The sequence below is a fragment of the Odocoileus virginianus genome, chromosome 24 (genome assembly GCF_023699985.2).
Source record: "Odocoileus virginianus isolate 20LAN1187 ecotype Illinois chromosome 24, Ovbor_1.2, whole genome shotgun sequence".
NCBI classification, from domain to species: domain Eukaryota; kingdom Metazoa; phylum Chordata; class Mammalia; order Artiodactyla; family Cervidae; genus Odocoileus; species Odocoileus virginianus.
Genome location: NC_069697.1, coordinates 40,222,364 through 40,346,628, shown reverse-complemented (window position 1 = coordinate 40,346,628; position 124,265 = coordinate 40,222,364). Strand labels below are relative to the sequence as shown.

At 42.2% G+C, this 124,265-nt stretch overlaps 3 protein-coding genes and 1 pseudogene across 3 annotated transcripts; 1 reads left to right on the top strand and 3 right to left on the bottom strand.

Annotated features, from left to right (window-relative positions):
- Positions 1-5,328: 5,328 nt before the first annotated feature.
- On the top strand, positions 5,329-22,214 carry CCT2 (chaperonin containing TCP1 subunit 2). Its single transcript, XM_020902576.2, has 16 exons — positions 5,329-5,634; positions 6,412-6,486; positions 6,591-6,656; positions 7,374-7,485; positions 8,305-8,381; positions 8,517-8,629; positions 9,470-9,672; positions 12,210-12,310; positions 12,533-12,660; positions 12,969-13,072; positions 15,590-15,709; positions 16,076-16,204; positions 16,392-16,495; positions 16,796-16,895; positions 17,751-17,892; positions 21,922-22,214. Exons 1-16 carry the CDS (start codon positions 5,632-5,634, stop codon positions 21,950-21,952), a joined length of 1,608 nt encoding a protein of 535 aa, XP_020758235.1. The 5' UTR covers positions 5,329-5,631; the 3' UTR covers positions 21,953-22,214.
- Positions 10,780-11,414, bottom strand: LOC110143055 (anaphase-promoting complex subunit 13 pseudogene; annotated as a pseudogene).
- A 4,847-nt stretch (positions 22,215-27,061) lies between the features above and the next one.
- On the bottom strand, positions 27,062-27,901 carry LRRC10 (leucine rich repeat containing 10). The gene has a single exon (XM_070454873.1). It carries the CDS (start codon positions 27,899-27,901, stop codon positions 27,062-27,064), a length of 840 nt encoding a protein of 279 aa, XP_070310974.1.
- A 39,232-nt stretch (positions 27,902-67,133) lies between these two features.
- On the bottom strand, positions 67,134-117,891 carry BEST3 (bestrophin 3). The gene is made up of 9 exons (XM_070454613.1): positions 117,726-117,891; positions 114,424-114,518; positions 113,720-113,953; positions 101,198-101,352; positions 99,100-99,177; positions 98,837-98,989; positions 95,125-95,205; positions 93,307-93,458; positions 67,134-69,565 (listed from the first exon to the last, which is right to left on the bottom strand). Exons 1-9 carry the CDS (start codon positions 117,875-117,877, stop codon positions 68,644-68,646), a joined length of 2,022 nt encoding a protein of 673 aa, XP_070310714.1. The 5' UTR covers positions 117,878-117,891; the 3' UTR covers positions 67,134-68,643.
- Positions 117,892-124,265: the final 6,374 nt, after the last annotated feature.

Genomic DNA, 124,265 nt, shown 5'->3' with positions numbered 1-124,265 from the left:
TCCTTTTTAATGTATAATTCATTTTCTTGGTTTTTCCTTTAAATTGTGGTCTCAAGGGTGAATGTAGCTTCTAGTTAATTTGCAGTTCTCTAGACATCTATTTCTGCTTTATTAACTATGCCAAAGCATTTGTGTGGACCACAATAAATTGTGGAAAATTCTGAAAGAGATGGGAATACCAGACCACTTGACCTGCCTCTTGAGAAGCCTGTATGCAGGTCAGGAAGCAACAGTTAGAACTGGACATGGAACAACAGACTGGTTCCAAATTGGGAAAGGAGTCTGTCAAGGCTGTATATTGCCACCCTGCTTATTTAACTTATATGCAGAGTACATCATGAGAAATGCTGGGCTGGAGGAAGTACAAGCTGGAATCAAGATTGCTGGGAGAAATCAATAACCTCAAATATGCAGATGACACCACCCTTACGGCAGAAAGTGAAGAGGAACTAAAGATCCTCTTGATTAAAGTGAGAGTGGAAAAGTTGGCTTAAGGCTCAACATTGGGAAAACTAAGATCATGGCATCCGGTCCCATCACTTCATGGCAAATAGATGGGGAAACAGTGGCTGACTTTATTTTTCTGAGATCCCAAATCACTGCAGATGGTGATTGCAGCCATGAAATTAAAAGACACTCCTTGGAAGGAAAGTTATGACCAACCTAGACAACATACTAAAAAGCAGAGACGTTACTTTGTCAACAAAGGTACGTCTAGTCAAGGCTATGGTTTTTCCAGTGGTCATGTATGGATGTAAGAGTTGGCCTATAAAGAAAGCTGAGCACCAAAGAATTGATGCTTTTGAACTGTGGTGTTGGAGAAGACTCCAGTCCCTTGGATTGCAAGGAGATCCAACCAGTCCATCCTAAAGGAGATCAGTCCTGGGTGTTCATTGGAAGGACTGATGTTGAAGCTGAAACTCCAATACTTTGGCCATCTGATGCGAAGAGCTGACTCATCTGAAAAGACCCTGATGCTGGGAAAGATTGAGGGCAGGGGGAGAAGGGGACGACAGAGGATGAGATGGTTGGATGGCATCACCGATTTGATGGAAATAAGTTTGGGTGGACTTTGGGCATTGGTGATGGACAGGGAGGCCTGGTGTGCTGGGTTCATGGGGTTGCAGAGTCGGACACGACTGAGTAACTGAAGACACTGGTTGGCTTATGCTCGAGACAAAAGCAGGCCCGTCATCACACTGAAGGGAGTTAGGCAGTCCAGGTCGGGGGGGTAATTTCCATCAGAGGGCCTTTACCACTTCGGAAGCTTTTTCTGTCCCTCTACCTGTCCTCAAAAAGGGTCCACAGATACTAGCAGGTATCTAAAATTTCCTACAGTTTGAGGCATTTGAGTCAAGTTTGCCAGATCTCAGTGGGGCAGGTTCCTCTGTGTTGGGTTCCTGTCTGAGGAGGTCTGACAGCAGTCTTTGGGTTATTTTTAGCACAAATTATGCAATTTTGAGTGATTGCTGGATGGTCCTTTGTAGGTTACACCTCTATGTATTTTTGATTTTTGAATCCACTGTAAGGAGGCATCTCTCCCATAATGCTTACTATTACACATGCGCTGCAGCATAGTATCCAAGAGGGCCTCAGGAGTCAAAATAATTCCTTGTGCATGACACTTCCAGCCAGATGGGGTATGGTCAAGAGTGAACCCCTGCTCTTTGGCCCTCTCCTTGTCCTTTTCTGAATACATTGGTTGGTATTTTGACAAATCAATCTGTGGGAGAAGTGATGCTATCATGGCAATGGATGGAGGGATATTCCCCAGAGTTTGAATGAACACCCTGAGACTTGTGCCTTGTCTCTCATGGACATACAATTTGAAAGGTCTCTTTAAGTCCGGTAGTCCCAAACCCAGGGCTGAGACAAGCTTTGTTTTCATTGTTTCAAAGGCTTTTTGGCACCGTGTAATCCAAGTAGGGGCTCAAAATCCTGTCCCTTTAAAGCCTCAGAGAAAGGTTTTACTAGGAGTCCATAGATCGGTATCCAAATCTGACAGACTCCTGTCATTCCCAGAAACCTTCTCAGCTGTCTGTGAGTCTTGCCCTGCAATTGCCTGTTTTCTATCAGGCAAAAGACTTCACTGTCCTTGGGAAAGGACAAAACCTAGGTATGTGAATTGTTGCTTACACACTTGGGCCTTTTTCTGGAAAAACTTATATCCACAATTCCAGATAATCCAGGGTTCTTATGGTGTTTTGTAGACAACTTATATGCAGGGCGTGCAATGAGCAAATCGCCCACATATTGGAGTAAGAGTCCTTCATCCAACATGAAGTTTCTAAGGCCCCTAGCTAGCATTTCCGCAAACAAGGTGAGAAATCGTAAATCCTTAAGGCAGGACTGTCCAACAATACTGTTGGACTACCTGTGTTTCTGGGTCCCGCCCTGAGTCCTGGGTGAAAAGCAAACAGCTGCTGTGATTTTCCTGTAATAGGATTGCAAAATCAAAAAGCATCTTTCAAGCCCCAAACTGAGAAGCAGCCGTATTCTCCTGGAATTGTTGTAAGCAGGGTGTATAGGTTAGGTACTACAAGGTGCAAATCTTGGACTATTTCATTAACATCCCTCAAGTCCTGGACAAAGCAATACTCTACTCAATTTGGCTTTTTGACCAGGAGGATAGGTATGTTATCCAGGAACCTGGAAGGTTTAATCAGTCCTGTTTTCAAAAACTTTTTGAGAACTGGCTTAATTCCCTTTGGGGCCACTTGTCTCAGAGGGTATAGTTTTAGGTTTGGTATCCCAGAGTCCTTTATACCAGGACTTGTACTGGCCATGGACTTGCATTGGCCCTGTGTGTTTTGGTTTTCCGTGCGGTGCCATCAGCCCACAATTTCTTTTATTGTTTTCTTGTTTATTCTTTAGCCTGGTGCAATCTTTTTCCCAATGTTCTTCCTCCTTACAGTAAGTGCACTGTTTCTTCCCTGATGGTGGCTCACCTCTCTTTGGGTTACTGGCCTTCCAGGAATCCAATGTGGCTGCCAAAAAAGTAGCATTCCATCCTGCATTCTCTTGCTTCTGCTGTTGTGCCCTGTTGTTGAACACTTTAAAAGCAACACCTACCAATTAAGAAGGGTTCATTCCAAATGTACCATCTAACTTCTGTAGTTTTCTTCTTATATCTGGGGCGCTTTGCCCAACAAATGTCATATTTACCATTCTCTTATTTCTGGGGCCCTCAGGTTCTGCCTCAATGAGTGTCTATAAGCTTGATAAATTCTTTCTAAAAAGCATGGGTAGATCCTCACTGGATTTTTGGTGTATCTCCTGAATTTTGTTTAAGCTCCTTTGCCTAGGTACCCCCTTTCAAAGACCCGCTAAGGTATACTTCCTACAATGCTCCAGGTGTATCTCCATTATTAGGATCCTAGTCAGGCTCAGCAGTGGGAGCTGCCAGACTTGCTTCTGCGGTTACATCTGGATCTGCTAGATGAGGCTGGCGGGTTTCCTCTCATCCCCAGAAAGCATCATATTCAGGGATGTAAATGTCTGCCCAAGAGGGATGGGGTGGCAAAGACAGAAGGGAAAAGTTCAGTCACATGGCGGGGGCGGGGGGGCAGTCTCTTGGTAAGTAGGGTTATGGTTTTTCCAATTAAACAAATCTGAAGTTGAGTCTGGATTGTGCATCCATAGAAACCCAATTGGTTGGTCATTTGCATTAAGGCCTCGTACAGGATGTCAGCACAAGGGAAACGGCCCTGCTCCAGAAGTGACTCCCTGTAAGGTTTTAGACCAAACCACGGTTGGTCCTGTATCCCAGGGCTTAAGGTAGAAAGATCCCCATAAGCAGGGGGAACAGGAGGAGGTGAATATGCTGGTGACATGGGCTGTGCTGGTATAGCCTGCTTGGCCAGTAGGAGAGATGGGTTGGCTGGAGGGGGTTTTAAGTTTTGAAATAACATGTTCTCACTCTCATTTTCTCTGTCTTATAGAATAGGTTTTCACTTGGTTTTCCTTTTAGACTGCTGTACAATAAGGCAGCCGCTATCTGATGCCTTGTCCTCCTGATTCAAAAGCATAAATGCTTCTATATATGGAATCTTGTCATTTTTACCTGCTGTTTCACAAAATAACTCTAATTGCAAGATCTTATAATAATTAAGTGAGCCATTCAAGGGCCATCACTCACCTGATCATAACATAAAATGGGACCACACACTACTACAATAGAGTATCATCTCTTTCTTAGTTACAGGCCCACAGCTATATTTCGTACATTTAAGATATGCCCTAAATGAATTTCCTGAGGGACAGAGTATTTCCCATGTTTATAAGTTCAAGAACAATAAAGCAAAAAAGCACAAGCAAATATCAATACCAAAAGTACAAACGGATTCCATCATGAATGAATGCAAACAAACTAGTTCACAAATCTATGAGTCCAACAACAATTCCCCTCTGCAACAGGGTATCCCAATCACATGCAAAACAAAATGGCTTTTCCCTTAAGGGAAAAACCCAAATTGAGAGTAGGGAATGTTCCCAGTTTTATATAGCAGAGCAACTTACAACTTACTCTATGGAGCTTGTGTCTGCTCAGTTGCTCAGTCATATCCGACTCTCTGCAGCCCTGTGGACTGTAGCCTGCCAGGCTCTTCTGTCCATGGGATTTTCCAGGCAAGAATACTGCAGTGGGATGCCATTTCCTTTTCCAGGATAGCTTCTCGACCCAGGGATTGAACCCGCGACTCTTAGGTCTAACGGTCATTAGCAGGTGGGTTCTTTACCTCGAGTGCTACCTGAGAAACCCTTTCCCAAATGTGGATTCTTTCCTCTAACTGCCAAGCGCAGGGGCAGCTGGTAATACTTCAGGGAATTTTGAAGGCAAGATCCTCAGGAAGAGTGGTTCAGGAAGCGGCTACCGCCTTACCTAAAAATTCCCAACCTGGAGCCAGCTGCCCACAACGAACAAGGTTCCTGGCTGGCACTGCCAAAATTTACCAAGCCCAGGTTTACGCTGTTTGCTGCACAACAGGCCAATAAATCGGGAGATGAGTTGTTCAGGCAAAGAATAATGACTTTAATTGGGAAGCTACCAGACCAAGAAGATGACAGACTAGTGTCTCAAAAGACTGTCTTCGTCAGTCCTAATTCAGGCTCCATTTATACAGTGGATGGGGGAGAGAGGGAGACCTATGGTAACAGCCACATGCCTGTCCTGCCCCTATTACATTAGTATATATCGCTTTAAATTCTGTATATGCAGTACTTTAAGGCAGCATTTTTTTAAAGGTTAAATTTAGGAGAAAACCTGCGGGAAAGAACTCCGTTGCTATGGCAACCCCCACAGCGTAACTTCTTTTCCGTCTTGGCGGGTTCTACTCTCAAACCTCTGGGCCGCAGGCAAGACGTCCAGCCCTCCCCTTCCTGTTTGTCGTAGGTGCTAACGCAGAAAGCAGGGCCCCAGTCAAGGCCCCGCCTCGCCAGTGTGACGGGCAGTCTTTCCGACCCTCAAAATGCTGCCCCCTCCCATCCCCCGTGAGGGCGGTGCCGGGACGTGAAGCGCGCCTGTCGAGGCTCCGCCCCTTGCGGCAGAGCGTGTGGCGTCACTTCCGGCCTCTCTTCCCTCCGGTCGCGGGCACGAGCTGTGAGGGGTTAGCGTGTGCCGACCTCCTCGGAACCATGGTGAGTCTCGCCCTATAGCCCCTGCCCGAGAACCCCTGGTCCCCCCCCGCCCTCTGCTGTCCCCTGCCGTCCGCTGCCCCATCTGTATCCCAGCGCCCGGGATATCACAGCGTCACTGTGCCTGTACCCCTGGGCCGCCGCACATGGCGCAGGCCGCGGCGTGTGCTCTGCGCCTGGCCTGCGGGTGAGGCCCTCCCTGTGAGCCAGGAGGAAGGGTGGGCCTGAAGGCAGGCATTTGTTGTGACTCGGTCCCTGGATAGGCCCAGAACCTCGAATCCTAGGACTCACCCTAAGCTAAGAAATTTCTAGTGCACCGGGCGGGTCGGCGAGCCGGGCCCCGCCCTCCCTGTCAGGGCGGAGCCTGGAGCGGCCCGAGGGCGGTGATGGAAGCGAGGCTGCCGCGTTCCCTTCCCCTCCTGGCGGTCCTCGCGCGACTGGCCTGCCCACCCCTGCCAGCTTTATTTTTAGTTTAAAATCATTTTTGCGGTCTTAGGTCCTGCCACACTTAGAGTCAATATCTTCGGTGTAGAATTTTTTTCGCGGAGCGCTTAAGATATCCAAAAAAGGAATGTCACCTAAGTCCCTCCTTTCACTTTAAATAAATGACTGCCTAATCATGGAGTTCTTCATTTGCTTAAAAAGAAACATTCTTCTTTAAATTCGTGTTCTCCTGGGTATCTACTTCTAAGTCTAGTAAGTCGTAAGTCTCCTAAGTCTAGTAAGTATGTATGGTAAAGAATACTGGTATTCAAGCTGATTCTTGGTTTTCAATTTTAGGCGTCCCTTTCCCTTGCACCTGTTAATATCTTCAAGGCTGGAGCTGATGAAGAGAGAGCAGAGACAGCTCGCCTGGTAAGCCTTTTCCTCCTCCTTACAGAGATAGAAGAGTGGTTTTTTGTTTGTTTTACGATTCTAAGACTGAAGTTTATTTTGGTCATCTCTGATTTTTATTCCAGTCGTCTTTTATTGGTGCCATTGCTATTGGAGACTTGGTAAAGAGCACGTTGGGACCCAAGGGCATGGTAAGAAAAGCAGGGAATTTTAGTATTTTAATGTCGTTTTAGAGCCCTTGGGAATACAAAAACTTGTGGGTGCTTTTTCACATTTAGAACTTAACTGTTAATTATAAAAATTAATACATGGGTACATTCTCCTTACTGAAAATCAAGACCGTACCCCTAGGACTAAAGTCTCCTTCTGATCACTATCCCCAATGTCACTCCCTTCCCCAGTGATAACCTCTGGTATCCTTTGGATATAAATCTAACGGCTGTCTTTATTTTTATGTGGATGTACAAGTATCTTATGAATTACAAGATAACTAGTTTATATATTCTCCTCATGATGTTATTTTGTCTCATCAAAGATAACGATTGGTGTGTACTTTTTCTGTAGCTTTGGTTTTTTTCATTCTAACTAGATATACTCCCTCTGCTCTGTCAAATACTCTTCTGCATCTTTCTTATTTTATTGTTTGTATTTATTATTGTATTGAGAGGTACACTTAGTTTTTCTCTTACAGTATTCAAACAGCCTTGTTCATGTCTCTCTCCTAGTGTCTCTAGGAATAAGGGTAGGACATCAAGGTTTACTTTGGGAGGGGGTATGTACAGTGAAAAAATTTGGAGTTATATAACCCTTCAGAGTATTTACACATTAGCAATCTGAGAGTGCTGATTATCCAAGCATCATTCCAGATCTACTTCTGTCTTAACCTGAAGCAAATATGTTCCTTTTAGGACAAAATTCTGTTAAGCAGTGGACGAGATGCATCTCTTATGGTAACCAATGATGGTGCAACTATTTTAAAAAACATTGGTGTGGATAACCCAGCTGCTAAAGTTTTAGTTGGTGAGTCTTAGGATGACATTTGTTAACATTTGGAAACAGTTTTTAAATAGACTGTGTTGACTGACTGTCCTTTTGATTAATTGATGTCTACCTTTTAATTGATAATTATCATTATTAAAATACAAACTCCTACATGTGGTACATAAACATGATGGAATATTACTCAGCCATAAAAAAGAATGAAATAATGCCATTTGTAGCAACATGGATGAACCTAGAGCTTATCAAACTAAGTGAAGTAGGTTAGAGAAGGAAAATACCATATGATATCCCTTATTTGTGGAATATGACAGAAATGAACATAACCTATGAAATAAGAACAGACTCAGATACACAGACAGACTTGTGGTTGCCAGGAGGGAAGGGAGAGGTGAAAGAAGGAAGTATTGGGAGTTTGGGATTAGCAGATGCAAACTATAATTGTGTATAGAATGGATAAACAACAAGGCCCTAACACATAGTCCAGGGAACTGTATTCAGCATCCTGTGATAAGCTGTAACTGAAAATAATATGAAAAAGAATATATGTACAACTGAATCACTTTGTTGTATAATAAAAATTAACAGTTTAAGTCAACTATACTTGAGTAAAATTTTTTAAACAGAGTCTTTTGAGTGTGATGTACTTACTGATGGTGAAACTACTGTGTTTCAGACTAAAAATTTCCAAAGATTTTGTTAGGTGAGGACACCTAGATAAGTAAGATTTAGACTGGTAGTGAGTATGTTTGGAAAATTAGATAAGGTACCAAGGAGTATTAATAATTTAAAAAGCAGAATCACATATAGGTGAGTTATTAACTAGCTTTTTCCCCCTAGATATGTCAAGAGTTCAAGACGATGAAGTTGGTGATGGCACTACCTCTGTTACTGTTCTCGCAGCAGAATTGCTGAGGGTAAGAATATTTGAGTGACTTCAACCTCACCTCACTGGATATTTTTTCCTACTCTGGTATTGAGTGTCATCAGTAATCAGAATCTTTCTTACTACAAATTGGCTATTGATGTGTGTTTCCACTGTTTATTAATAGGAAGCAGAATCCTTAATTGCAAAAAAGATTCATCCGCAGACCATTATTGCGGGTTGGAGAGAGGCCACAAAGGCAGCAAGACAGGCTCTGTTGAATTCTGCAGTCGACCACGGGTTGGTATACCACAGTACTACTGCTTTAAACACTGAACATTCTTCCCAAAATACACTCAGCTCAGGAGTTCTAGAGAGCAGTGGAAAGCACACATGATGGACATGATTCTGTTACCTCATTCTGCCTCAACAGCAACCAGAAAAGCCCACATTACCCACCAGAGGTAGTCACTAAAGTTAAATTTTGGGGTTCTGGCTTTTTGCATATATCATCACAATAAAGTAGTATCATTATATACAGGATTTTTTAGTCTCTTTAACCTAGTTGAATAGCAAGCACGAATTTTAGGTGTCTGTACTTTATTAGCGGTACATGCATTTGATTATGTGACTGCTGTAATTTACCTATCTATAATTGGAGATTTTGAGTTTTGACAATTTTTTATTTTACAATGTTGTGACAAAGTTGTCACTTTAAAAAGTAGTATAATTTCTGGGTCCAGAGATACCTGTGTTTGTTTACCTTACAAGTAGTTCTCTAGAAAAAAATCATTAATTTACAGATCCACTGGCTGTATAAGTGTTTCTTTCCCCATGTTCTTGAAATTTTTGTTTGCTTGTGTTTTTGTTTTGGTAGTTTGCCAGCTTGGTGGGGAAAATAGTATCCATTTATTTGTATTTCTTGATTACTTATGATAAGGTTTAATTTTTTTCATGTGACTTAAGAATCCTGACTGGAAAAAAAAAAAGAACCCTGACTGGTTTAGGTAACAGTATCTATTGACAAACACTGTTTGGATAAATTTTGGAAAAGTAAAACAAGGTTGATAACTTTGGAGAAGCATTTTAAGAACTGGCATGAGTTTTTTTGCTTGGTGTTTTTTTTTGTTTGTTTTTTAGTTCTGATGAAGTTAAGTTCCGTCAAGACTTAATGAACATTGCAGGAACAACACTTTCCTCAAAACTTCTTACTCATCATAAAGACCACTTTACTAAGTTAGCTGTGGAAGCTGTTCTCAGACTAAAAGGCTCTGGTAACCTGGAGGCAATTCATGTCATCAAAAAGCTAGGAGGAAGTCTGGCAGATTCCTATTTAGATGAAGGTAGGTATATATTGTATATGGGAAAAAAAATGTGTTGACCAGATGTTGAAACCTTAATAACTGAGTGAATTCTAATTTATTTAGTCAGGACTAGTGGCACTTTACAAAGCGAGAAGACTTGACATTAAGGGAACAAATCATACTGCAATGATTTTTGCCATCTTAATCCACTTGTTATATTGACAGTGTACTTGACCTACTCATACTATCCCAGCATTTCTTTGATAACCTCTAGGTTTTAGTTTATACCATAAAGTAAGTTACAGTTTAATAAAGAGACTTAGTTTTCTTCTACTTAAAGTCAGCTATTGTCAACTGGTATTTTTTCTAGGATTGCAAGTGTTCTCCAGGAAGGGTCTGGGTAGGTCATGTTAATTGGTTGACAGATGTTGAAGAAACAGTTTCTGGCGTTCTTGAGGAGTGATAAATGTCTTGGTATTTTTAGGCTCTGTCCTTAGTAATAGTGTGTGTTTTTCTTAAGGTATGTTCACAGTACATTGACTTCACAGAGGGACCTGTAGAAAGTGTAGGCATTCTATAGAGAAGGGGAAAAAAAGGAATAGATTACACTTCATAGTTTCTGCTTTACTAGTCAGTAATTTGGAGTCTGGGTTTTGTTGCAAAAATTCTTGTCTCTCTTTCAGAGGTGTAACAATTTTGAAAATACTCTTGGTTGAATTTATAGGCAAGGGATGTATAGCATTTCTAATTGGATTTGGTGGTAGAGAAAGATAATTAAGGCAAGGATAGTGACCACTGAATGTCTGCCCTGTGCCAGGCATTCTAATAGGAATTGCACTCAAGTCTCACTTCTTTTTTTTTTTTTTTTTAATTGTCAAGATGGCTTTTAATTTGTAAATTTATCCGAAGTTTTGAAAATATCATGGGGAATTTTAGGAATCCCAGTAGTCAGTGACCAGGCTATGTATCCACATCTACAGACTCCACACATACCCACTCAGATGATTCTTAGAATGGGGAGATATGAGTTCATTCTCATGTCTGACTTCATCTTTCTTCACCTTTCCCTCTCAAATCCTCAATCACTTGTGTCACAGGACACATATAAGTAGTTGAGAAGTGATGAACTCTGACAGTAAAGCAAAATCAGAATTAAAGGCAAATGTTTAATGAATCATGTTCAAACACAAGCTAGTCAATGAAGAACTTTAGCTGCAAAGGGCCAGATGTTCTACATCCCTAAGAAACTGCAAACAACTTCTCAACCTGATTTGAGTATTTTCACATTACATGTTGTTGCCACAAAATTAGTTGTATATTTTTGAGCATTGACCTATCACTAAAAGATTTAAGTTAGACGGAAAGAAAATGTTTTGTATCTGTATTAAAAAAAAAAAAATCTGTCGATGAACAAGGAGCCAGGTGTCAGTTTCCTACGGGTGGAACATTCTCATGGAGGTATGGTGAGGCCAAGTCCGTCCACTTCATCTCTTGTTCATTAACAGACTCTGTGGTGCCTCCGTTGTCCTGTTCAGGTTCAGGAAGCTCATTCAGTGGTATTGCAACATCCTCATAAGGCAACTTGTCTTCTTGCCAAGCATCATCAATCAAATCCAAGATCCTTCCATCTCTCTGTACCTCACTGTGCATTCTCTTGCAGCTTTGATCTTGTCGGATGGGACCTCTGTTTTAGAGCTCCGTAAACTTGTAGTTAAAAGAGCAAACCTGGAATGCCTTTCCCCCCGTTAAATATGACCCTCTCGGGCCACCACCATCCGTACAGGCATCAAGTCTCACTTCTTTATCATGATGCTGATCCTTTGAGTGAGAATTAAGTTCAGCTGAATAGAGCAGAAAACCCAAGGTGTGATAAATGAGTTAAAAGATAAAAGATGTATCTAAAGGAAGCCTGGAAAGATATACGGTACTCAGTTTGTATGATTGTTTCAGAGCCCTTGGCTAGTAATGGCATCTTTGCCACTGTTGGTACTCCTGTTTATAAATGAGTAGTTAGGGTTGGAAATTTGGTCCAAGTTTGTATACGTAGCCCATAAGCAGCATGAGCACGAGGGGGACAGGTTTGTCTGACCGCTGTCCATGGTGTTTCATGTTATCACAGCCTCAGTTTTTTAAGAAGTACAGTAGCCTCTAGCAATACCCTGTGTGTCTGAATCTTAAAAGCTTGTTTTGTTTTGGTTTTAAGCTAATGAAAGTGGATTAATAACTTTGCATTGCAACTCACACACCTGCAAATGTAGTATGTATCTGAGATAGATTCAAAAATAACTTTTTTTTATTAGCTCATTTTTATTGAAGTATATGAGTTGTACAAAAAAATGATCTGTTTACTTTTCATATTTCTACTGTGCCTCATATTTTCTTTTTTTACATGTTATTTTTTAAATCCGCTAAATTAAATTTTTATGGTCACTGGTGTGGAATGCAATTTAGGTTCTAGGAGCTTGATGAATTGGACTAGAAATGCATTCTTTGAAAGAGTAATTTGATAAAGCATATCACTTTAAAAGATTCATTAATACAGCTTTGAAGTATTTAATAAAATTCTGTTTTAACAGGCTTTCTGTTGGATAAAAAAATTGGTGTAAATCAACCAAAACGAATTGAAAATGCTAAAATTCTTATTGCAAATACTGGTATGGATACAGACAAAATTAAGGTACATTAACTACATTTCCTGGATTTCTGGTTGTTAGCAGCTATAAACTTCGGTTGGGAATCAGTTACACTTGATATATATATATATATGTGAATATATATGAATATTGTACGCATGCATTCACAATGCACACAGTTTTGTTGTATTTACATTTAAAAGTTTTAAGTATGCTGTGAAACTTAAGGAAAGTGATGCTATTTTTTATGCTTACCTTTGTTTTAGATATTTGGCTCCAGGGTGAGAGTTGATTCTACAGCAAAGGTTGCTGAAATAGAACACGCAGAAAAGGAAAAAATGAAGGAGAAAGTTGAACGTATTCTTAAACATGGGATAAATTGCTTTATTAACAGGTCTGTGTGTATTTGTGCTAAAAATACAATGATCCAAGAAAGGGCCCTGTTTTTCTGGAACGATTTAGGAAAATTCTTATAGAATTTAGTTGTTTGTTATTTAGGAAGTGGTTTTTTTCCCCCAGATATAAATAAGATTTTATAGCAAGGCATTTGCCTTACTAAATCATTTAATATACTTGTATGAAACCTTTTCTTTCTTTGATTGCTGGTGAGGTAAAAATGTTTTCATGTTTTTCTTAGTCTGATGTATTTTATCCTGTGAAGTAACAATTTTTAACAGTGTTTTTTCATATTCTGATTTATAGGCAACTAATTTATAATTATCCTGAACAACTGTTCGGTGCTGCTGGTGTTATGGCTATTGAGCATGCAGATTTTGCAGGCGTGGAACGCCTCGCTCTTGTCACAGGTATGAAAAAAAGACATTAACTTGTAACATAATCACTCTTGAATGTATTGAGAATTAGTGTATGTAACTCATTTCTGAAAGTATGAAGAAAGTACTTTGTACCTGAAAAGGGTACCTTAAGGTGCCTAGAATCTAAACAGCTATTCTGAATCTTTGATATCTTTTAGTTACATTAATTTTTAACATATCAAATGCCAGCTTCACTGTAGGTTTAGATTTATTTTTGCTGTGTTGTTTTAAAGGTACTATATATTTTTCTCACAAACCCGCAGAACCACTGCTCTAAACATAGTCTAAATAAACTGAAGCTTACAGAAAGGAGGCTTAAGTTTTACTTAGTCTATTCATTGAATTCTAGCACTGAGTGAGCAGCGTCCACTCTGTGCCTGGCGTGGCACCCTCTGTTCACTCTGTCTGCCCGGCAGATAGTGCTCTATTGAACGCTTAACTGTGTGCCAGGCAGTGGGTCGGATTCTTAAACATTGTTTTTGTTCATTTTTTAAAATTTATGAAAGTAATGTTGAATAAGTGTGAAACCGTCCAGGAGTGTATTATGAAAAGTTAGTTTACTCCAGTATCGTTCAGTACAGGTATGGGTTTTATAGTCTCAGTGTAGGCTAAAAAGCACATTTACAGATATGTCTACATCAAAATGACTTACAGTGCAGTTATTCACTTTTTTAATAGTGGTAACTGCTAAGTAGCCTTTGAAAACTTAAGTATAACAGCATTTATCCTGTTTCAAGAGCTTGACAATGAATAGGTTGGAAAGTTGGTTTGTGATCTGGCAATGAGAGTTCCAAGGATGGGGTTTAGATGTAAAGCCACTAGGAACACCACATTCAGTTTGGAACTGCTGTTTGTATTAGACGAAATTATACTAAGTAGATGGTAGGATTGGATTTATTCCAAAATAACTTCTTAATCTATTTTCAGTAATTTGAGAATAGTCTCTAAAAAGCGACGTTTTACTTGGAGGTGGGTCTACCTGCCTAGAAGTTACTGCATATTTGATACTTAAGTGATAAATCTTATGATGCTCATATTTATTTACTTTCTTAATGCAACAAAATTAAAGATACAAGAAATGTGACTGATAGCACATTCATGGTATAAGTTGTTATCACAAGGACTTGATAATGTGAAATTGCCACATACATTCAGAAGATTTACCTTCAAACACACCAGCTGTATGGCTGTGAAGTAGACTCTATGGTGGCTCTCATCCTTAGTAAACTCATCTGTTGTCAAGATGTGTGAAATTGGGTCTTGAAAATGATCTTTAAATGTTTTGTAAGCAGGTGTACATGAGTGAGTGAGTGTAGGGTCAGTGAAAATTCTCATATGCCAAATTGGTCTCACTTGGGGCATATGATGTCCCAAACCTCTCTTGTGTCTCACGTCTAGAACCCAGAACTGTCTCTGGAATTTGCCAACCAAAAATAAGAGCTTCAGCTGTACAAATGAGTATAAGTTAGTAGAGTTGGGAAGACCAGAGTCCTTTTTATAATTATACAATAGAAATAAAGCGTGAATTATTTAGCAGATTTATCATTAAGGTATAGGAAAAGGGGTTGGGTTGATGATTGAGGGTATCTATTAAGAGAGAGAGTGAAGAGAGAAAAGGGTTTTATTTTATTTATTTTATTGGCTGCCTCATGCAGCAAGTGGAATCTTAGTTCCCAGACCATGAATCGAACCCGTGCACCCTTAAGTGGAAGCACAGAGTCTTCATCAGTGGATCACCAGGAAAGTCTGAGAAAAGGATTTTAAAATGGAAACCTAACTTTTGCTTAATTAAGAACCAGGAAAGGAAATGTTCATAGCATGGAAGATGGAGGGAAGATAGGAATAAAAGGAAGACCTCAGGAAGAAAATGAATTTGCTTTTTTGCCTTCTCGTTAAGTTTGTTCTGGGAAATCCTCAGTATACATTTCCCCCCTCTCTAGGCCTTATATTATAGGAGCTTTCTGACACTTCAGCTATTGTAATAATTCACAGATACCAAGTGCTCACTATTTGAAACAGTTCCTAATGTCAGTGTACCTGTTGATACAATAAGATTAGCCAGATATTTTCATGTTTGATGATACTGGATCATAGAGTACCTGTCTTTTATACTGAATTTAGAAGAAAGTCTGAATTTGTTGATAAATTTAGGCTTAAAGTAAATATCAAAGTCTCAGTTAAGGTGGAATTATATAGCGTGCATAGAGGTCTGAAGCCAAACTGCTTGTATTTGAATTTCAGTTTTGTATTTGTTTGAAATAGGTAACCTTAGATGAAAACGAAACATTTCCTTGCCTCAGTTTTACCATTTCTAAATGGAGTGATAAATAAAGCCTGTCATCTTAAGGTTGTTGTGAAGATTAAATAATTAGTTTGTATAAAGTGCTTCAGAATGCTTGGCATACAGTAAACAGTCAACTTAATATGTTTTCTGTTCTTTTCTGCTTGTGAGAAAGCAGAAATTTCAAACCTATTGTGCATTTAATTAATGAATATTTTTGTTCGTAGGTGGTGAAATTGCCTCTACCTTTGACCATCCAGAGCTAGTGAAGCTTGGAAGTTGCAAACTTATTGAGGAAGTCATGATTGGAGAAGACAAACTCATTCACTTTTCTGGGGTAGCCCTTGGTGAGTTGTTATTTATAGATTCTGGTTTAGGTTCCTAAACCTTTTGTAGGCTCTGTTGAAGTGAAAGAAACAGTTACTATAGTTACTAGAATATATGTCTTAATTCTTGAAAAACGTGTATGCTAATTTCAGTCTCTTGAGGGTAGCCTGTTAACCTTGCCTTTGTGAGCAATGTATATTCAATATAATTGTTTTAGATAATTTACAACTTCTAGGAATATGGATTGTTAGCAAAGAGAATGTGCAGCAATAAAATGACATATCCGCTTTCAAAACCAGATAATATAACCTAAATAATAGAAGGCAAATTTTTATGTTGTACAACTTGAGTTCATTGTGACTTGAAAACATTATTTTTAATTTTAGGTGAGGCTTGCACCATTGTTCTGCGTGGTGCCACTCAACAAATTTTAGATGAAGCAGAAAGATCTTTGCATGATGCTCTTTGTGTTCTTGCGCAAACTGTGAAAGATTCTAGAACAGTTTATGGAGGAGGTAAGCATTTGAAAAATATTGAACATGTTCTATTTATTGAAGTGTAGTAGTGGCTTTTGACTTTTAATGCTTCTTACTTTGTATTGCCTTTGCACTTAATTTTTTATAGATCTTAAAGGAAGTCTTATTTAGTGTCTTGGAGGCAACTGAGCATAACAATTTATGTTTTTGGAATTTTAATCTGTAGGCTGTTCTGAGATGCTGATGGCTCATGCCGTGACACAGCTTGCCAGTAGAACACCAGGCAAAGAAGCTGTTGCAATGGAGTCTTATGCTAAAGCCCTGAGAATGGTAAGTTAATGAAAAAAGGGAGCCCTGAATTTAAATTTTATAGGTATTGATGGTTTTTAAATGAATACATTCTTTTATCTTGGACAGAAAATGTTTCCTTTCTTGGCTTTAAGAAAAGAATTGGTTCACACTGCTTAAGTTTGATTTTGGAGTTTATAAATCTCTTTATGAGCAGAAATTAAGAGGAAACAGATTTTACATTATTTCTGAATGTACAGTTTTAGAAAGCTTCTCTTCTCGTTGGTAAGTGAACTTCCTGTAGGTAGAGTAGATAGTTACCATGTCCCCTTCACTTTGTAGTTGCCAACTATCATAGCTGACAACGCAGGCTACGACAGCGCGGACCTGGTGGCTCAGCTCCGAGCTGCCCACAGCGAGGGCAAGACAACTGCTGGACTGGGTGAGAAGTTAATTGGAATCTTGTGGGAGTTCTTAAGAGTAGCTCTTTACCGAGTTCTTTTTGTAATGTGAATTTTCATAACAACCATGTAAAAGATCCCTGGGACCCTTGCCTTCATAACCATTATGTGGTTGTTTAGTTGCTGTGCTGTGTCTGACTCTTTGTGACCCCGTGGACTGTAGCTCATCAGGTTCCTCTGTGCATGGGATTGCCTAGGCAAGACGAGTGGGTTGCCATTCTCTTCTCCAGGGGATCTTCCAACCCAGGGATCAAACCCATATCTCCTGCATTGGCAGGCGAATTCTTTACTACCGAGCCACCAGGGGGAAAAGTGGCCTAAAAAAGACTTGATTCACATTGAAAATTTTCCCAATAAAATGGTCTGGGACATAAAAGGAATATTTTTAGGGGTAGATAATCCTGTCCCTGGACGAAAGAGAGTTAGTGAATAATGATCTTATAGAAGATGAAGGGGGGTCTAATAAAAGTAGATGACTTAAATTCTCCTTCAGTTCTTTAGAATCCATGGTATATTCAGTGATGAACAAATTTTCTTCAGTTTCATAGGTAAAGATAGGTGATGTTGTGTTGCATTATAAATTTTCTTATTATTTGACATAGTTACCCTTCATTAATACAGATGATCAGTAGTTGATCTTTTAATTTTCTAAAAGGTTTTCCTTGAGTGATAGTCTTGATGAGAATTCTCTAATTGAATAATTGGCTTTGTAATTTTCTTTCTTTTTTTTTTTTTTTTTTTACAAGTCAGGTTTAATTTTATTAATGTGTTCTGTTCTTAGACATGTTTTGATACTTTAGTTAAGACTAGTTGTTTATCTAGTGAATATTTCTCAGATATGAAGGAAGGTACCATTGGAGATATGTCGATACTGGGTATAACAGAAAGTTTCCAAGTGAAGCGGCAAGTTCTTTTAAGTGCAGCTGAAGCAGCAGAGGTGATTCTACGTGTGGACAACATCATCAAGGCAGCACCAAGGTACTGTAACACTTTAAAAAACATCTCTTAGGAAAAATTAACATGGAAACAACAGCTATATTTTTGTTAATTGTAGTTGATGGGAAGTGGAGCCATTTTGTCTAGATAGCAGTGTTTTGCAAGTTACTTAAAATACATGATCACAACTCTTACATTTAAGCCAGAAAAGTTTAGTGGGGAGAAGGGTATGGGTAATACTGGGTAGCCCTCAAGATTAAAAGGGCACAAAAGAGCAGGCTTGGGAAAGTCTGCAACCAGAGAGTTTATGGGTAGGGAGGTAGTAGTAAGAAATGATGTCTTTTTACAAGGATGAGTTGGCTCCAGTCATTTTCTGTCTGGGTACACTTTTCTATATATATATATATATTCTTCAGCACATAATGTGCAGAGTTCCTTACATGTTCCTATTCCAGTTCAGTCGCTCAGTTGTGTCTGACTCTTTGTGACCCCATGGACTGCAGCATGCCAGGCTTCCCTGTCCATCACCAACTCCTGAAGCTTGCTCACACTCATGTCCATCGAGTTGGTGATGCCGTCCAACCATCTTTTCTTCTGTCGTGCCCTGCTCCTGGCTTCAGTCTTCGCCAGCATCTTTTTCGATAAGTCAGTTCTTCACGTCAGGTGGCCAAAGTATTAGAGTTTTCAGCTTTGGCATCAGTCCTTCCAATTAATATTCAGGACTGATTTCCTTTAGGATTGACCGGTTTGATCTCCTTGCAGTCCAAGGAACTCTCAAGAGTCTCCTCCAATACCACAGTTCAGAAGCATCAATTCTTCCGCACCCAGATTTCTTTGAAGACCAGCTCTCTCATCCATACATGACTACTGGAAAGCTTTGACTCGATGAACCTTTGTCGGCAAAGTAATGTCTCTGTTTTTTAAGATGCTGTCTAGGTTGGTCATAGCTTTTCTTTCAAGGAGCAAGCGTCTTTTAATTTCATGGCTTCAGTCACCACCTGCAGTGATTTTGGAGCCCAAGAAAATAAAAGTCCATCACTGTTTCCATTGTTTCCCCATCCTATTCCAGTACTTTTTTTTTGGTCGTTACTTGCGAGATTGTAGTTCTCCAGTCGGGATTGAACCCAAGCCACCTGCAGTGGAAATGCAGAGTTAACCACTGGACTGCCAGGAAAGTCCCTCCAGCACCTTTTCTCAGATGAAACTCATTCACACAAAAATGATTAGGTGGCCAGAAAAATCTTAGCATTTGAAGATTCAGTTAATAATTTTAATTAATTAATTGCTAGTAGCTAATTAGTTACCAAAACCACTAATTTTTCTTATTAGTGGGTAGTTCAGGGAGATGGGAGGGAATGGTGGCTTGAGATAGAGGTAGATAGAGGTGAAGGTGGTAAGGAGGGATTGATAATAAATCTATTTTAGATGGTAGAGTCAGCAGGATTTGATGATGGGTTGGATATAAGGTCTGTGAGAAAAGGGAATTGATAATTCAAGGGTGAGCTTTTGAGAGGGCAGTCTTAAAGATTTTTATTCAAAACTCCCTAATAATTGCCACATTTCTCCAATACATTAAGCATATTCCCACTTCATGGGTAGATTCTAAATTTTGTCAGAAATACTCAGTTATGTTTTAACCTGACAATATTCAACAATTTTAGTTAAGAAATAAAACATGGAAATTCCCAGCAACTAAAATAATAGTAACAAAACAATACTGGGCCACGTCATTCGAGGTTTTTGTTGTGGAAAATAGAAGTTTCTCTTAACTGAGGTGGAGAAAGACTTTGGGAGGAAAGATGGGGCTTGTCAGCTTCGGACATTTGAGATAACCTTTGAGAAAGCAATTAGTTGGATCATTGAGCCTGTAGTTGAGGGAAGAAATTCAACTGTAGTTAAAGTTTCAGGAGTTGTCAGCCTGTACGTGGTGGTATAGAAGGTCACACTACTAATTGAGTTCCCAAGAGAGTGAATGTAGCTAGAGAGGGAAAGAGTTGGTTTTTATTTTAAAGGACTTGAGTGCTTGAGAATTCCAGTAATAGGTTTGAAAAGATTTAGAACAGCCGTCAGGGGTCAGTCAGTAACAAGGATTTTATTAAACTGGATAATGGATACATGAGGATTCATTGTACAGTCTCTAATTTTATATACTTTTGAAGTTTCCTATAATTCAAAAGTCTAAGGTTGAGTTGGGGGAGTGCCCCTGAGGTAGGAGGAATGTGTGTAGCAGCCAAGTAATGTATTTGGGGGGGAGGAGCAGTCTGCTCCCAGGATGATGCAAGTCAGTCAAGTAAGGACTGAAAATTGATCTTAAAGATTGGATTTAGCAAGAGAGCTTGTTGGTATTCTTAATGGTCCGTTTCAGTGGAATGGGGAGGGCAAAAGCTTGAAGTAAATTCGATAAGAGTATGGGGAAAGAGGAATTGGAGGAATTGTATGTAGGCTGCTTTTTCAAGGAGTGTTACTGTGAATGAGACCCGAGAAGTGAGATAGTAGCTAGAAGAGATGTGGTCATTTCTGTGAAAATGGAGTGTGTTCATTTGGGAGCAGTTTCATGGAGGGAAGTGATGGGTGAGCAGAAGGGCGCAGTCCGCCAGCGGCTGCTATTGGACCTAGGGAGCAAGAGGAGGACAGGAAGGAAGGAGTGTTACTAGGAAATTAATGTCCCAAGTGGACGAAGTTCTTCATGCAGAACCCTGCAGCACTCCTTTCGTTGGTTTTCTCCTATGAACAGCAGCTGTACTCTTACTGTTAGAGGAAGGAAAGAGTGTAAAATAGTGATTTGAATGTGGACAGAAAAGCTAAAATGATACTCAGATCTCCCACTGTGGGGAGTGGAAAGGTCTGTGCTACAAAATCTATATTCTCTCTACTTCTAGTATTGGAATAAGGTAATGAGGAGCACTCATATTTTGAAATGGAAAGTTAATGAGGGAAGGAAAAGTTAAAATTTTCTTGGAAGCAGTGCCAACAAAGATGGCTAAATACAGCTCCATTTTCTGTTGTCTTCAGGTAGAATGATAGCAAAGGGAAACAGTTCTATAGGTAAAATTTTCTGACTTGGGGGCATGGTCACATTGCTGCCTCAGAAGTTTTTGTAATAACTTGGCTCCCTCAACCACATTTGAAATACAAACTGTAGTACCTTGTTTGAGCTGGTATCACTGTTTTTGAAGTTTTAAGTGTCTTAAAAGTATTAGTCTGAGTAATTTGCAGTAAAGAAATATGAATTTTTTTAAACTCGGTTGTGCTTCACAAACATACTGGACTGTGGACTTGTGGACTTAATACTCATTATTAATCTCCAGGGGATTAATTTTTCTAGTCAGTGTTGTGTGACAGCTACTTGACAACTTTTTCTTTATTGACATCCTTTGGTCATACTCCCATAAGCTACTGAAGTTGGAAGGTTTATCTCTATATGATCCTAGTATGGTTTAGTCTGGATCTGTTCTTATGCTTTTTCTGCTTCTCTTAATTGTGCTTGCCTCATGAAGCAGTGTTTCCACAGTAATGAAGTAAAAAAATTTCACTAGTACCCGTACCACGCCCCCTTCCTGATTCACTGTATTACCAGAGAATAAAAATTTCACATTAAAGATGTGGGAGGTACTGTTGACATACTTGAGTGAATTACCCAACTCCATCACCAACTTTTTGTTTTCATTCATTTAGAATAGTGACCCAGAAGTTTTAATTTAGAAGCCCCAAAGACTTGTCATTTTACAACTTCTGACTGAGAGAACCATCTTTGACTCATTTTGTAAAATTAACTAGCATAGGGTAAAAACATGAACTAGCCATTTTCTAGAGAGTATATATTTGGTAAGTAGGTTGTTTGGATGAGAAGCTGAGAACTGCTGAGTACCTACCTGCACACTGCAGATTTTTCCTGTTTTCTTAACAATACAATAATTAAGGGATGTTAATTGTGAGGTAGAAACATCCTTTTTACACATTTAAAATTGGTTTTAATAAAAGTAGTATTCTAGCTGTGTTTGTATTTAATATAGACCTTCAGTTACAGTCATGCTTTTCATTTTCACTGTTGCCCTATTTTAATTCTTACAGGAAGCGTGTCCCTGATCACCATCCCTGTTGAGCATTCCCGTATGCTGTTGAGCTCTGGACCAGTTCATAGTAAAGTTGTGTTTGAAAGACTTTGACTTCCTGAAAGAAGAATATAGAATTGAAGTTTATCTGTGGCTGTTATGTCCTTAAATTTGGACATTTAACTGACCTTCTATTTTAACATGGGTCTAATTTATTTGCTGTTTCATTTTCTATAAAATTCAGTTGATTTAAGAGTTCATTCCTCATACTGTGCATCAAAATAAAAGTTTGAACAATTACTTAGTTCTTAACTGACTTAGTGATTTGTACCTGGTTTACTCTAAATGGGAGTGAATGATTATCCTTGGAGTGTAGAGTTGTTCCAGCTTAACTAATGGTTGATATTACACATTTATGAAAAAATTATCTTGATTGATGTAAGGCCAAGTGAGACGTTACAAACTTTGTATCATTTGATTCTTAATCATACGTGACATTTGTTAACCATTTTGTTTTGCGAAAGATCCATATAGTACTCTCAATTTTGTGTAGTCTACATATTCTCTCAAACACAGGAAAAAATATACGGTGGTTTCTGTTACTTCAAGTGTGAAAGAGTTACATTTTAAATGTTGGCTGCTGCAAGCTTCTTCATATTACATCTGGTAATTTTATAGGGCGTGGATATGGTTAGGTGTCAGTGTTGATGGTTTTGCTAGGGTTTCTTGTGTGTGTTTTTGGTTAATGCATTCTAGATAGACTGTATGTGCTGAATTTGATGGTTTAAAGGTGAATTTAGATTTGGAGGTTAATTCAGCAAAGTGTGCAAGAAATGAAACGAGCCCAGTAGTAGTCTTACATTGAGTACCTTTTCTAGAATCCTGGAGAGAGGTTTTACTCACATAGAGGATCAAAAGGGTTTTCAGAGGAATACGATAAACCAACCTGTTTTGTTCTTGTCCAAAAATTTGTCTCAGGATTTTAACACTACTTTGTAGAAGCTATTAAAACTGGAAAATTTTGGTTTTTATTGTGATACTAGCATATATCCTCCAAAATTCACATAAAGGAGACACTTCTGAGATCATCAAAGAGATTTATACAGGTTTTTACTTTTTTCACTTTTAGAAACATTAATAGTACATTTGCTGTGTCATTTTTAAAATACTTTGTCACACATCACGACATCATTTTTCATCCCACAACTCAGATAGGTGGAGCAGTTGAGCATATCATGGCCTGGAAAACATGCAGAGGTTTCCATGGGAGAGGTAGGTGGATAAACATTTATCTTGAGGGACCAGGTAGCCTGGAGTAGGATTTTAATCTACGCTGTATTTGGGCTCATTTTTTCCAAAGGTCCTAAAACAACAGTGAGTGTTAAGAGGTAGAAATCTAGGAGCTTAATTGTATATTCAAGAATATACCCATGTTTCTTTCCCTCTTTGAATTCATATCCTTTGAAGGCCTTAAAGATTTTTTCATCATTGGCCTAGAATATCCCAAGTTCACGAATTACAAAGTTTTTAAGTTTCAGAGATAAAGTACCAACGTAGGCCCCTCTGATTCCTGTAACAGTTTTAGGATGGAGTTTCTTTTAACTCAGAAGCAGTTATGGAAACAGTGAATTTTTCAGTTTTCACAAGACTTTTGTGACATGGAGATTTTTGGAATGTATGTTAATACTTAACTGCATAGAAATTAAGTGCTTAGGATTTTAAAGTCCATTTTAATAGCCTTGTGTTTTTCTTTGAAGAAGAATAATACATGTGCTGGGTATTTTACTCGTAAGTCAGAATCGATTCTTTGCCTGCTTGAAGGCCACAGGGCTTACCCTTGCTGACTGCCTAACAACTCCCTGTAGTCTGGTTTTATATGGCTTAATTCAGGAGGCTCTGGTGGGAAAGGGGAATCGGTATTTTCTTCCTGTTTTTGCTCTTTTTCCCTGGAATTGGTTGCAGCCCTGGAGACCTGCCACTATAGCTTAGTGGGCAGCCCCTCTTTTCCTGGCTCTCAGCTCTTTCTGCATTTTGGTAACATTTCTGTTCCGTGTTCATTGGGCCACATGGGTGGGGACAGCTGCTGCTGTTAATGCTAAATACAATTACTCGTGTTAACCCTAACATGCATTTTCTTGTCAGGACTCTGAGGCATAAAAGTCAATAGAATACTTTGTATAAAATCTTTTACTGAAGTCTGCTTTGTTTTGTGCCAACTCTTGTGTTTTAGAACATCATTAAAACAGAAATGTAAAGAGCACTTTAGCTTTTAATCATAGTATTATTAGAGAACATTTTTTGATTCTCAATATGAATAAAGATGTCACATTTTAAAATTGTGAGTAGTACATAACACCTTTCAAAGAGGCATTGACAAAACTATATGAATTAGCTTACATAAGACCCTGAGGATAGTGCTTGACCTACAGTCGTGCTTTGTAAGTGTCAGTGTGTTTCCCTTGGCCTAGGTGCATGATAAAATCTCCAAAATTCAGTGATAGAACTACCAAGAACTGGGGGTTCAAAGATTATCACCTGCTTCGTGTTCTCAGAAGTGGGCAGACCAGAAGGGAGGGGAAAGCATATGAACGTTAAAATAATATTCTTTCTAAGGTAGTGAGATTACAAGGGGTGTGTGTGTATGTGTGTATCTTTTTACAGTGACAAAAGACAGTAAATTGTCTAGCAGACACACACCCATGTCCTCCGTCTCATGTCTTTTGCTCTCACAATAGGAATGGCATTAGTGCCAAGGGAAAGTCTCACATTTTCATGTATATTAATGATTTTGCAAATTCTAGAATAACAGGGCAGGGATATTCATTTAGAATCTTAAAAAATGAATCCTTGGTAACTATACCTGTGTTTTCCTATGTAGGTAAAGCAGAAGTGTTTGACCACATTGCAGTAGTATTTCTTATATTCAAGGCCAGAGATACTATTCGTTGAAATTTTACTGACGTTTTTTTGGTTGTTCTTTGGCTATTTATGGTTTATTCCTTTAAACAAGGAGTTCCACTGGTTGTAGAGTAAAAGTGTCATGCTGCCATGATATGACACTAAAACAGCATATTAAGTAAACATCAGCCATAACCTACCACAACTGTTCAGTGTACTTCGTACACAGTAATTTGTTTGAACTTGACAGTGCCCCGAGAGCCAGAAACTTACCATTTTACTGACTAGAAAACAGGCCCATGGAGAAGTAAGTGACCAGTAAATGACCAAAGTGGGGTTTGATCTCAGGCAGTTTGAAGGGACATGCTCTTAACTGTATTACAGCCTGTGGCTTCCTTGGAAAAAGTGGGCCCCTTACTCCTTGGAGGGGGAGCGAGTGAGTGAAAGTCGCTCAGTCGTGTCCAACTCTGACCCTATGGGCTATACAGTCCATGGACTTCTCCAGGTCAGAATACTGGAGTGGGTAGCCTTTCCCTTCTCCATGGAGTCTTCCAACCCAGGGACTGAACCCAGGTCTCGCATTGCAGGCAGATTCTTGATGTCTGAGCCTCCAGGGAAGCCGCTAGGAGGGGGAGGAGAAGGTCAAAAGAAAGTCATGGCCATCATTAAGGATGAACTGTGATGCAGCTCAGAAGGCAGTCTTCCTGGCAGAACGTCTCTATCATCAGCTGAGTATAGTTTAATTGCAGTCGTTAGGAATGAGTAAATAGACTAAATTCTAGCTTTCTAATAGAAATCTGGACTCATTGCTAAAGGGGTTAAGTATTTGACAATTTAGTGATTAAAAGGATGCCTTGGCCATCTAATCAATGGGTTGCAGATACTCTGCAGACTGGAAGGTGGTGATAGGAAGAGATTATGTGAAACCATGAAACTTACTTCCTCAAGTTTAGCAAGAAATATTTGTGGGAGGAAAATAGTCGTCTGTCTAATGTCATTTTAGAGCCGAACTTTCCTGGGTTGAGATGCTTTTAGGGAGAACGTACTTTAAAAGCTAACGTTTTTAATGTTTTAGTTAAGATAACACTTTCCTGAAAGAGTTCAAGGACAAAAAGGATTGTGTTACTAAACTACCCATTGACAGCAGTTTCTGTAAAGACATATTCATGGGGAGAAGAAAAGGTCATAATTAACATATTAATACTTCAAAGAAATAGCAGCTTGAATACCCAGGTTTATATATGGACCACCAAAAGATTCCATACAAAAATAAATCAGGGAAGGCAGAGATGCTGAGGCTGAAGAGGCAGACATTTCCTATATGTACACTACAACCTGCAGTTCCAATATCCAAATGCTTTTTTCAAGCGAACAGATTTTGCACAACTTTTTTACCTAATATGATTGTGGAAATGTGGTCCCTGCATGCAAAGGGATTTAATTCAACCCTAGTACATTACTGTTGAGTTAACAATAGGATTCTGTTCTACTGAGGCAGCCAGTTTGGCTTGATACTAATGAGACCACCCTGCCAAAGAGGTTCTGTTTTCTAGATGACTTTCAGCATTGCCAGTGACAGTACACAGGTGGGAGTAGACCTTTGGTCAAATCTTTACAAGGAAAAGGAAATGGCATGAACCACAGTCAAGTTCAAAGTGGCAGCTGGACTCCACCAGGAAGCATTCTCCAGCAGGGTTGTCAGCAGCCACTGAATTTCAGGGGAGAAGCTTCATCTCCAGCCTTTGCAACAAACAAGAGTTTCTGTGAATCTGACTGACTAGGTAGACATGTCATTTTTAAGTAACCTGAATAGTAATATTTTCATGCCAATTATGGTCGTTCATAGTATGAAAATACACCCGGCAGAGGACTGGAGACAGGCCACCTGAACTGTTAGATGAGTTTTGTAACTTATACCTGATTTGGGAAGCGCATGAGCCTCCTGACCAGCCAGTTCTAGAGGCTGGGGGAGGCCAGACTATCCCAGCCTTTCTTTCGGGTGTTTCAAAATACCTGTTTGGAGAGGCTGATTTTCTTGCAAAGAAGTTGTCATGCTACCTATAGCACACAGTTCCCTTTGGGAGAGATGTTCTTGGCCATGAGTATTTTCTTCTCCCGGGTTAGGCATTCCATCTGATGCTGTTCCATTTGCCGCTGGCAGAGATGCCCCACGTGACCCAGAGCAATCCTCCGCACTCTAATGGAGCCATCTCCAGAAGATGCTGGAGTTGTCCTTGGCTTTGACCTGCCACTGAAGCTTCTCAGGAGCTGGTAGGAGGAAGTGGAGGAGGCAGGGCAGGTAGCTGCGCCTCCTGGCTTTCCTCCCTGGCCAACGCATAGCGTCTGGCTTTTCTAGGGTCAGGCTCTGGGGTCTCCTCTGCCCATCTTCCTACTCGACGCACCCCTTTGGCCACCTTGGGTGCGTTCCTGCAAGGATTGTGGTCATAGATTACCAGCTTCAGGCTGGAGAGGTGGGCCAGGCTGGGGAAGGAGCGGATGCTGTTCCGGTCCACGTCGATTACCTCCAGGAAAGGCATGTGAAGCAGCACAGAGGGGAAGTCTGTCAGCAGGTTACCCGAGAGCCAGATGGTCCTCAGCTCCCGGAGGCGCTGGAGCCGGCCTGGCAGCAGACGCAGGGCGTTGGAGCCAGCGTGCAGCGTCTTAAGGAGACTCAGCTCACAGACCACCTCCGGCAACTTGGTGAGATAATTGGCCTCGACCCACAGGGTCCGGAGATTCTGGAGCAGGCTCAGCTCCCTGGGGAGATCACAGAGTTTGTTGTTGCCCAGGTAGAGGATGCAGAGCTGTTTCAAGGTACACACCACCTGGGGCAGCGCCTTGAAGTTGTTGAAGTCCAGGGCCAGAATCTGCAGGTTCTGGAGCTGCCCCAGCTCTGGAGGCAGGCTATTGAGGCGGTTGTCGCTCAGGTAGAGCTTGACCAGCTCCTGGAAGGAGCACACGTGCGCAGGGAAGCGGCGTAGCTGGTTCCCACTCAGGTCCACCATCCTGTCCAGTGGCATCTCCCGGAGGTCTCTGGCCACGTAGTTCTGGCAGCGGTCAGCAGGGATGAAGGCCACGAAGGCCCTGATGGTGTTTCCCATGGCAAGCCGCAGCCCGCCAACCTTGGGGCTGGTGCATCTGCTCTGAGGCCTGTCTTCTCCTCTCATTATAACCTGGGGGTTGCGTGACAAAAGCCAGTCACTTCAACAGAGAAAAGTGCTCCTGATAGCCACTTGAGTGTCCGGTGACAGCCAGGGTCCTGGAGGCGGGGTCTCACACACTTGCTTTCCGTCGCCTAAACCCCAATCCTCTTTACATTTGTTGTTTGTTTCAAACTGAAAATAGCTTCACTTTTTTCTAGCGGTAAAACATTGGGACATTACATAAAGGTGTAAAAGAAGAAAGTAAAAAACAGCCAGTCACACCCACCAGAGATAAATACTGTAAACATTTTAGCAGATGTCCTCCAGCCTTCTTGCTATAAGTAATCAATTTGTTTTAAAAAATTTCACATACTATTTAGGAGTCATTTTTTATCATAAGATATGGACATATGTTTATAGGTATCCATGCAATTATTTTAACACCTATAAATCATTCCATTATATGGAGGCAGTGTTATTTAAACAGGTCTCTTGTTAGGCATCTTGGTTGCTTACAGTGTGTCACTATTATATATATATCCTTGTACATACAGTGTGAGCAGTTATTCACTAATTTCTTTAGGAAATGTCCTTAGAAGTATCACTGGGTCAAAGATATGCATCCTTTAAAGGCTCTTCATCGGTGTATCTGGACTAGTGTATACACCACAAGTGTCCATTTTCTTATTTCTTCTTTCTTTATTGTCCAGTTGCTATGTTGTGTCTGACTCTTTTGTGTTACTTTAGGGACTATAGCAGGTCAGGCTCCTCTGTCCATGGGATTTCCCAGGTAAGAATACTGGAGTGGGTTGCCATAGTTTTCCACACTTAAACAATGTATCTTTGACAAAAGACCAGTAGAAAAACAGCAGAAAGAGAAGAACCAGCCTTCTAAAGCTTAAATAAAGGAGGATGTATTCTTACAGTGCACTGGTATCGGATGTGGCTCATCAAAGGTTTGTGCTTCCTTCCACAGAATGAAGTTGTGGGAAATAGTTGTCCATCTGGGACATTTCCTAGCACTAGTCTAGGGCAGTTAGGCTAATTTTGGCCAATGGAATGAGCAGAAGTGATATAAAATATTTCTAGGCCTGGTTTATTTAAAACACACCTCAACTTTCTCTGTACTCTTTCTGCATCTAACACTCAGGGTGACCCTAGAAGCCACCAAGTATGTGGAATGCATACATTAAAGTTTTGGGTGTCCTGGATCTCTGCCTCCCCCACACACATCCATCAGTGGATTTAGGTAAATGAGAAACTTTCAATTATGTTAGGGCATCAAGAGCTAGGGGCTTGTCTCTTACATTATCCTAATGAATAGAGCAATCTATAAATCTATACTGATGTGCAAAGATATTTATGATAAATAAAGGCAAAAAAACCCTTCAACAGTTTGTTTTTTTACCATCCCATCTGTGAAAAAATATGCATATATTCTTGTTTATGCACAAAAGTATCTAAGACATAATAGTGATTACCTCTAGGGAATCTGAAGGTTTGGGGTGATAGGAATGCCGACTCTTCCATTTACACCCTCTTGTACTGTTTGATTTTTTAAAAATATCTACTGCTTCCAAAAACTGTATTCCAAAAGAAATGGATTGCTTCCATTTCCAAAAGAAATCAGTTGTTTCCATTTATAAGAGCCTGCCTGCTCTCTGTAGGATGTTAGGGTTTGCAGGAAGACCTGACACGCCCTTTAACTTCCTCCATGGGCTTCCCTGCTGGCTCAGTGGTAAAGAATCCACCTGCCAATGCAGGAGACGTGGGTCCAATTCCTGGGTTGGGAAGATCTGCTAGAGAAGGAAATAATTGCCCACTCCAATATACTTGCCTGGGAAATCCCGTGGACAGAGGAGCCTGATGGGCTACAGTCCATGGGGTTCCAAAAGAGTTGAACCTGACTTAGTGACTAAATAATAGCAAGAACAAATGCCTTTCCTGCTAAACTGCTTATAACAAACTAAACTGGGCAATAGAGGAACTTCCCATGAGAATGGCCATTCTACAGAGCTATTTGGGGGTGTAGCATCACCACTCACCTTTTTTCTTCCCAGTCGTGACTAAAGCCGGTGTCCTTGGACTCTCTACACATTGAATGTCAAGAGCTATTATCTTTAGCCCTCTTCTTTGATGATTTGTCCTGTAATAACTAGCCTCTCAACAGGTACTGTGCTTTGGCTCTATATTTAGCATGGTCAGTGGTGACCACAAATGGTCATAAAGCTGCTGCCCTTATATGATAGGGATAATTATGATTGCTACCCACTATTATTTATAACTAAATGCTAAGCACCATGTTGGTGCTTTACATATATTATCTCTTCTCACAACCACTGCCAGGTAAAGATTTTTTACCTCAGTTTTCAGATGAGAAAACTGAGTCTCAGAGAGGTTTAAGAATAACAGTAAATAGTTATTGAGCACCTATTGTGTTTAGATGCAGGGAATCTAGTAGCTAATAGATAAGACCCTGATCTCACAGAGTGTACAGTTCTATCAGAGAGGAGTTAAGTCACACCAGCTGACAAACTGCCCTTACACACACTTCCACTCAGCACTTCAGTGCCAGCCCCTAAATACGAGCAGGTAGCCAAGGATAACCGCACATGAGACAAGCCTTCTACGTGAAAGATGGAGGCTGGAATAAACAGAATAAAAGAAACCAAGAAACAATGGCGAGAGCAGAAGAAAATCTTAACTAATTTTCTGCAGTATTTTCAGAGAGTTAGCTGAAACACTTGACTGGTTGCAGTATTATTTGCTCATTTAATTCTTACGGCAACCCTAAAATGTAGGCAGTTGTAAGAGAACAGAAAATATATGTGTATATATATATATATATATATTGGTTTCTACCCCTGCTTCCTGGTACAGAGCTCCTAAAACCTTTATACATTCCTTCCCTGTGTGGTAAGACCACAGGGAGCATCTTTTATTTTTTTGTTTGTTTATTTTTGGCCGGGCTGGGTCTTCATTTCTGCTCAGGGTCTTCGTTTCTGCTCAGGCTTCCCTCCAGTTGTGGCAAGGGGGTGGTACTCTCTCGTTGCACATGGCAAGCTGCTCAGCGCGGTGGTTCCTCCTGTTGTGGACATGCGGGCTACAGTAGCAGCAGTCTTAGGGCTCCGTGGTTGCAGCTTACGGGCTCTAGAGCACGGACGCAATAGTTGCGGCACACAGGCTTAGCTGCTCTCAGGCACTTGGGATCTTCCCGGATCGAGGATTGATCCTGCGTTGGCAGGCAGATTCTTTATACTGAGCCGCCAGGGAAGCCCACACAGAGCACTTCTTGTTCTAATATTTGGTCTTTGAACCCATCCAGACACAGGGTTCCTAAAACCCTTGTGAATTCCTGAGTCATAAGAACACTGGGAACACAGTTGTTCTAATGAGGAACTCTGGGTGGGGTCCTGGGTGGCTGCTGGGTAGGGGCTGGTCACTGGAAAGACCCCATCATGACTGGAAGCTTGGAATGTCCATCCCCACTCCCTCATCCTCCAGAGAAGGCAGAGAAGCTGGAAGTGGAGTTAATGATGGATCATGCCCATGTGAGGAAATTCTCATAAAATCCCAGTATGAGGGGGCTCGGGGAGCTTCTGGGTGGGTGAACACGTCTAAACTGGGAGGGTGACAACCCCAACTCCATGGGGATGTTAGATCCTGTGCTCAGGACCCTTCCAAACCTTGCCCTGTGTGTCTCTTCATCTGATTAGGCATTCTTGGTCATGTTCTTTAACAAACTGGTAACCCTAAGTGTTTCCCAGAGTTCTCTGTGCTGCTGGCAGAAGGATGCATTGCTGGGCCAGGGGATTGCAGTGTGGAGCGTCCTCAAAGAACCTCTGGGAAACGGCCAGCATTGAATATCTGCCGTAACAGAAGGTAAGTTCCTGCCAAAGGAGAATTATTGGGTTGGCCAAAAAGTTCACTCGGGTCTTTCTGTACCATCTTCCAGAAAACCCCAATGAAATTTTTGGCCCAACCCAACAAAACTGTGTATCTGGAGTGAAGGAAATCACCTCTCCCTCCTGCTGGGCCCAACCCCTAGCAGGTCAAGGGGTAGGAGAGGGGCAGGAAAAGAAGTGGAGTCCAAAGAGAGAAAGAAAAGACATGTACCTTCTACCTCCAAAGCCAGCTCTTTTCTCTTTGTTGGTCCCCAAGCCACAGGCCAGGCCACAGATGGGCAGAAATAAGTGTTAAACTGGAAGAGATATTAAAGTGTTGATGTAGACTTGCCTAAACATTTCAATATCTCAAAGTGTCAAGAAAGCTGTAGAATCTGCCCAAGATGCCGTCTGGAGGTTGGGATAGGAATACGCACGGTGTGTGTGAAAGAAGAGGTAAGAAGAAGAATATGGCTAATCTTCACTACACTCTACTAGATTCCTTCACTACACTCTACTGGGTTCAGCCCCCATGATGAACCGGTATGAAATGATCAAAGTGGCCCCTAGGAAAACAGCCTGAATCAAAATGACAATACATTCTTGGACACAAATATACACATCTCGAAGAAAAGACAATCCATGTGGCCAAAGACCTGCAAATAACTCTTGAAAACAGAAAACATAAATTGCTTTGTGTTCCAGTAATTAGTTTTGAGGTGCAGCTGGTGTTTCCTTTGTTAGAACTCATGGGAACCATGGTGCTAGATGCTGAGAGGGGAGTCCACAGCCAGGGTCCTGGGCCTTCACAAAGAGTGGTCCAGAAGCAAGCTCATCCCTTTCAAGCCTGAAAGGCCAAGTGCAAACTCATGTCTGACCATGCATCTGTTGGCTTTCACTCCAGACTCTTCCACTGAGGTGTCTGCACAAAAATTTGGTCCAGAACTAACTGATGTTGGGTCTTCAGATACTTCCAAGTTTCAGTTCTAGTATGGCGGTTCTTAATTTCAATGTAGTAGAAACCGTCTTTGGATGATTCAGTGAACAGGAATTTACGACAAGATGTACTCACAGGCTCCCTGAATATCCTGAGGGGCCTGGCTTGGATGCTGCAGCCGGAATCATGTCCTAACTCAGTGCAGAACTGGCACTCCTGGGCTCAACCCCTCTGCTTCTCCCTTTGACTCCCTCGTGGTGAATGCGACCCCTAAACATGAATGTTGCCACCTCCCTCCCCCTCTGTACCCTGCCCTGGAAGGAATTTTTCATAGGCCCTGCTTCTTTGCATCACCAGCAGTTGAATCTGATGGAGAGATTTCACTGGCCACATGCCCACACTAACCTGAGGGAGGCTAGGTTTGAGGTTTTGGATTCTGTGATGGTGAGTGGCTTTTTTCCACCACCAAGATTCATAAGGTGGGAAATTCCCCAGACATAGAAAGGTGAGTTGTATGCTGTTTGTTGTTCAGTCGCCCAGTGGACGACTCTGTGACCCCATGGACTGCAGCACGCCAGGCCTCCCTGTCCCTCACCATTCCCTGGAATTTACCCAAGTTCATGTTCATTGCATCAGTGATGCTGTCCAGCCATCTCATCATCTGACGTCCTCTTCTCCTTCCTCCCTCGTCTTTCCTAGCAACAGAGACTTTTCCAATGAGTCGTCTGTTCCCATCAGATGACCAAAATACTGGAGCTTCAGCTTCAGCATCAGCCCTCCCAGTGAATATTCAGGGTTGATCTCTCTTAAGATTGACTGGTTTGATTTCCTTGCTTTCCAAGAGACTTTTGGGAGTCTTCTCCAGCACCACAGTTTGAAGTCATCAGTTCTTTGGCATTTGCCTTCTTTACTGTCCAGCTCTCACAACCGTACGTGACCACTGGGAAGAGCTGTATACTGACAGCTGAAAGAAATCACAAATACCCGTCATGACCAGCCTGCGGTCAGTTCAGTTCAGTTCAGTAGTAGCTCAGTCGTGTCTGACTCTTTGCGACCCCATGAATCGCAGCATGCCAGGCCTCCCTGTCCATCACCAACTCCCGGAGATTACTCAAACTCATGTCCATCGAGTTGGTGATGCCATCCAACCATCTCATCCTCTGTTGTCCCTTTCTCCTGCCCGCAATCCCTCCCAGCATCAGGGTCTTCTCCAATGAGTCAACTCTTCGCATGAGGTGGCAAAAGTATTGGAGTTTCAGCTTCAGCATCAGTCCTTCCAGTGAACACCCAGGACTGATCTCCTTTAGGATGGACTAGTTGGATCTCCTTGTAGTCCAAGGGACTAGTCTTTTCCAACACCACGGTTCAAAAGTATCAATTTTTCGGTGCTCAGCTTTCTTCACAGTCCAACTCTCACATCCATACATGACCTCTGGAAAAACCATAGCCTTGAGTAGACGGACGTTTGTTGGCAAAGTAATGTCTCTGCTTTTTAATATGCTATCTTGGTTGGCCATAACTTTCCTTCCAAGGATTAAGCGTCTTTTAATTTCATGGCTGCAGTCACCATCTGCAGTGATTTTGAATCCCCCCAAAATAAAGTCTGACACCCTCTAATGGCTGTTTGATCGTGTATAATCAATTTTTCTCCCTATATCTATATGACTATTTCTTCCTATATGATTAATTTTTCTTCCTGTATCTACACAAGCAGTTTCTTAAACCAGACAATTAACCTGGAATATATGTGGATTTCCCAGAGCTGGAACATGACTCATTTCCTAAACAACTGTGTAATGTTAGAAGAATTTGAATGGAAGGATTATAATCTTAAACCCTTCAAAAGAATCCAGAAACATTCAATGTGACAGCTGATCAGCAGATAACAATACTACTTACTCAGGAAAATGGTATGTCAGTTAAACAATGGATAAAAGCTATTTCCATCCATTACTAGTAAACATTTATTAAAATGAAATGAAAGCAATCTACCAAAACAGGACTCCTAGGTAGTATTTGGTTAGCGTGGTTCTGTTATGTAATTCAAAGTAAAAAAAGTTTTCATAGTACTATAACCTGTAATTTAGATTTATGATTCAGATTTCTATGATCTTATTTTAGTGTATGAAATGGCAGTAGAGAATGGAGTTTAGACTTAAAAGCAAATGTTTCATCATTAAAGAGACCTTGCACAGTTTGAAGCTGGATTCTGGGTTTTGTTTTTTTTCATATGTGTGTGTGTGTGTGTGTGTGTGTGTGTGTGCATGGGCTGTGTTCAGTCATGTCTGTCTCTGCAATCCTATGGACTGTAGCCCACCAGGCTCTTCTGTCCATGAAATTTTCTAGGCAAGAATACTGGAGTGGGTTGCCATTTCCTCCTCCAGGGGATCTTCTCGATCCAGGGATAGAACCTATGCTTCCTGCATTGGTAGGTGGATTCTTCTTCTTTTTTAAAAAAAAAATAATTTTATTTATTTTCTCTTTGGCTGGGCTGTCTTCCTTGCTGCACAGGCTTTTCTCTAGGTGCAGCACGTGGGTTCAACTCTCTAGTTGTGGTGTGCAGGCGTCTCACCTGTGTGGCTTCTCTTGTTGCAGAACACGGGCTCTCGGCGCCAGGGCAGCGTCAGTGGTTGTGTCACAGTCTGAGCAGCTGCAGCTCCCGGGCTCTGGAGCGCAGGCTCAGAAGCTGTGGCACATGGGCTTAGTTGCTCTGGGATCTTCCTGGATCAAGCACTGAACCCACATCTTCTGCAGTGGCAGGTAGATTCTTTACCACTGAGCCACCTGGGAAGCCCTCTGGCAATTGTTTATTTATTTCTAAAACCTTTTGTTTGCCCCGCAAGTCATGTGGGATCTTGGTTCCATCACCAGAAATTGAACTGGCACCCCTTGCATTGGAAGCTCAGAGTCTTAATCACTGGACTGCCAGAGAAGTCCTTGGATTCTGTTATGTATTAGTTTGGAAGCTTTGGACTAAGTTTTCTGTGCCTTGGGCTCCTCATCTGTAAAATTGGAATCATTTCAGTCTCCACCTCATTGAGTTACTGTGTAATGTACTTATTATCTATGTAAATGCATATAGGCATATGCTATTTGCTGTATGCAATCAAGTTCAAGGTAACCTGGGACCCCATTTTGACTTGGTGTTGCATCCAAAAAAAAGTCCTAGAACATCCCAAAATAATGAATGAAATCCAATTTAGATCTTTATCACAGGCACTCAGGAAGCTGACAGAGGAGAGATCCCTTTCATGATGTCCAACAAATTCTTCTTAAGACTCCCTCTGCCTGCCTTTTCCTCTTCCGTCTCCTACGCACAACGGAGCCCCAAAAACCCTCTCCCTGAGTACTGCCTCTGTTCCATCCCAGCGGACTCCTGGAGAATGGGGAGACGGTACAGCAGCCCTGCCCCAGCTTCCTGCCATTGTTTTCCTAGTCCTACCCCCTCGCCGGCTGTCTTGTCTCCCTTCCTCCTTGCTCTCTTTGTAGCCATTCTTTTTCTCCCTCCAGTAGCTAAGAGCAGCCCTTGGGGGCTCTCTCCAGATTGCATTTTCTCAACATGAGCAATTCAGATGTAAAGCAGATGGGAACCCTCATGTGGGCACTTCCTGGGGGGCAGCCCAGGTGGGGAAGGCCAGGCAGATCTGAACATCCCAGTGCTCATGTGGTTCTTGTTGCTCTACAGAAGCCCCCTCCACCCTCCCCTCCTCTTCCACTGGATTCCAGCACCAGGGGTCACCACTTGCCAGGGCAGAAAGGATGGCAGAGCGGACAGGCAGCCCTTCCTCTTCCCACTGTCCGCCTCTGGGAGTCGAAACCATTTAACCCGCTCTAGTGGATTTCATCTGTCTTCCAGGTTTGTCCTGCCCTGGTCACTGAACTGGACTCTGGTCAGCTCGCCGTCCATGCAGCAAGTATACCTACACTAGGTTGTGGCGAAGAAAAGTAAGTGCTGATTACAGGGCTGAGCAAGGGGGGTGGAGCCCATCCTCACAAGACCCCAACTTCCTGATGGCTCTCAGGGAAGGGTTTTTAAAGATAGTCTTTGTGTCGGGGGCTGCAGGGGTCGTGGCTTTCTTTGGTTGGTTGGTGGTGAGGCAATAGGGTGATGTTTTCAGAATCTTAGTCATCAGTCTTCTGGTTCCATGTTTGTGCTCACCATGTATTCACTATCCTCCACGTGAATGGGAGGTCTTAGTTCTTGCAGAACAAGTCAAAGTACTCGTCAAATTGTTATGTATGTCAGAGAGAAGCAACCAGGTCTTTGTTTCAGCACACTCCCTCACTTCCCTGACAAGTAACTGCTTGTGTCTGCTCTTTGGAAGTCAGGAAAAGCCTAGAAGACTAAAACCTTTTTCTATAAATAAGAAAGAGGATATGGAAGGTCTGGCTCAATTTCAATCACCCCCCCCCCCTTTTCTTTTTATGCCCCTCAATCCTCACAGAGACAGGTGTGAGACCAGAGAGGGGGTAAAAGTTTGAATAGAGAGGTTAGTCATAAACTCATCAGGGGAGCTCAGTTTTGGGGAGACTTTGTGTCACTCTCATTTTTCATGCATTTGTATCAGGTGTAAAGTGGGTAAAATGTCCCTCCGGAAGCAATGTGGATTATGGATTAATTATTATTAATTATGGATTAATTATTACCATGGTTGGGTTACTGACCCACCCTATGTTGTTGGTCTGTTGACAGGCAGAGGGACAGCCTGCCGATTCAGCGGCATTTCACAGATCCACAGGACACTCTTCCCAAAGTCACTGGGAGAACTGCAGCCTCTGGCCACAGATGTCTGTGAATATCTAGAACACATGTGACAATCACTGTTGGCCAATCACTCCAGAGGGCTTTGTGCAGGTTTATCTCCAAGAACTTGTGGATGTCCATGGCTCAGTTCAGCCAAGTTGATGATAAAAGTCAGAAAAAGAATGTCTGAAGGGTGGACTGTCAGAGGGCAAGTGAGAGATGGGGAAGAGACATCCACCCCCAGCTGTGCCCGTCTCCTGGGAGGTTCCCCAAGGCTCCGTGCTCACATCTCCTCCATAGCTTCTGGGATTGAGAACTTGAGGCTTCCAGAAAACGGCACAGATCAATTCATCTCTGTTCTTCATCTGCTCCCCTTGTCCACTGGGCCCTCCCTGGCCCCGCCCCACCAACTTCCCACTTGTCCGCTGCAGCGGGTCCTTGTGGGGTCATCCGAGTATCGCCACTCCCCACCGCCTCGCCTGGGCGCAGACTCCTCAGCCAGGACCTGGCCTCTGAGCATCTCCGTGGGGGCTATCCTCCTGTCCCTACTCGAATGTGCCAGCACTTCCCTTCCCCACCGGCTCCCGCATCCCTGGTGAGGGCCTTCCGATGCGCAGCCCGCTGGGTTAGGAACGCTCTCCCCCAGCCCACCCCTGCCCCTCTCTTCTCTTGGTCATTCATGCTGTTCCATCCCACACGACATTTCCTGACCTTTCAGACTGGATGGTGATTTTATAATGTGCTGCCAGTCCTTCGGTAGGTAAATGTTTGTTGACTGCCCATTTCCCTGCACGCACTGGACTTTTATCACCATGAGGGCAGAGATCTGCTGGGACTCGCTCCCTGCTGGATCCGGCTGTCTCTACCTCAGCGCCGGGCAACCGGAACATCCTCAGCCAGCAGAAATCAATGAGCTACTGGTAACTGCCTAGCGAAGGAGGCATTGACTTGCACACAGAAAAAAAATTTTTAATGCTAAAGTGAAAGTGAAAGTCACTCAGTAATGTCTGACTCTTTGCAACCCCATAGACTATGCAGCCCATGGAATTCTCCAGGCCAGAATACTAGAGTAGGTAGCTGTTTCCTTCTCCAGGAGATCTTCCCAACCCAGGGTCTCCTGCATTGTAGGTGGATTCCACTGGGGAAGCCCTTAATGATAAAGATGGCACCAAAGATAGGAAAAGAACACAGATTTAATTTATTCCCTGTTAGTACTGCAATAGACAGTACCTTCTGTAAAAACCTGGAGTTTTATATATATGATTGTACTTATAATGAATTCATAATGTGATATGTAGTGTGTAAACATATAATTTCACAGTATAAAAGTAATTGTTTTATTGAGAAAAGGAAAGTAGCCGTGAAGAGTTTCAGATATCGAATGATTAGCAATAATAAAATTACTTTTCTGGTTGGCATTTTAATCACAATTTTCCCTAAAAAATAATATAAATAATAAAAAAATATGAAATAAAAAATACTTCTAAGCCCATAGTTATAAAATCTATGTATCTGGGATTACATCCGGGGTTAAACCCAGGAATGAAGATCTTTCTTTTCCTATCTCATCCAGCACCATTACTAGTTCAATGTCTTCTTATGTATGTATCACCCTGTGTTATGGTCAACACCATTAGTATGAGTAATAGTATATCTTTACCTTCTTTTCAATGAGTAATTGACCAAGTCTCAGGGCATTTGTGCTAGTCTTTTCACTCAGTCCTGAAATATTCCCTTGAACGAAAGGGTGTATGTATGTGTATGTATACGTGCATATCTGCATGTGTGTGTATTTGTGTGGATACATGTGAGTGTATGACTGTATTGCATATGTATGTGTGCATGTTGCATCTCTGCATGTGTGCATGTATATTTATGTGTGTATGTGTGCCTGTGGTTTGCACGTGTGCCTGTGGTTTGCATGTGTGTTCGTGTGTCCCCTGAAAATCTTTTCAGGCCCCCTCCTCTTCTCTGGTTTCAGCTTAATGGGCATTTCCATAGAGAGGATCTCCCTGACCACCCTATTTGTGCTGGCTGCTTCTGCTCCCCAGTTTCTCTCCACTTAGCTCTCACCACAGTTTGTGATGGTTTTGTTTACTTCTTTGTTCTCTTGCTCTTCTTTGGCAGGAGAACTGCCTGAAGGCAGGGCTTGTACCAATCCTATTCATTGTTGAATTCTTAACCCTCACGACAGCACCCCAAAGTGGACATTAATTTCCTCAATAAATAACCAAAGAACCAACAACAGAATTCCTGGCCCTCCTGGAGCATTTGAATGAACAAATAATGTATTACTCTGTTTGATAACTCAAATTGCTGTTAGCCAGTGACTAAATATATATTTATATTTATTTTTTCTACCATCAATGATCATTGTGGTAAAAGAGAGAGACTCTGAGAAAGACTCAGAACTTATTGAGATAAGTTGACAAGATATACACAGGGTTGGAATAACCTGGAAAAGAGCTCATACATGCTTGGCAACCTTTTGGGTAAACTCCAATTTTGTGCTTTCCTAAAGCACAATGCCAGGGTGGAAGACGAGGGTTTCCCCTGAGATTTCAGCCTAGGACGACAAAACGTGCCCGCTTGGTGGACTTGTCCAAAGCTGGATTCCAGAGTCGTCTCCCAGAGAACTCTGTGAAGCTGATTAGATCCTCATTCAGTGCTGACCCTCTGGAATCTGTTCAGTAACACTGCCGAGCTCAGACAACTGTTCTGAGAGAGGAGGCTTCAGAAGTGAGCCGTGAAATGAAACGCGAGCCCTGAAGGGGCTCCATCTACGCCACTCACGACTCCGGGTGGAGAGCTGGGGTGGGGGGAAACGAACAGAAGTGGAAAGGCAACCTTTTTATAGCGCGAGTGTGAGTGAGAGGAACCAGGCCAGGAAGATGGGCCCTGAGGGGACCCTGTCTCACTCGCCATCCCTGGGACCCAGCACCGAGGGGATACGCTCTCTGAAGCTGCGTTTCTTGATGGCCTGGGTAATGGGCCTTCCTTGTAATTACAGCCAAGTGCTGTTTCAGTGACCCTCTGCTCCCTGCTTTATGGAGTAAGATTTGCTATCAGAACACTCTGTCTTCTAGAAGGTTCAGTCCTTCTTACTTCATGGGTATGTTTCCTGGCTCTATAAGGTTTAGCGCAGCCCCTTGAGTAAATAGAGGCTTCTAGTTTATTAGCCTTTGCCGGTGACTTTAAACTAGTGGTGGGCTTGTCCTCGGGTTGGCAATGTCTGAAGATAGTTCTGGTTTTCATAGCTGAGAGAGAAAGTGTTCCTGGCATCTGGAGGATAGAGGCCAGGGACCCTGCTAGACATTCTCCAGTGCACGGGACAGCCCTGCAACAAAGAATTATCTGGCCCCAAATGGCAACAGTGCCGAGGTTAACAAACCCTGGGCTGTCCTGATGGCGGAAGTCTTGCAGGAAATGAGGCACTGTAATTGGAAAATGCATACAGTAGTAGTATTTCATCTTCTTGACTAGAATAGATTTCTTTTTCAGTGGTAGGGAAGATTGTCTTTCAATTTAATCAAGTGAAGTAAGATTGGATAGAAATATACCATATTTAAGTATACTTTTAGGAATACCCTTTTGGTATTTTTGATATTCCTAGATCTTTCTATAAGTGAAGTATTAGTTGCTCAGTCATGTCCAACTCTTTGTAATTTTTTGGACTGTAGCCCACCAGGCTCCTCTGTCCATGGAATTCTCCCAGGCAAGAATGGGTTGCCATTCCCTTCTCTAAGGGACCCTCCTGACCCAGGGATCAAACCCAGGGTCTCCTGCATTGCAGGCAGATTCTTTACCATCTGAGGCACCAGGGAAGCCCAAGAAAGGGCTGGTTAATAAGAAAGCAGCTTTAGGTTTCAACCTGTAAACTCTGAATTAATTTGAACCTTAAAAAGGAATCACAAAGTCTCTTTTGTTTTTTGGGTGAATGGGGGGGGTACAAAATAACAGGTGTATAGATCTTTTAATGCATTTTTCCAGAAGTTATGCCATAAACAGTGGTATCCCAGGTTAATCAATACAAAACAGAAGTGTGCTGAAAATGCAGTGATCCCAGTCTTACTGACTCTTGTGTGTAAGATGGTTTCTGAGGAAGTGAGCTGTCCTTCAAGCATCAGTCCAGTTGCTGGAGGTGATTTCAGAGGGTGGTAGAAGCTACTAAACTCTGGGGCCACCTGCAGCTGGGCACATTGCTGCCTCAATGCAACCAGGAGCCTATCAACAAGGAAGAAAGGAGAGGTTAGGCAGGAAACCATCATTGCCTGTCATGGGAATGTCTGGTGTGTGTGGGCTGGCAGTTAGGGGTGGAAGTTTAGTTCTACCATTTCTTGCCTTTCTGGCCTTGGGTACCTTGCTGAACCTCTTTGGAAGTCTTTCTACATTTATCAATTGTAGATGATATTAATATCATGGTGGGGATTAAATGACAATAAAAACCTGGAAGACAGAAGATTAATTCTTGTCAAATTTTCCCTCTCCCACTGCAAACTTGCTTATCAATACTTGGCTGATACCACCTCACATCTTTAAGGAATGTCAATATTTGCCCAAGTTTGTGGTCAGCTCCAGCCACATTGTTAAAACTACTGGCAATATAGAACTTCTAGAACTGATGGAACAAACTCACAACTTTGGGAATCAATGTGCTATCAAAAAGTCTGGTGCATTGCAAGTGACCACTGAACAAGGACGGTAAAGCTAGTCCTGGTGACTCGGTGTCTTTTAGATTATCATGGCATGGAAAGCTAAGGGGAGCTTGGCACAGCCTCTGCTGTGACATCGTCTCCCCTTGACTGACACCGACCACCCTCTACACACTGTTGAGTTGAAGCTGGATTGAGATGCCTTGAAACAGGGTGGGGCTGACACTACGAGCTCACTCATCTGTCTCTATCTTTTCAGGATTTCTTTGACCCAGGTGAAGTCCAGCAGACATCATCTTGGAGAAGCAGGGACCCTGGGGCTGCTGGAAGACTACCAGCTGTAGTTTTTGCTTGTAGATATCTGTGATGATTCCTCAGGGAGTCTATTTATAGGAGAGAATGACAAAAGAGCAGTTATGTGGTTTCGAGACTAGATTATGTGAGTAGATTGGGAATCTGGAGATGTCTGGCTCTCTGAAAGACCACAAACCAACCTGGGTTCCCTAGAGGCTGTTTTTCTCTTGTTGGAGAGTTTCTTCTAATGAGTTAAACAAATAAATTTTTAATATTAAAAATATTTTTTTAACGTTTAAAAAATTAAAAAAAAATTTTTTTTGGCCTGACCAGGGGTCAAACCCAGGAAACCTAGGAAAAGCATGTAGTCTTAACCACTGGACACACAGCGATGTCCTGCTCCTATTTCCCTTTGGAAGGAGCAGTGGTATGGGTTCAGTATTACTCCATCTCAGGTGTCTGATTTCAGACAGGAGGACTCATTCTGGATCCTGGTCAGTTAGGGTCATGTTGATGGGGTGGGGCTCATTCTGTGGGAGGGACTCCAGACTGGGGTTCTGCAGATCTGTGTTTGCTTTTCTCTGATTGCCGTGCGAGCTTGGGCAAGTTGTTGAACTTTTCTCTCTCCTTTTCCTCATCTGGAGACAAGAGGGTTGGACCAGGTGGTCTCTAAGGTCCCCATCAAACTTGACAGCAGGGACTTCTCACTGCATCAGTTTGGGGTCATCAAACACCTATCACTCAGCTGCAAATGCAGAGTAGGGTGGGGTAAATGGGGTGCAGACTGTGCTTGAGAAAACCACTGTTGTTTTGCTTTAGTTTTAATTCTGGGAGAGTAAGTTAAAATGGCAAAGAGCTTGACCCAATCTCCTTCTGTGTAACTCATTTCAACACCCTTAGGGAGCCCAGTATGACAAATGGGAAGAGGAAGCATAGAGTTTGGACTCAGAAAAATTTGAGTTTGCATGTCAGCTCTGCCATTCACTAGGCAGAAGTTAAACAACTTCTCTGAGCCTTAGTTCCCTTACCTGCAGAACTGGAATGAAAACACCTCCTGCAGGGGATTGTTTCCCAGGTCATGCAGTGGTAAAGTATCTACCTGCCAATGCAGGAGACACAAGAGACGTGGGTTCAGTCCCTGGGTCGGGAAGATCCCCTGGAGAAGGAAATGGCAACCCACTCCAGTGTTCTTTCCTGGAAAATTCCATGGACAGAGGAGCCTGGCGGGCTACAGTCCATGGGGTGGCAAAGAGTCAGACACAACTGAATGATGGAGTACACACACAGGCACACACACCCACACCCACTTGGGATTGGCCCAAAGTCAGTATGATAAGGTGTTTAAAATATTTTGCTCACAGAAGGTGCTTGAGAAGGGTTGACATTGTTATCCTCTTGTTATTAGTGTTACTATTAGCTGTTGGGTTGCGATTATTCCAGGGAGTTCTAATGGATGCAGAAGTGAGCTGAACCCTGAGCCAGCTCAGGGACTGTTGTTCTCCATCCCTGCGCCCTACCTGGCTTTCTGGTTTGGTGTAGGGGAGACCTAAACTGACCAGGCCAGATCTACATCCTTTTGGTTCACTATCTACTCTCCCAACTCCTCCTCCCTCCCATGATGATTAAAACATAAATTAATCCTATGGTCTCCCAAGTAGGTATTTGCTTTTCTTACTAAAAAAAGGCTTTTTATTGACCTTAAATGGTATTCTTTGAAATATTGGAAAGATGCTATTGTTTGAATAGTCTCATGTTCTCCTCATGTACAATGTCTTATGTCTCCCTTCCCAGGGCAGAAAGCAGTATCATCCTGGGTTGTCCCAGCTGAGATATGAGCTGGCATTTTGTAAGTCCTCTAGTCAAATATTTTGGATGGTGGTTGAATGCTTTGGATGCAGAAAATGAGCCTTAAGACAAACCAGTGGAAGTGGCTTTCTGTTCCCCGGCTCTTCCTTGGGACAGAGCTGGCCTGCTCCTTTGTCAGAAGCACAGCCCTGGAAAGAATGCCTTTCTCTAAAAATAGGACAGTCGGAGGCATAGCTGCACCAGCAGATAGTCTTCTCAGAGGCTTTGGGACGGGCCAACTGATAAGGTTTTCCGCTCCGGGTGCCCCAGATTACTCACAGCTGTTTTCCAGACCAAAGGGCCCTGGGGAGGCTGGCCTCACGCCACACGTCAGGCGCTCCTCATCACACACTCCCCGAGAGGCAGCAGGCAGCTTCAGCAGCCTCGAAGCCTTGGCTGCCCTCTAGAAAGGGTGAGGGAGGGCTGGCAACCTGACCTGTAAGCACATTCCAAAACCCAGCCATCCCTTTGTTTTACTTTATATGTACATATTTCTTTTCCTTTTTTTTACTTCTATCAAAAGTTGATAGAAGCTGGGGAGGACTTCCCTGGCAGGTCAGTGGTTAGGACTCTGTGCTTCCACTACCGAGGGCCCAGGTTCAATCCCCGGTCAGAGAACTAAGATCCCATAAGCCTCTAGGAAAAAAAGTTGGATAGTATGGTGGTTAAAGAGGTGCATTCTGGAGCCAGACTTTCTGGATGTGAAGCCTGTGTTTTGTTTGGTTTTTTAATTAACAAGCTACTTTTTAAGAGGGCTTTAAGAGTAGTTTTACAGTAACAGGGAAGCTGAGCAATAAGTAGAGAATTCCTGTATAGCCCTGTACTCACCCCCTACTACCTTCCACACTATGGATGTCTCACACCACAGTGTACATCTGTTACAATCAATGAACCCACATTCACACATCATTCTCACCTAAAGCCCATTGTCTAACTGGGGTTCACTTTTGGTGCTGGGGTTCATTCTTCGGGTTTGGACACATGTATTCCCTGTGTATTCCCTGTTGTAGTATCATACAGAATATAGTTTCACTGCCCCCAAAACCCTGAGTTCTGCCTATTCATCTCTCCCTGTCTTGTAATAGGCGACCACTGATCCATTTACTGTCTCCATAGTTTTGCTGTTTATGTCATATAGTTGGAATCATGCAGTATATAGTCTTTTCAGATTGTTTTCTTTCACTTAGTAATATGCTTTTAAGTTTCCTCCATGCCTTTTCATGGCTTGATAACTCATTTCTCTTTAGCATCAACTAATAGTCTATTGTCTGGATATATCACAATTTACACATTCACCTACTGAGGGGTATCCCGGTTATTTCCAAGTTTGGCAATTATGTGTAAATATCTGTGTGCAGGTTTTTGTGTGGATATAGGTTTGAGTAAATGCCAAGGAACATGATTGCTGGACCATATGGGAAGAAAATGTTTAGTTTTGTCAAAAACTACCAAACTATCTTCTAAAGGGGCAATAACATTTTGCATTCCCACTAGCAATGAGTGATAGTTCCTGTTTCTCCACATCATTGCCAGCACTGCGTATTGTCAGTGTTCTGGATTTTTTAATCTTTCAGTGATTTGAGGCAAGTGACTAAGCTTCTCTGCTTTGGTTTCCCAGTTTGTGAAACCTGGAAAACAGTAACACCACCATTATTGGGTTTTCATGAGGATTAATTAAAGTAACCCATGTAAGGAATATAGGTCTGGCCAGGTCTATGTAAGTTCTCAATAACTATTAGCTATGATGTTTGGATTAGGTTGGACTTCTGTTCTAAAAAACACTTGGGATTCTTGGGCACAAAATAATGTTTAAGTTAGGAGTGGATTCCACAAAACTATTTTTAATAATGAGAATCAACCCCATACCGGATGCTGAGAACTTCATATACTATCTCATTTGAACACTACTACTGGGCTACAGAGTAGATACCAACATTGTTCTCCATTTTCAAATGAGAGAATTGCCTAGAGAGGGTGAGTTAACTCAGCCAAGGTCAGGAGTAGCATTAGGACTTGAAGCGGAGTTTATGTGATCCACGGTTCAGGACTTAGCCCCTTGCGACACTACACCTTAACTTGGCGTCCCTACCAATCTGCACCTTTGACTTGGAAATTTTGATTTACAGGGGTATAGTCTTTCCAAGGGCTTCCCTGGTAGCTCAGATGGTAAAAAAATCCACCTGCTTTGCAGGAAACCAGAGTTTGATTCCTGGGTCAGGAAGAAGAGCTATCCACTCCAGTATTCTTGCCTGGAGAATCCCATGGACAGAGAAACATGACAGGCTATGAAGTTGCAAAGAATCAGACACGACTTAGTGACTAAGCGGAAGTACACACACATAAGTCTGTCCAAGCCATTCTCTGGTTAAGCAAGAAGCTAGGACCATATGTTAGAATTAATTACACCTTAAACTTGACACAACAACATGATTATATTCAAGTCCAGTTCAATTGTTTTCTTCTACTGACGGTTCAGCCAATTTCTGGTCCTTGCACATGCTCTTCCTGCTTCCCCCACCTCTTCTTCTGGCTAACTCCCACTCCCCCCTCAGGTCTTGGCTTAGACATTACTTCCTGCAGCGAGACTTCTGGATTAGGTGCACTCCTTGGCTCTCTTAGCACCCTCTCTTTTCCCCATTGTATCACCCTGTGTTATAATTTTATGTCTGGCTCCATGAGGACGGATACTCTGTGGGTCTTGCTCACTGTTGTATTCCCAGCCCACAGCATAGCATCTGGCACTTAATGTAGACTTAATAAGTATTAGTGGAACAAAAGACTGAATGGGCCTAAGTGGTTGGTGTTGGGCTGCATTTTTAGGTTTGGTATATTCTTCCTACAGGCTCAGTCTCTGGGGTTGTCAGCACTGCAGAAATTCTCAATGGTGTTTGACTTAGGATCATCCAACTTCTGGGTCCCTTCTTCCTACTGCATCAGCAAAGAAGGCATGACATGGATAGGGGAGTTTTAGCACTTGAGTTGTCTCTTGGGCAATGAGGTTATTCTCCCCAACTTACTCTGCAACAGGGTGTGGGCCCCAGATGGGCTTAACACAGTCTGTGGTCTCTATGTTCTTCAGGGGTTTCACCTGGGGATAAATCTCATGATAGTCTGGTACGTGATAGTTTGGTCATATTGGTTGTTAAAATGTAAACTGATAATTTCCATATCAGTTGGTAAGGAACCCTTGCCCAGGGTCTGCAGAGTATTCTCTCCATTGCTCCAGCTTCCCAGGCTCCTCTCCTAGGACCCCTCCCTCACCTCCCCACAATCCAGGAAATAAGGTGGTAACACCTGGTGCAACAGGAAACTCCAAAAAGACTGTTTCAGATCCTTGTGCTCGGTCGTTCATTTGTGTCTGACTCTTTGCGACCCCATGGACTGTAGCCTGCCAGTCTCCTCTGTCCATGGGAGTCTCCAGGCAAGAATACTGCAGTGGGTTGCCATTTCCACCTTCAGTGATTTTCCTGACCCAGGGATCGAACCCGAGTCTCCTTTGTCTCCTGCATTGGCAAGTGAATTTTTTTTACCTCTGTGCCACCTGGGAAGCCCTTGGCTGGCACTATATTGCTTCAGTCTAGGTCTTGACATAATCTGAGTATCACTCCTGGTATGGTCCTTCTGTATTCTTGGGAAATGGCCCAGGAAAGAGGGGGGAGGAGAGAGGGATCCGGCGAGGACTCGGGCGGTGTCTCTGCTCCTCTAGCACTTGAAGAGCGTCAGGAATGTGGACATTCCAGATGAATGACACATCTTACATGTGGTCTCCAGCTGCCCACTGCACGGACAGCTGCTCTTTGCCCCCTTCACTGGCTGTCTGCAGAAGATTTCTACAACAACAGCCACCGTATACTGAGCTCTTTCTGTGTACTCGGTACTGAGCTAAATGTCTATTCTCTTCTCTTGGCAACTCTGTGAATATGAACAATTACCATCTTTATTTTCCACATGAGGAAACTGTTCTGAGAGGTTAAAATAGCACCTAGGTCACACAGCTAGTAAGTTACAGAGTTGGGAGTCTGACGCAAGGAGGCCCACAGGGACTGCATTTGTAGGGAGCATCTCTTTGTTCCCAGATAGAGGCACAAAGACTTCCGGTGAGAAGAAGGTGCTTTTCAAAAAACAGTGCAGAAAAGTGAAGCAAATTCATGGAGAGGGCTGCCACAGAGCCACGTCCCTAGATCTGGGACGTGGCGGCCCAGAGGAAAATTCCCAAGAATCCTAGGTCCTGTGGATGGCCAGAGGAAGACTTCCCAAGAATCCTAGGTCCTGTGGATGGCCGCCCTATTGCTCTCCATGCTCAGAGCCTCTGTGCTGACAGAAGTGAGCCAGCTACAGAAATGAGTCCCCGAAGTCCCCTTTGGGACACCTGCTCTGAGGGCAGTGCACTCAGGCGATTGACGTTATGACTTGTCCTGAGGTTTCATGCTACATTCAGTCTCCATGGCAACCTTGGCTCTCTGGGTTGCACCCCAGGGCAGGCTGGGATATTACAGAGCTCCCATCTGGGAGCTCTAGGTCAGACTCTTTGCTGGGTGTACAAGGAAATCCCTATTGCTTTGACTAAAAAAATGTGAAAATCACATCTAAGAACCAAAAATTCTTGGAGGAAAAAAAATCTTAAATAATATCCTTCAATGAAGAATTTATATTATACCTTGCTTATAATTAAGGAAAAAAAGATGGAAAGGAGAAAAAAGATGGCAAGGAAGCATTTTAAAATGCTGACATGGTTTTGATAATGGGCAACTTATTTTTCTATCTATTTTTTCCAAAATATGTAATGTGTTTACTTTTTAAATGAAAAACATATATATTTAAATTCCCCCTTTCTTTCTAGGATGGTTTATATCTTTCTTTAGGAGTTAGAAGGGGATAGATGACCAAGAGGAGAAAAGTCAATCTTCTCTGCCCTTTATGACTTTGAGTAAATCATCTGATTGCTTTGATCATTTTCTCATTTTTAAAAATGGGGAAAATAGTAAAACAGTAGGACTTTATAAAGTTAGGATGAGCAGTGAATGGGTTAATCTGGGTAAAATTTTTATTACAAGTCTAGCTCACAGTAAATGCTCCCGATAAGTGTTAGTTATTCTGTGTGTGTGCGAGCTAGGTCACTTTGGTAGTGTCTGACTCTTTTCGACCCATTGGCCGTAGCCTGCCAGGCTCCTCTGTCCGTGCACTTCACCAGGCAATGATTGACTAGCTCGTTGAGTTCTTCTCATAATCGTCAGCATCGTCATGACCACCAGAGGGCACTCCTGGCTCTGGAGTCCACCATGGGGAGCTGGTCTTTCATGGGACCCCAGGATTCCCATGTTGCGTGCCTGTTCTTGGTGGGTAGATGTGAGAAGGAAGCACACGGATGCCCCTTGCTTGCTTGCTGATCTCTGAGATACCAGCCATGTCCTCGGAGAGAAACTAGCTTTAGATTGGAAGTGTCTGACTCTCTCTAGCAGTAGTGGCAGCTGACCACGTCACTCTCAGGAATGCACTTGCGATTCAGATCTTTCCCCTGGAGTTCCCATGGACAAGCAGGGATGATGTTCCCCGTTCAGTACTGAATAGGGACCTCCCAGGGATGGTGAGGATGGAGGAGGGGCAGGTGAGCGGGCCTGAGGTTTCTACTGCTTGGGTTGGGTGTGGGGCACAGAGGACAGGCCTGTATTCTGTTTTACTGGTTGCTGGCTCTGGAAAGCCACATGGAAAGAGCATAGAACCCTGGATTAGTCGAATCCTGAGGCAACTTCATGCAGAGATGCAGCATCATTTTCTGTCCGATCTCTCTCCAGCCCTCACCTCTCCGCCAAGCTCCATGCTTGTCTGTCTATCCAGCTGTCTACTTGATATGTCTACTTGGATGGGGTTTAATAAACCCAAAATAAAACTGTTTCTTCTGGCTATTGACAGGAAGCAACAACTATTAATACTACTACAACAAAACCAAAACAGAGAATGAACCTGTATTCTCAAAGTGTCATTCATTTACTAAACACGCGCATCCTGAGTGCCCACCCAGTGCCAGAGAGTGGACTGATCTCTGGGGTGGGAAGCAGGTATCGCAGTGAACAGAAGGGGCACAATCCCCCCATCAGGGGTTTATGTGAGCAGAAACCGAGCAACTCTGACAAGGAGACTGGCTCTGCTGTGCGCTGGTGAAAAGCGAAGCCCACAGAAATGTGAGGAGTGCTGTGCTCGCTTCTGGGTACATGCTTGAGTAGAGCCATTGTGAAACCGACACGTCTTGAGTAGAGAGAGAGCAGGTTGTAACGGGGCTCAAGGCCAGGAGATGTAAACAGCAGTGTGGGTCTTGGTTTGGCAAGACTGGGCCTCCCTCATAGTTCAGTTGGTAAAGAATCTGCCTGCAATGCAGGAGACCTCAGTTCGATTCCTGGGTCAGGAGGATCTGCTGGAGAAGGGATAGGCTCCCCCGCTCCAGTATTCTTGGGTTTCCCTTGTGACTCAGCTGGTAAAGAATCTGCCTGCAATGCGGGAGACCTAGGTTTGATCCCTGGATTGGGAAGATCCCCTGGAGAAGGGAAAGGCTACCCACTCCAGTATTCTGGCCTAGAGAATTCCATGAACTGTATAGTTCATGGGGTCGCAAAGAGTCGGACACGACTGAACAGCTTTCACTTTGACTTGGCAAGATTTGGTCTCAAGAAAAGATGTGAGCAAGTGTGAGCTGGGACCTTATACTGTGCTGTGCTAGTCACTCAGTTGTGTCTGACTCTTTGCGACCCCGTGGACTGTAGCCCGCCAGGCTCCTCTGTCCATGAGGATTCTCCAGGCAAGAATACTGGAGTGGGTTGCCATGCCCTCCTCCAGGGGATCTTCCCGACCCTGGGATTGAATCCAGGTCTCCCACATTGCAGGCAGATTCTTTACTGACTGAACCATCAGGGAAGCCCAAGAATACTGGAGTGGGTAGCCTATCCCTTCTCCAGGGGATCTTCCCAACCCAGGAATTGAACCGGTGTCCCCTGCATGGCAGTTGGATTCTTTACCAGTTGAGCAACCAGGGAATCCCTGGGACCTTAAATAGATGCAGCAGAATGGCATTCTTCAAATGTTTGGCACTGGCCTGAGTGTGGAGAAAGAGGGACTCGTTAGCTGTGGATCCAGGGATTGAGAACCAGGGGATCTGGTTGCCAGGAGGCAGCTTTGCCCCCAGGGTAGAGAGGCATCTCCTGACTGTGATGTTTCAGCGTACAGCGGGTTGCCTAGTGGAGGTGAACTGTCTTTTACTCGAGGGATTCGGCCAGATGAATCTTGGCAGGGATGTTATAAGGAGGATTCTATCAAAGGTAAGGCACTGCTCTAGGTGACCCCAAAATTCCCTTTTCACCCTAAGGTTCTGGGAACAGGCAGATTGACAGCATAGAAATGCATCATGAATGCTTTACTGTCACCAACCTGGAGCTGGTGCGCTATCAGCAACCTCTCAGGACTCTTCCTTGATGTCCTGCAAATGAAAGGACTCTCCATCCCATAATGTCCCAGTAATTCCAAAAGATAGGAGCAGCTGGATCTTGGGGGCCCAGAGGCATGACGAGGCTGAAGCCTCAGCTCCTCTCCGACTGGGGCCCTAGGCTTCTAGTGCTATAGCCTTGCCTCTCTGTCCCATCCTGACCTGCCTCCTCCCCCTGACTAACATCCCCAGACACCAGCTTGCCTGGGAGGGGAAGGGGCTCGTTCACTACCTCCTTGATCTCAGATAACACAATCATCTTTCTTGCATTTTCCCTACTCACGACTCTTAGCTGCCAATTTCTTGGTTGTTCTCTTTGGTAGACAACCTATTTGGAAGAGATTTTAAATGTTAACAGAAGTTTAAGAAATGAGTAGGTATGAGTGGGCTTTCATTAACCCTTGGATTACCAAGGTTGTGATGCTGGGAAAGATATAAGGCAAAAGGGAAAGGGGCGTCAGAGGATGAGATGGTTAGATAGCATAGCCGACTCAATGGACACGAATTTGAGCAAACCCTGGGAGGTAGCGAAGGACAGAGGAGCCTGGCGTGCTGCAGTTCATGGGGTTCACAGTGTAGGATGACTTCAATGACTGGTCAACAACAAGCGGGGCTCTGCGCGGAATGGAAGGAGAGCCGGGCTGCCCAGGGCACTGGGGGTGCTGAGCGGGCCCTGGAGCCGTGTGGGACACCCCTTCGCCTTTCTGCCTTTCCCCCTTTCCTCTCATCCTACCCCGTGCTGGCTTCTTTTGTTTTCCTTCCTATCACATTAGACTCAGGGACCTTTGCCCCTAGCAAGCTTTGCTCCACTGGACTACTGCCTTTCAAAGTTTCTCGTGTTCAAATCCATCCCTGGGGCTGGGACTGGCAGGGCCAGCAATGCCCTCCAGGCAGGGCAACCTAAAGCTTATAGGGGTGTCCCCTGGTCTGTGGCCAGGCCCTGGTGCCAGGGGACCAGCCTAGTCAGGGGATTGTGCTTGGGATAGGTATTGTTGTTGTTGTTTTTTCCCTTATTTTTGCATGAATTGGGCCTTCAGAAAACACGCGCTGAGTTGAGGTGACTCAAATAGTTTAAAGGGCTTCCCAGGGGGCACTAGTGGTAAAGAATCCACCTGCCAACGCAGGGGATGCTAGAGACTCGGGTTCGATCCCTGGGTCAGGAGGATCCAGTGGAGAAGGAAAGGGCTATCTGCTCCAGGATTCTTGCCTGGAGAATTCCATAAACAGAGTAGCCCGTTGGGGGTGAGCTACAGGCCATGGGATCACAAAGAGCCGAAGGACGTGACTGAGTACACTCACACACACAAATAGTTTGAAGAGACTGGAGCCCTGAAACCACAGTCCTGATTATGTCCCAAACCTTCTCCCCTGGAGGCAATTTCAAGTGCATCTAAGATCCTCCAGCAGAATTCAACATCACTGTGACCCTTGGCTTTAGAGGGATGAACTGGAGATGTGATCAGGGGCTTTCCCAAGCTCAACGTGTCAAATGCTGCCACCTGGAGGCAGGCCGAGGCCTGTCTTTGGCCTTGGCCTTTCCAAGTGGAGTTTGCTATATGCTGTTTTATCAAATGGGCTTAAGGCAGGAAATTTAAGAAATCATGTACCTAGATCTTTGACCCTGTGAAAGAGTCATTTTTTTACTTCAGGGAAGAAACATTAAACATTCTCATATCTTTCATTTATTTAAAAAAAATTTTTAGCCTTGCTTCAAGGTATGTGGGACCTTAGTTCCCTGACCAGGGATTGAACCTGTGCCCCCTACGTTGGAAGAATGGAGTCTTAAACACTGAACCACTAAAGAAGTTGAAACACTCTCAAATCTTACTTTGGTTATGAAGTCAAGCCTATTTCATTAAATAATAATAAAAATAGTTCACAATTGCTGGGCCATAACCTTGTACAAACCTTGCATTAATTGTTTTAAATCCACTATTTCATTTAATTGTTAAAACGACCCAGTGAGGAAGGCACTGGCATTAATGTCATTTCACAGTTGATGAAATTGAGGCTAAGGCGTGTCAAGTAACTTGACCGGTTGTGCAACTACCAAGTGTCTGAGTCTGAATAGAATTGTGTGCCTTGGCTTTTAATCACAATACTATTTAATAACATGGTGATATAATAATGAGAGCAAACATTCATTAAGTGCTTACTCTGTGACAGGCAATGTACTATGACTTTTGTAGGTACTAACTCATTTAATACTCACAATAACAGTGTTGCTATTATCCCCATTCTATCTGTGAGAGAAGCATGTCACAAAATGGTTAAGCAACTTCACAAGCAGGGATGGATGTGGGACTTGAACCCATGTAAACTGAGTCCAAAAGCTGACCTTCATGTTCTCTTCTTAATGTGGGTTGATTAGACCACATTTGAAATTTGGTTTTATGGGTAGAACATAAAGTAAAAGCAAGTGCTTGCTCTGTTTTCTGTGTTCTTGGTATTGTGTGGACACAAAAGACTGTGGATTTGCCTTACATAACATTTTACCACTGACCAACAGAAGTGTACGCTGTCTGCTGAAAACTACACCAGAGAAGTGTGAGCCTGGTACCCAGCCAGCCCCAGGCTGTGGCTGCATGGTGGCCGTGATGCCCACATGATCCATGTCTGCTCTCTTTGATTCTAGAGGCCCCGCGGCATGAGATTGTGTATGTCAGCAGCTTTCAAGTTCTAGATGTCACCACCAACTCTGGACAGCTCTGGATCTCAGGAGCTGTGTTTGTGCCAGAACTGTCCTACACGTCTGATGGGGCAACAACGGGGTGGAGTTTGCGAAAGCTGCGCATGGGGGGTGGCCTTGGGGAATGGATGAGTTCTGGTGGCTGTGGGGAGAGAGACCTCATGGAAGTTGATGGGACAGTGGGAGAGTTCCTTTCTTTTTCTAAAATCTTATTTCTTTACTTGGGCTGGGCCTGGTCTCCGCCGCTGTCCGGGCTTTTCTCTAGCGGTGGGGAGTGAGTTGCTCTCTAGAAGCGGTGCGCGGGCTTCTCCCTCTGACGGCTCTCTTGGGGAACACGGGCTCCAGGGCATGTGGGCTCGCTAGTTGCTGCTCCTGGGCTCCAGAGCACAGGCCCAGCAGCCGTAGCGCGTGGGCTTAGCTGCTCCGTGGCACGGGGAATCGTCCCAGACCAGGGGTCGAATCCATGTCTCCTGCATGGGCAGGTGTGTTCTTTATCACTGAGCCACCAGGTAAGCCCCGAGAAGTCCCCTTCGAATCTGATGCTTCCTACTCTTTGTCCTCAAACTCCGTGGGGCCCTTCTCACGGGCTCTCTGGGTACCCGAGAGTATATTCTGAGGAGAGTCCTCTCCTGGGAAAGCACTACACACAGGAGTGTTCTGCTTTCTTGTGTTCTGTGCTTCTCCTGACTTCTGGTCTTTCCCCAGTTTCTTGTCCCTCCTGGCTTTTATGGACTTTCTTTCCTAGGTAACGAGTGGGTTTGATCTTCTTCCCGGCCATCACTTGCCCCCTCTCCAATAGGATTTACCAACCATGGATTAGCTGTTTCTTCCTCCCCCACTTACTGACCTGCCCTTTCCCTTAGGAGAGTGAAGTCAGCTTTTAAAATTTACACATCCTTTCATCTTCCCTCACTGCGGAACTGCCCCTGTTATACCGTGCTCCGTGTTACTTGCTCTGGAGCTGACCTCAGAGTGACCGATGGGTCTGGAGGCCGATGGCTGGAAATAGCAGGAGGGCTCTGGGCTGCCTCCCTCCACAGTCAGGCAGGCAGTCTGCCAGGGACTGTGACCCGTAGTGGTGGTGACGTGAACCCGAGTGGAGAGGCTCGGGTTTCTCCGGTGGGAATGACACAGAAATGACATGCTGTTCTTGGGTCATCTGAGATGTGACAGCCCCACACGGCCTGCTGCCTGCGGGACCTGTCAAGGTTAATGTCACGAGTCTTCGTGTCTTGGATGATCTGCGCTGTTGTTGAGCCCAGGAGAATACAGAGACTGTACAGGTCAACCAGAGATGCAGGTCAGAAAAGAAACGAATTGGCAACAGAGGGCTGCTGGAGCCTCCAGCAGTAAGTGGAAACATGTTCTGAGATCATTAGCTTTGCACCTTCTTATTCTTTTCCTCTTTGCACAGTTTGGGAACTCATAGTGGTTGAGGTCTCCATGGAGCTGGTGATGCTTAAGTAAAAGAATCTGAACTCCTGATACCCACCAGGGCCAAACAGGCAACACCTGATTGAAGCAGGTCTAGCACAGTAGGACTATTAAACTGGAGAATCCTGGCTAAGCAAGAGCTATGAGAAAATCAGATTCAGACCACCAACCGCCACTTTTCCACTGCAGACTAAAGTTGTGTGTCTAACTTTGTCTTAGACTGCTAAGTAAAGCAACTTATTAGTTAACATTTTCCACTTAAGGGGCTTCCCTGGGGGCTAGATGGTAAAGAATCTGCCTGTAACGCAGGAGACCAGGGTTCGATCCCTGGGGTGGGAAGAGCCTCTGGAGAAGGGAAAGGCTACGCACTCCGTTATTCCTGCCTGGTGAATCCTATGGACAGGGGAGCCTGTCAGGCCACAGTCCATGGGGTCACAAAGAGTGGACGTGACTGAGGGAGGAATGCACACACACACACACACACACACATTCCACTTAATGTAAAAAAAATGACAAAATCAGATTCAATAAAATTGTTTTTAAGTGCTTCTACTGTTGCACTTTCTCTTCATGGAAATGGTTCTGGGGTGCTCCAGTATAACCTCCCCGCTCTTGGGTGATGAACAGTCACGATGACTTTATACCGAGTTTAGGCTCTAAAGTCAGCACAGAGTAAGAACACTGGTGGAGTGGAAACTGCTACTGCAGATCTCTTAGGGAGGCTCCCTGTCAGGCATATTATTAATTACCTTTTTCAGGAAGCCCATATGGCCTGGATGTTAAAAATTGCTGGAAGTCTTTCATTTGAACAGCAGATGAAATGGTTGGCTTAAGTTTAGGAGCCAAGTTGTTTGGGAAATTCTAGTGCTGTGTCTTTAAGCACCAGAATCACTCTCGGCACTTTCGATTAAGTGAGTGGGCTTTGCATCTGGCATCTCCCAGTCACTCGGAGGTCTGTGTTCCCTGTAGGGAGGGTGGAAGTGAGGGGGAGGGGACCTTTCTTTTATGCACATCCGCAATGCTTCTCTTTTTTTAAAAAACTTTTTTTGTTTTGAATTGGAGTTTAGCTGATTAACAATGTGGTGATAGTTTCAGGGGAACAGCCAAGGGACTCATCCATACATGTACATGTATCCGTTCTCCCTCAAACTCCCCTCCCATCCAGGACATAATGTTGAGCAGAGTTCCCTGTGCTATACAGTAGGTCCTTGTTGATTATCCATTTTAAATATAGCAGTGTTCACATGTCTGTCCCCAAACCCCTAACCGAACCTTCCCCCAACCTGTCCCTCCCAGAAGACAGGAGATCGTTCTCTAAGTGCACAGTGCTTCTCTTTCCTTTGCTGAGCTCGCTTAGCTGAATACATTCCAGGTGATTCCAGCATTTGGAAGGATACACCTACACATCTCACATGTGTGCAGAGAAGGAATCAGTGGTCTTCTGCTGAATCCGTACACTTGTTTCAAGATTTGACTAGCGGTAAAGTACAATCCTAGGTTACAGCCAAGAGTTGAAGTTTGTTTCCGTGAAGGCAGGGATCATGAGGAGAACAGGTTTAACTGCAGGGAAGGTGTTTACAGAGACATACGCTCTGGAGTTGGGCTGTTCTTTAGGGAGACAATGCATTTCCTCATAGTTTATGTACAAAACCGATTTTGCGTCCCTCCTCTGCCCGTCATTAGCTCTGTGACATGAGTACACTGTTTCACTTCCCTCAGTTTCCTTATCTGTAAAATGAGTGTAGTGATACCTCACAGCTCATTAAAAGGACTACGTATGATAATGTGTGTCACAGCATTTCAACCATAGCATTTGATGCATAATAGGTGCTCCAAAAAGGTGGCTCCCAAGGTTCCCCACCAAATTCTGGAGCTATCGTGGAGCTGCTCCAGTGGTTATGGTAATTGATTGCTCATCTGCATACAGACATTTCTATCCTAACCTGTTTCATTGGGTTTTTTTTTTTTTTTGGATGCAGTATAGAGTGGTGGCACAGATGGTAAAGAATCTGCCTGCAAAGGGGGAGACCAGGGTTTGATTCCTGGGTTAGGAAGATTCCCTGCAGGAGGGCATGGCAACCCACTCCAGTATTTTTGCCTGGAGAGTCCCCATGGACAGAGGAGCCTGGCGGGATACAACCCGTGGGGTCGCAAAAGAGTGGGACACCACTGAGCGACTAAGCAGCACATATACATAAAGTAGTAGAATCAGCAATGAGCCTGAGAGACCTGGGATGAAACCCTAGATTGAAATTTTAACTGTTGTGAAACCCCTGGCAAGTTATTTAACTTTTCTACTTCTCCCTACATAACAGGTGATAGTACCTGGTGAAGGTTGATTTAAATGATGTACGTGAAACGCCAGGCACACCCCAAATACCCAATAGATGTTAATCCCTCCCACCCCCGCCACTGCCTCCCTTCTCTTTTTGTTTTCTTTCTGCCATTTGGGTCAGTTTTCTCAGTATTCATCATCACTGTCTCTTCCTTTGTCCCCGTGTATAAAATCTCCAGAACTGTTATTGAAACAAGCCTTTGAGAGAGACCTTAAATCATTTAGTCTAACCACTTATTTCAGAGCTGAGCAAGGTGAAGTCCTGAGGTTCCAGAAACTTGACCGAGTTCACACAGCTAAGGTTGTGGTTGACTTTGATTGAGATTTTCAAGTTTCCTAACTTTAGCTCTAGAACTAATTTGGTATATTCATTCATTCATTCATTTTTTTCTTTATTTCAATCGTTCATTCATCTAACTTTTTTTGGAGTTGTTTCAGACACTGTTCTAAGCCCGGGGATACACTGGTTGAATAAGACAGCGAACGGAGGTTACAGCCCAGGGAAAAAGGCATGGCTGCCTCCGAGGACCGGTCAGCATTCTCCCCATTTCCACGGTACCTGTGAGACTAACCTCTCACAGCTAAACCCGAACATTCTTCCTTGGCAGAGGAGCAAGGGGCACGTAGCCTCTGAATGGGGACCAGGAGGAGCAAACTTAGGTTGAAAAGAGGTGAATGTGTCATTCAGAAACTTGCCTGCATCCTCACCTTCTTTTGTGGTCAAAGTAATCAAGCTCCAGTTTTACTGGGAAGAATGTGACTAATCTTTTGCTTGAAGGTGTTTTCTAACCTTGAAAAGTGCTTTCCACTTTGGAGTTTGTAGGGTCCCCGACCATGTGTATGAATAGCAATCCTATCATTAGTATCACAGATGCTGGGTTTCTTGAGGAATAATGAGAAGGTGGGATTAGTTCTCTTCGGAAGTCTTCTGCAACTGTCTCAAGCCCGGCAGCTGATTCCTAAGGCCAGGGCCGGGTGGTAGTGAGCACGGCCCCCCGGGCCGTCTCTGAGCACAGCTTGTTACAGAGTCAAGACTCGTGGGAGACAGACTGTGGGGAAGCCTGAAGGCTCAGGGCAGGTCTCAGGCCGTGAGCAAGCGACACTGGCCTCCTGGCCTGGTGCCTCCTCCTCTGCTGATCCATAGCTTGATCGTGGACTTCATGCCTCTGGATTCAGTCCTGACTCCTTTTGAGTCATGAAGGACCCCAGGCTATCCCTGTGACACCATCACTGCTTCTTCTTTACCAAAGGCTCCTTATGTATCAAGCGATACCCGTGCAGCTTAGTCTCCGTCTGATCAAAGAGATGGACTATTTTAGTGAGTTTTTGTGCAGAGGTGGATATAATAGCAAGAGTTTAAACACTCCGCACACAAAATGGGGAAGACCACCAGTTGAAAGATAGCAGGAGGAGAATGCATTTTGAAGAAAACTTGTATTTAGTGGGGACGAGCATGAGTTCCATGAAGTTAAGGCTCAGCCTTCTTTTTTTCTATTCATAACACCTTATCCTTCAGTTCTCTCAGATGCTATTTTGTTTCATACTAGTGTATCTGATTTATAAGAAATATGTGGAGCTTGTAATATGTGGTTATTTAGTAGAGAGTGTTGGGGTGGAAATTGGCTCATTCTATGAAGAAAAATAAAACCAGATCACTACCTAACATTATAAAGATGACAGAAGAAAATGGTGGGAGAGTATTGTGACATAGATGTGGAAAGACTTTCAAAAACATAAAACAAACCCAAAAAATGAATGAACTTGATCATATCAAAGTTAAAGATATCTATTCAACAAGAAACACCATGGACACTTTTACTGGACACACAAGAAACTGGAAGAGATTATGGTAATGTCCCAAACTAACAAGGATCTGCTATTATTCTAGAATATAAAAGGGACTCTCCAGAGCCAACAAGAAAAATATAGAATCCACATTAGATGAAAGGGTAAAGCAGTTGAAAAGGTAATTTTTCAGAAGAGGAGTTCCCCAAAGATTTAACAAGTATATGAAGAGATACTTGATGTCATTTAAATCAGAAAAATGTCATGTAGTAACCAGTAATGTTTAATTGGCAGGTAAACCCTGGTTAAACATCAAGTAGGTGCCATGTTACACTTGTTAGACTGGAAAAATTAGAAATGTAGGTGATGCCAAGCGTGTGGCAGGGAGGGGGTAGTGGAGACACAATGTGCGGCTTGGGGGCGAGGGGAATGCCAACTGGTGTTGCTATTCTGGAGCACTATTTGGCAAGAGTCATCAGGTTAAATGTATCCCAGCCCTGTGATCCAGCGACTCTGCTCATGAGCCTACACCTCAAAGAAACTCTCCTGCGGGGCCATAAAGGAACACAACTGAGGTGCTTACTGTGGAGAGGGGTGGAGGCAACCTGGGGAGTAGAGAAGTAGGCTCCAAGACATCTTAGACCATATGGGAGTTAGAAACAATGGATTAGATGTTACAGGGAATGTGTGTGTGTGTGTGTGTGTGTGTGTGTATGTTTGTGGCGTCCAATTCTTTGCAACCCCATGCACTGTAGCCAGCCAGATTCCACTGTCCATGGACTATTCCAGACAAGAATACTGAGTGGGTTGCCACTTTCTGCTCCAGGGGATCTTCCCCATCTAGGGGTTGAAGCTGCATCTCTTGCATCTCCTGCCTGGGCAGGTGGAATCTTTACCCTTGCGCCACCTGGGAAGCCTGTACAGGGAACTTGGGAGGGTCTTAAAGCATTGTATGGAATAAATGTTTAGTAACTAAAGGGATAGTTGGGAAGTTTGAGATCAACATGTGCACACTGCTGTATTTAAAATGGATAACCAACAAGGACCTCCTGTATAGCACAGGGAACTCTGCTCAATGATCTTTTGTAGCCTGAGCGGAGGGGAGTTTGGGGAAGGATGGATACATGGGTATGGATGGCTGAGTCCCTTTGCCATTCACCTGAAACCATCACAGCTTTGTTAATTAGCTAAACTCCAATACAAAAGAGAAAGTTAAAAAACAAACAAAATCAACAGAGAGATGGATGAAGCCTATGGTATAAGTACTTACAGAAGTTAAGAAACCTGGCACATAAAACAGTAACACATCTTTTGTAAGAATGTGAAGGGTTTCCCAGATGGCTCAGTGATAACGAATCTGCCTGCAGTGTAGGAGATGCAGGTTCTATTCCTGGCTTTGGGAAGATCCCCTGGAGAAGGAAATGGCAATCCACTCCAGTATTCTGCCTGGGAAATCCCATGGACAGAGGAGCCTGGTGGGCTACAGTCCATGGGGTCGCAAAAGAGTCAGGCATGACTTAGTGACTAAACAACAACAAATGCAAACAAAGGGCTTTACATAAATAAGTTAAAGTGGTTGGGAAGGGGATCAAGATTGGGGATGAAAGGAAGCAAACAAAGAGACATACAAAGAAGCAAGTTGGCTGAACTTCAGAGACCATTTTGATTTTTACCTAGACGTGCAGAAGAGAGTGACAGATGGGTGGGAGAGGATGGAGGGGCCAGTCTCCCACCTCCCAGCTTTAGCTAAATGCCTGACAGTCTGCAGTCACTAATGCTTCATCAATGATTTGAATAAAAGTTCAGCTGGTGCCATTATTCAGAACTTCACTAATCCTCTGATGTTATTCTCCTGGAAGTGCTGGAGAACGTATAAGGTAGAGAGACCTGTGAGTTTGCTTGGCCCATGGACAGGAGGTAGAATGATCCTACCCATTGTGACTATTCTCTACTGAAAAATAAAATGCTAGATTATCTGTATAGTTTATTTGTTTGATCCTAAGTAAGACATATATAAAGATCAAAGCTGGATCAGGTGTCAATCCATGGTCTAGCAGTTTATTGGCACAAACTCCTGAATAATATTTGGCATAATATACTGTTGTTACCCTTTATATAATATACATTCTGAGAAAATTATAGTCATGCTAGCAATGATGTTAAATTCCTCTTACAGGTAAGAGCCATCCATGGAATCCTCCAAGGGTGAACCTCAGGGTTTCCATCCAGTTTTTCTGGATTTGACATATTGTTTAGCATCATGGGATAAATGTTGATTCATTCATAGTTTATACACAGAAAAAGAATTTAGCCAGTTGCTGGGCTCATCTGTTGTCTTGTGGTTCTACTTCTTCATTTAGCACATCTCTCTTCATGCATCTGCTTGGTGGCTGTCTCATTTTTACCTTTCTGTTGTTATTTAGTCACTAAGTCGTGTCAGACTCTTTTGCGACCCCATGGACTGTGGTCCACCAGACTCCTCTGTCTATGGGATTCTCCAGGCAAGAATACTGGAGTGGGTTGCCATTTCCTTCTCCAGAGGATCTTCCCAATCCCTAGATCAAACCTCTGTCTCCTATTGGTAGGTGGGTTTTTTATCACTGAGCCACCAGGGAAGCCCATCTTTCTATTGGCCTAAATTAAATTTCCTAACCTGAGTATTTGGGGCTACATGGTTGTTGTGACCATCTGTCTTGTACATTGCAGGATGTTTAGCAATATCCCTGGCCTCTACCCGCTAGATGCCAGTAACACTCCCCAGTGTGACAACATGTCTCTAAACATTGCCAAATATTTCCTGGGCACAAAATCACCTCAGGTCAATAACCACTAGCTAGACAAAGAACTTGGGACACATCAGTGTTTCTGCTCAAAAGCTATTTTAGAAATGCTCTTATCCATCTTCAGGAAACAAGATACAACATGCCTTTTGCTGCTTCTGTTAGGTAAATATCTTACATGTGTGTGTCAGTCACTAAGTCGTGTCTGACTCTTCTGCAACCCTGTGACCTATAACCCAGCAGGCTCCTCTGTCCATAGGATTTCCCAGGCAAAAATACTGGAGTGTGTTGCCATTTTCTTCTTCAGGGGATATTCCCCACCCAGGGATCGAACCAGTGTCTGCTGTCTTGCAGGCAGATTCTTTACCACTGAGCCACCAGGGACCGCTAGCTGGTCAGAAAAATGGTTGCAGGGACTTTCCTAGTGGTCCAGTGGCTAAGACTCCATGGTTCCAGTGCTGGGGCACAGGTTCGATCCCTAGTTGGGGAACTAAGATCCTGCATGCCACACAGCCAAAAACAAAGTGAAACAAACAGAAAAGATGGTTCTAGGTAATCATCTGGCCAAATCTACTTGTGGTGAAAGGAGAACTGGGGCCCATTTTCTGAGCTAATTCAGAAACAAAACACAAAAACGAAATCTCCACACAGAATTAATAGAGTAATTAAGATCAATGTGTTTTTTGTGCCCCTGTTTTTCAGGGTAATTGCTTCAGTTTTCTTTTTGCCACAGCTGGGGTTGTCTAAGATTCACAATACAAGAACAATCTTGGTATTCTTGAATGGCTTCTTTTGACTCAATAATCATGGCCATGAAAATACTGCCCTAAAAATTAGGGTTCATAGAACCAAGAAAAATGGAAAGCATGTGAAAGGATTGACGATCTACCTGAGATTGTTTGAAAGACAAAATGAGGAAAATCTGTCATTATTCCTATTGATACCACAGCACAGGCACATCAGAAAATGACTGAGGATGATTGTGAAGAGGGAAGGGAATTAGATTTTAATGTGCTCTTGTTTAGAAATTTCTTTTACAGTGGTAGTTATTATTCACTCTTCACTGATACAGGGCCAGGTTTAGGAAGATTGAGGCCCTAAGAGGGTCCTCTCATTGCAAACCAGAGATGTTAAATCCTCGGGCCTCTTTGGTGGTCCAGAGGTTAAGAATCTGTCTGCCAATGCAGGAGACATGGGTCTGATCTGGGTTCAGGAAGATTCCATACGCAAAGGGGCACCTAAGCTTGTGTGCCGCAACTACTGAGCTGTGCGCTCTAGAGCCGGTTCTTGGCAACAGAAGCCACTGCAATGAGAAGCAAGTAGTGAGAAACTGCCACTCCCCAAAACTAGAGAATAAAAAAACCAAAGAAAGCAAAACAAAAAAGAATGTTAAATCCTCTAGAATTATAGTGAAAAGGACAAAGGCAATTGATCATTCTCTAGTTCCACTTTTTTTTATTAGATTAGAACATCTCCATGTTCTAATTCTTTTTTTTTTTTTTTTTTCCTGGCTGCACTATACGTCTTATGGGAGCTTAGTTCCCTAACTAAGAGATCAAACCCACAGCACCTGCAGTGGACACTCAGAGTCTTAACCACTGGACAGCCAGGAAATTTTCTAGTTCCACATTTTGATTGAGAGAATTGATATGTAAAATGGGTTAGGGGCAGAGTTTGTCACCATGGTGATGAGGCTGGTCTGTTGTGGGGACTGAAGGAATGAGAAAAACTGGAGAAAAGGAGGATGTATGACACATCAAGAAGCATTTCGTGGGGGGGAAATGAAGCCAAAAGAGAAGCTGGAAGCTCTCTGGATGAAGGAGATTAGAATCCTGGAGAACAGGGGATCCTGATAAGCAAATGACTGATGTCTTTTTTTCTGCAGTTGGTGCCAGATCTATGGAGACATCAATTCCCAGTCAGACCCATCACCCACACGGTGCTGCCTGGGGCTCCCTGCCTTTCACATAAACTCCCTCAATTCCTCACGATGGCCAATGAGGTGGGGCAGAGAAGAACCCATTTCACAGATGGGAATATGAGAGACAGACGGAGGGGGCTCACTGAATCACTGAAGTTCACAAAGCCCCTGGGAGACGAGTCACACACTGGGCGTCTCTCTCATACCACATGGCCGCCTGGCCTCAGCAGATTCTCAGAGAGCAGAGTTTATGATAGGAAGGTCTCAGAATGATGACTGAGGATTGAATCAGTTTCTCTGGAGAAGGAGGAAGCTAGAGGGGGAATCACTTAAAAAGAGAGGTGTACAAAGGTTAAGTGAGTTTTTTCTTTAGACTAATGGTAAATTATATATTTCTCCATTCTATTTAAAATATATTTTCCAGAGTTTACCTGAGCTGGGCTGCAGTGGATGCCTGGAGTAGTGGAGGCAGTGACCCAAGAAATAGACAGGACCATTACAGAGAGGAGAGAACAGCCTTCTTTGTTTTGGAGTGGGCAGTTATCCCTACATTCTTAGATGACAGAGAAAAAGCTCCTGGGTCTTTTTACTGACCTGTGGACCCAAGCATCAGGGCAGAGTTGTCATTTCTGGAGAACAGAAGGAGAATGCAATAAGTAGGGCTTGGCCTCATCGCACCTCTGGCTTGTGGATTACATTTAATGCAGAGCAGAGCTGAGCCTGTTCTTGGAAAGGATAAGCCCAAACGACTAAGCTGCTGGTTGTTATGAACATTCATCCAGCAGGTGGAAGTTTCCAGAATTTAGGTGAAAATGGGCTCGGCGGACAATAAAATCAGGCACAGGAGAAGAAATTATTTTGTTTTTGCCACTTCCGTCTGTCTCCATAAACTCACTTTATAGGGAATTTCTTCATCTGATCTAGGCAACTGTTGGCTGGAATTTATAGCTGAATTCAACCACATGGACTCATTGAGTGAGCCATTATTCAGTTTTCAGTGCAAGGAGGAAATAGAGGCCACCTCAAATTTTGATGAAATACTGAGGAAGTTAAATAATTCTTTGGACAAAGGTGGAGGGAGGCAGAGATAAATGAACCCTCCTAGTCCTGCACAAAATGTATGATTCTAGTTGTGTATAATTTATCACCTTGGATTTAGGGACAGAAATTGATTATATTTCAAAAGCAGCTAAGTAGAAGCTTATTTGAATTTGAGCAATAGATAAAGCCAAAGAGAAGAGATTAGAAGATTTAAGTTGAAACATCCAAGAAAACAGCATTTAGAGATCGGAAGAGGGACACCCCTTGTGGTCCAGTGGCAAGAACCCACCTTCCAAATCAGGGTACTTGGGTTCCATCTGTGGTCAGAGAACTAAAATCGCACATACCATGGGGCATCTAAGCCCACGTGCTACAACTAGAGAGAAGCCTATGCTCTGCAACTAGAGAAGCCCATGTGCTGCATCTAAGACCTGATACAGCCAAATAAACAAGTAAGTATTTTAAAGAAAAGAGTGTGGGAAAGGTTAGGGATCCTGTGTTATAGCTGTGTTGCATTGGGGCCTGACTTCATAGTCTGTAGATAATGCTTCAGGAATGCAGGTACCTTTCCCAGGTGTAACACTGTTAACCAATATAGAGAACCATCTGGATACCATTTCTTCCAATGTTATGACCTTTTAGCTCTTCGCAAAATGTTAGTTCAAGTAAATGTCATTGCTGTCATGCCACTGGGGTGGCCCGTTGGGTGCCATGTCTTGTAAAAACGTGCTATGTGTAACACTGCTTGTTGGGAGAAGTTGGGGAAGGGAGGTGAGGGTTCTGCTAATTTTCTTCTGTCACAGAAATGAAGAGGACCATGGCTAGGCTGCATGCTGGAACACTGCCCTCCTGTGTGCATGCATAAAATGTCAAGGTGGACATCAACGGGGAGGACTGGGACAGGCCTCCAAGGCTGGAGAGTCATGTCCGGCTCCCGTGGGGCCTCCTCCAGAATTCTGGGCAAAATGCTGGCAGATCCAGGGCCCTACAGACAACGCAGCAGAGGGATGAAGCATGCTGGACCAGAGTGTGGGCTCTGAGTCAGAGAAACCTGGGCTTGAATCTGAGCCCTGCCATTTCCTACTTTGGTAATTTCAGTCAAATTATTTCTCTAAAGCCTCTGTTTTCTTCATCTTTAAAATGGAGATAGGGACTTCCCTGGTGTTCCAGTGGTTAAGACTCCATGGTTTTAACTGCAGGGGGTTGGGGTCCAGGAACTAAGATCCCACATGACATGCAGTCAAAAAAAAAAAAGAAAGAAAGCAAACAAGCATTGGTCTAAGGTATATTATTTGAATAAGAGAATAATAATAACTAACGTTAAGAAACAAAAGACTTCTTTTAAAAATAGATTAAAAATAGGTAAAAAATAGAACCTATTGCTGATTCATGCTGATGTTTGACAGAAAACAAAAAAATTCTGTAAAGCAATTATCATTCAATTAAAAAATGAATAAGTTAAAAAAAACTAAAAAATAAACGGGACTGTCATAGCCAAGGTTAAAAAAAAAATAATAGAGCTAATAGTATATCAATTCATGGGATTCCTGTGAGGATTAGTAGGATTATCTGTGAACTTCACATGCTATTGTGAACACTCAATAAGTGGTAGCAATTAGGATTATTTTGTTTCTTAAGCTTGCAGTCAAGCTTCATCATATGACCGAAATAGAGCAGTATTCTTTAGACATGGCCTTCCGGGCAAAGTTGGGAGCCCCCAGCAGATAAGACCAAGAACTCCTTGGAGGAAGTTAGTCAATGTCCCCTCCCCATCGTGATCCTGGATCCCTAACTCCAACACCCTACTTCATCCCAGACAACCTGCCAGACACAGTAACTGGTCCCGTGTTGTGACGTAATGGGGATTTTTACTTGAAGACCGAGTGGGACGGTTTCAAACCTTGTTCTTTGCTTCTGAAGCATTTGATTATGCAGCTATCATGCCCTCATGGCTTCCCCAGTATTCAGGACCTGAGACTGGTTGCAGAAGGAGACGGCCCGGCTGAGAGGGGGTGGTGGGGATCAGAAAGCTCCCACGCCCCTTCCTGTGAGGCTGGGAGAAGGCAGGCTGGATGAACTGACACTTGAATTGCTCCCTCGGAAACTTTGCCAAAACCTCCTTGAAAATCATGGCAGGGAGTAAGCAACAGAGTCGGCAGAGAAAACATGACAGCCTGAAAGTGGGCGGTGGACTAAAGTCACTGGACAGGGAGAAAGACTAGGGGCCCGAGAAGGACAAAAGGACGAGGAAGTAAAGGCAGAGGAGAGGAAAAGTAAGTCCTGAAAATTGAAAGGAAAGTTGCAGGGAGATGGAGCTTCCTGATGCTGATGAAACTTGAGAATTAGGAAATGATAATAGTTATAGAAAGCGGAGTGAGATGGTGAGAAAGACGCACACAGGGAAATTGGCATTAGGAGGGGGCTTTTGAGGCATCATATGATCCATCTCCTTGTCTTTATAACTGAAGAAAAGAAGAAAGGGGGGAGAAAAAAGGGGAACAGAGAATCATTCATCTCCCTTTTGGCAAAACTAGGGGATCGGACTGTGATCTATAAAGTCTTTTTCAAAGCTTAACAGTCTATGAATTTATAAGGCAGTCTATGAATTTATAATTTAAAACAACCTATGAATTTATAATTCATAACAATCTATGAATTTATATGATTCCTTATTTAAGGTACATCACTGTGGTCTGTGTAACTTCCATGAAAGTCACTTTGTGGTAGATAGCATGAATGTGTTTGATCTTCCCGTAATGTCAGTATCATAATGCCCTTCAAAGTTTTAAGTAGCTTACACAGCATGATCATTTAAAAAAAACAATTGACCAGCCCCCAGGTATGTTCTGGAACTAGTGCTTGAACTTTTGGGGAAGTAAGAATCTAGGCTAGAACCAGGTCCTAGGATGTTCTGGCCTTCCCTTGGGAGACTCCTCTGTCTGCTCACTGTTGAACTCTACAATATCCGTTTCTTTGGTGTCCAGGTTTTCCATTAGATACAGCACATCAGGAGAGACTCGAGGACCAGCCGCAAAGGTGATCCCACTGGTCTCTGAGGATGTTTCTGGGTCCAAGAAAGGAAGTGGCTCAGGCCTCATGGGATCCAGACTCAGGCCTGCCAGGGAGGTGCCGCTGGACTCCAGGAGCCTCCACTTTTGGGGGGACTTGTCCTTCTCATGAGGGTCTTCCTCAGAGGCAGACTTGAGGCTGCTTCTCTCAGCTTTGGCTGGAACAGTCTGGGAGCGAGGGTCCCTAGGAGGCACCCCTTTCTCGGAGGAGAACGGGACCGACTCCACAGGGTCCTCCTGCTGCTCAGGCCTGCTGGGCTGAACCCCTGTGAAGTCGGAGCTCTGGATGGAGGCCGTGGAGTCACGGTGGTCGTGCTCTGCCACAGGCACTAGTGCTTTGGTGGCTGTGGCCAATGCCTCGGGGACCTGCGGCATTTTGGTGGGGGAGCCCCTCACACTGGACTGTGGACTCAGGCTGGTCTCTCGGATGGTGGACAGCTCTCCCAGGCTGGAGCGCAGCTTGGGGCTCCCCTTTGGGGACCGGGGGTGCTTCCCGGCAGCCGAGGCACGGTGATGGCTTCTTGGAGGCACATCCAGCAGATCCCTGGTCGGGCTGAGGTCGCTCGGGGGGAAGAACATGGAGCTGTCGCTGGCCTGCCTCCCGTAGCTTCTCCTCCGGGGGCTTGAGGCGTGTTCGTGAGCGCTCAGGAACCTCTTGACCCTTCTAATCACCGAATGGCGATGACCGTGCTTCTCAAAATCCCAGAGCCACTCGTCACCCGGCAGGTCGGACCCAGACAACCTGAAACACAGGAGGACAAAATGCAGTCAGAGCAGCTTCAGGGGCTTGACCTTGGGGCCAGAGTCTCAAAATTAAGGACTGAGTTTGCTGTTTTCACACTACAGATTTTGAAATGGAGGAGGGAATGAGGTACTTTCATGTGAGATAATCTAGCAGAGGTTCCCAAACTTTTGGGTCACCTTTTAGACTTTTAAAAATTACTGAGTACCCTGGAGAGATTGGTTTATGTGGTTATAGCTACTGCTATTTACAGTGTTGGAAAGGATGACTGAGGACTATAAAAAAGCGCAAGAATGTACAAGCTCACATTCCATGAACTCAGTGACGACATCATCACATAGCATGTAGCCTCTGGGAAATTCCATTGTATACTCACAAAAAAACAAGAGTGAAAGGGCACAGAACAGTTTACTGTAATTATGAAAATAGTTTTGACCTTAAGGACTTGAATCTTGGGGTCTTGGTTCTTGGGGGATTTCCAGAGGTCCCCGCCCAGACTTGGAGAACCACGGGTCTAGAAACTTGGACATTAAAAAAAAAAGATATAATATGTGTTCTTTCTCTTTTGTTACAGGTGGACTAAAGCCATGTCTTCCCAGGGTCTATATAACCCCTGAAAACAATGGATCCTAGCTAAATTCAAGACAATCCAAACAATAGCTAACATTTACTGACCATGCACCTCCCATGTACTAATTCAATCAATTATCACAGTAATCATGTATGTTTGTGTCGTTATTATTCACGCTCTGCAGGTGAGGAAACTGAGGCCCTAGAGATTCATTAAGGCTATACACAGTTAGTGAGGGCTAAACCCAGAATATCTGATTCCAAAACCTTTGTTTTTTCTCCTAATAATCCATTTGTGTATACTTTATAAAAGTTGGTGGAAGTTAATGTATGATTAGACAGAGGAAGTATATTCAGGGAACGTTTGAAATTAGACATTAAGCTTTCATTCTTAACAGAAGTGGAGTGCTAATTCTGTATGCATCACAGACGTTTTAACCCATAGTAACTGACTTTAAAAACAGCAGGAAGCTAACTAGAGCCTTACTTGCCGATTTGCTTCCCTCCAGCACTAAAAACAAAAACCAAAACGGTAGCTCAAGAACTGCCAAACAAAACACACTCTGCCCCTCATGTACACTCCTTTCTATTTGCACAAACAGAACCTCTTGTTTTCCATCAAAAATTTCAACCATGGAATTTGAAATAAAGCTAAGGAAAAAGACATTTGCATGACATGACAGCAACAAATACTTGTTAAAATGGTCCTCTCTCTCAAACATGTGTCGCCTTAAAAAATTTATAAGTATTGTACGTGCCAAAGCCTTTGTTCTTAATCCCTTCTATATGAAGTCTGCTACGTAGGTGTCAAATGTCGAGGTAGAGCCCAGGGACAAAATAACATGTACAATATGTTCTTTGCACAGAGGTCTTTGATATTGCTCCTTGCCCATGCTTTGTGTTTCTGTACTTGTGGAAGGAGGGCATCCCTGGAGGTGGTATGGACTTGCCATGTGGTTGAGCTCCACTGGTGATTAAGTCTGGTTGGTTTGGTATTTTGAAGAATACTCTGTTGAATTTTTAACCTTGAGACATAAAATAGATAATCCTGGGCTTCCCCGGAGGCGCTAGTGATAAAGAATCAGCCTGCCAATGCAGAATGCAGGAGGCACAAGAGATGCAGATTCAAATCCCTGTGTCTGTGAGATTCCCGGGAAGAAGAAATGGCATCCCACTCCAGTATTCTGGCCTGGAGAATTCCATGGATAGAGGGGGCTGGAGGGTTACAGTCCATGGGCTCACAGAGTCGGACATGACTGAGCACGCACATGACTGAGCACGCACACATGTACGTGCAAATAATCCTACCATGCTTAACCTTCTCCTTCAAGGCTGAAATAAATGGATGATTGAGATAACTGTAAGGGATACTGTTCAGTAAGGTAGGCTCCTGCCTTGGATCATGTGGTTATTTGTCTCACATCTCCGTGAACGTGCAGTCTTCTTAAGGAAGCTCCAGGAAGAACCACTTAAAGACTTGCCCTTATACAGATGCTCCTGCTGACTCTGGGAGCAACAGTGACCTGGCCATCCCATTCCTGTGTTCGTACTGACGTCTGCAGTGACAAGATGCTAAAACTGGGTGCATTTTATGAGACATAGAGGAAAAAACTGGGACAGCATAATATTGGTGTAACCTGAAAGGGCAAAGTGAGTGCCCAAAGAAAACGTCATTCCTCCATGTTAATGAATAAAAGATGGATGATTGTGATGATTAACTGGCTAAATGTGGTGGGATGGCATCTGATTACCACCTTGTACTGTTATTCTAAAGCCCTGGCAGTGCCCTTGGCTACCAGATAGCCTTCTGGCCCAGCCTCCAGCCGGCACAGCTCAGATTCTGTTACATTGACTTGAGAAACGCAGGTTCATGCTTCAGCAGCCTTGGTGACACTCCTTGGTGCATTTCATTAGGTCAGATCTCCATTAGGTCAGTCATACACCAGGAACCCATTTAGTTACAGAGGACACGGGAGCAGTGGATCCCTGAGATCACCATGCTGGACATGCCCTGGGAACTGAGGTGGACCCGACAACGTCTCTTTATAAGACAGGCCTCTGTCCTCCATGTGGGATCTTGACTTTTTATTTGGGATTTGTTTTCCTTAAAGTGAAAATGTTAGTTACACAGTCGTATCCGAATGCTTGCCACCCCATGGACTGTAACCTGCCAGGCTCCTCTGTCTGTGGGATCTCCCAGGCAAGAATACTGGGGTGGGGTGCCATTCCCTTCTCCAGGGAATCTTCCTGAGCAAGGGATTGAACTCAGGCCTCCTGCATTGCTGGCAGATTCTTTACCATCTGAGCCACCAGGGAAGCCTATCTTATTTACTTCTTTTTTCCCCCTTAACTACTTCTAAGCCACACAACCTTGTAAGAATGACAGAATCTTCTAGGAAAAAATGTTAGTATTATTATTACTTCAAAACTTCATGAACCCTATAGAAAAACCTTCCTAACTTTGCACTGATGTAGTGGATGTATACACTCAACTGAGGCGAAGGATTAAGGCCTTGGGTCATACACTGGAGAAAAACAAATCAGTTGCAAAGTGTAAACGCCAGAAAGGTCAGTGTTCTTGCTGCTCTTCTACTGATTAACCCGCTGACATTGGGCAGGATTACCCATGAGGTCCTATTGCACCTTCCTGCCTCTGAGACTGTGCTGTGGACATGTGAGATTTATCCACATACCTAACTGAATGCATTGAGCATCTGCCACAAACACATTTGTTGCCTTAAACTCTATATAACATAATTTAAAAGGAGGAAGAAGACACATTTATAAATAGCTAAATTGGGGACAAATTACATTAAAGAAATATTTATTTGGTTGTGTGGGGTCTTAGTTGCATCACTTGGCTTCTTTGCTGCGACACACAGGCTCAGTAATAGTGGGGCACAGGCTTAGTTTCCTGAATGTGTGTGGAATTTTAGTTCCCTGGCCAGGGATCGAACCTGCATCCCCTGCATTGCAAGGCAGATTTTAAACCACTATACTGCCAAGGAAGTTCCCAGAGTAAGTTGTTGAGTTGGTCTTTGATATTGCATTGGAATCAGATAAACAGAGAAGGGAAAGAATATTTCAGGTGGAAAAAGTGACTTGAACAAATGAGACAGCAGGGAACTTTAGGTGTTTGTGGATAGGAAATACTCAGATTTGTGTCAAACACAGAATAGTGTCAGGCATAAAACTGGTAGTCCTGGACTGTATTATAATGGGTCACATATACCAGGTAGAAGGATTAGGACTTTACCCCAGGGGCAGTGGGCAGCTGTGGGTTGTCTCTGCGAGTGGAGGGCCTATCCAGAGTTGTGTCATTTGGTGGTCATGTCCCAGTGGGAAAAGCTACATGGAGAGCAATACTGTTGAGTGTTCTCATCCAAAAATGCTTTGGATAAGGAAGCTGAGGTGGGAACTTTCCATACCATTAGTCAGAGACCTCTTAGTGGGTCTTCGGAAGAACACTTGGTGGTCTGTGATCTGGGGGCAGTTTTACAAACCTCATGCTGGAGTGATGAAGGAAGCCCTCCTGCTCTTCCATGTTCTCAAAGAGAAAAGTGAAACTCCCCTGCACAGTGGACTTAATGATCTTTCTTCCAAATGTTTTTGTGATGGAAGATTTCATTGCCAACCCCCAAGGCCCATCTCCTTTCTCTGACAGTCATGGTTCCCCATACGACGACAGAAACTGTGGTTTGAGAATAAAACGGTTTAATGATTAAAATATGCAGAATAGGGACTTGCCTGTGGCTAAGACTCTGTGCTTCCAATGCAGGGGACCTGGCTTCAATCCCTGGTTGGGGGAACTAGATCCCACAACTAAGAGTCTGCATGCTGTAACTAAAACCCAGGGCAGCCAATTACATAAAGACAAGCATTTAACAGATGCAGAATAGAATATATTAAAGATTCTTTCTTCCCAAGTACCTTTTAAGTCTTTTTAGACTTTCTTCTCCTCTTTATTTGGTTTTTAAAATGTACCTTTAGTACAGGATAAGTACAGTCCTGAGGCCCAAATATAACACCACTTAAAATGCCCCAAAACAGTTATAGCAGAAATATTATGTCATAGAATGTAAGCACCCTCATTATATTGCTATATATTAGAGAAGGTCAGCTGAAAAATCTAAGTCTTATGTCCTGGAATTCACTCGGACTGAGATAGGCAGGTAATTAGAGACCGGAGGACATTCATGGAAAGTGCCATGCAGCCATTAGCGTCCAGAGGATGGAATTTGAGAATTACCTCTGTGGTGAGGGGGATAATTTATTTCAGGAGCTTGCAGAGCCAGGATGACTGCTGCCCAGGCTGATGCTAACTAGCTGTGTGACCTTTGGAGAGTCACTTAACCTCCCTGTAGCTTAGCATCATACTTGAGAAACTAAGTATGATGTATGAGAATCTAAGCATGACAACAATCCTCAACTTGTTTTACAAGGTGTTTGCAAGTTCAAAAGGAATAATATATGTGGAAAAGCTTTGAAGAGTAGATGATATAAAAAGGACTCTGTCAATGACTGGCAAACTTTCAGAGAGGATTTCTAAAGCACCACTGACTACATATGATTGGAAGAAATAATAGAGTCTGTCTGAAGGTCACTCCCCTTTCTCCTTAAGAGTGTCCTTTAAACACCTCCAAGCTGCCACCTAACAATTAACATGTTGGAAGGGATGACTACTGTAGTCATTTAATGATGAGATGAGGATGTCGAGTAGATGGAGGGCGAATGAAAGGATAGGAGGAACTGGTTTTTTTGCGAGAAAGTTGATAAAACCAATCAGATGGTGGGACTGCCCTCACTTGCCTCCCAATATTGTTTTTGGTGCCATTTGCAGACATTGTCAAATCCCGCCAAAAAAAAATTTATGGCACAATATAAATGATCAGTGTAGAAAAAGCAAGAATGAGAAAGGTTGTGGCATGTATTGGGCTATTTTTGAAAGGGAGGAGAAGTATACATCGGGGAGAGAGAAGAGGTTATAAAGCTCAGCAGGTTAGTTGGTTCTGGAAGGAACAAGTCACATCTACATGTCAGAATTGGGATGTATTCTTAATTTAATCTCAAGGTAAAGAAACGGTTTTAAGAATACCTATTGAGGACTTCCCTGGTGATCCAGTGGCTAAGAATCTGCCTGACAAAGCAAGGGAGATGAGTTCAATCCCTGCTCCAGGAAGATCCACATGCTGCAGAACAACTAAAGCCCATGAGCCACAGCTACTGAAGCCCACACTCTAGAGCCTGTGTTCCACAATAAGAGAAGCCCCCGCCACGAGAAGCTTGCACACTGCAATGAAGAGTAGCCCCCACTTGCTGCAACTAGAGAAAGCCTGCATGGCAACGAAGACCTTGTGCAGCCAAAATAAATAAATAAATAAATAAATAAATAAAAAATACAGTGATAAAGGTTTAAAAAATATCTTTTGGATACCTACAAAACCACCAACTCCACAGTCTCCCTGACCAATAACTAATATCTGAGGGCTCTGATATAATTAAGGCCTCTTGAAAAGGTGCTTGGGTTGCCCAGGGGTACAGAAGCACACCTGTCACTTCCTATTGCCACAACAAAGAAGAGGCTGGGTACAGGACTGCAGAAGATGGCAGCTGACATCCAGACTTCTTGGGGCGGGTCTAACATGGAAAGACCAAAACGGCCCCCACGGCTTGAAAGTTTTAATGTAGTTTTTCAAAGCAAGCCTTTTGCAAAGCAAACCCCTTCTCTTTAGTGTGATCAGGTAAATATAGAATTTCAAACAATAAACAAGATGATGTTTATCTTTCTTTCTTTGTGGCCACTTCTGAAGTGGTACTTTGACAATTTAAATTAAAATAATAAGAGCTCATTTGAGCAGAGCTGAAATGAGGACTTTAGGAAAATGATATTTTAAAAATGGGCTCTATGTCTCATGTCAGATTGATTGTTTTCAAATTGTGAGTGTCCTCAAAGTCAAGCAGCTGCCTTGGAGGGAGCCAGGAATTTGCCTGAAAATCTATCAGGGGAGAGACACGTGTGCAGGAGTGTTTATTCATGGGCAAAGCAAATGTGCTCTTCAAACCCAGTAGAGGTGCACACTCTTATTTTTAACCTTTTGCACTGCAGAATCCCTGTCAAAGCTAACCAGGGATTTATAAAAGGAGTAAAACCCTCATGCTAAGCTGACAGAGGCTTCAGTCACCCAGCAACCCGCCTGCCTGCTCCTTCCCTGATGAGAGAGTTTTAAGCAGTGAAGCATCCTGGGAGGTTGCTGAGCCCAGAGAGCTGGCCATCCTCCGGAGGCCTTTCAGTTGCCTCTCTGCTAGTGTGGACCAAGGATTATGGCAAATCTGGCTAAATAACAGGCATATCCAGCCTCACATTATCACTTTGCTTCTGCTGACCCATCCTATTCTGGCTGTCGCAAGAAGAAATTGTGGCCCAAAGTTACAGTCCTCACCTTTCAATGCTGTTGTATCCTATGTGAGTTTTGTTAGAAAAGGACATGAAGCTGTCTGTACCCCTCATACCGCTTAGACAGGGAAAACTAAGCATCAGCAGTGACCCTGTGTCGGTACATGAAAAAGTCCCTGAGCAAGTTCTAAAATTATGAACTTAATGCACATTCACATCCTTGGGAATTTCCATCTCTCCTTCCTTTTTGGTACATTAAGTGAAAATCAATGTTCCAAGAATACATTTTTGTTGAAGTTAGTGATTCAGATTTTGATATACGTTTGGTTGTTTATGGCACAAGCATGCAATAGTATATATGTATATATATATGACTATGTATTTTCTTGTTAAGTTAAAATGTTTGAATATAGTTGGCTAAGAAGGGATTACTGAATAAAACATCCATCTAGAAGTATATTTAACCACATTTTGACACAGTCTGCTTGCCTGAATACATATTTTGAAAATTTGAACTAATATCACTAAGAATACTTCTGAATGTATAGTACTATCCTAAATGCTTTGTGCACATTAAATACATATATGTATAATTGCAAAAAAGTAACTGTATTATTTCTACATATTTTTAGAACTTTTGGAATGATTTCCGGGTACGTGGTTGTAGTTTGACAGAACTGAATAAATCTTAAGTCCTCAACTCCTAACTAGAAGGAACTCTAACAGAAATTTGAATACTCTCCTCTTCATTAGGGGCTTTGCTGGTGGCTCAGATGGTAAAGCATCTGCCTGCAATGTGGGAGACCCAGGTTCGATCCCTGGGTCAGGAAGATCCCCTGGAGAAGGAAATGGCAACCCACTCCAGTACTCTTGCCTGGAAAATTCCATGGACGGAGGAGCCTGGCAGGCTACAGCCCACGGGGTCGCAAAGAGCGGGACGCGATTGAGTGACTTCCCCTTTCCCTCTTTATTAGGGCTTCCCAGGTGGCGCTAGTGGTAAAGAAGCCACCTACCGATGCAGGAGACATGAGACTGGGGTTAGGCAGTGTATTAAAAAGCAAAGACATCACTCTGCTGACAAAGGTCCATATAGTCAAGGCTGTGGTTTTTCCAGTAGTCATCTACTGGATGTGAGATTTGGACCATAAAGAAGGCTGAATACCAAAGAACTGATGCTTTTGAAATGTGGTGCTGGGGAAGACTCTTGAGAGTCCCTTGGACACCAAGGATATTAAACCAGTCAATCCTAGAGGAAATCACCTCTGGCTATTCATTGGAAGGACTGATGCTGAAGCTGAAGCTCCAATACTCTGGCCACCTGATGCGAAGAGACGACTCATTGGAAAAGACCCTATGCTGGGAAAGATTGAGGGCAGGAGAAGGGGATGACAGAGAATGAGATGGTTGAATAGCATCACCGACTCAATGGACATGAGGTTGTGCAAGCTCCAGGAGATAGTGAAGGACAGGGAAGCCTGGCGTGCTGCAGTCCATGGGGTCGCAAAGAGCTGGACACGACTTAGAGACTGAACGACCTCTTTGCTAAGTGGATATTTAATTGACTTCACAGACCGATTCCTTGAGAACACTACCAATGTGAGGATGTTTTGACATATCTGAATCATGGCAAAAAGCCCAATACAACAGTGATTTTTGAAGAGGACTTCAGTCAGCAGGTTTAAGGTTGCCAGACTGAGAGCTGCTCTTAGATTAGCAGCACCCTGTGAGTACAGCCCCACGTGGACGCCCCTCACAACACACTTGAGCGATCCACTTCTTAAGCAGCACAGCGTCTCTCCTCCAGAATCTCAAGTCCTTTAGCTGTTATGGATGAATATTTTGTTAGGGTTTTTCCAATACCTTTAAGGGCTACTTTACTCTTGGCTGCTTTGATTTCCGACATAGGATTAAAGGGAGTTATGAGACTTCAGGTCTTTAATTTCCATGTATTCCATCCCTCAGAGCCTTAAAAGTATGTGCTAATAGATAAATCCAAGTATCTAAAAAATAGTAAGAATTTCGGAGTGGACTCATGATGGTAAAATGTGAAGACAAGCATTCTCCCTCAAGCTAGCTTGTGGTGGCCTGGGCCTGAATCTTATTTTTCATTTGCTTAAAAGAGAGAATTATTTTCAGCAAAGTTGACTTGAGTGTGAATATTCTAGGTTTGATTTGGTTCAGTTCAGTTCAGTTCAGTCACTCAGTCGTGTCTGACTCTTTGCGACCCCATGAACCGCAGCACGCCAGACCTCCCTGTCCATCACCAACTCTCGGGGTTTACCCAGACTCATGTCCATTGAGTCAGTGATGCCATCCAACCATCTCATCCTCTGTCGTCCCCTTCTCCTCCTGCCCTCAATCTTTCCCAGCTGTCAGGGTCTTTTCAAATGAGTCAGCTCTTCACATCAGGTGGCCAAAGTATTGGAGTTTCAGCTTTAGCATCAGTCCTTCCAATGAACACCCAGGACTGATCTCCTTTAGGATGGACTGGCTGGATCTCCTTGCAGTCCAAGGGACTATCAGAATCTTCTCCAACACCACAGTTCAAAAGCATAAATTCTTCAGTGCTCAGCTTTCTTTATAGTCCAACTCTCACATCCATACATGACCACTGGAAAAAACATAGCCTTGACTAGACGGACCTTTGTTGATTTGGTTAGGTAAGGTTTATCAAGCGTTAAGTGTCTGCTACTGCCTTAAGAAGACCTAATAATGTTTTCATGTAAGGGTTTGGGTATCTTTTCTTGATGTGCATCTTATGGACAACTCTTCTTTTGGTTGCTTGTGGGTGCTTTATTAATCTTGATTACTAGTGTTTCCATGGTTAAGCTAATGAAACAATGCCTTAATCAAAATAGCAGATCAGAAAGCATTCTATATTATGACAAAGTAGAAACTAAAGAGCTTCAGTTGAAATCATCTTAGGTATGGTAATGGGAATGAAGTTCAAATAGGAAAGATTCTTTTTCATTGTTCAGTTATTTCATAGAATGGTTTACTAAGTGGAAATTAGAGGCTGTATAATAAATAACATGGTTTATTAAATGCTCAAGACAAAAATATCTATGAAAGCATTTCTATTCTGGGTGCTAAGCACAAGGATTGGGAGATGGAACTTCAGCATTGGTTTGGTGTTAGAAATTATAAAATGCTGTTTTAAAACAGAAACCTTTAACACATCTTTAAAAATGTTTAAATCAGATTCAACAGAAAGATGAGCTTTGTCAGTTACATCTTTCTTTGAATTAAGATATGATAAGGAATTTCCCTGGTGGTCCCAAGGCTAAGACTCTGCGATCCCAGTGCAGGGGGCCTAGTTTGATCCCTGGTTAGGTAACTAGATCCCAAATGCCACAGCTAAGAGTGCCCATGCCACAACCAAGACTGGGGGCAACCAAATAAATAAATAGAAATAAACATTAAAAAAAGACATGATGATGGTTGGATGTGGTGGGAACACGTTCCTGCATCACTGGCTGCACAGGTACCACTTCCCCTTGCCCTTTGCAGCATCCATCCTCAGTCCTTCCCTCCAACTCAGGCTCTGAGCCCCCCCTCTTCGTGAGCAGCCCCAGCCCCTGCTGCCCCCCAGGTTTTCTCTAGACCCTTCTCTGTTGATTCTCCTGGCTCCCATGTCTTCCCTCCTCTCTCCCTTCACTCTAACTGTCCTTTTTCATTCTTTTTTCAGAGCGAGAAGAGCCATTGATTTTTTTTTTAAATATATTTTACTTCATCTTATAAAGGCTTTAAGGTGGCAAAATCCCATGGATGGAGGAGCGTGGTGTTGCAAAGAGTAAGACAAGACTAAGCGACTTCAGTTTCACTTTCTATAAAGATAATACAATGCAATAATATCTAAAGACAGGGCTAGGATAAGGAACGGGCTTCCCAGGTTACTCAGTAGTAAAAAATCTGCCTGCCAATGCAGAAGATGCAGTTTAATCCCTTGGTTGGGAAGATCCTCTGGGAAAGGAAATGGCAACCCACTCCAGTATTCTTGCCTGGAAAATCCCATGGACAGAGGAGCGAGGAGGGCTACAGTCCATGGAATCACAAAAGAGTCAAACACGACTTAGTGACGAAACAGCAACAACAAAGAATGAGGAACACTAACAAGATGAGACCGACAGGGTACCTAGAGATACAGGCCAAAAAATCTCACAGGCCGACTAAAGGTGGGCTATGGATTTGGTTTTCAGTTTTCAGTAGCCAAAACGAAAAGTCCATCATCAATTATAAGATCCATAGTCTGTAAGAGAAATAGTGTTAAGAGTTACCTATAAAAGGCAAAGTTTCTTTTTCTCCCCATTGATGGCTGAGATAAATTTTTCTGTGGGTCCTTTGATAAAAGGGATGCTAAATCATACAGTGGACATACAGTGGACAGTACTACAGTAAATACCAAAGACAGTCTTGGTGGATCTGTCCAGACAAGACCAGGGCATAATAGCGAAGTGAAATTCTATAGAGATTGGTTAAAGTAATTCCAAGCGTGGGTGGTAGTGTAGGGAGGGCAGATTCCCCTTCTGTAAACACGCTTAAGGTGTTCCCATCCTAAAATTTTATAAAACAATTAAAAAACATGACATTGTCTTTGACTTTGTGTCTCATTGGATACTGTCTAGTCTATCTCCTCTTCACAATACAGACTTCTCAAAAAAAGAGTTCATGTATAGTTAATGAGTTAAGGAATTATTTTGAGTTTTTGGTCTTTTGTTTTTAAGGCATGAAAGTGGTATTGTGGTTATATTTGCCTCACAGTGGGTAAAGATGAGTGGGAAGATGTATGAAACCAGGTTGGCCATGACTTGATAACTGAAGGTAGGTGATGGCTACCTGAGATTTACGATAGTTTGTTTTCTACTTCTGTATATGTTTGAGTTTTTCTATTATAAAATTATTGGAAAAATAGATTACATTGGCAATCTTGATCTCCTTGCCTCCCAATCACCCCTCAACCTGCTGTAATTTAGCTTCTGCCTCACACTCTCACTTAAGTCTCCAATCGCTTTGAAATGCAAACTCCTATGGTGTTTTTCAGGCTTCCTGTTGAGACTTCCACCCTTGGTCTCTAGGACAGGGCATTCTCGGGGATCTTCTCCTGCATCTGTAGTGAGCATTCCTACTCTCTTTCAAGGACCCCTTTATTCTGATCACCCTTTAAGTGACAGTGTTCTACCCTTTGTATTCTGGCCTACTCACTTGACATGGTTCCTGGGTGCTCCCACCCACTCTTTGGGTTCTAACACACCCACGTAGTGATAACAGTTAAAATCATCCCTCTGTGCTTTTGTCTCTGTGCTCCCAGCCTGTTGCACTTCTCCATGTGAATTGCCCATAAATGCCTTAAATGCAACCCATGTGAAAGGAAGCTGGCTCATATTTTTCCCTTTCAGCAGCTCTTTCTCACTACTCTCTATCTTCCTTAGTTCATTACCAATCACTCCATCATTTTAAACTCCTTCTCCTTTCTCAAATCTGTCCCTTTTGCCATCTCCACTGCCAACATACATTGAAGCACTGTGCTACTTTGGCCCTTATGCTTTCCTGTCTAAAGTATACCAGTGGCCTGCTCACTGGTCTCTCTGACTCTAGTCTTATCCTTAGGCATCCATCTTTCAGCCAGTTGCTAGGACAACTTGTTGAAAACACGAATGTGACCATGTCATTTAATAGCTTTGGAAAAAGGCTGAAACTCTTTACTCAGACTCTAAAACCCTCTATGATCCTTCCTTATCTCTCCCTCCAGACTCATTTCTTGGCTCTTCTGCTTTGCATATCAAATTGTTATTCTAATAGAAACATGTTTCGCTGGTGGCTCAGAAGTAAAGAATCCACCTGCCAGTGCAGAAGACGCAGATTTGATCCCTGGGCTGGGAAGAAACTCTGAGGAAGGAAATGACAACCCTCTCCAGTATTCTTGCCTGGAAAATCCCATGAATAGAGACACAGAGTAGAAAAATCACTGCCAGGGGCTAGGAGGTTGGGGGAGATAGGGATAAAATAGGTAAAAAGGTATAAAGTTTCAGCTGTAAGATGAATCATGTCTGAGAATCTAATTAAAACACGGTGAATATAGTTGATAACACTGTATCATGTAATTGCAATTTGCTAAGACAGTAGAACTTAAAACATTCTTACCAAAAAAAAAAAAAAAGAAAACAAGTATGTGAGGTGAAGGATTTATTAATTAATGAGATGGGGGAATCCTTTCACAATGTATACATATATCAGATCACCACAATTACACTTTATCTTATAATTTTATATGTCAACTCCATTGCAATAAAGCTGAAATTTTAAAAAATTGTTGCTTTGAATACACTATCATTCCTTTCTGTCTTTGCTCATACCTAGAATGTACTCTCTGCTGTATCCTCCCACTTCTGTCTATGTGCTATATGCAAATTTGTTCTTTTTTTTTTTTTTTTTTTACTGATTTTCTTTTTTTTTTTTTTTTTTTGACTGTGCTTTGTGGCTTGCAAGATCTTAGTTTCCCAGCCAGGATCAAACCTGGGCCCTGGCAGTGAAAGCACCAAGTCCTAACCACTGGACCACCGTGGAAATCCTTCCAAATTCATTCTTTTTTTTAATCTTATTTTAATTTTTTAAATTAGACTGTAGTTGATTTGCAATGGTGTGTTAGTTTCAGGTGTACAAGCAAAGTGAATCAGCAATATCTATCTATGTGTCTCCACTCCTTTTTAAGATTCTTTTCCCATATAGGCCGTTACAGAGCATTGAGCAGAGCTCCCTGTGCCCTGCAGTAGGTCCTTATAGTTACCTGTTTTATACATAGTGAAACCCTGCAGTAGGTCCTTACAGTTATCTATTTTATACATAGTGAAACCCTGCAGTAGGTCCTTATAGTTACCTATTTTATACACAGTGAAACCCTGCAGTAGGTCCTTACAGTTACCTGTTTTATACATAGTGAAACCCTGCAGTAGGTCCTTATAGTTACCTATTTTATACATAGTGAAACCCTGCAGTAGGTCCTTACAGTTACCTGTTTTATACATAGTGAAACCCTGCAGTAGGTCCTTACAGTTACCTATTTTATACATAGTGAAACCCTGCAGTAGGTCCTTATAGTTACCTATTTTATACACAGTGAAACCCTGCAGTAGGTCCTTACAGTTACCTGTTTTATACATAGTGAAACCCTGCAGTAGGTCCTTACAGTTACCTGTTTTATACATAGTGAAACCCTGCAGTAGGTCCTTACAGTTACCTATTTTATACATAGTGAAACCCTGCAGTAGGTCCTTATAGTTACCTATTTTATACACAGTGAAACCCTGCAGTAGGTCCTTACAGTTACCTGTTTTATACATAGTGAAACCCTGCAGTAGGTCCTTATAGTTACCTGTTTTATACATAGTGAAACCCTGCAGTAGGTCCTTACAGTTACCTGTTTTATACATAGTGAAACCCTGCAGTAGGTCCTTACAGTTACCTATTTTATACATAGTGAAACCCTGCAGTAGGTCCTTACAGTTACCTATTTTATACACAGTGAAACCCTGCAGTAGGTCCTTATAGTTACCTATTTTATACACAGTGAAACCCTGCAGTAGGTCCTTATAGTTACCTGTTTTATACATAGTGAAACCCTGCAGTAGGTCCTTACAGTTACCTATTTTATACATAGTGAAACCCTGCAGTAGGTCCTTACAGTTACCTATTTTATACATAGTGAAACCCTGCAGTAGGTCCTTATAGTTACCTATTTTATACACAGTGAAACCCTGCAGTAGGTCCTTACAGTTACCTGTTTTATACATAGTGAAACCCTGCAGTAGGTCCTTATAGTTACCTATTTTATACATAGTGAAACCCTGCAGTAGGTCCTTACAGTTACCTGTTTTATACATAGTGAAACCCTGCAGTAGGTCCTTACAGTTACCTATTTTATACATAGTGAAACCCTGCAGTAGGTCCTTACAGTTACCTATTTTATACACAGTGAAACCCTGCAGTAGGTCCTTACAGTTACCTGTTTTATACACAGTGAAACCCTGCAGTAGGTCCTTACAGTTACCTGTTTTATACATAGTGAAACCCTGCAGTAGGTCCTTACAGTTACCTATTTTATACATAGTGAAACCCTGCAGTAGGTCCTTACAGTTACCTATTTTATACACAGTGAAACCCTGCAGTAGGTCCTTATAGTTACCTATTTTATACACAGTGAAACCCTGCAGTAGGTCCTTATAGTTACCTGTTTTATACATAGTGAAACCCTGCAGTAGGTCCTTACAGTTACCTGTTTTATACATAGTGAAACCCTGCAGTAGGTCCTTACAGTTACCTATTTTATACATAGTGAAACCCTGCAGTAGGTCCTTACAGTTACCTATTTTATACACAGTGAAACCCTGCAGTAGGTCCTTACAGTTACCTGTTTTATACATAGTGAAACCCTGCAGTAGGTCCTTACAGTTACCTATTTTATACATAGTGAAACCCTGCAGTAGGTCCTTATAGTTACCTGTTTTATACATAGTGAAACCGTGCAGTAGGTCCTTATAGTTACCTATTTTATACACAGTGAAACCCTGCAGTAGGTCCTTACAGTTACCTATTTTATACATAGTGAAACCCTGCAGTAGGTCCTTACAGTTACCTATTTTATACATAGTGAAACCCTGCAGTAGGTCCTTACAGTTACCTGTTTTATACATAGTGAAACCCTGCAGTAGGTCCTTACAGTTACCTGTTTTATACATAGTGAAACCCTGCAGTAGGTCCTTATAGTTACCTGTTTTATACACAGTGAAACCCTGCAGTAGGTTCATATATTTACCTATTTTATACATAGTGAAACCCTGCAGTAGGTCCTTAATTGTTATCTATTTTATACATAGTGAAACCCTGCAGTAGGTCCTTACAGTTATCTATTTTATATATAGTGAAACCCTGCAGTAGGTCCTTATAGTTATCTATTTTATACATAGTGAAACCCTGCAGTAGGTCCTTACAGTTATCTATTTTATACATAGTGAAACCCTGCAGTAGGTCCTTATAGTTACCTATTTTATACATAGTGAAACCCTGCAGTAGGTCCTTAATTGTTATCTATTTTATACATAGTGAAAGTGCTAGTCACTCGGTCGTGTCTGACTCTTTGCGGCCCCATGGACTACATGTAGCCTGCCAGGCTCCTCTGTCCGTGGAATAGTCCAGGCAAGAATACTGGAGTGGGTAACCACTTCCCTTCTCCAGGGGATCTTCCCCACCCAGGGATTCAAGTTGGGTCTCCTTCATTGCAGACAGGTTCTCTACCATCTGAGCTACCAAGGAAGACTGTATAGTAGTGTCCAAATTCATTCTTAAAGATGCATATTAGGGACTTCTCTGGTATTCAGTGATTAGCTCTGTGCTCCCAATATACGGGATGCAGGTGTGATTCCTGGATGGAGAATTAAGATCCCACATGCCGCATCTCGCAGTCTAAAGAATAAAAATTTAAAAAATGAGATGCATACTACATTCCCCAACTGAAAGTGGCTTTTTTTGACTCATCGGACCCCATGAAGTATACCTTCACTGTATTCCCATAAAACTCTCAGCATTTCTCTATCACTGCATTTACCACATTGTTTTATAAGTAGTCTCATTATGTCTGAGAGCTTAAAAGACATGTTTTTTTTTTTTTAAATTTGTTTTTGTTTTTGCCTATTCCTAGCATCTGGCATAGAATTTACCATGTACAAGGCCCTAAAAGAAAATTTTGCTTGAATAAATGAACATGTAAGCTCCATATGTGAAGACACAAGGAAAATGAAAATTTAAATTTGCACTTGAGATAAAAATGAGGAGAGGAATTACTTTATTTCAGTAATGTATATTTGAAAAATGTGTAGAAAATAGAGCAATATTTTGAACATATTCCTGAATATAGAGAACAAAGAAATTGTCTCCAAGGAGTTTCCTTTTTATGTGGAAATGTGTAGCATGCTAAATGTGAAAAAATGTATGAGTCGGAGTAATTTCTCAGGTTGTCCTTGGATAGTAATATTGTTATTCAATTATTGAAAGACATTGCCTCCATTTTGGAATTTCTGAATCATGGGAATTGTGATTACAAACCTGAAATACTGATAGGAAAAGATGAGGGAAATCTGATTTCTGAATTAAATATGCTGGGAACATATATCTTAAAAAGAATAAGAAAATTTAAAAAAAATATTTAGGAAGGGATTTTAAATGAACATTGAGATGTTTGCATCCATACCATGCTGACATCTAGTCTTCATCCAAATGCAAGAAAAACTTGGCTCAAGTCATCATCAATCGCCTGTGCTACAATAATCCTTACTTTTACTATCTTTTCCCTGAACCACACTCAGATGATTTACTCGGTATTGATGTTGTATTTGGTGAGTGAATAATTCGATGCTTAGCAAATTATCTTTTAAGATTTTAGAGGACACCTATTATCTTCGCCAGCCCAGCAGACCATTCACCCTTCTCCTGTAACAGCACCTTCATCTTTCTTGCCAGCATCACCTGCTCCATCTTGTTGGTTGGAGCTGACCATACCCCTTGGTCCAAAGATGGATGCATGCAACAACATTAGCTAATCAAAATATCGTGTTTTCTCATTGATAGTTATTGGTTCAGAAACAGATATGTTTGCCAAACCTAGCCAATCATAATGAATCCAGTACTTCAGGTTTCAGAGTTGGAAAAGAGATATGGTTTTTCCACAGCATTTGTTGAGAAGATAGGTTGTATACCTGGAGCTGCTGGCTACCATCTTGTCTGTCTGACATCAGGAAGGGAGAGCCTGCCCAGAACCTGAGCCAGTGGAGAGAAAAGTAAAACTGAGAGATAGAGAGGGCACTGCAGGTCTTGGTGACGTACGTGAGCCTCTGGACCCGGCCACATCCAAAGCTAGGCCACTTTCTGGATGTGACCCAAGAAATCCCTTTTTGCTTAAGCCCAGCTTGAGTTGGTTTTCTGTCATTGGCAACCAGAAACATCTTGTCTAATAACATACTTACGGGAAAAAGTGATGCTAAAGGATTAAAGAGGACATTCACATTCTTGCTGACTTCCAAAACCCTGAATTCCTACAGTGACCTTTCCTGGATTGTGAGGCCCCCCTTTAGGGTCCTCATTCGTGCAGAAAGTCAAGACCAAGTAAACGTTTGCCTAGCTGTTTCTTGAAGAGTTAGTTCTAGTGGAGTCCAGTTAAACGTCTCACAAAAACCTCCCCTAAAAGACCCTAGGGGGTCTGTGCCTGCGAGTAAAGAAGTGATAGTAACTAGTAGTAAATAGGCCACCTTAATTAGTAGTAAATAGGCCATTATAACTAACAGTAAATAGATTAGATCTGATAGACAGAGTGCCTGATGAACTATGGACAGAGGTTCGTGACATTGTATAGGAGACAGGGATCAAGACCATCCCCAAGAAAAAGAAATGCAAAAAAGCAAAATGGCTGTCTGAGGAGGTCTTACAAATAGCTGTGAAAAGAAGAGACACGAAAAGCAGAAGAGAAAAGGAAAGATATACCCATTTGAATGCAGAGTTCCAACGAATAGCAAGGAGAGATAAGAAAGCCTTCCTCAGCGATCAATGCAAAGAAATGGAGGAAAACAATAGAATGGGAAAGACTAGAGATCTCTTCCAGAAAATTAGAGATACCGAGGGAACACTTCATGCAAAGATGGGCTCAATAAATATCAGAAATGGTATGGACCTGACAGAAGCAGAAGATATTAAGAAGAGGTGGCAAGAATACACAGAAGAACTGTACAAAAAAGATCTTCTTGACCCAGTTAATCATGATGGTGTGATCACTCACCTAGAGCCAGACATCCTGGAATGCGAAGTCAAATGGGCCTTAGGAAGCATCACTAGGAACAAAATTAGTGGAGGTGATGGAATCCCAGTTGAGCTATTTCAAATCCTAAAAAATGATGCTGTGAAAGTGCTGCACTCAGTATGTCAGCAAATTTGGAAAACTCAGCAGTGGCCACAGAACTGGAAAAGGTCACTTTTCATTTCAATCCCGAAGAAAGGAAATGCCAAAGAATGTTCAAACTACCACATAACTGCACTCATCTCATAAGCTAGTAAAGTAATGCTCAAAATTCTCCAAGCCAGCCTTCAGCAATACGTGAACCATGAACTTCCAGATGTTCAAGCCGGATTTAGAAAAGGCAGAGGAACCAGAGATCAAATTGCCAACATCTGCTGGACATCAAAATAGCAAGAGAGTTCCAGAAAAACATCTATTTCTGCTTTATTGACTATGCCAAAGCCTTTGACTGTGTGGATCACAATAAACTGTGGAAAATTCTGAAAGAGATGGGAATACCAGACCACCTGACCTGCCTCTTGAGAAATCTGCATGCAGGTTAGGAAGCAACAGTTAGAACTGGACATGGAACAACAGACTGGTTCCAAATCGGGAAAGGAGTACGTCAAGGCTGTATATGGTCACCCTGCTTACTTAACTTATATGCAGAGTACATCATGAGAAACTCAGGGTTGGAGGACGCAAAAGCTGGAATCAAGATTGCGAGGAGAAATATCAATAACCTCAGATATGCAGATGATACCACCCTTATGGCAGAAAGTGAAGAGGAAGTAAAGAGCCTCTTGATGAAAGTGAGAGAGGAAAGTGAAAAAGTTGGTTTAAAGCTCAACATTCAGAAAACTAAGATCATGGCATTGGGTCCCATCACTTCATGGCAAATAGATGAGGAAACAGTGGCTGACTTTATTTTGGGGGGCTCCAAAATCAGTGCAGATGGTGATTGCAGCCATGAAATTAAAAGATGCTTACTCCTTGGAAGGAAAGTTATGACCAACCTAGACAGCATATTAAAAAGCAGAGACATTACTTTGCCAACAAAGGTCCATCTAGTGAAGGCTATGGTGTTTTCAGTAGTCATGTATGGATGTGAGAGCTGGACTATAAAGAAAGCTAAGAGCTGAAGAATTGATGCTTTTGAACTGTGGTGTTGGAGAAGACTCTTGAGAGTCCCTTGGACTGCAAGGAGATCCAACCAGTCCATCCTATAGGAGATCAGTCCTGGGTGTTCACTGGAAGGACTGATGTTGAAGCTGAAACTCCAATACTTTGGCCACCTGATGCGAAGAGCTGACTCATTGGAAAAGACCCTGATGCTGGGAAAGATTGAGGGCACAGGAGGAGAAGGGGAAGACAGAGGATGAGATGGTTGGATGGCATCACTGACTCAATGGAAATGGGTTTGGGTAGGCTCCAGGTTTGGTGATGCACAGGGAGGTCTGGTGCGCTGCAGTTCATGAGGCTGCAAAGAGTCGGACACGACTGAGTGACTGAACTGAAGTGAACTGAAATAGGCCATCGTAACTAGTAGTAAATAGGTCATGTTATCTAGTAGTGAATATGTCAACTTAACCACAGGATCTCTCTGACAACTGATAATTGTTTGCTTCATTCTTACCTTCTGGTTCGCTTTCAAGCATTTTATTTTCTGTGACAGATTTCCAGGCTTAGTTAAATTTGAAAAATAGCTTAGACTTGTTCAATCTTTCTGTGCCAAAGTTTGACATCCACAAATAAGGGATCTGTACTAGTTGATAATTATAATGCTCTTCAGTTATTTATAGAGTGTTTTTGTGCTTACTATCTTGTTTAATCTTCCCAATAATCATTCGGATTATGTATTTTCTCCAAGGTCTTATAAATTCTTACTACCATGTTTCTGTATTTAGAAATAGGAGGAATACATATTTTTGTTTTATTACTAATATTTCTTTGGCTGTGCCACACAGCTTGTGGGATCTTAGTTCCCTGGCCATGGGGTGAACCTGGGCCCTTGACAGTGAAATCGTGGGGTCCTAACCACTGGATCACCAGGAATTCCCAAAATACATATTTTAATACTTTCTAAAGAATACGGACACTTGCATAGGAATGTGAAATTATGATGATTAAGATGAATATGTAGATCAAGATTAAATCTTGAGACCATAAAAAAAAAATCTTCATTTTATGAATGCATAATCAATTGTGTCTGACCCTTTGTGAACCCATGGACTGTAGCCCACTAGGCTCCTCTGTCCATGGGATCTCCATTCAAGAATATTGTAGTGGGTTGCCATTTCCTTCTCCAGGGGATCTTCCTGACCCAGGGATCAACCCAGAGATTGAACCCACATCACCTGTGTCTCCTGCACTGGTTGGCAGATTCTTTACCACTGAGCCACCTGGGAAAGGACGCAAGTGGTACTTGCAGTCCAAATAGAGTCATCACGATGACTTCCAGCCCTATCAATGGTCTGGTCTCCTTTCTTTTACAAGTCAGATCTTCAAATACTTTGCATTAATCAACGACGGGAGAGGAGGGGAAGGTTAAAGCTTATAGAGTGATCTAAAAACAAACATCTATTAATTTTCAAAACTGAGAAGGTTGCCAGATATCAGTGAAACTACCACTGCAGAATATATTACAAAAGAGTGAGAAGTGCAGACAGCAGGGAATTGCTATTTATAGAGACTGAGCAATCTGCTGGGGTAGGGATGAGTACCTTGGTCAGGAGGAGACCCTGGACAGGAGGGCCAGGCTTAGCAGGCATCTAGAAGTAGAAACAAGGCCAGCCTGGAGTAGCTACCTTTACCAAGCTGTGCTTGGAGAGCAGCAAGGCGAGTTTCCTGACTCCTATGTTGACTCATTATTTGCCATAGTGCCTGAAATTATACTTTCAGTCATGTTTTTCTTTGTGTCTTCAAGGGATTTCAGCCTCAGAGGTTCTAGGGGCCCTGAGAGCCATTCAGGGCTTCCCAGGCTCAGTGATAAAGAATCCACTTGCAAAACTGGAGATGCAGGAGACGTGGGTTTGATCCCTGGGTCAGGAAGATCCCCTGGAGGAGGGCATGGCAACCCAGAACAGTATTCTTGCCTGGAGAATCCCATGGACAGAGGAGCCTGGCAGGTTACAGTCCATGGGGTCACAAAGAGCTGGACATGACTGAAGTGCATTAGCAGCAGCAGCAGGCAGCAGGCAGGAGACGTTCAGCTAAGAGGAAGCATTATATGGACTGGATTGAAGCTAAATGTTCTCATATTAGTCTTAAAAACAAGACAACAGGCCCCAAATGGAGTCACTTATGCTAAGCACCATGTCACAAAACCAAGACTTAATTAGTTTTCCCAGAAATAGAATCTTAAGCCAGTCAGTCAGGAATGGCCTGATCAGCACTGGTTAGGTATTCTGCCTGTTAGACCCCTGCCGTCTCCTATAGGAAAGTGACCTTGCAACACACAGCCCAGTTTTTTGCCATGTGTAACTTCCTTATTCCTGCTCCCTTCTGCCTATAAAAGGCTTTCATTTGTATAGTTCTGTGGAGCTCCTTTGTCTTTGCTAGGTTGGATGCTGCCCAATTCAAGAACCGGTGAATGAAGCAATAAGACCTTTAAAATTTACTCAGTTGGATGCAAACATAGAAAACAGACTTGTGGACACAGAGGATGGGATGAATTGAGAGCGTAGCATGGAAACATATACATTATCATATGTAAGATAGACCACTAATGGGAAATTTCTGTAAAACACAGGGAGCTCAATGTATTCTGTGGCAACCTAGAGGGGTGGATGGGGTGGGGAGTAGGGGGAGGTTCAAGAGGGAGTGGACATATGTACACCTATGGCTGATTCATGTTGATGCATGGCAGAAACCAACTCAATATTGTAAAGCAACTATCCGCCAATTAAAAAGAAATACATTTTTTAAAAGCTTAAGGAGGGAATTTCAAAAAAATTTACCCGGTTGAATTTTGCTTTTTAACAGTAGCAAAAGAGAAGGGCCGAACAGTGTGAGAGGGAGAGAGAGAGGGTCACAGGTGGCAACTTTAGACATGCTCTCACTTCATAAATCTGCCTAAAGCTGGCCTCAGGGGAAAATGAACTACACTTTTGCCAAAAATTATAAGAAAAATTCTGTAAAAGTTTTTCCTTTTTCTATAATTTTTTGGAGGGGTTCTTTTTACTTTTCTAAATTTGCCCACATTCTTCTTTTTAAGTTACTTGCAAACCATGGCATCTGCCTTCAGCAAATACACTTAAACTTCCTCCACATTCACACATTTCTGCAAAATCAAATACATGATCAGATTTAATAAAATTATTCAAGAACTGCACATGATTTACTGCAGGCCTCAGCCCATTTATTTAAAGCTCACAGTACATATGGGCAGATTGTTATGTTCAAACCACTGACACTGGCTTGTACACTAAACAAGTCAGTTTGATCAAAGCATGATTTTTGAGGAAACTTTTTTGACAAAATTTACCTTAAGGCTTACTTGTCTCAAAATAGTTTAGCACAGTGCCTACACATGGTATATGCTCAATAAATACTTTTTAAAATGCATTTCATTATGATGGTCATAATTAAATAACAAATAACAATATAATTAAATAACTACTCCAAGTTGGAAGGAAAAGAAAAAAAAAGATAGTTTCACAACTATTAGAAAAATTTGCTGTGGTATAAAGGCAAGATGAAATGCAAATTACCCCCAAATACACACACACACACACACACACACACACACATACTCCATATTTAAACCAGAAGCTACAGTCATTTTAATTTCTCACTCTCTTGGACATATTAATTATGTCTGAAAATTTGAAAAGGCTACCATTCTGGGATATTAATAATTGAGAGTTCTTATGAAAGTAACTTCAGGACCACAGTATAAAAAGATCAGAATGGTGACTTACTTATTTTCTAAATGTTGGTGAGTTTTAGAAATGCACTTACCCCATTTGGACAGTTGACCCCAGAAATGAGGGTATGCAGTAGTCAGCAGCTGCCAGTGTGTATGGTGGACGAGCAGCAGAATCATCCCAGTAAATATCCTTCTTCATTTTGGGTAAGCTCATGTGCATTTCATCCACAGCCAAAAGAGAGACCTAAAATCATCAGTATAGTGTTAGAATAATTCTGATGTGAATTCATGAAGAAAGAATAAGTTCCAGTGGGTGAATGAAGTTTGGAGTAGGACAGAACACAGTGTGAATGAGTGAATATATAAATGTCCACAGTTTATATTTGCTGCAACTAGAGCTGCTACAGAGAGCTGTATATGTCGTTTACTTGGCAGTGGGGGTAAGTGGGGCCATAAAGCTGCCCAGACTAGATTCATCAAGCCACATACCCCAGAGTGGAGCACATCTTATCTGGATGCAGGAGAGACATCCTTTTATTCTTTGCTCAAAATTGTCTAATTGTCTAGTGGGTATCCTGACAGCAACAACATAATCCCAGATATTACAGGAAGCTGAAGATTTCAATATACCATTTCACTGATTCCATAAGTACATTTATACTTGATATCACTTCTTATTTGCCATGAATTTTTTTGTTTGATTTTTTTTAGAAAAATATATCAACAAGTCTATACTGCTTGCGGTCATAATGGTCTTCTCCTCTTGACTTTGGCAAATTGATGCTTGAATAAATTATTAAACTTCCAGGAATCCAATTTTTACAGTGAGTGGTATAGGCATTACAATTCCTCCTTAACAGGCTGACAATGTGATTATTGGGGGTCATACAGAGGTTATGATCTATAAGATGAACCAAGGTAATAGGGTGGGCTTCTGTCCTTGGAATATACATTCCGACCATTGTCCCCATAGTGGGAGCTGTTTCAAGAATACAATCTTGAGAGAGCAATGTGTTGTTGAGACCATCTGGACTGACTACATGACTGAACCCAAGTAAGGCTTCTATGTCAAAGTTTAGGATTCTGGCAGGTAGATGTGGAGGTCTATTCACCTTGTATCTCCCCAAGACAGGCCTCTTGAGTAAGTTCCCTAGCTTGTTAAAACTGTTACACTCCAACCTAACTTGGTCTGCCTTTTTTTTTTTGGTCCCCCCTTTCCCTCTGTGTACAGCAGCTAGCTTGTGAACCAACAGTAAAATGTTTGATACTGTTTAAGAGCTGAGTAAGGACTTGAAACAAATGGGCAAGCTGAAGGCCTTTTCTTGGTTAGGTTTTCAGGAGGGAGAATCGTTGGAGGGGAATCTCGCCTAAAATAAAAATTCTCCCATGCTACCTCTTCATGAATAAGTTCTCTGGAATAATGCTTCAGTGTAAAAGCCCTGGCGTCCGTCTGGCACCATTGAGGGAGATTTTGAGACACAGGCTGGCCTGGCCCCACATTCTCAGTGTCCAGCTGCTGGACATCTGACTGCAGGGATCTACAAGATGTGCACTTTGGAACTCACATTGTGTTATGGCTACCACTTTATGTCACTGTTAATCTTTTTAGGTGGCAATTGGAAACATTAAAAATGTATTAAAATATTGGTCTGTACTGAGATGGAAGAGGCTATGTAAAGCTAATAAAGAAACTTACAAAGAAAACTGGCTTAAAGTTCTATTGAAAAGGGATGGAATTTCACTGGACCTGAGATCCAGTGAGGTTTGTAAGGTTCCAAAAGAACCTGGAAGCAACATACTGAACAGCCAAACCTCTTTTGTTTGTGGCTAAAGCTCTCAACTTCAGAGGCCTGCGTTCAGAATATGTTTAGATTATTAATGTTTGTAAAGGAAAGAAAAGCTTCTCCAACCTGCAGATTTCTGTCAATGCACCAGTTAGTTTCAAAATCATCATCGTCTTCTCCAAAAGGATTGATAAGCTGCTCAGCTACCTGCAATTGAGAACATAGAATGAGTCCACCATGATGCTTGTGAAGACTAAGAGCGGAGTTTGGAGAGGACTCCTGTTTCACTCTCTGATTCCTTTTGTCACCTTTCAGAGCAGGAAGCCTAGAGCAGAGCGGGAGTGTGTTGGTAAACACACAGGTGTTTATCAGTCAGCAGGACTGAACTCTCAGACCGCCAGTCGTGCACCTGCGTGGGTCTGCTCTTCAAAGGCTCTGTCTATTCTGCTGGTGACAGTGCAGGTCCCATCCAGGAGAAGCCATGGGCTGTTTAGGAACCAAAAGACTGATTCTCGGGTACAAATCAGCCAGCAAATATCGAAGGGGTTCTGACAATATGCTAGGAGCTTCAAGGGGTGCAGAGCCTGTGCTCTGAAAGAATTTACAAAAGCCCAGGTGATGAGAGAAAATGTAACCGTGGGCAAGGTTAAAGAGCAAAGAAAGACTTAAATCGCAACTAAAGAAAATATTACAAGGAGATTTCACAGTAACTGGACATAACTACAAAGTGAGTGAGTCAGAGAGGAGTAAGTCATAAAGCTGGACTTTTTCTTACTTAGTTTTAAATTAAAGGATTTACTGCAACTTACTTAGAAGTTGCATAGGTTTTTATCATATATCTTCTAATAGTTGGTCAGTATTAGATGTTCTTACCATGCTCCTGAATTGAACAGCCTTCTTTTAAAAACAACTTTTTTTTTTGACCGCACTGCATGCTGTGGGATCCTAGTTCCCGACCAGGGATCAAACCCATTCCACGCTCTGCAGTGGAAAGGCAGAGTCTTAACCACTGGACTGCTAGGGAAGCCCCTGGCTTCTCATCTTCTTGATGAGAGATTTATATGCCAAATGAGACTCACCTGGCTTTTTTTAATTCATTCCCTTTGATTTTTTTATTATTTGGATGTGTGTGTGTGTGTGCATGTGTGTGGTTTTACATTGGGCTTAAATGTGAAAAACTTACAAATGTGTAAAAAAGAAGTACCATTGATTAGTTGGGTTCCTAGATTCTGAGACTTCTTGGTAAAAAAGTTCTATCTATATATTTTTTAGGATTTAGGTCTAATCATTTAAAGCTGTTCTCAACATTGAGTGAACATCAAAATGATCTGAAAAGCTTTCAAAGAAAATTGATGGCTAGGTCCCTCCCTCAGAGATTCTGATTTAATGGGTGTGAAGCTGAGCCAGGCATCAGTAGTGAGTAGAGCTCCCACGAGATTTTAATGTGTGGCCTTTGTTGAGAACCACTGATAGAGAAGGATACCCCCCTGTTCTAAGGACAGCCCTGGCCGGGCTGGTGCCTGGATCAGTCAGCTGCGCAGAAACATCCATGAAAGAGTCCGTCAATGCAAGTTCCAAGAGGTTGTCTACCCTTTCTCGCCTGGTGCGAGCATGCGTGCTAAGTCACTTCAGTTACGTCTGACACTTTGTGACCCCATGGACTTTAGCCCTACAGGTTCCTCTGCCCATGGGATTCTCTAGGCACGAATACTGGAGTAGGTTGCCATGGCCTTCTCCAGGGGAATCTTCCCAACCCAGGGATTCCAACTTAGGAAGCCTATTTTTGCCTGGGGTTTTCTTTAAATAAAATGGGCCGCTGGATGGGTCCTGCAAATACTTTTGTTACATCCAGAATTTCAGTTTCTTGACATCAGTCCTGCATATAGTATTACAGTCTACCTTTAACTACCAAAATGATATCCATGATTTTGAACTGTCACAAAGATAGCCTTTACTCACTTTGAGTCCGTTTCTAGAAAATAACTAGTAATAGACTGTTTATAAGGTTAAGTTGGGTTTTCTACACTTCAATATTTATAAATATTAGAATGGTCAAGACAAAATAGCTGTTTAGAAATTGAGATGCAATCCACTGGATGGGAAAACTCCCTTCTCTCACAGTCGCCTATCTCTTAGTGGAGCTAAGATTTTCTTTTCATATTTTGCATTCAAAAATATTTTATAAAGGAAAAGAATGTTAATATTTTATTTTTTTGGGGGGGGGCACTCTGCACAGCATGATGCAGGACCTTAGCTTCCTGACCAGGGATCAAACCCATGTCCCTTGCAGTGTAAGCAGCAATCTTAACCACTGAACTACCAGGGAAGTCCTAAGAATGTTAATATATTAGAGAGCACTTCAAAAGGCAGGAACTGCTGACTGTTCCTTCCAGCCTGGCTGACCACTTTACATGCGCACAAAGTGAAAAATAAAAAGCTCAGCACAACTCAGGCAAAAGGACAATAGAAGGCCAGAATGATTGAGGATTGAGTGTTTGGGCCAATTGTGGTGATTTTCTGTTTAAAAAGTTAGAATGTACTTTTTCTCTAAAGAGAAATGAGAGCTGTTCGTCTCTTTTGCTCTTCGTCCTAAATGGGTAAAAATAATCGAGTCTCTGTCATCTGGTTAAAAATGTTTTTGCCATTTGGAAAGGAAATGCCTTTACTCTTTGGAGGGTAACTTGAAATGCCAACGTATTTATTTTTTTCCTGGTTAAGATTCAAACCAATGAAAGCAAAGGCGTCTGCAGGGAAAAGGCTGCAACAACCTGGAAGAGATGTGCATGTCGACACATGTTTTTTTGGAAGGTCAGACATTTGGAATTCTACTTTATTAAAGTTACCTTCAAAATGTCCTTAGATTTCTCCCCTTAAAGAAGGCATAATCTTTGATCTTTTCTGTCACTTACTAAAGAGAGGGAAGAATCAGGTTTCTGATATTGTTACATACATTGGGGTGGAAGAGAGATGGTGGTGGGAACAAATAAAATTTAATGCTGATGACTGGACTAGTTCTTTCATTGCTCTGACCTGCTTTTAATTTCCTGGCAAACCAAATGTTGTCATTAATCCTGGTGTTTCTGGTTTTGATTCCGATGAATTCCTTCGAGTCTCAGTTCTGGTTTTAAAAATGGAATTCATTTAATGTCGTGAGGCAGCTAGTGGGATTTCAGGGAATAGAAACTAACTATTTAGAGTTGAGCAGAGCCAAGATGGTTTAGTCACTCAATCGTGTCTGATTCTTTTCAAGCCATGGACTGTATAGCCTGCCAGGCTCCTCTGTCCATGGGATTTCCCAGGCAAGAATACTGGAGTGGAATACCATTCCCTTCTCCAGGGGATCTTCCTGACCCAGAGATTGCACCCACATCTCCTGCATTGCAGGTAGATTCTTTATCACTGAGCCACCTGGGAAGCCCAGAACCAAGAAAATAATGTAATAATCATGCTTAAGTCTGAGATACAAGACTTCTTATTTACTTTCTTTTACTCTGCCTAGTCGCTTGTCGTGGTATAAAATATCAATGCAGGTATACTTAATACTTTAATTACATTATCGTAATCCTAATGGGAGCACACAAAGACTTAACACAATCAATGGCCATAAAAGAGTAACGTCTTTGCATAAATGATCTGCTTCAGATCTCCGCAGTACAGTACTCACCACATCCCTGCCACTTGAACTCCCAGTTGAAAAATAGTAACATCTCAGCTAGTAAATGTTAAATCTACCTTGGAGTCACTCATGAACGAATGGTTCAGTAATTGATCAGTGTGCAGAGTTTGGAACAGGACCTAGATTGTAGAGAGGGTCTCAGGCACGGAGGCTGTTGGCTACCTTGAGCCATCCTGCATAGAAGAAGAACTGTAGGAGGGTGAAGATTGGAATGTAAAGATCTAAGTCATGCCCCGCATAGCCTTTGGTGGGATCCAAAAACTGGCGTCCGATCAGGCAGGCAAAGAAGAAGGTGTAGACAGCCAGCGTGACCACCTGAAACAGAGAGAAAGCCTGCTGAGAGCACAGTCCTGGCTGCCCCGAGAGAGCCAGCATGCCAAAGTGGGCAATGGGAAGAAAAAAACCACGTGCCAAGGATTTGATACCTGGGTGTAAACCAGCGGAATCCCAACCCAGTCATAACCAAATAAGAGGCTGCACCAGGAGCGAAATCGGTTCATTTCCTAAGCCAGAAATAGATAAAACATGATTTACTAAGATGAAGGGTGCGGTAAATAACATTTACTGGGATTCAGAATATGGCTGTGGCTTTTAGAAATACACCTATAGAATAATGATCGCGACTTCGAAAGAACTAGAAATTGGTTCTGAAGTCCACTCCAAAAGGAAAATTTTGAAAATGACAAGCTATTGACATCATTCAATGATGTGCAAAAGGGATAAGTACAGTTGTACAGTTTAAAGAAAATATTAAGATAAATTGGGATGGTATAGAAATATCCCCTACCCTATTGAATTCATAATTTCCCACACTATATATATGTATATACATACACACATATATATATATATATATATATATACATATATGCCCAAAGGGGTGGTAGAAATGCAGTAGTTAATATTTTAAACAATCATTTCTAAATTATGTAGAGAGCAGATTATTTTTTGTTTCCTCTATCTCTTTTGAAAACACGCTTACTGAAGATCTTAGGAAAAAACCTAAATACATCCTATGCCTTTCCCAACGAAAGAAGACTCTAGAATACTTCTATTGACAGAAAATCTATCTCTGTTAAAGCAGAAAGGACTGAGATCCATTGATTTCTTTTTTCTCTACTGAACACAAGTTATTATTTAAGACTGAGAAAGAGTATATGCTAATTTGGGAGCTATTTTAAAATCATTCACTTCTTTTAGCCTAATGAAGGCAGGAGACTGTCATGGCACAAATCTATCTAGCCCATCTATAAATTTGTTTCTCAAATGCATTCAGGATTATTTCATTTAATTAAAACCCAGTTTTGTTTCCTGGGTCATCTGGAAAGCTGATTAACTTTGCTAAGTCACTTCAGTCATGTCCGACTCTTAGTGAACTGTCAGACTGTAGCCCACCAGGCTCCTTTGTCCATGGAATTCTCCAGGCAAAAATATTGGAGTGGGTTGCCATTTCCTCCTCCAGGGGATTAACTTTGGGATATTCCAATTTGGGGGAACTTACTGGGGATTTGGGTCCAGGATCCTGGAATTAGGGATGGCAAATATGCCTGTTGGGTGCCAGAACCTTCTGAGCCCTTTGCAGACATTGCTGATCAATCAAGGAACACTTTCTTATAGAGCCTATTACAAAGCCTGTGTGTGTTAGTCGCTCAGCTCTGTCCTGTTCTTATCAACCCCATGGACTGAAGCCCGCTAGGCTCCTCCATCCATGAAATTCTTCAGGTAAGAATACTGGAGTGTTTTCCATTTTCTTACTCCAGGGGATCATCCTGACCCAGGGATTGAACCTGAATCTCCTGCATTGCAGGTGTATTCTTTACATATTCTTTACGTCTGAGCCACCAGGGAAGCCTATTATAAAGCCTTCAGTTCAGTTCATTTCAGTTGCTCAGTCGAGTCCGACTTTTTGCGACCCTATGGACTGCCACATGCCTGGCCTCCCTGTCCATCACCAACTCCTGGAATTTATTCAAACTCAAGTCCACTGACTCGGTGATGCCATCCAACCATCTCATCTTCTGTCATCCCCTTCTCCTCCTACCTTCAATCTTTCCCAGCATCAGGGTCTTTTCAAATGAGTCAGTTCTTCACACCAGGTGGCCAAAGTACTGGCGTTTCAGCTTCAGCATCAGTCCTTCCAATGTATATTCAGGACTGATTTCCTTTAGGATGGACTGGTTGGATCTCCTTGCAGTCCAAGGGACTCTCAAGAGTCTTCTCCAAAACCATAGTTCAAAGTAGGCTTTATAATGAATGATGAAAAAGTTGGCTTAAAACTCAACATTCATTACAAAACCTACTTCTGCTTAAAACAGCCTCTAAGCAACCACCTCCAATCAACCTCAGTTAAAACTGTGTTATATTCGCCTCCTGCATTTGAGGGTTCTAATCCCAGCCCAGTCTTTCTGGTTCCTCTGGAACCAGAATTGAACAAAGTGGACTCGTCCAGGTCCAGTCTTTTACATCCAAGTCCCTTTTGGTGTCTGATTCATATCTTTTAACTGATGTTTGCAATGTACTTACAGTCATCAGTGATTGAAGATCAACACTGTCTCTGATTCTACCTTCCTTCCGGGCTTTAGCTGCGAGATTTCCAAACCAGATGAATGGAACCCAGTATTTCAGATGAGGAGATTTCAGGTGGTCGAATAATTTTCTTTCATCTGCTGTCATAAAACCTTTACACAAAATAAAAAGAGATAGGTTACGTAGACTTGATTTAGCATTAATATTTGTCTTAGTTGCTCAGTCATGTCCTACTCTTTGTGACCCCATAGATTGTAGCCTGCCAGGCTCCTCTGTCCATGGAATTCTCCAGGCAAGAATACTGGAGTGGGTTGCCATTTCCTTCTCCAGGGGATCTTCCTGACCAGGGATTAAACTGGCATCTCTTATGTCTCTTGCATTGCGGGTGGATTCTTTACCATCTAAGCCACCAGGGAAGCCCCTTAGCATTAATATATTACTCTAAATATTTCAGTGTCTACTATGTGAGCATATAATGGGGGATATTCAAGAAATTAAAAAAAAATGCGGTTCCTGTCTCAAGTAGTTTTTACTTGTATTAGACAAAAGGAGAACTTACCTCTGTAGGGACTGCTTACATGCATTGCCTTATATACTGATATATAGCTCTGTGTGTGTGTGTGTGTGTGTGTGTGTGTATGATTGCAGGGCCAATAGGAAGCAAGGTGATATTAAATGTGGACTAGGACATCAGGGGAATGTCTCTTCTTTAGGGTTTGGTAAAATTGAGAACAAGAATACTTAGAATTGTTCGGATTAAAAGAATAAAAGGTGATAATGTATACAAAGCACTTAGTGTTTTGCCCAACAGGTGAATCACATGACTTTTCCTCCTGGTGCTTCTTTTCAAATACCTAATGAACCAGGTTCTCTTCTGAGAAGCCTTCCCTGATTCCTTCCACCTCTCCCTTCAGATCACCATGGTGCTGTCTCTTGCCTCCTGTTATGGTTGTGTTAGACACATGTTTCCCCCGATAAAACCCTTTGGGAGGGCAAAAAGCATATTATCTTCACAGTCCCCACAGCATTTTGCATATACTTTATTTATTTATTTTTTTAGAATTCTGAGATTTCTTTTTCTTTTTCTTTTTTTTTTTATTAGTTGGAGGCTAATTACTTTACAATATTGTAGTGGTTTTTGTCAAACATTGACATGAATCAGCCATGGATTTACATGTATTCCCCATCCTGATCCCCCCTCCCACCTCCCTCTCCACCATTACTCAGCCATTAAAAAGAATTCATTTGAATCAGTTCTAATGAGATGGATGAAACTGGAGCCCATTATACAGAATGAAGTAAGCCAGAAAGATAAAGACCATTACAGTATACTAACACACATATATGGAATTTAGAAAGATGGTAACGATAACCCTATATGCAAAACAGAAAAAGAGACACAGATGTATAGAACAGACTTTTGGACTCTGTGGGAGAAGGCGAGGGTGGGATGTTTCAAGAGAACAGCATCAAAACATGTATATTATCTAGGGTGAAACAGATCACCAGCCCAGGCTGGATGCATGAGACAAGTGCTCAGGCCTGGTGCTCTGGGAAGACCCAGAGGGATCGGGTGCATATACTTTAAAAGCGTTTGTTTGATTTTGTGTGTCTCCGTGTGTGTGTGTGTATATGTATGTATGTGTGTGCATAACACAATTTGCTTCAGCTTTTGGTGACTTCTCTGAGCCTCAGTTTTCTCATGTGTAAAAGAGAGATAATAATGTTTACTTCACAAGGATGTTGTAGGAATACCTGAGATGAGGAACAATGTCAAGAGGTTAACAAAACACTGCACGTAAATAACACTCAGTAAGTGCTAACACATAATATATGATGTGAAAGTTTACTCATCCTCCACCGCCTGCACACCAAAAGAAGAGACTTGAATAATAAGAGAAGAATAATAAGGTAGCAGGTTTATTTATTAACAAACATTTATGGAGTGTCTACTATGTAAAAAGCTTTGTTCATATAAATATGTGCTTCAAAAGCTTACTGTTTACACTTGACCTTTTATTTATTTTTAATTCAATTGAGTAGTTCAGTTAGCACAAAAATCCTAACAGGCTAAAGAAATATTAATGGGGAAAGTAAGTCTCATTTTCCCAACCAACCAGTTTCCCTCCCTGAAGGAAATCACTGCAACCAGGTTATTGTGTATATTTCCGGAGAAGTGTCACAGATTTCATACAGGCCAAATTTTTAAAAACACAAGTGACTTTATACTCCATACATGTCTGCCATTTGCTTCTTTGTTTCAAGTTATATCTTGGAGCTTTTTTTGTTAAGATGTGGAGAGCAGAATCATTCTTTTTAATGGCTGTATTCTAGTTAGCTTCGTACAATATTTTACACAACTAGTCTTCTTTGGAACAGAGTTTTAAGTTGTTTTCACAAAGCACCGGGCTGAGGTCCCTATGCTGCCCAACAGCTTCCCACTAGCTATCAATTTTACACATGCAGTACATATATGTCAATGCTGCTCTCTCAGTTCATCCCACCTTCTCCTTCCTACCTGTGTCCATAACACCATTAGGGCAAGATTGCTGACCCAGTGTTGCACCTCACAGTCACATGTGCCTTTGCCTAAGCTCAAATGCCTTTCAGAAAATACCAGTGCCTTTGCCTTATCCCCAGAGGTCTTGATTCAATTGGTCTAGTGTAAGGTCCAGGGGTAAGCAAGCTTTTAAATCTTCCTGGGTGATCTAACGAATTGGGTCCAGGCAGTTGCATGTTTACAAATCTCTGCAGGAAATTCTGAACCACAGCGATGCTTGGAAAATCACTGCCTCACTGAATGAAGATTCTGTTAACTCAGTTTGAAATAAACAGAGTAACAATTACAAGGTGAGTATTTACCAACAAGAGACTTGTTTTAGATAATACTCAGGTTATTTACATTAGCTTTGAAAAGGTCTGCCCACGCCAGGGGAACTGAACTCTCTCTGGTGGGCAAAAATAAGAATGAGCCCACGAATTCTTGTCTTGTTCCTCAGTGCATTTCAAAGTTGTTGCATGATCTAGATAATCCATTTGGGTTTTTGTTTTAAAAGACTTGCAGAGTATGATTAAATCTAATTATAAGAAGTCAATAGATGAAATTGACCTGTCTTGGCTCTGTGCTTAAAGACCTACTGCAACCTTTCACCCTTTCCCTGGAAGCCTATTCTCAGACATTTCATATCAATTGTCTAACAGTTACAGTCTTGGGATTTATAATGCAATTGCCAAAAATGACCGCATTTGTATACTTGGCTGAAATCTCTGTCATTTGACCAAAGAATAACTTTACCTCTGGTTATTTTTTATTCAGGAGTATGGATCAAATTGTGCTGGCCAGTCCTTTCTTGGCTTCTTAGCAGAAAGCAAATGTGCAGAGTGAGGAATTATTTAATGCAAACACTAAAGCAAGAGTTAGGTACCCCCCTCCCCCCACCCCTGTCGTGTAACAAACCCATTGGTTGAAAAGGGACACGTAAAGTTAGGAAAGCAGGGGTTTTAAATGTTCAGTCCAAATTTACTGAGTACTTTGCTAGGTGCTGTGAAAAATGAACCAGACACTAATGTGTCCTCCAAGAGTATACAGGCAGAATAATTTTTATTATTTCCTTCAGGGTTACACGTCTTATACAAAGTAAGCCTCTTCGGAAATTGAGTTACTGGTCCCTTGAAAGAAAAGTCTAGATTGTTAGTGAAATCAATTCAGAGAGCATTTGTTATTAAATGGAATGCTTTCCTCATCAGTGCTTCAGACCATTTTAACCAGAGATCAATGATATTTCCAGAATGTGGTCATTATCCTCGTCTCTAAGGCTATGTTCACCACAGGTATCGATTTGCTGCAGTTTGGCAATACCATCAGTTGGCTGATCCTCACGTAACCCTGTTTCCTTCACATATCTATCTTCATGCCACATTTCCTCAGACCCTATCCACACTCCTAACATTGCTATTTTATCTTGCTATTGCATCTGGCTTGAATTTCTCTGGCTATCTCTTTTCCTTCTGGTTTTCTGGCTAGTTCAGCTCTGCTCAGCAATTTTCATATTGCTTATACCAAAGAACACTTTTTAATATTTCAAATTAGAGTAAAAAATATATATATATATGGATATGTAATTATGCATACACACAGGGGCTTCCCAGGTGGCGCTAGTGGTAAAGAACCCGCCTGCCAATGCAGGTAGACAGAAGAGACATGGGTTTGATCTCTGGGTGGGGAAGATCCCCCGGAGGAGGGCATGTCAACCCATTCCAGTATTCTTGTTTGAAGAATCCCTTGGACAGAGGAGCCTGGCGGGCTATAGTCCATAGGACACAACTGAAGTGACTTAGCACGCATGCACGCACACACACACACACACACACACACACACGTTTGTATTTTCTTGTGACTTGAATAGCGGCTTGATGGAGTAGGATCTGCTATTTTAAGGCAAAATTTTATTGCTTTAAAAAACCAAAGGACCAATTAAGTCCATTAATCAACAATATTCCAGCAATTGCAGATTTGGTTGCAGCTGAGACAGATGTCTTTTGCCTTTAAAGCAGAGATGCCCGTGAGGCTCTATTAAGAGAAGAGCTAAGAGCTCTGCTTCTCAAAACTTTTAACAGGGTTTATTGCCAATTCTTTCTGAAAGAGTAACTTGTGCATTCAGCATCTCAGCTGTTCTCAGAGAGGTTCCGACTTCTTCGGAAGCATTGCAATGAGCCTGATTCATTTTCCTCTGTGTACTTTCCAAATGAATGGAATGAAGCCACCAGATTCAGCTGCAGCTGTTCTTTAAATTCAATGGTAGAAGTTCAGAAATCCCTGTCAACTGGGAAAACCAAGAGAAGGCAAAATGCGACTGAGAGAGAGATGCAATCTCAGTGTGAAGGCATTGTGGAAAGCAGTATTCAGGCATATTTTTTTTTCCCTCTATAAAACACAGAAAGAAAGATATCCCAAAACAATTATTGGCTTTTCTGCATGAGGTGCCCCTTGATTTTTCTGCTCTGTTCCATTCCATTCCATAAAAATGCTGGCTCAAAGCCATTAAAATGATTTAAGAACCCAAGAATAAGCTACAACCCACAATTTGAAAAGCTTGAGATAAGATATGGTTGAATAAAGTCAGTTTCTGGGTTAGCAATGCTGAACACAGACAGAAACTCCTCTATTTTCCTAATGTGAGCAAAACAGCTCCAGTCAGTCATACCTGTCTCTAAGTTAGTATCCCATTTGGTAGCTCACTGCCTTCCACACATGACTCACGACATACCATTCACAAAATCAGGGCTCTTAACTCCTCGCCTGTCCAGGTGGCCCAGAATTCCATTTGCGCTGGGTAAATAGATCTGAGACAATTTGCAGATAAAGTTGGAGGAGTCAATAGATGCGCTCTGGTGCAAGACTTTGCTGCACATTAGAATGGCCTGGGGAGCTTTTAAAACTCCCAGTGCCCGGGTCACACCGTATACCTATTGAATGTTACTGTCTGGGGATGTGAGCCAGGCATCGGTATTTCTAAATGATCCCTAGTGATTCTATCTTATAACAAAGTTTGAGAACAACTGCACCTCGTGCAGAATCACACAGCAAGCTGGACATTTTAGCATCCTTGCTCTGGGTCAAACATAGTGCTTCTGGGGAGCTTGTTTAGAAGTGGATTTCTGGGTCCCAAGCCCCAGAGAGTCAGATTCATAGGCTGTCTGGGAAGCTGTAATTTAAATAAGAACCCTTGATAATTCATTGAATGTCGTGATCTATGGTCATCCTTTGAGAGGCATTGATTGATGAGCCTTGATTTAGCTCCTAAAACAGAGCTGTGAAAAGTGAAATGTGAAAGTCGCTCAGTCGTGTCTGACTCTTTACGACCCCATGGACTGTATAGTTCCTACAGGAATTCTCCAGGCCAGAGAACTGGAGTGAGTAGCCTTTCCCTTCTCCAGGGGATCTTCCCAACACAGGTCTGCTACATTGCAGGCCAATTCTTTACCAGCTGAGCCACAAGGGAAGCCCAAACAGAGCTGTGGGAACCTTCAAACACTGAGCCGAGACTGCCCATCCATGGCAGTTAATTCAAGGGTGTGTGCTCTTTCTGTCCCATGTACATCCAGTGTGCATAGGTGAGTCAAGTTTCACTCACAAGATGACATTCAGTCTGTTCTGGGCTCATCCTGTGAGACTATAGGCGTAACTGACTCAGACTGTTAAAGTTCGGCCAACAGAGTGAAAACTGGCACAGCCGTGAATACCACTGTCCCCTTGATCATATCTCCTGTGGCACAGAACAGTGGGAAATTTCAGAGACCAGGGAGCCCCAGCACCACAGAATGCATCCAGATAATGTGAACAGCAGACCACAGGGCAGAAAGTCAACATTATACAGAATCTATTCTGTTTCACTTAGTGAGAGAAGATCACAGATTAAATGATCTAAGTGTGGGGCTAGCCTTCCAGTCAGTGTACCTAGAGTTAGAACTTTTATCTCAACAGTCATTTGATAATTGGGAGCTTACTCAATTGTATTTATGCCTGTTAACTATATATGTCGCTAAAAATTCTGATGGGACGTCCACAGGCTCTCTCTCATCAGAGCAGAAGCTCAAGAACTTCATGTTAAGATCCCAGGCCTTTGAGAAAACAGAAGTGCCCTTTCCCAAAATTTTACTGTCTTTTAACCACTCTTACAGGCTACCGTGCACAGAAGGAAACTTATCTAGAGAAACAGAAATGCAATATAGTGACGTCAATTTCAACTGTAAATATATTTGTGCTTCTTTCTGAAAATGATTCATAGAAGGAAAGATTTGTAGTAATCTTTACTGACGGTTGAGGACAGGGACCATGCCCAAACTTGCTTTCAGCTGCGCTCCAGTGCTCAGCACAATACCTGGCATACGGTCTGTGTGTGCGTGCTAAGTAGCTTCAGTTGTGGCTGACTCTTTGTGACCCTGTGGACAGTAGCCTGCCAGGCTGCTCAGACCATGGAATTCTCCAGGCAAGAATACTGGAGTGGGTTTCCATGCCCTTCGCCAGGGGATCTTCCCGACCCAGGGATTGACTCTGCATCTCCTTCTTGCATTGCCAGGCGGGTTCTTTACCAATAGTGCCACCTGGGAAGCCCCAGTGTACTGTATCCACTCAATAAATCTTTGTTAAATGAGCAGACGCATGACAGATTTAGCAAACAGATTTCGTACTCTTTCTTTTAGAGGAATGTATACCATTTCCCTTTACCTATTTTTGTGCTTCTGGTGAGGAATTATGAAGGGAAATGTTTTCTTCTCCTGATCACTGTGAAACTCCAGATAAAATATTTTGATTCAGTCTCACCATAACATAAACGCAATTAAGGTCATCACTTAAGTTGGCAAAGATCTGGAATTGAGCCACTGACTCAACTTGGAATGAGTGACATCTTCCAAGGCAGGTGATTTAAGTGACTGGAATTTTCCAGGGTAGGTTTGTAGCCAAGAGGGAAAATAACAGAGGCTCCTGGGTTGCAGCTCCTCTGGCAAATAAATGTTTGAAAATGGACCAGTGCAGGGAACTTTCAGCATAATAAACACTTTTTTTTTTTTTGGCATTTGATTGCTGTATTTCTATTTTCATGAGAGCATAAAGAACTTTTCATTTATAATCTGGGAAATGTAACCTGTAACATCAAAGTTTATGTACTTCCCAGAATAATGATTCTTCTAACTTCCTGGAATAATGCAACTTGAGTGTCCAACTTAACAGCAAGGAATGCTCAGGGACCAGCAGGTGAATGACCTAGTCCACAAGTGTGGAGCCCCTGGCTGGGGTCTTAGGGTAATATTTCCAGAATTTGCCAAGCTCTTCGGCAACCACTGGCATGGGTCATCCTGTCTGTCGTGAGTTATGCCATCCTGTTTGTCATGAGACATTCTGTCCCTAACTTGCCAGCTCCCAGTTCCATATGAGACAAGGTGGAGACCCAAAAGACCCCCAACCAGTGACCACCCCTTTCCATAGGAATTTTCTTTGTCCTGAGGCCATAAACACTGGCCACAAGCCCGCGTAAGGGGTCTGCTCGCCCTCAGGCTGGCGCGCTCTCCTGACAGCGTCTCTCGCTCTGCTCTCCCTTGAGTCAGCTCCTCCTGCTCCGTCAGGAAGTCAGCCTGCTGTCTTTGCAGCGCCCCTTACTACCTCAGTCCTTTGTTCTCAATAAATTCTCTCTTCTAAAATACTCTGTGTCTGGAAATTCTTTTCCAACCTGTGCTCAGACTGCTTCAACCGCCAGCTCTAGTCAAGCAGTTGCCAGATGCTTCCGAAGAAAATGCTGCTCTTCATTCTTTCCACCCTCTCCCTCTTTTTCTCCTGCTAGTCCTGAATCTTTGTGAGAGGGACCCTCCCTGAAGCCAGACAAAGAGGGTGGAAGGAAACTCCCATTGCCCTCAAGTCCACTGTTTCTCAGAGTGCGATCCAGAGACGCCCCCTTGCCTCGAAGTCTCCAGAAGCTTGTTTACATATGCTCATTCCTAGACCCCGCCCTAGACCTACTGAATTGCTAGGGGTGGTATCTTAGGACCTGCAGTTTTAGCAATACTGATTTAAGTTTGAGAAGATTTACTTCCCTGATAGGTGGCTTTATGTGGGGAAGTCCACTGAGGTTTTTGTGCCCCAACATTGCCCCCCCGCCTTGTCCCCTCTCCTTAGGGGGCCCCCTGCTTCTATGACCAGCCCTCTCTGCCCTCAGGCGGAGCAGGTGCCCTGGCTCTGGGCTCGGGGCATCTGCCAAACATTTCCCGCCATGCCTGAACTTCCTGTTCTTCCCAGAAATGTTGGCACAGGCCAAGGACAGGCAGAGAGGAGGAGACGTGTGCCCGGTTGGGGGGTCCCGGAAGCCAACGCCACGTGCAGACTGAGCCAGGCCTCTCTGTTAAAGAAGGCCGGTGCCACCAACAGACAGAGAGGCTGCCCCCTGACGCAGGTGGCAGTGGGGCAGCCCGGAAGGACCCTGTCTCCGAAGCACGTGCCCCAGCTTGGAAGGCAGAGGCTCGAGCCTTTGCCCCACCACGTAATAGTAAACCTGGTGTTCCTGTGGGCACGTGCGGATCCACCACCCCTTTTTCTGCCTTTTGAGAAAACACTTATGAGTGAAAAAGAGCAGTAGAGACCTCTGCTGCTGCTGCCAAGTCGCTTCAGTCGTGTCCGACTCTGTGCGACCCCACAGACGGCAGCCCACCAGGCTCCCCCGTCCCTGGGATTCTCCAGGCAAGAACACTGGAGTGGGTTGCCATTTCCTTCTCCAATGCATGGAAGTGAAAAGTGAAAGTGAAGTCGCTCAGTCGTGTCTGACTCCTAGCGACTCCTTGGGCTGCAGCCCACCAGGCTCCTCCGTCCACGGGACCTTCCAGGCAAGAGGACAGGAGTGGGGTGCCATTGCCTTCTCCAGGAGAGACCTCCACACTGAGAGAATTAGTTATGACCCCCGAGTGCACCTGCAAAGGCTTTAGCCCCCCTCCTATCTCCCTCACTTCTCTTCCTCCGAAGACTGCACAGCAGGAGCTGAGCGGCAAGGGGGTGAGGGGAGCTTCATCTCTGTAGCGCCCCCATCGCTCGTGTGACCGCCTGAGCTCTGCCCCCTGTCAGTTTCTGCACAATGGTGAGCTGTATAATTATTTCATTATATGTCACAATGTAATAATCATAGAAATAAAGTCAACAATAAATGTAATGAGCTTGAATCACCTCGAAGCACCCCCCATCCCATCAGTGCATGGAAAAATTACCTTCCATGAAACCGGTCCCTGGTGCCGAAAAGGTTGGGGATTGCCGCCCTAGACGATGGCCTCTGAGCAAACTGCTGCCCGAAGCCACCCTACAACTCTGGAGCCTCTAGCATGGTCAAAACATTGAATTCACCCTTTTTTAAACTGTTACAGCTTTGTTTTTAGTAATGAATTAGTTGGTGAATGCCAAAGCTTTTTACCCCAGGGGTGAGAAAAAGGATTAAAAAATAAGCATCTCAGAAAAGATTCAGAACTTCTCAAACTCCAGTGTATAAACAAAGCGGCACAAGGGCATGTTTAATTGCAGATTTCCTAGGCCTTCCATGGTTCTGATTCAGTAGGTCTGAGGCAGGAGCCAGGAGTTTGCATTTTAAATAAACAACTCAAGTTATTCAAGGTGTAAAGGGCCCATGGGTCTGCAGATCATACCTTGAGACATACTTGTTTAAATGCACATCAAGGAGCAAATGATTTCATATGCCCTTGGAATGGTTGGGGTGCTGATGGTTGGAAAGAAAGAAGTATTGGAGTATTCTAAATGTCTTGGAAAGGGGGAGAGGGCAGATGCAAGTAACAAAAACAGGCATTTGTATAAGTTTGATAATGAGTGAGCATTGGTGTTATGAAAAGTGCTTCTAAAAGAAATGAATTCATATCATTAAACATCATTCTCCCACTCATCACACAACTTCTACTTGCCCCTCAGACCTGAGAATAACTCAGGCCTGCCTCGTTGAGCTCATGTCTGACTTGGGGTCCCAAAAGGGGCTTCATTGCCAGCTGCCCTGCCACCTCCCCACTTGCTGTTAATATGAAGGTGACGTTGAGAGGAGGAGATCTACTCTGAGAATTGGGCCTGGAGTCCCGATTCCTGTCAGAATATGCCCTCTTCTCTCCAAGGATGCATCAGGACTAGAGGTACCTTTATCCATCTGAGTAAATTTTAGCTCTCACTCATCCTTTTGGAATGAGCCAAATCTTTCTCATTTGTTTTTAGAACTTTTTCCAGAGGTCAAAATTCTTATCTCATTCCATCCTTTAGATATTAGCGTAAGAAAATTAACCTGTCAAGTGGCATTTTCAACCTGGTCATTCTGAAGCAGTGTTCCACTTTTAAATTGGGAGGACGGGTGACAGTTAATTTTTCTTTAAGTTCTGACCGATTTTACATCGGAATATACCTGTATGTTTGCCAAGCCATTTATACCCTTCATCTGACTCTATGACTGACTCCTTGTGACTCATTGCTTTCCCACAACTTGCTCTGCACCCCTCACAACAGCCTCTACGTTCCTTCCATTTCCATCTTGACTTTCACAGCCTCCTGGTCAGAGATGGTCAGGAAGACCTAGGATGTCACATCAAATGATTCTTCCTTCTAAAAGGATCAAAGGCCTGTGTTATGCCTTTGCACTAGGTGATTTCATTATTAAAAGCAAGAGTGCATGTCATACCATGTGCCAAGTAAGCTTCTAGACACTGTAAATATTATCTTATTTAATCCTCACAACAAGCTATGAGGTATATGAGATTAGAGGGTTTTACAAAATCACTATAACCTCATTTTATGGATGAGGAAACAGAAGCATTAGAAAGGTAAAGTAACTTAGACAAGGTCATGAGGCTGGTAAAGGGCAGAGAAGGAGTTGAACTCTCACTCTGTATTCTTGGTCACTACCTATATTGTCATCTGAGAAGACAAAGCCAAATCAAACAAAAATCTCCCAAACCTCCATAAACAAGCAAAAATGCTACTCTTAAAATACATATACATATCTCTATGTATTTTCAAGGATATATCAGAAAAAGAGACTGGATAATGAAAGCTAATTTGAGACCGTACTCAACATAAAGGCAAAATCATCTCATGGTTCCTATGTTTACTATATATTCATTTATACATTCCAATATTCTCTCAGATCGATCAAAGACAACTCAGTACAACAACCCGTTTTTATTCTGTACATGCCAACAATGATCTCATTTAATCCTTATCCCCTTGAAGGCTGATTTAACAGCTTCTTTGCTAAATGTTAACCGTAAAGAGAACCATCCTTCAAATGTGATTTGTTCTCAGCACCCTGTGTCCAGGAGCCCAGGTACAGAACTACATCTATTCTGAGGAACAGAAGAGACAACAGACCTCCACTGAAGCAGCCTTTTACTGCCACCTATCAGAGTCTGCATAGATGAAAACCCACATTGCTATTTCCTCTCAGAATCTGCTATGTTTGGGCAAAAGTATTGTTAGGAGTTCTGAGCCTTAATTGAAAATTTGACTTTCCCATCAATGAGCAATGTGATCCAGGGCAGGTCACATCTTCTCTGAATCTCTCGTGGCTTTATTGAGGTCCAAATGAAATAATGTTTGTGAAAGTGCATAAGATGTTAAGTGCTAGACAATGTAAGATAATATTACAGATGGTTTATATTTCTTTAAAAACGATATATGATGAAACATGAAAGTGGAATATGATAATTATTATAGATTATAAGATAATATTACTGTATTATGACATAATTACTGTATTATGACATATTATGCACCTTAATATGAGGTTGACTGTTTGCTGTTTCCTTTGCCCTGCCCCCCAAGTAAACCTCTGGAGGGCAGGAATGATGGTTTACTCATTTTTCGCCTCTTAGGACTGTTTGTAGCACAGGATTGGTATTTAGTAAATGTTTCTTGAATGAATGAATGAATAAAAGATATTTTCAGAGGAAATGTGAAGGTTGAGAGGAGCCCCATGGAAGGAAAGTAATTCACAATACCTGCTTCAACCACGTGGTCCATTGTGGGAAACCTTTTGTACACGGCTGTGCTGACTGAGCGGAAAATGAGCAGGGAGGTGAGATTGACATAGCGCATCAGCGTCCTCCTGAGCAGGCGCCCATGTTCGTCACTTCCGTGAACACTGCTGGAGATGAGAAACATCAGCCTGTCTGGCCAGGGCAGATTCACAAACTGGTTCCACCATCGATTCACTACTAGAGTAACATAAAAGCCTGTAGAATAACAAGAAACTGTAAAGCAATTCCTTACCGAAGACGCGTTGTTGACACTGATGCTTTTAGCAGAATTTTAGCCTTTTTTTAGAGATCAGGGTGTAAAAACATTTAGTTATCCATATCTTATGATTTTTCCCTCCAGAAAAAAAAAAAAAAGTAATTTGTGCCTGGCAATGGCATAACACTCAGTAAGTGGATATTAGAAGTCACATGTTGATGACAAAAACTGGAGAGTTAGTGAAGAGAAAGTTTGATTGTCCAAGTGCAGATCATTACCTCAAACTTGTTGGGTGTTAATATAGCAAAAGCAGTCTTAAAGGTAAACCTTATGGATGATTCTGGTTCTATTGCAAGCAGTGACTTTTCAGGCATGCCTCTCAGCTTGGAAACACTCCCATGCAGAGTCACTGGTGTCACCATCGCGGAGACAGCTGTGTGGCTGCATGCTGCGTGTGACCTATACTTACCAAGCACAAAGGTTACTGGAATTTGTTCAGCATATCTGTCACAGTAAATTGATAATTTTTCAAAGAAACGTTTTTGGGCTCCTGTAAGTAACAATCTGGAGCAAAAATAAAATGCACAGCCCTTTATGATATTATACTTCTGCACCTGCTTTGCAAGTGACATTCACTGCAAACAATTAAGCAAAAATAATCCCAGTTTTTTTTTTAAAGGAGCAGTAGCTTTTCCTTTTATACCTAAGCTGATGTATCTCAAAAGCTTTTTAACTGCTGAACGTTTTAAGTACTAATGTTTTTAGTACATAAATGTTATTGGTCACTAGACAGTAGGTCATAGTAATCCATTTTATTTTGAATGTTTTATACTTTTAAATGATTAATGCATGGGATTTGGAGCAAAATACTTCATAAAGGAGTCCATTATCCAATTATTAAACATGTGTACTTAAAAAAGAATGTCTTAATTATGCTTATTATTGGAATATGCTTATTAAGTAATTATTAAATAATAACCCTGGATTTGACATCTTGATCTTACTTTCTCATGAATATTCTCCTCAGTACATTCTTGGTTATGTGTGTTATACCTCAAGGGATGTTATAACTGTTTATTTTAAAGCCTAGAGTTATTTAAAATATAAAACAACAACACAGATTCAACAGTTAGAAGTGAAATTTTTATTATTACATGTGGTGAGTTTTTATTTCTATAGTATAAAAATATCAAAATTTACATTATAGATCTGACAGAAACCCATTTTCTGGTGTTGTTAAACATGAATCCATTTAATAGAGCTATTATTGATATTTATGTTTCAAGGGGGAGATTCAGAATCAGAAGAGATATCTCAAGACAGGTTAATAATAATGATTGAAATCTGGAAAGAAATCATCACGGATGAATTTGAATAAACGAATGAATGCAGCTGTTCCAAAAGAATCAGGACTCCCCTGGAAACGCCATAGCATATTTCAGAGGCCTATTTGGATCAGTACAGCTTTGAGGAAGGAAGCAGAGGGATAATGAGGTGACAGTGAGCCACCAATCAGATTGCTGGTGAAGAGCTGGGAGCTGGTAATAAGAAGATGTGTGGGATTCGGGGTGGGCTTGGAGTGCCCAAAGCTGAGGGTGCAGCCATAGCTTTGGAAGGGATGTCAGAAATTCTACAGTCAAGAAAAGATTACAGGCAAGGCATCACCTGGTGGATAGGCCTCTCAAGGTGAGGCTGATGACAAGTGCAGCCAGAATGGTTTCTGGTACTCAAATTGAGTTGGTCAGAGAGAATTAAATGTGGAAAGCACAGACCATAGAGCCTCACAGAGCCATGTTTGAGTCCTAGATCTGCCACTTACAGATTTGGATTTTGAGCATATTTTTAAATCTCTCTGAGTCTCAGTTTTCTCATTTGCAAATGAGGATAATAATAATAATACCTGTGTATCAGGGATGTTAGGAGGATTAAAGAATACATGATATATAAAACCACTTAGCATATAATGTCACAGTCAATAATAAAGTGGTCAAAGGAAAAAATATTAAGCTAACAGACACATAGAAATTTCACTAGCCAGAAGGTACAACAGCAAGTATTTTGTCAAACGTATCCCCAAATACAAAGAAAGATAATCAAACTAGTGAATTCTGGTTCTATCTTATGATTTTTGACAAGCATAACTATTTGCTTATAATGGGATTAAACACTTTTAGCATTGTTAGTGGATATGAGAATGAAACTATGTCTATATTTGTCTACAGGTATGTCTGACTTTCTCGACAGATTCAGCCTGTAGTTCTTGGTAGAGCTTTGATCAAGATTAAAGGATCTATTTTAATAAGCTTTTACATTTGAAATTTAAAGACTGAAAAATGGCTTGAACTAATGATGATTGTTATAAACACAAGCACTTTTTGGTCTTTAGAAAAAATATATGCATACAATTTTGTGGGAAATAAGACATTGGAGTCAAAATTAAGGCCCAGTGGAGCATCTCTGGCTATGATGCAACTGTTCTAAGAGCTATTCTATTCTAAGCAGCAGCAGCAGCAATAAATACACATTAGTAAAAATAAACGAATGAGACAATTATACTGAAACGTCATGAGTCTTCTTCCACCATTTGATATTGTGAAGGATTGGATGCCATATAAATAAATTGTCAAAATAATACTGTATGTATTTAGAGGATTTATTCAAAACATAATTAGAGGTTTTCAATAAAACTTCCCTTTTAAAGATATTTTGCCAAAATGTATACCAATATATACATTTGTTTGGAACAGTAGTTTTGATATATAGCAAAATAGCTGTTCACTTTTGGTCATTACTGACCAGTCAAATTAACTTCCCTCTTCTCCACATGGGGTCCTGTTGCTGCAAGGAAGAATACAGGTGAGAGCAATGACACGCAAATTTGTTCATGGTATGCAGAAGGGAAAGAACAAACTGGTAAGCACAGAAAAGGTGGAGATACAGCCTCAAAAACCTTTAACATTCCTATTTTAAGTTTTAACTTCTCCCTGAGAAGAAATTGTGCAATCAATATTAATTAAAAGAACTCATGGAGCTTCCCATTTATAACACTGATAAAATTTTTTAAGACTATAATTTTTAGTCATAAAAGTATTTCATGGATGTAATGTTGCTCAAATTACCTGTCAATCTGACAGGCAAAGTTTGTGAAGTTATAAAGAATAAACATCTTTTGTGAATATAATGTGCCCTCAACTTTGAAGATAAGAAGAAAATAAATTCGTTTTTAGCCTTTTTCTTGAATTGAGATATTGGTAAGTTTGGGGGCACCATCTTGGATAAGATGTTGTCATTCCAGGAAAAAGGAAGGAAAGTTGCCTGATGTACACTATTTATGAAAGTGTTAATTATGTAAGTAGTCACTGCAAGCAATCAAATCATAAACTCAAACTATGAATGATATCATTCAGAGGCACAAATAATGATTTTGAATGGTAAAAATCATCACTCAGGGAGGATCTAGGTATAAATCATTCATTTTTTGCCTGGAGCAAAATTCCTGAATCACAAATAATACTTCATTATGACCAGTTAAAGTGGGGCTGGAATGAGAACCACCTAAACACGATGGGTTAGAGTCCATTTAACATCTCAAAAATGGTTAGGTGTGGATTAAGATATTCAGTCCCAGGGAGAAGAAGGCGACAGAGAATCATGCAAAGGAGGAGATTACATAATGCAAAAGTCAGAGGCAACCAAAGGACTTGGATTTTTGAGACTGTATTCATATATGCTATTTGATGGTCATTTAAGAACACATGCAAAGGAAAGTACCTGTACATCAAGCTTATTGCTGTGTAAAGTACAGCAAAAACAATAAATTCTCTGTACAGTAGTTTGTAGATGCTGCCTCTCCACTTGAGGAGTAACCTATGAAATCCAAAAAAAGTCGCATTTGCTACTTTACTGGAGTAAGTGACAGTCATCTTGGATAGTTTTTTTTTTTCTAGAAGAGCAAGAAGACAAAACACAAGTAAAAAGCAATGTTTAAGACAGAGCATAAATCTGTATTTCAAAGAAATCCTAGTCAGCAACGAGTTAGGCTTCTTTACTATTTGCCTTTCTTAGCTTGAACAATTTGGAATTTGGAGATAACCACGACCTCAGTGCTAAATCTTTTAGTAGAAAAGGGGAGGAAAGTAGTTCTGGAAAAAGTGATATTAGACATCTTAAGCTTGCCCTCATGTCTAAATATTATTTAGAGATTATGTAACTATCACTCAATAAATATTTGAATGACTAAATAAGATATATGAAAAATTGTCATATCATCTGTCATATATTTTCTGCATCCATGGGAAGATTTAAGGTATTAATATATGTATATTAATTGATAATTTCTTTTTTTGCTGTCTTTTAAGGTTTAATTGTTTTAAATTGGAGGATAATTGCTTTACAACACTGTGTTGTATCAACACATTGTGTTGTGCCAACATGAGTCAGCCATAGGTACACATATGCCCCCTCCCTCTTGGGCCTCCCTCCCACCTCCACCCCATCCCACCCTTCTGCTGCTGCTAAGTCGCTTCAGTCGTGTCCCCTCTCTGGTTGTCATAAAGCACTGGATTTGGGCACTCCCTGCACCATACAGTAAATTTCCACTGGCTATCCGATTTTATATACGATAATGCATATGTTTCAATCCTACTCTCTCGGTTTGTCATTGATATTTTCAAAATCAGTGGTCAAATCCAAATCAGTTTAGGTCTTTATTTGCTAAAGTATGTCAATAGGCATTTATTTCACCTTTAAATTTCCTTGAAGGAAGTTACGGCTCTCTTAGGAATCAGGAGAAGCAAGCCCCTTTTGGGAATTTAATTGATGGGTTACTTTTGGTGGTTTTAATTTAAGTGTCTCTTTAGTGGGGCTCTGAGTGCACTCTGTGTACTTCAAAGGGTAGAAAAAAACACCAGGCCACAGCGATTCTAAGTAAGGTGCATTTTCCCACTGAAAAGTCTCATGTAAAATGCTTAGGTCACTTTCTCTTTGGAACTGAAAAAAATGAGGCCATTATTTAGGATTCTTTCCACCTGGATCTGTTCCATGGATGTGGGTAGGATGAGAACTGGGCCCCAAATCCTAGTTTTCAGTGAGTTCTCTGGGATTCCATTGCTTCTCACCAAGACACTAAACATTCAGGCTTTGAGAAGATGCCCTGAAGCTGGTCTTTATTTGGAAATCCTGCTCCACAGCTTTCTGACATGGAGCACACAGAATATGAAATTTCTTTGAAAACTTTTGCTTTGGAAAGGGTCTATGTGGAGGATTTTACAGAGCTAGTTAGACTGAAATTATGAAGTTTTTAGGTAGAACTGTACTAAACATAACTAATAAATCCTATAGCAGATTTCTTATATACATAGTACCTTATGGCACACATTTTACTATCAACAAGGACACCTGTCTTTATTCAGATGTAAAGAAACAATCTAATTCCCATTTACCTAATTTCCCTAAAAAAACAAAAAAAAGTGAAATTTTGGAACTATATTCTGTAGCTGTATTTTTTTGTAATCACCAACCTAAGCCTTCAACATGACTGACTTTCAACAAAGAAAACAGGACTTTTAGGCAAAAGTCAGTGCCATTACTTTTTTTGTGGGAATCAGGTTACAAAAGCAGTTCCATTGTTCCATCTTCATCTCGTCTATTTGTCTAATATGAGTACAGCAAAATTGGGAGAGGAACATAATAAATTAAGCCCACTTTCATAATTTGTTCTCATGGGCACTGGAGTTTTAAATGAGTCCTCAAATAACTCTCCATTAACAGTCACCCTTCCATTACAGCTCTGTCAGAAAAACCCTGATCCCATTGAGAAGAGGTCAGAGCTAAAATGTATAGGTTTACTCTGCGCACTAACCTATTTGTTTGGGTTGGAGTGTCCGGCGTCTCCGACGGGAAAGACAATCTCCAGTCTCCCCCTGCAGAGGTGCCTTCGGGTTGGGGCTGTGCTCTCGGCTCACCCTCCACGCATGCACAGATTTTCTTTCTGTTCTCTGGCTACTGAGAGGACTCGGAGTGTGACAAGGACAGGGGTTAAATGACTTTCCACTTGCGAAGCCCTATTTATGCCAGTTTGCCCATTGGCGACAGCCATAGCCAGGAACGAACAGGAGCGACAGCTGCTGATGTGGGTTTTTTTTTTTTTCTAATCTCTAATTATAACTCCACCTGCCACCCAAAGCACCCCTTTGAATGAGTTGGAGGTGGCGTGAAGGAACTGGGGTCATTTAAGACTGTTATTTTCATTCTGACCTTATCCTGGGATCAAGGAAGAAAGTCCTTTGCCCCTAACATGCTCTGAAGAGGCTCCACCAACCAAAAAAGGGAATTAGGACAGTCTGTGTGTGCTTAAAAGGAGAATAAATTCTCATGAAGCCATAAACTGGGGCAGACAGGAACGTAAACAGGATTTTCACTCATTTGAGGAGCATTGAGGCCACTCTTCTATTAAAAACAAAATGCATGTATGTTTGAGAGTGATGTGTTTGTGTATTTTAGAGCAGCATAGACAATTATTACACATGATGGCACCAGTGATGGAAACTGATAACACACTGACTCATTACATGTGTTATCCTTCCGTGAGGACTTCCTGGTGGCTCAGATGGTGAAGACTCCGCCTGCAGTGCGGAAGACGCTGGCTTCATTCCTGGGTCGGGAAGATCCCTTGGAATTAGGGAATAGCTATCCACTCTGCACTCTTGCCTGAAGAATCCACGGACAGAAGAGCCTGGAGAGCTACAGTCCATGGGGTTGCAAAGAATCAGACACGACTGAGCGACCAACACTTCCTTTCACTCCATCTGTCTGTGGTCTGCTAGAAACATGTTTTAATTATTCAAAATGCCTTCTCTCAGGTGGATTATGCTTCCATACTTGCCTTCTGGAAAGACAGTGTTCATCAGCATTCTTTAAATCATGAAATAAATAATTTCAGGGTCAATTCCTGGGAGTTTCCCAACCTTCTAAAGTAACATGTGCACTAAGCACTGTGCCTTAAGCTTAAATAAGGTGACTGTAAAAAATAAAAGCAAAAAAACGTGTTTTTGTGGAGAAGGATGTAGAAAAAAGATGCTTATTTAAAAATTTAAAGTAAATACAATTGAAAATTCTCCTACAGTGTTCTCAAGTTTCATTTGCACTCGACTGGTTTCTTTAGCAAACTCTAAGTATCTTAGGGCAAAAATAGCGTACAAGTGTCTGATTTCTTGCCCCCATCCCTGTATATAGCTCCAGCATGGAGTCCAGTGCATTCTGGATTTTGAATATGTATCTGTCATCTGATTATCACCTTGTCACTCTGATACTACTGTTAGTACATTTGGGGGAGTTTGTGACCATTTTAAAAGCACAGCTACACTGCTGCATATTTTATATTTGGATTGTTGTGAAAAGTGGTTGGATAGACCTAATGTTGCTTTCAAGCCTGATCATCATAGAATTTGAGCAAATCTAAACCCAAGTGCTTATGAAATAGAAACATTAGAGCTATTTTTTTTTTTTTTAATCTCACTCTGGGGTGTCTTACTGGATATGTGGTGGCCCTGAAACGTGGCTTAATTCCTGGCAGTCCTGACTGAATAACAGGGGAACTGGCCTCCCCAATGGACCACTGTTGACTGGTCTCACTTTTAAGCGGGGGAAATTATCTTTCTAATCGGGCTGTTTTCAGGAATGACCAAGTAATGGTTGAGTTAGCATTCTAAATGCAAATTAGTCAGTAATGACTGGATTGAATGAACAAACTCCCCTTGTTGAGCTCTGAGTCTGGTGGCTATTCCTAACGGGTACGGAGATGCCATTCAGAAGTTAATTCATTAGAAGTGACCAACACCTACAGCAAATTTCAAACATCTGGCAAACACCAAATTGCAAAGCTAACTATTCATATGACTTTCGGGCCTGGTGCACTGGGAAGACCCAGAGGGATCGGGTGGAGAGGGAGGTGGGAGGGGGACCGGGATGGGGAATACATGTAAATCCATGGCTAATTCATTTCAATGTATGACAAAAACTACTGTAATGATGTAAAGTAATTAGCCTCCAACTAATAAAAATAAATGGGAAAAAAAATTTTTTTTTGATGTCGATCATTTTTAAAGTCTTTGTTGAATTTTTTACAACATTGCTTAGGTTTTTTGTTTTGGTTTTTCAGCCATGAGGCATGTGGGTTCTTAGCTTCCTAACAAGGAATCGAACCCTCACCCCCTCCATTGGAAGGTGAAGTCTTAACCCCTGGACTTCCAGGGAAGTCCCTATATGAATTTTTCAAGAAACTTTAAAGTTTATTGTTTAAACAGGCATACTTTTCTTCCCCCTCTGGATTCTAAATTTAACGTGTGTATTAGAAATAAAATATAAAACAACATATAAAGAACAGACTGGTACTCTATCATGCTTCCCTAGGGGAATGGTAATCATGGTAATCATTTAGTTATAAAGTTAATCTTTTTAGACTTTTGCAGAAGACACTTTAAATTCTCTAATAAATAGCAAACAATGTGGTAGACACTTGTGCAATGTCAGGGCTCTATGAAATAACCATACCTGTCATATTTTCTTTTGACAGCAAGGATCAAGTTTTGCCATCCTGACCACTCTGGTTTTCAGCAGTCGTGATAAATACATTTGTCTTTAATTCCAGTAAACCTCCAGTGACAGGACAATTTATTAAAAGAGAATAACTGATCATTTCTAAGTGATGGAAATGCTGATATTCATCCATAGATGTCAAGATAAATCATCCTTTGTTCCTTAAGGGAACAAAACCCAGCAAGTTTAGATAGACCATGCCACTTCCTAAAAGGGAACCAGCTATTCATTTTCATTGATGTGAAAAATCTTTTGCCAAAATCCTTTTGATTACTGGGTTGAACATAGTCATATGTATGCGAAACTTTGCATTCAGATATTAACCAAAGGCTAGGAATGGTTGTATTTTGTAATTTTTCATTCTGACTCTCAGACTTTTAAACATTATTAAATGGGGAATAAGGAATTAGTAAACATTTCTGAACAGGAAAAGGGCCTGACAGAAATCTATGTTGCAGAAAGATGAGTCTATGAGATGAGAACGTGCTGGATTTGAGTGGGCAGGGACTAAGGAAGGGAATCAGTCTGAAAGTTATTATGGTTGTTCTAGTATTACCTGGGGTGGTGAGTGAGTGGAATGCAGAGAAAGGATGGTGAGAGAGAGCCCAGAAGCAAAATATCACTCGAGGAGAAAGAAAGGAGGGAGGTGGGGGGAGGGAGAGGAGGAGGAGGAAGGAGAAGTCTGATATGACCCTTGCTTCATCCTTTGAGCCCGTTTGCACATGAAGAACAAATTTGTTCAGGTGACACAGTTCTTTGCAGGGTGCCATGTAGTTTTGATGTGTTTTATTTGATCTTGCAAATAGGAACATTTTATCAGAAAAAAATGGTTGCAAAGTAAAATCACAAGTAGGAACTCGTGTCTGTAAAAATCAAATTACTGAATTAAGTATAATTGGCTGAGCTTCAGTTTCTGTTACTGCTTCTGGCTCTTATTCACTTTGCTATGTGCTGGATCTCTCTAGAAAAAGACGGCAGTTAGTGCTAAAGTTGCAAGAAAAATTCACAGAGTAAACTTTCAATTGAGAACAGTCAGACATTACTGTTTTTGTCAGCAGAATACCTGGTTCAGTTGGTTTGAGAATCATTCACAGTGATATTTTTTCCTTAAAGATAAATTTTTATTGGCTTAGTGGAACTGTAAGTTTCTTGAGAACTTGTGTCTTACTCTTTCTTGTTTTTTTTCCCCCTATTTATTGGCTACCATGATGGATGCAATATTTGTGTAACCAACAGCTGACTGGGATAAACTGTGTGTCAATCCAGATGTATGGAGGTTTCTGATACATGGTATTGGACAGAACTCTGCCAAAAATCAAACTACAGTGGATTTGATTTGTTTTTCTTTTTCAATTAATTTTTTTCTCTTTATTCCAGGGAAGAAACAGTGAACTCCAAAGATTCGAAAGACTGTTGAGTTTTATTACAGATGAAGGTCTAAACTCATAAGACTGGCTATTTGAGGAATCATCATTACGTTCCTTACACAGAGTAACTGCCAACTCAACAGAACAGAAATGCATTAGTTCACATTCTGAAGGTCACCTTTTTCTAATGGAAGGGAAGGAAACTTTGTTCTATTTTAGGGATGAAAGCTTAGAGTCTAGAGAATTATTACTATAGTGCTTAAAGTGTATCCTGTACTCTGTAATCAATGATATTTCTCAAATCAATGGTACCGCTTAGCTCAGACACATTCCAGATGGCTAAAGAAAC

Coding starts and splice junctions, on each gene's coding strand:
- CCT2 (XM_020902576.2), top strand. Junction 6,657..7,373: donor CGTTGGGACCCAAGGGCATG/GTAAGAAAAGCA, acceptor TGTTCCTTTTAG/GACAAAATTCTGTTAAGCAG. Junction 15,710..16,075: donor CTTTTCTGGGGTAGCCCTTG/GTGAGTTGTTAT, acceptor TTTTAATTTTAG/GTGAGGCTTGCACCATTGTT.
- LRRC10 (XM_070454873.1), bottom strand. CDS start 27,901: ATGGGAAACACCATCAGGGCCTTCGTGGCCTTCATCCCTGCTGACCGC.
- BEST3 (XM_070454613.1), bottom strand. CDS start 117,877: ATGACTGTCACTTACTCCAGTAAAGTAGCAAATGCGACTTTTTTTGGA. Junction 101,353..113,719: donor GGACCACGTGGTTGAAGCAG/GTATTGTGAATT, acceptor TTTTGTGTAAAG/GTTTTATGACAGCAGATGAA. Junction 95,206..98,836: donor TCTATGCAGGATGGCTCAAG/GTAGCCAACAGC, acceptor TCTCAATTGCAG/GTAGCTGAGCAGCTTATCAA.